General features: G+C 43.2%; 1 protein-coding gene across 1 annotated transcript; it reads right to left on the reverse strand.

The window, feature by feature from the left end:
- Positions 1-32,004: 32,004 nt before the first annotated feature.
- LOC148147998 (putative G protein-coupled receptor 139) lies at positions 32,005-101,450 on the reverse strand. Its single transcript, XM_087993984.1, has 2 exons — positions 101,234-101,450; positions 32,005-32,912 (listed from the first exon to the last, which is right to left on the reverse strand). The coding sequence occupies exons 1-2, from the start codon at positions 101,448-101,450 to the stop codon at positions 32,005-32,007; spliced, it is 1,125 nt and encodes a 374-aa protein (XP_087850110.1).
- Positions 101,451-144,179: the final 42,729 nt, after the last annotated feature.

Raw genomic sequence — 144,179 nt, forward strand, 5'->3', positions numbered from 1 at the left:
GCACAATGAAGGGTGTCAAATAGATATTTATTACTGAACACCAGAGACGAAGGAAGAGCTTAATTTCTGGGCCCCAAAGCACCGAACAGTATTACCCAACTCTCACGTGCGACTGCCCTCTTCCTGAAACCATGAAATGATCCAGGCCACTGATTACTGTCCAGCCTCTCATCCCCACTGACAGTGTCTGCAATCTGTCCCTCCTCCCTCTAACTGCAGAAGGCAGACCAAAATCAGGGTCTTTGTGAAAATCAAGGCCAGAGTGCGCAGGCCCCTTGGAGAGTGGATGGGTATTTTAAATTGATGGGTGAGGGCGAGGAGGTGGTAATATCACACACTGGGGCTGAGTGGTGGCAGATGGAGTTTAGTTTTGATTAATGCGAGGTATTGGATTTGGTAAATCAAACAACAGCATGATCTATACAATTAAAGGAGGGCGTTTGGCAGTGTTCTGGAACAGAGACCTCGGCCGTCAGGTATAAGTCTTTAAAATTTGCATTTCATATAGATACTGAGCTGAAAAATGTGTTGCTGGAAAAGCGTATCTGGTCAGGCAGCATCCAAGGATCAGGAGAATCGACGTTTCGGACATTAGCCCTTCTTCAGGAAGATTCCTGAAGAAGGGCTTATGCCCAAAACATTGATTCTTCTGCTCCTTGGATGCTGCCTGACCTGCTGCGCTTTTCCAGCAACATATTTTTCAGCTCTGATCTCCATCATTTGCAGTCCTCACTTTCTCCTACTTCATATAGATAGTGTGGTTAAGAAGGTGTTTAGCACACTTGTCTTCTGTCGTCAGACCTCTAAGTATCAGAATTTGGACGTCATGTTGAGGTCATATAGGACATGGGTGAGGCTTCTTCTGGAATACTGTGTCCAGTCTGGTCATCCTGCCAGTACATTTCATAGGCAGACTATCCTCTGTGTGAAACAGCTGGCCCTTAGGTCACTTTTAAATGTTTCCCCTCTCACCTTAAACCTATGACCTCTAGTTTTGAACTCCTCTACCCTGAGAAAAATACCTTGACTTTGGTACTATTGACCTTGATATTATTAAGCTGGGAAGGATTCAGAAGAGAATTATGAGGATGTTGCTGGGAATGCAGGGATGGAGCGATAAGGAGATGCTGGATATGCTGGGACTTCTTTCACTGGAGTATGAGATTGTGGGTGAACTTTACAGAGGTTTATAAAATCATGAGGGGAACAGATAAGCTGGAGGGCTGATGCCTTTTTCCTCGTGTTAGGTCTTCAAAACTGAGGGACATTTTCATGTGCGTGGAAAAAGATTGACAAAAGTCATGAGAGGTAATTATTTTAAATAGAAGCTGGCTTGTGTGCGGAATGAACTTCCAGAGGAAGTGGTGATGGCAGGGGCAGTTACAACATTTAAAGGACATTTAGATCAGTACATGGATAAGACATCAAACTGGATTGTGCTGTGAGCAGCTGTCCTCTCCCCCCCCTGTGTGTGAATGGATCCCTGTTGGTTTTCACCCTCTGCCAATGTCTGTGCAGTGACGTGGGGAGGTCAGCAGAAGGTGGCATTGCATCAGTTTAAACACTGCAGAGACTGCCAGACCTTCCCCACACAGAGACTCACAGATACAGACACAGGAATTGTTAGGACACGGCAATGAGCTCATCTGGTATTTTAAACTAACCGTAAATAAGTACTCAATTCATCTCGTAAACTGTTAAAATATGAGTGACAGAGAACTCCCAAATACCACCGTTTAAATAAAAACACCAATTGTTTTTTAACTCTCAACGTGAACATTTTATATCAACTATTCACAACTCTGAGACCCCATTTCTTTTAACTGCTTATAACCCGACTTCAACCCTATAACAATAGAGTCTTTCAATAAGACGCTTATTAAAATTACATAAATAAAATTTCAAAACCACACAGCAATTGTTGTCTTCGCTGTCTTCTTCCGGCTGTGGATCTCCCTGGGTCTTCTTCTTTCTTCTTTTTTTTCTGCGGATATGTTTCATATGTAAAATACCTTTGTTCGAGAGTGTGTCCTAATCTCTTGGATCTATGTTGATAGCAGTTACTCTGTCTGCAATTTTCAAAATACCTGCATTTTTAATATCCACAACATCAGTTTATCTCATTGGTTCAATTTTCGACAAACAATAAATTCAAACTTGATTTGATTTTAGTATGCTGGGAATAATTTAAACTGTTTGGTAAAATTCGAATTGTTGTGAAAAGAGCAACCATCTCAGGGATCTATTTCACAGCCAAATTTTATATATTTTCAGTTGTCCTTTGACACTCTCGGTCTGCCATCCTCCCATATACACAGGTGCTTGTAAGCTCTCAATTCAGAACAGCACTCTCTCTCTCCGAAAGGTACAGTACACGCTTTCAACTACATAACTTTAATACCCTGGTGTCAAGGCAGAGAAGTGCAGCCTATTCGGATTCCTCCTGCTCTCTGTATTGTCAATATTTCATTCAGTACGTCTTGTGTATGTCATAATTTTTGATGCTCCATTGACAGCATGTCATTATTCGACGCTGTCCGTGGGAATATATCAGTATTTCACTTGCTCACACTCGTGTGTCTGGCAGGATTTCAGATGTTTCTTGGGGACTGTGACACAATGAAAATCTCAGTGTTTGTAGATGGCACCAAACCTAGAAGAACTGTAAAGTCTATGGAGGACAGTGTGGAACTCTAACAGGATAATGACACGCTGGTGTGGTGTTCATGTGCATGGCAGATGGGGATCAATGCAGAGAAGTGTGAGGTCATGCACTTTTGTAGGACAGACAAAGAATGGCATTTTAAAACAGGCTGTACCGTTATAAAGGGGGTGCAGGAGCGTAGGGCCCTGGATGTATATGAGCACAGATTATTGAAGATGTCATGACAAGTGGGGAGAGCGGGAAATATCACAGATTAGTTTCAGTGTCTGAGCTGTTTACAGGAGGAGGTGCAGGAGGGAGCCTCGTGCTCCCTTCCTGGGCGATCGTAGTGACGATGTGCTGTGATCCCACCCTCCTGTCCACCGTGACTGTGGAGATTCCATTTGCATCAGCTCTCCACAAAAGGGAAATGGCACCAGGGCAACGACTTCTAAGTTGTGCCAGGGGTAAATGGACCTCCAGTGGGTTTAAAATGAGAATTGTCCTTCACTGAACATTGCTCCTTACTCAGTTGGTGGAACATGGGTGTTTCAGCATCTCCACACAAGGTGTCCCAGTCTTCTCAGGCACTTACCAGTGTCCTTCCCACATGGCAGAGTTGAGAAGGTTGTGAGGGAATGGATATCGGGCACTCCAACACCCAGCTTGATCCTTTCTGTCCTTTTACAGGCCGTTTCTCCTGGAATGAAAGAAAGGGGGGAGGGAATGATGACTGGAGTGACTGGCCCTGCTGTTGGTGCTGGTGTAGGTGGGGGGGATATGGTGAGGGGTTCGGAGGGAGTCAGTCAACAGCTTTGTATCCATGTAGTGTTATTAGTGTGGGGGGTACAGTGGAGGGAGAGAGAGAGAGAGAAAGTGCTGCTTGCAGTAGTGAGAGTGGTGGAGCATGAGCCTTGTTCGGGGGTGGGTGCTATAACAGGTAGGCAGTGAGAGTGAGGGTGCAGAGAGAATACGGTGACCCTTATCCTGACAGAGCGGGGGAGGTTACTGATGTTTGTCCTATATACTGGACATTTCTTCAGAACGCAGATCCTGCACTGAGCTGGGCGGTGAGCTCAGATCATCCTCGGTGTATCTGGTGGTGTGGCTCCCGCAATGGAAGAGAATGGTCCCCCTCTCTACTAGCCGATTCACCAGGACCTCCGTGGCCTTACCGACAAACTGCGGTGTAATTGACCCTTATCTGCCATGCTCGGCGTAAACTGTGCAGGGCAACTCCAAACTGAGAAAGCTCAACCGTGCGCCCATTGGCCTTTTAAAGTTGGCACCAGTGTAATGGCTCACAAAATATCCAAGGGCATCCGGGCAATGGTAAACACCTCCAGCCATGATGGATGGGAGAATCGGGCTGGCATTGAATAAGAGGTACACCAGGGGGTGGAGTGGGTCGTTAATGAGGTGAGTTCGATAAGATAACACCAGGAAGCTAGCTCAGCCTCGTTCAGACAGTCCCTCTGTCACACTCGATGAAAATGGCACTGAGACAAATTATTGTTAGAAAACTGCAGACGTAATGCACATCCGAAACCGTCCATCACACGAACTCACACCAATATGCCATTCACCCATCATTCCTAGAAATACTGGCTCATGTTGCAGAATGCAATTGAATTGCCTTAACTTCAACGTTCTGAAACTTGAGAACATTTCCTTCCATGGCATGTTTTTCGATATTTCCCTCTCTATCTATACCCCAAACCTCTCCAATTCAGCAATATTTAAATGGATTCCTCCGCCATCTCTCTCTAGCAGTGAATTTCACACCGACAGTACCTCCTTGTCATGGCGCAATCGAGATATGCAGATAAAAATGGATGGGAGCTTCCCATCCTGTAATTTCCAGTATGGGCTGCAAGTTTCACCACACTGGGCAGTGATCTAAAACAGTGTTACGGAGCAATGCACTGGGGTTGGGCACACAGCTCGACAGGTTTACAATTCCAGATTTACAGATTAATTCACAGACGATCACTGCAAAGCTCGCTGTGCTGGTCAGAATGTCTCATTGAGTTTTGCAAATCAACGCACAACTGTGGTCTGCATAGCTCTCTGAGCTGGACAGATGTCTAATCCGGGTTTATAGATCAATGCATTGCTGTAGTCTGCACATCTCTCCGGGCTGCATAGATATCTACACCGCGTTTACGGATTTATGCACTGCTGTGGTCTGCACAGCTCCCTGTGCTGGACAGCTATCTAGTCTGGGCGTATAGATCAATGCACAGCTGTGGTCTGCATAGCTCCTGTTGTTGGACAAATATCTAGTGCGCGTTTATAGATCAATGCACTGCTGTGGACTGCATAGCTCCCCAGGCATGACAGATATCTAGTCTGGGTAGAAAGATCAATTCACCGCTTTTATAGATCAATGCACAGCCGTGGTCTGAAGAGCTCCCCGTGCTGGACAAAAGTCTAGTCCAGGTTTATAGATCAATGTATTGCTATGGGCTGCATAGCTCCCCGTGCTGGCCAGATACCTGGTCTGCGTTTAAAGATAGAACATAGAACATAGAACAGTACAGCACAGGCCCTTCAGCCCACGATGTTGTGCCGACCACTGATCCTCATGTATGCACCCTCAAATTTCTGCGACCATGTCCAGTAGTCTCTTAAATGTCCCCAATGACCTTGCTTCCACAACTGCTGCTGGCCCCGCATTCCATGCTCTCACAACTCTCTGTGTAAAGAACCCGCCTCTGACATCCCCTCTATACTTTCCGCAAACCAGCTTAAAACTATGACCCCTCGTGTTGGTCATTTCTGCCCTGGGAAATAGTCTCTGGCTATCGACACTATCTATGCCTCTCATTATCTTGTATATCTCAATTAGCTCCCCTCTCCTCCTCCTTTTCTCCAATGAAAAATGTCCGAGCTCAGTCAACCTCACCTCATAAGATAAGCCCTCCAGTCCAGGTAGCATCCTGGTAAAACTCCTCGGAACCCTGTCCAAAGGATCCACATCTTTCCTATAATAGAGCGACCAGAACTGGACGCAGTATTCCAAGTATGGTTTAACCAAAGTTTTATAGAGCTGCAACAAAATCTCACGACTCTTAAACTCAATCTCCCTGTTAATGAAAGCCAAAATACCATATGCTTTCTTAACAACCCTGTCCACTTGGGTGGCCATTTTAAAGGATCTATGTACCTGTACACCAAGAGCCCTCTGTTCCTCCACACTGCCAAGAATCCTATCCTTAGTCCTGTAATTAGCTTTCAAATTCGACCTTCCAAAATGCATCACCTCGCATTTATCCAGGTTGAACTCCATCTGCCACCTCTCAGCCCATTTCTGCATCCTGTCAATGTCCCGCTTCAGCCTACAACAGCCCTCTATACTGTCAACGACACCTCCAACCTTTGTGTCATCTGCAAACTTGCTGACCCATCCTTCAATCCCCTCATCCAAGTCATTAATAAAAATTACAAACAGTAGAGGCCCAAGGGCAGAGCCCTGTGGAACACCACTCACCACAGACTTCAAGGCAGAATATTTTCCTTCTACTACTCGCTGCCTTCTGTTGGCCAGGCAACTCTGTATCCAGACGGCTAAGTTCCCCTGAATTCCATTCCTCCTGACCTTCTGAATTAGCCTACCATGGGGAACCTTATCAAATGCCTTGCCGAAGTCCATATACACCACATCCACAGCTCGACCCTCATCAACTGTTCTAGTCACATCCTCAAAGAACTCGATAAGGTTTGTGAGGCATGACCTGCCCCTCACAAAGCCGTGTTGACTGCATTTAATCAAGCCATGCTCTTTCAGATGGTCAATGCACTTCTCTGCTCTGCACAGCTCCCAGTGCTGGGTAGATATCAAGTCCGGGTTTATAAATCAATGCACTACTGTGGTTTGCACATCTCCCTGTTCTGGACATATATCTAGTCCAGTTTTGTAGTGCAATACACTACTGTGGTCTGCACACCACTCTTTGCTGGTAAGATATCTAGTTCCGTTTTTAGAGCAATGATCTGCTTTGATCTGCACAGCTCCCCATGCTGGACAAATATCTTGTCCGTGTTTATAGATCAATGCACTGATATGGTCTGCGTAGCTCACTGTGCTGGACAGATATCAAGTCCAGGTTCATAGATCAATGCACTGCTGTGGTCTACACAGCTCCCTGCGCTGGACAGAATTCTAATCCAGGTTTGGAGATCAATGCATTATTGAGATCTGCATAGCTCCTGGTGCTGGATGGATATCTAGTCCCGGTTTATAGCTCAATGCCCTGTTGTGGACTGCACAGCCCCCCGTGCTGGACAGGTATTGAGTCCAGGGCTATCGATTAATGTACTGCTGTGGTATGCACAGCTCCCCGTGCTGGAGAGAATACTAACCCAGGTTTAGACAGATATCGAGTCCATGTTGAAAGATCAATGAACTGCTGTGGTCTGCACAGCTTCCCATATTGGACAGATATCTAGTTTGTGTTTATAGATCAATGTACTGCTGTGGTCTGCATTGATCCCCATGCTGGACAGATATCAAGTCCGTGTTTACAGAACGACGTATTGCTGTGGTCTGCACAGCTCCCTGTGCTGGCCACATATCTCGTCCACGATTATAGATCAATGAACTGCTCTGGTCTGCATAGCTCCCCGTGCTGGACAGATATCTAGTCCAGGTTTAGAGATCAATGCACTGCTGTGGTCTGCACAGCTCCCCGTTTTCGACAGACATCTAGTCCGGGTTTAAAGATCAATGTACTACTGTAGTCGTTACAGCTCTCCATGTTCGACAGATATCTCGTCCGCGTTTGTAGATCAGAACACTGCTGTGGACTGCACAGCTCCCCGTACTGGTCAGATATCTTATTCAGGCTCATAGATAATTACACTGCTTTGGTCTGCATTGCTCTCTGTGCTGCACATTTATCAAGTCCGGGTTTATAGATCAATGCACTGCTGAGGTCTGCATAGCTCCCCGTGTAGACAGACATGTAGTGTAGGTTTATAGATGAATGCACTGCTGCGGTCTTCATAGTTCCCCGTGCTGGACAGACATCTAGTCCGGGTTTGTAGTTCAATTCACTGCTTTGGACTGCACAGCTCACTGTGCTGGACTGATATCTATTCCAGGTTTGTACATCAATGCACTGCTGAGGCCTGCCTAGCTCCCCGTTATAGCCAGTTATATAGTCAGTGTTTAGAGATCAATGCACTGCTGTGGTGTCCATAGCTCCCTGTGCTGGACATATACCTTGTCTGTGGTTACAGATTGATCCACTGCTCCGGTCTGCATAGCTTCCCATGCTGGGCAGATATCTAGTCCGGGTTAACAGATCAATGCACTGCCGTGGTCTGCACTTCCCTGTGCTGGACAGATATCTAGTCCACGTTTATAGATTTATGCTCTGCTTTGGTCTGCACGGCACCCTTTGCTGTATAGATACCTAGTCCGGTTTATACATCAATACACTGCTTAGGTCTGCATAGATCCCCGTTTTGGCCAGGTATCAAGACTGGCTTTATAGATCAATGCAGTGCTGTGGTGTGCACAGCTCCCTTTGCTAGACACATATCGAGTCCAGGTTTATAGGTTCCCGTTTTGGCCAGGTCAATGCTCTGCTTTGGTCTACACAGCACTCTGTGCTGTACAGATACCTAGTCAGGGTTTATACATCAATACACTGCTTAGGTATGCATAGATCCCCGTGTTGACCAGATACCGAGACTGGATTTAAGATCAATGCAGTTCTGTGGTCTGCACAGCTCCCTTTGTTGGACAGATATCGAGTCCAGATTTATAGATCAATGTACTGCTGTGGTCTGCACAGCTCCTCGTGCTGGTCTGATATCTAGTTCAGGTTTAGAAATCAATGCACTCCTATGGTCTGCACAGTTTCCCGTGACCGACAGGTATCTAGCCCGGATTTACAGATCAATGCACTGCTGTGGTCTGCATATCCCCTCGTGTTGGACAAATATCTGGTCCGCGTTTATAGATCAATGCACTGCTGTGGTCTGCACAGCTGTCTGTGCTGAACCGATGACTCATCCTATTTTATATATCAATGCACTGCAGTGGTCAGTGCAGCTCCCTGTGCTGGACAGATATCAAGTCTGTGTTTTTCGATCAATGCACTGCTGTGGTCTGCACACCTCTCTGTGCTGTACAGAAATCTAGTCCAAGTTTATACATCAATGCACTGCTGCGGTCTGCATAGTCCCACATTCTGGACAGATATCTAATCTAGGTTTATAGTTCAATGCACTGCTATGGTCTGCACAGCTATCTGTAATAGACAGATGCCTTGACCTAGTTTAGATATCCATGCACTGCTTCGGGCTTCATAGCTCCCTATGTTGGCCAAATGCTCTGCTGTGATCTGCACAACTGCCTGTGCTGGGCAGATACCTAGTCCGTTTATAGATTTATGCTCTGTTTTGGTCTGCATGGCACCCTGTATTGTATATATATCTAGTCCGGGTTTATTCATCAATACACTGCCTGGGTCTGTATAGATCCCCGTTTCGTCCAGGTATCTAGTCGGGGTTTATAGATCAATGCAGTGCTGTGGTGTGCACAGCTCCCTTTACTGGACACATATCGAGTCCGGGTTTATAGATCAACGCACTGCTGTGATCGGCACAGCTCCCTGTGCTGGTCACATATCCAGTCTAGGTTTAGAAATCAATGCACTGCTGTGGCTGCACAGCTTCCCATGTCTGACAGGTATCTAGTCCGGGTTTATAGATCAATGCACTGCTGTGGTCTGCATAGCTCCTCGTGTTGGACAAATATCTAGCCCGCGTTTATAGATCCATGCACCGCTGAGGTCTGCACAGCTGTCTGTGCTGAACCGATAACTCGTCCTATTTTATACATCAATGCACTGCAGTGGTCTGTGCAGCTCCCCGTGCTGGACAGATATCAAGTCTGTGTTTTTGATCAATGCCCTGCTGTGGTCTGCACAGCTCTCTGTACTGTACAGAAATCTAGCCCTAGTTTATACATCAATGCACTGCTACGGTCTGCATAGCCCCACGTTCTGGACAGATATCTAGCCCGTGTTTATAGTTCAATGCACTGCTATGGTCAGCACAGCTCCCTGCACTGGACAGATATGTAGTCCACTGTTGCGGTTCTGTTCACCGAGTTGGAAGTTTTTGTTGCAAATGTTTCATCCCCTGGCTAGGCGACATCATCAGTGCTTGGGAGCCTCTTGCGAAGCGCTTCTTTGATGTTTCCTCCGGTGTTTATAGTGGTCTGTCCCTGCCGCTTCCGGTTGTCAGTTTCAGCTGTCCGCTGTAGTGGTTGGTATATTGGGTCCAGGTCGATGTGTTTGTTGATGGAGTTTGTGGATGAATGCCATGCCTCTAGGAATTCCCTGGCTGTTCTCTGTCTGGCTTGCCCTATGATAGTAGTGTTGTCCCAGTCGAATTCATGTTGCTTATTGTCTACGTGTGTGGCTACTAAGGATAGCTGGTCGTGTCGTTTCGTGGCTAGTTGATGTTCATGTATGCGGATTGTTAGCTGTCTTCCTGTTTGTCCTATATAGTGTTTTGTGCAGTCCTTGCATGGTATTTTGTACACTACATTAGTTTTGCTCATGTTGGGTATCGGGTCCTTCGTTCTGGTGAGTTGTTGCCTGAGCGTGGCTGTTGGTTTGTGTGCCGTTATGAGGAGAAAGTGAGGTCTGCAGATGCTGGAGATCAAAGTTGAAACTTTATTGCTGGAACAGCACAGCAGGTCAGGCAGCATCCAGGGAATAGGAGATTCGACGTTTCGGGCACAGGCCCTGCCGTTATGAGTCCTAGGGGTCGCAGTAGTCTGGCTGTCAGTTCTGAGATGCTCCTGATGTATGGTAGTGTGGCTAGTCCTTTTGGTTGTGGTATGTCCTCGTTCCGTTGTCTTTCTCTTAGGCATCTGTTGATGAAGTTGCGCGGGTATCCGTTTTTGGCGAATACCTTGTATAGGTGTTCCTCTTCTTCTTTTTGCAGTTCTGGTGTACTGCAGTGTGTTGTGGCCCTTTTGAATAGTGTCCTGATGCAGCTTCGTTTGTGTGTGTTGGGGTGGTTACTTTCATAGTTTAGGACTTGGTCTGTGTGTGTGGCTTTCCTGTATACCCTTGTAGTGAATTCTCCGTTCGGTGTTCTCTGTACCATCACGTCTAGGAATGGGAGTTGGCTATCCTTTTCTTCTTCTCTCGTGAATCGGATTCCTGTGAGTGTGGCGTTGATGATCCGGTGTGTTTTTTTTTTCTATTTCCGTGTTTTTAATGATTACAAACGTGTCATCGACATATCTGACCCAGAGTTTGGGTTGAATTTGTAGTAGGAACATTTGTTCTAACCTTTGCATAACTGCCTCTGCAGTTGCCTCTGCAATACCCATGGGATCATCAGATTGGTGATCCCATGGGTATTGTTTTGTGTAGTCCGCGTTTATAGATTTATGCTCTGCTTTGGTCTGCACGACACCCTTGTACAGATATCTAGTCCTAGATTATACAAAAATACACTGCTTAGGTCTGCATAGATCCCCGTTTTGGCCAGATACCTAGACTAGATTTATAGATCAATGCAGTGCTGTGTTGTGCACAGCTCCCCGTGCTGGTCAGATATCTAGTCCACGTTTAGAAATCAATGCACTGCTGTGGTCTGCACAGCTTCCTGTGTCCGACAGGTATTTAGTCCGTGTTTATAGATCAATGCAGTGCTGTGGTCTGCATGTCTCTTCGTGTTGGACAAATATCTAGTCCGCGTTTATATATCAATGCGCTGCTGTAGACTGCACAGCTGCCTATGCTGAACCGATAAATCGTCCTATTTTATACATCAATGCACTGCATTGGTCTGCACTACTCCCCGTGCTGGACAGATATCTAATCTGAGTTTTTAGACCAATGCACTCCTGTGGTCAATATGCTGTACAGAAATCTAGTCCTAGTTTATACATCAATTGCAGTGCTGTGTCTGTGTAGCTCCCCGTGCTGGACAGCTGTCTAGTTCGGCTTTATAGTTAAATGTACTGCTATGGTCTGCACAGCTCCCTGTGCTGTACAGATATCTCGTGCGGGTTTGTACGTCAAGAAACTGCTCTGGTCTGCATAACTCCCCATGCTAGCCATTTATCTAGTCTGGTTTTATAAATCAATGCACTGCTGTGATCTGCACAGCTCTCCGTCGTGGACAGATATCTAGTCTGTGTTTAGAGATCAATGCACTGTTGTGATCAGCACAGCTGCCTGTTCTGGACAGAGACATAGTCTGTGTATAGAAATCAATGCCCTGCTCTGTTCTGCACAGCTTCCTGTGCTGGACAGATATCTAGTCTGGGTTTATAGATCAATGTACTGCTGTGGTCTGCATGACTCTCCGTGCCAGCCATGTTATCTACTCTTGGGTTATAGATCAATGCATGGCTCTGGTATGCACAGTTTCCTGTGCTGAACAGATACCTCATATGGGTTTATAGAGCAATGTACTGCTGCGATCTGCACAGCTCACCGTGCTGGACAGATATCTAGCCCAGGTTTATAGATCAATGCACTTCTATGGTGTGCACTGCTCCCTGTGCTGGACAGATATCTCGTCCGCGTTTTTAGATTAAAGCTCTGCTGCGGTCTTCATAGCTCCCCGTTCTGGTCAGATATCTACTCCCGGTTTATAGATCAATGCACAGCTCTTGTCTGTTTTTTTCCGGACTGAACAGGCATCTAGTCGGAGTTAGTCGATCAGTGTACTGCTGCGATCTGCATTGCTCCCCGTGCTGGACAGATATCAAGTCCTTGTTTATAGATCAATGCACTGCCGTGGTCTGCATTGCTCCTGGTGTTGGACGGATATCTAGTCCGCATTCAGAGATCAATGCACTGCTGTGCACAGCACAGCCCCACTTGCTGGACAGATATGTATTTTGCTTTTATAGATCAATGCACTGCTGTGTTCTGCACAGCTCCTCGTGTTGGACAGATATCTACATAGAACATAGAACATAGAAGAATACAGCGCAGTACAGGCCCTTTGGCCCTCGATGTTGCGCCGATCCAAGCCCACCTAACCTATACTAACCCACTATCCTCCATATACCTATCCAATGCCCGCTTAAATGCCCATAAAGAGGGAGAGTCCACCACTGCTACTGGCAGGGCATTCCATGAACTTACGACTCGCTGAGTGAAGAACCTACCCCTAACTTCAGTCCTATATCTACCCCCCCCCCCTTAATTTAAAGCTATGCCCTCTTGTAATACCCGACTCCATACGCGGGAAAAGGTTCACACTGTCAACCCTATCTAACCCCCTAATCATCTTGTACACCTCAATCAAGTCACCCCTAAACCTTCTTTTCTCTAATGAAAACAGCCCCAAGTGTCTCAGTCTTTCCTCATACGATCTTCCTTCCATACCAGGCAACATCCTGTTAAACCTCCTCTGCACCCGTTCCAGTGCCTCCACATCCTTCCTATAGTATGGCGACCAAAACTGCACACAATATTCCAGATGCGGCCGCACCAGAGTCTTATACAACTGCATCATGACCTCAGGACTCCGGAACTCAATTCCTCTACCAATAAAAGCCAGTACGCCATATGCCTTCCTCACCGCACTATTTACCTGGGTGGCAACTTTCAGAGATCTGTGTACATGGACACCAAGATCCCTCTGCTCATCCACACTACCAAGTATCCGACCATTAGCCCAGTACCCCATCTTTTTGTTATTCTTCCCAAAGTGAATCACCTCACACTTAGCTACATTGAATTCCATTTGCCACCTTTCTGCCCAGCTCTGCAGCTTCTCTATATCCTGCTGTAACCTGCCACATCCTTCCTCACTGTCAACAACTCCTCCGACTTTCGTATCATCCGCAAACTTGCTCACCCAACCTTCTAACCCCTCTTCCAGGTCATTTATAAAAATGACAAACAGCAATGGTCCCAAAACAGATCCTTGCGGAACACCGCTAGTGACGGCACTCCATGAAGAAACTTTGCCATCAACTACTACCCTCTGTCTTCTTCCATCCAGCCAATTCCTAATCCAAACCTCCAACTCACCCTCAATGCCATATCTCCGTATTTTCTGCAGTAGCCAACCATGGGGAACCTTATCAAATGCCTTACTAAAATCCATATATACCACATCTACCGCTTTCCCCTCATCAACCTCCTTCGTCACCTTTTCAAAGAATTCAATAAGGTTTGTGAGGCACGACCTGCCCTTCACAAAACCATGCTGACTATCCTTGATCACATTTTTCCTATCCAGATGTGCATAAATCCTATCCCTTACAATTCTCTCTAAGACTTTGCCCACAACAGAAGTGAGACTCACCGGCCTATAGTTACTAGGGTTATCCCTACTCCCCTTTTTGAACAAGGGAACCACATTTGCTATCCTCCAGTCTTCTGGCACTACCCCTGTAGAAAAAGAGGACATAAAAATCAAGGCCAATGGCTCTGCAATCTCCTCCCTTGCTTCCCAGAGAATCCTAGGATAAATGCCATCAGGCCCAGGGGACTTATCTATTTTCACCTTTTCCAGGATTTCCAACACCTCTTCTCTACATACCTCAAAGCCATCCATTCTACTTATTTGTGACTCAGTATTCACATCGACGACAATGCCCTGTTCCTGAGTGAATACTGAAGAAAAGTATTCATTCAGTGTCTCCCCAATCTCTTCCGCCTCCACACGCAACTTCCCACTACTGTCCTTGACTGGACCTATTCCTACCCTAGTCATTCTTTTATTCCTAACATACCTATAGAAAGCCTTAGGGTTTTCCCTAATCCTACCGACTAAGGACCTTTCATGTCCCCTCCTTGCTGCTCTTAGCTCTCTCTTCAGGTCCTTCCTGGCTACCCTATAACTCTCAATCGCCCCAATTGAACCTTCACGTCTCATCTTGAGATAGGCCGCCCTCTTCCATTTAACAAGGGATTCCAATTCCTTATTAAACCACGGCTCCCTCGCACGACCCTTTCCTCCCTGCCTGACAGGTACATAATTATCAAGGACACTCAATAGTTGCTACTTGAACAAGCTCCACATATCATTTACACTCTTGCCTTGGAGTCTACTTTTCCAAGCCACACATCCTAGGTCATGCCTCACCGCATCATAATTTCCCTGACCCCAGCTATAACTCTTGCCCTGTAGTACACACTTATCCCTCTCCATCACGAGAGTAAAAATCACCGAATTATGGTCACTATCCCCAAAGTGCTCACCTACCTCTAATTCTAACACCTGGCCTAGTTCGTTACCCAGAACCAAATCCAGTATGGCCTCACCTCTTGTTGGCCTGTCTGCATATTGTGTCAGGAAACTCTCCTGCATCTAGTTTGTGTTTATAGACGAATGCACAGCTGTCGTCTGCATAGATCCCCGTAACTGACAGATACCTCGTCGGAGTTAACCGATCAATATACTGGTGTAATCTGCATTGCTCCCCGTGCTGGACAGATATCAAGTCCATGTTTATAGATCAATACACTGCGGTGGTCTGCATTGCTCCTCGTGTTGGACAAATATCTAGTCCGGGTTTATCAATCAATACACTGCTGTGGTTTGCACAGCTGTCTGTGCTGGACCAATAACTCGTCATATTTTATGCATCAATGCACTGCAGTGGTCTGCACAGCTCCCCGTGCTGGTCAGATATCTTGTCCCTCACCTTGACCTCTTTCCACCTATCACATTTCCGACGCCCCTCCCCCAAGTCCCTCCTCTCTACCTTTTATCTTAGCCTGCTGGACAAACTTTCCTCATTCCTGAAGAAGGGCTTATGCCCGAAACGTCGATTCTCCTGTTCCCTGGATGCTGCCTGACCTGCTGCGCTTTTCCAGCAACACATTTTCAGCTCTGATCTCCAGCATCTGCAGACCTCACTTTCTCCTCAAAGATTTCAACCTACTGCGAATCCTCTTACAAGGATGCCTTCCTTGAAGAAGCTCTCTTCCTCCCTCTACAAAGATTTCAGTAAGTCCCTCTCTCACTGCACCCACCAGGTCATCTCCTCTACACAGAAGCTCTTCAGCCACATTCTCAAACAGACTCGCTACCACAGCCATATCTCCTTCCTCAGCACCTGCCTACGGATTCGACTGATCTCAACACTTCAACTCCCCCTCCCACTCCACCAAGGATATGCAGGTCTTTGGACTCCTCCATCGCCAGACCACAACAAAACGACGGCTGGAGGAAGAGCGCCTCATCTTCCGTCTCGGAACCCTCCAACCACAAGGGATGAACTCAGATTTCACCAGTTTCCTCATTCCCCCTCCCCCCACCTTGTCTCAGTCAAATCCATTGAATTCAGCACCGCCTTCCTAACATGCAATCTTCTTCCTGACCTCTCCGCCCCCACCCCAGTCTGACCTATCACCCTCACCTTGACCTCTTTCCACCTATCACATTTCCGACGCCCCTCCCCCAAGTCCCTCCTTCCTACCTTTTATCTTATCCTGCTGGATAAACTCTCCTCATTCCTGAGGAAGGGCTTATGCCCGAAATGTCGATTCTCCTGTTCCCTGGATGCTGCCTGACCTGCTGCGCTTTTCCAGCAACACATTTTCAGCTTTTTCGATCAATGCACTGTTGTGGTCTGCACAGCTCCCTGTGCAGGAAAAATATCGAGTACGAGTTTATAGATCAACGCACTGCTGTGGTCTGCACACCTCCCTGAGGTAGACAGATATCTAGTCTGGGTTTACAGATCAATGCACTGCTGTGATGTTCAGAGCTCCCTGTGCTGGACAGATATCGAGTCCGGAATAAAAAGATTAATGCACTGCTGTTACCTGCACAGCTACCCGTGCTGGACTGATATCTCGTCCGCGTTTATAGATCAATGCACTGCTGTATACAGCACAGCTCCCCCTGCTGGACAAATATCCCATCAGGGTTTATAGATCAATGCACTGCTGTGGTCTGCATCGCTCACCGTGCTGGTCAGATAACGAGTTCAGTTTCATAGATCAATGCACTGCTGTGGTCTGCTTAGGTGTTGTGCTGGACAGATATCTAGTCAGTGTTTCAGATCAATGCACTGCCGAAGTCCCTACATTTCCCCATGCTGGACAGATATCGAGTCTGGGTTTTTCGATCAATGCACTGTTGTGGTCTGCACAGCTCCCCGTGCTGGTCATGTATCTAGTCCAGGTTTATACATCAATGCACTGCCGTGGTCTGTACAGCTGTCTGTGCTGAACCGATAACTCATCCTATTTTATACATCAATGCACTGCAGGGGTCTGCAGAGGTCCCCACGCGGGACCGCTGTCAAGTCCGTGCTTAAAGATCAATGTACTGCTGTGTTCTGCACAGCTCCCTGTGCTGGCCAGATACCTTATACGGATTTTTCGATCAATGCACTGCTGTGGTCTGCAGCGCTCTCTGTGCTGGACAGATATCTAGTCGTAGTTTATGCATCAATGCTGCTGCAGTCTGCATAGCTCACTGTTCTGGACAAATATATGTAATCCGGGTTTTTAGATCTTTGCACTACTGTGGTCTGCAGAGCTCCCTGTGCTGGACAGATATGTAGTCCGCATTTAGAGATTAATGTTCTGCTATGGTGTGCACAGCTCCCCGTTCTGGACAGATGTCTATCCGGGTTTATATATCAATACACTGCTGTGGTCTGTATAGCTCTCTGTGCTAGCCAATTAGCTAGTCTGTATTTAAGAATCAATGCACTGCTGTGATCTGCATCACTCCCCGTGCTGGACTGGTATCTAGTCTGGGTTTATACATCAATACACTGCGGAGGCCTGCATGTCTCCCCGTGCTGGCCAGGTATCTAGACTTGGTTTATATATCAATGCAGTGCTGTGGTGTGCACAGCTCCCTTTGCTGGACAGATATCTAGTCCGGGTTTACAGATCAATGCACTGCTGTGGTCTGCACAGCTCCCCGTGCTCGTTAGATATCGATTACGGGTATATACATCAATGCACAGCTATATTCTGCATCGCTCTCTGTGCTGGACAGGTATCTAGTTCATGTTTATAGATCAATGTACTGCTGTGGTCTGCACGGCTCCCCGTGCTGGTCAGATATCAAGTCCGTGTTTAACGATCAATGTACTGCAGTTGTCTGCACAGCTCCCTATGCTGGCCATATATCTTGTCTGCGTTTATAGATCAATGTACTGCTCTTCTCTGCACAGCTCCCCGTGCTGGACAGATATTTATTGCTGGTTTGGAAATCAATGCACTGCTGTGGGCTGCACAGCTTCCCGTGCTGGACAGACATGTAGTCCAAGTTTATAGGTCAATGCACTGCTGTGGTCTGTATAGCTCCTGGTGTTGGACAGATATATAGTCCGCGTTTATAGATCAATGCACTGCTGTGGTCTGCAAAGCCCCCGTGCTGGACAGATATCGATTTTGGGTTTTTCGATCAATGCACTGCTGCGGTCAGCATAGCTCCCGTGCTGGACAGATATCTAGTCCGGATTTATAGTTCAATGCACTGCTATGATCTGCACACCTCCGTGTGCTGGCGGATATCTAGACCGGGTTTATATATCAATACACTGTTGCGGTCTGCACAGTTCCCCGTGCTAGCCATTTATCTAGTCTGGTTTTATAGATCAATGCACTGCTGTGGTCTGCATTGCTCCTGGTGTTGGACAGATATGTAGTCTGCGTTGATAGTTCAATGCTATTGTGTGGACTGCACAGCCCCCCGTACTGGACAAATATCTAGTGTGGGTTTATAGATCAATGTACTGCTGTGTTCTGCATTGCTACCCGTGCTGCACAGATATCAAGTCTGTGTTTAAAGATCAATGTACTGCTGTGGTCCGCACAGCTGTCTGTGCTGGACAGATATCTAGTCGGCATATAAAGGTCAATGCTCTCGTCTGCACAGTTCCCCTTGCTGGACAGATACCTAATCCAGGGGTAGAGATCAGTGCACCGCTGTGGTCTGCACAGGTCCCAATGTCCGACAGATATATAGTCCAGGTTTAAAGATCAATGCACTGCTGTGGTCTGCAAAATCCCCCGTGCTGGACAAATATATCAAATCCAAGTTTAAAGATCAATGCACTGCTGTGGTCTGCACAGCTCCCCGTGCTGGTCAAATATCTTATCCAGGTTTATAGATCAATGCACTGCTGTGGACAGCACAGCTCCTCCTGCTGGACAAATATCTCATCCAGGTTTATAGATCAATGCACTGCTGAGGTCTGCATCACTGGTCAGATATCGAGTCCAGTTCCATATATCAATGCACTGCTGTGGTCTGCTTAGTTGTTGCACTGGACAGATATCTAGTCCATGTTTCAGATCAATGCACTGCTGAAATCCCTAAATCTCCTCATGCTGGACAGATATCGAGTCTGGGTTTTTCGATCAATGCACTGTTGTGGTCTGCACAGCTCCCTGTGCTGGAAAAATATCGAGTACGAGTTTATAGATCAACGCACTGCTGTGGTCTGCACACCTCCCTGAGGTAGACAGATATCTAGTCTGGGTTTACAGATCAATGCACTGCTGTGATGTTCAGAGCTCCCTGTGCTGGACAGATATCAAGTCTGGAATGAAAAGTTTAATGCACTGCTGTTGCCTGCACAGCACCCCGTGATGTACAGATATCAAGTCCGTGTTTAAAGATCAATGTACTGATGTGGTCTGCACAGCTCCCTGTGCTGGCCAGATATCTAGTCCACGCTTATAGACCAATGCACTAGTCTTATCCATTTGTTGCCGGTGCTGGGCAGATATCAAGTCCAGGCTTATAGATCAATGCACTGCTGTGGTCTGCAAAGCTCCTCGTGCTGGACAGCTATGTAGGCCAAGTCTATAGATCAATGCACTGCATTTGTCTGCATAGCTCTCCATGGGGGACAGACATCTAGTACGTGCTTATAGAGCAGTGCACTGCTGTGGTCTGCGCAGCTCTCCGTGCTGGTCAGATATATTGTCCAGGTTTATAGATCAATGCACTGCTGTGGTCTGCACAGCTCCCTGTGCTGTTCAGATATTGAGTCCGGGTTTAATAATAAATGCAGAGCTGTGGATAGCATAGCTCCGCGTACTAGACTGATATCTAGTCTGGGTTTATAAATCAATGTACTGCTGTTGTCTGCATAGTTCCCCGTGCTCGACAGATATCAAATCCGTGTTTAAAGATCAATGCTATGCTGTGGACTGCACAGCTCCCTGTCCGGGATAGATATCAAATCCGTGTTTATAGATCAATGCATGCTCTTATCTACATGGCTCCCTGTTCGGGGCAGATATCAAGTCCAGGTTTACAGATCGATGCACTGCTCTGGTTGGAATTGCTCACGGTGTTGCACAGATATCTAGTCTGCGTTTATAGATCAATGCACTGCCGTGGACTGCATAGCGCCCTGTGCTGGACAGACATCGAGTCCTCGTTTATAGATCAATGCATTACTGCTGAATGCACAGATTCCAGTGCTGGAGAGATATCGGGTCCGGGTTTATATTTCAATGCATGGTTGTGGTCTGCATGGTTCCCTGTGCTGGACAGTTATCAGGTTCGCGTGAAAAGATCAATGTTCTTCTGTGGTCTGCACAGCTCCCTATGCTGGACCAATATCTAGTCCGGTTTCTGCATCAATACACTGCTGTGATCTGGATAGCTGCCCGTGCTAGCCAGTCAGCTAGACTGGGTTTATGGATCAATGCACTGCTGTGGTGTGCACAGCTCCCTGTGTGGCACAGATATCCAGTACGGGTTTAAAGACCAATGCACTGCTGTGGTCTGCACAGGTATCCAGTCCTAGTTAAGGAATCAATGCACTGCCGTGGTCTGCACAGCTCCCTGTGCTGGACAGATATCTAGTCCGCGTTTATAGATCAATGCACTGCTGCGGTCTGCACAGCTCCCTGTCCTGGACAGATATCAAGTCCACCTTTATAAATTAATTCTCTGTTGTGGTCTGCGCAGCACCCTGTGCTGGACAGATATCTAGTCCTGGTTTATACATCAAAACATTGCTTTGGTCTGCATAGCTCCCCGTGCTGCTCTGATAGCTAGTTCGGGTTTCTAGATCAATGCACTGCTTTGGTCTGCATAGCTCCCCATGCGAAATAGATATGTACTCAGGGCTTATAGATCAATGCACTGCTGTGGTCTGCAAAGCTCCCTGTGCATGCCAGATATCTGGTCTGTGTGTATAGCTCAGTGCACTGCTGTGGTCTGCATAGTTCCCCGTGCTGTGCACGTATCTAGTCCGGATTTATAGTTCAAAGTACTGCTGTAGTCTGCACAACTCTCTGTGCTGAGCAGATATCTAGTCAGGGTTTATAGATGAATGCAATGCTGTGGTCTGCACAGCACACCGTGCTGGTCAGATTTGGAATCCGGGTTTATAGATCAAAGCACTGCTGTGTTCTGCACAGCCCCCCATGCTGGTGGATCTCTCGTCAAGTTTTACAGATCAATGTGCAGTTGTGGTCTGCATTGCTTCCAGTGCTGGACAGAGATTAAGTCCATTTTTGAAGATCAATCGACATCTGTGATTTGCACAGCTCCCTGTGCTTGACAGATATCTCATCCGGGTTTATAGATCGCTGCACTTCTCTGGTCTGCATAGTTCTGCATAGATCCGCGATACTAATGATATCTCCATATCCTCCCCACTCCCCTATCCTTCCCAGTACCACCATTATTATATCAATCTTCTCCTCAGCCTCAGTGCAACTTCTGAACAAGCCATAATTTGTGCCTTCGTTGCATCCCGATACAGCTGTTTCAAATCCCTTCTAACATTGTGTCCTTAACAAAATAATCGCACTTGAGATGGTTAACTTTTTCTCTGCGCAGAATCTGTCAGACGGGAAGACAGTGTGTGGTGTTAAAGTCATTGACTCATAATGTAGAGTCATAGAATAAAAATGCGTTGATGTATCATGAAGGAAATTGATGTAATTAAATGAAAACATTTACATTTGTTATTTTTAAGAAAGCCCATTTGCTTACCTCACATCCTTTCGAGAAGGCACTGAATCATCCTTCCCTGGTCAGGACTCTGTGTGACTGAAAACACACAGCAATGTGTTTTACTCTTTATGATCCTGTGGAACAGCTGAACCAGCCACTCGTTTGAAGATTGGTATAACATGCTGACCTGACTAGGACTGCACACACATATCATGAAAGAAGAAAAAAAGTAAAGATAGCTCCCTTCTTCTGCCTGTTTCCCGTATTCTTACAGCTCATTTCCATTCAGGTAGATGAACATTCCCTATTTCAGGTGCATTCTATCTCATTGAAAGTCTTCCCGAGAGTGGTGCAATTATCCATGTGCACCTCTGATGCTATCTGCATTGATGCTGATGAACAGATGAAAGGAACTTGTAAATTCCACGTAAAACGTAAGGCATAGAGAAGGAATGGTTCCTTCCGCCACAAGCAAGAAATGGAGACAGTAAAGTGAGGGAAAAGAATTGTTGTGATCAATCCTGAGAATGTTATTGAGGCAGTAGTTGAGGTATTGTGGACAGAGTTTCTCTCATTTATAAGGAATTGCCTCCTCACCACAGACAGAGTGAAAAAGAGTTTCGCCCGCCTAATCCTTGGGGTGATGGTGCAATGAAGACTGAATGAAAGTTAGTCTGTAGCGATGTGAGAGAATAAGAGGTGACTGCATTGAACCATGATGGGGATGGACATTTGTTCTACACAGGCACTGAAAACTCATAAATTCCATGGCTTGTTTTTTTACTCGTTTTACATGATTTTACATAGTTTAAGTGCTTCTGAGGATTTCCCCCCACCACTACCATACCCAATTCCCCATGCCGATTGAGAGAGAGAGAGGTTCAGGCTTTGAACAAAATCTCTCCACATTAATACAGGACAGTTGGTATGTGAGGCTGCATTGAATATCATATTATCCACAATCCCCACCGCAGCCACAGTACGTTCGCTGTAAAACAGTTAGCTATTACCACCAGTTTCTGACCTCCACGGAGAACTTGATTCTGTCTTCTCGGAGTAGGAAGATGCATCTTTGAAACTTGACACACAAAAACGGCTTCCCTCCTCACTGCAAACAAACCAGATTAAAGTATAATGTGTTCCACAATAAAATGGTGCCAAGATGAACATCATAGAACCCTCTATCAGTGCAATATCTGCTTCATTGGTTGTCATGTGTGGGCATCAATTACATTCCTCTGTACCTGTATAAGGCCTCGAGTGGTTGAATGAGATCTTCCTGATCCCATCAAACAGGTTCAAGTGCCTGATTTGGCCTTACCTATTCCTATTTGAAAATCAGTTGCACCGAAAAGACTCCTCATCCCCTGTAACAGACAGGAGGAATGAATGTTCTGTCACTCTTCCTGTTCAGTAGTCTCAATGGGCTGAATCACATCCTCATATTTATGAGTAACCAGCTTGAGATGCTGAATGAGCTCCTCCTTCAAATGTGGAATAGCACGGTGTCTGGTAGTGCTGTTACATGAATGTTATTGTGGTTCTGTTCGCCGAGCTGGAAACTTTTGTTGCAAACATTTTGTCCCCTGTCTAGGTGACATCCTCAGTTCTTGGGAGCCTCCTGTGAAGCGCTTCTGTGGTGTTTCCTCCGGCATTTATAGTGGCCTGTCCTTGCCGCTTCTGGTTGTCAGTTTCAGACAACGAGGTTGTCCTCGTTCCGTTGTCTTTCTCCTAGGCATCTGTTGTTTTTACGGATACCCGCGCAACTTCATCAACAGATGCCTAGGAGAAAGACAACGGAACGAGGACATGCTGCAACCCAAAGGACTAGCCATACTACCATACATCAAGAACATCTCGGAACTGACAGCCAGACTACTGCGACCACTAGGACTTATAACAGCACACAAACCAACAGCCACACTCAGACAACAACTCACCAGAATGAAGGACCCGATACCCAGCATGAGCAAAACTAATGTAGTGTACAAAATCCCATGCAAGGATTGCACAAAACACTATATAGGACCAACAGGAAGACAGCTAACAATCCGCATCCACGAACATCAACTAGCCACGAAACGACATGACCAGCTATCCCTAGTAGCCACACACGCAGACGACAAGCAACATGAATTCGACTGGGACAACACTACCATTATAGGGCAAGCCAAACAAAGAACACCCAGGCAATTCCTAGAAGCATGGCACTCATCCACAAACTCCATCAACAAACACATCGACCTGGACCCAATATACCGGCCATTACAGCGGACAGCTGAAACTGACAACTGGAAGCGGCAAGGACAGGCCACTATAAATGCCGGAGGAAACACCACAGAAGCGCTTCACAAGAGGCTCCCAAGCACTGAGGATGTCACCTAGACAGGGGACGAAACATTTGCAACAAAATTTCCAGCTCGGCGAACAGAACCACAACAACGAGCACTCGAGCTACAAATCTTCTCCCAAACTTTGAACATGAATGTTACCGACACTTTAATAGCGCAAGCCTATGTGTTGTCTTGGACTTGTTGCACATGGACACAGACCACTTGAGGAACTGAGTGGGGACAAATTGTTCTGAACATTGTGTAATCTTCAGTGAACATTCTCACTTCTGATCTTATGATGAGGAAAGACATTGGTGAAACAACTGAAGATCCTTCAGTCGTGGAAGCTACCCGGAAGATGTCCCACTGAGATGGTACGGGACTTGGAGTATTGACGGCCATCAACCACAAACATCTTCCTTTGTGTTATGGATGACCACAATCAGAGGATAGATTGTGCCTGATTCCGTTTAAATTCAATTCAGCTAGCATTCCTTGATACCATTCTCAGTGAAGACCTGCCTTGATATCAGTATGTGACACTTACCTGAGCCCCTGTGTTCACCTCATTTGAGCATGTCATTAGGTTATTGTGTATGTTTGGGGAGTGCTTTCTACTCACAGAGGACATGTCAGGAATTATCTATTCCACAAAGTTCAGGGAGCAAGATCAATGAAAGTATTATTAAAGATAGATGTTTGAACTGTCAGAGAGTTGAGGGGTGTGAATAATGTGGCATAAAAGAGGAGTTACTATCAATAGTAGATCAGACATGATCGCATACAATGGCTGAAATATGTTCTCATATTCTGTAATTGGAAAGTTAATGGTTGTAATTTTATTGAATGTTCTGTTATTGAATGTCACAGTCAGAGAGAGCAAAGCATTTTGTGACTAATTTTGAGAGAGGTATGGGGATGAATTCACAGTGAATCTGGGGCTACAGCATGACCAACAAGTGAAGTACAAGTTGCAGGGAGGACACTCTGCAAAGACACCAGATGCGCCTTTCCATCTCAGACTAGATTCCCAATACCATTTTACAACACACACCAAACCGTGTGTGTCAGACTTGAGGGACTGAATGATATCCTGTGTTACTGCATATCAGATATTTAGAGTACGTGACTTCCATCTGCTCCTGCGCAGGAGATTTGAGGGGCTGAATAGATCACAGGAAAATTTGAGTGAGGAGAAGGTGTGGATCATTACCCACTTCGTCACTGCTCTACCATACACTAAGATCGTGGCTGATCTGGTTGTGGTCCCAGCAAGTCATTCCTGTACGTGCACCATTTACCTTCGTTCCTTTGTTTGTTAAATATTTAAGAGACACAACTTTCAATAAATGCAAGCATCCAGGCACCACAAACTTCTGGGGACGTGAATTCCCTCTTGAACATCCTTTTCAGAATTTCTATTTCGCTTTCCAACAAATGTTGCAGTGTCACTGATTCCTTTTGCAGCCTCACACCTCCACTGATTACCATGAATGCGTAACTTAGTGATAATTGTCACAATGCAAGTCCTCTTTTTTCCGGAACTTGTTCCTTGCCTCAAGGGTACCCTCTTATTGATTTTATTTCGAAGACATTATAAACCAGACCGGGCTCTGATCAGTTTGATTTAGTACAAAGATTAAAGAGTACTGAGAGACTTTTTTGTTTATATGTAAATAGATGAAACTTTAGGCCAAATTACTCATGTTTTCGAAGTGACCTGTATAAGGAAATGGGAGTGGTCAGTTCATTAGCTGAGCAGTTCAGTCCGGAACTTGTTGGGAGTTCTACAAGTGAGCTGTGTGAAATCTCTCTGTCTTCCTGTCTTTCTCCCTCTATCTCTCTCGTTCTCTCTCTTTCTGACCTCTAACATCAAGCTGTAAGCATGTGTTCCATTAGTACTGGTTTTTAAGGGGGTTTGCTTATTCGAACTGTTATGTCTATTAGGAAAAGTACAATTAAGTGGAGCTTGGATAGACTGAGTTCTGTAGAGGTTCTTTATTCTGTTCTTTGTGTTTCATTCTGTACTCTTGTGAATATTTTAGTCTGTTTTTAACCTGGTGGTGAACCTCGCTAACTTACGGTAATTTTCAATGACAATGAATGAATAACGTACAAATTTATGGACGGGCTGCCAGCTTAAGAATGTTTTGAGTGGTCTGGCCTAGTCTGTAACAATAGACAATTATATAAGTGATAGGCTGTGTCGTTTTCCAGAAAAATGTGAGAGAATCGTACACACATTCACACAAGAACACACACATTTTAAGGCAAAACACAAAAATGGAAGCTTTCCAGAGAATCATAACACTTGAACTCGTAACAAATATAAAAAGGAAAGAGTGTCACAAATGTTATTCTATCACCTGAAGTTGTTCTGCTCACCCAAACTATTGGCAATGGAATTTTTCTCCAGAACGGTTGGATTTGGTTGAATTCCCTTTGCATCAGGAAGTCGAAAGATTCCAATGAGTCTGCCATCAGACATCGAGAGGTGTGGTGCTGGAAAAACACAGCAGGCCAGGCAGCATCGGAGGAGCAGGAGAATCGACGTTTTGGGCATAAGCCCTTCTTCAGGACTGATGCTGGTGTGCCAAGCGGCCAAGGTAGGGGCAGAGAACTTGGGGGAGGGGCTCTGGGAATACGATAGGTGGAAGGAGGTGAGGTTGATAGATCAGAGAGGGGGTTGGTGCAGAGAGTTCGGGAAGAAGATTGCATGTCAAGAGGGCGGTGCTAAATCCGGGGGTTGGGACTGAGACAATATGGGGGAAGGGGAAATGAGGAAGTTGGAGAAATCAACATTCATCCCGTGTGGTTGGAGGGTTCCGAGATGGAAGGTGAGGCGCTCTTCCTCCAGGCGTCGTGCAGCCAGGGTCTGGTGATTGAGGAGGCCAAGGACCTATATGTCCTTGGGAGGGGGAGTGAAATTGTTCAGCCACGGGTTCGTTGGGTTGGCTGGTGCGGGTGTCCCAGAGGTGTTCCATGAAACTTTCCACAAGTAGGCGGCCGGTCTCCCCAATGTAGAGGAGACCACATCGGGTGTAGCGGATACAGTAAATGATGTGTGTGGAGGTGCAGGTGAATTTGCTACGTATATGGAATGATCCACTGGGGCCTTGGCGGGAGGTGAAGGGAAGACGTGGGCGCAAGTTTTACACTTCTTGCAGTTGCAGGGGAAGGTGCCGGGAGTGGAGGTTGGGTTGGTTGGGCGCTTGGAGCTGACGAGGGAGTTGCAGAGGGAGTGGTCTATCCGGAATGCTGATAGGGTGGGGAGGGCAATATATCCCTGGTGGTGGGGTCTGTTTGGAAGTGGCGGAAATGATGGAGCATGATACGGTGTATCCAGAGGTTGGTGGGGTGGAAGGTGAGGACCAGTGGGGTTCTGTCATGTTGGCGATTGGAGGGGCGGGGTTCAAGGGCAGAGGTGCGGGAAGTGGAGGAGATGTGATGGAGAGCATCTCGACCACGTTGGAGGGGAAAGTTTGGTCTTTGAAGAAGGAGGCCATTTGGGTTGTTTGGTAGTGGAATTTGTCCTCCTGGGAGCCGATGCGGCGGAGATGAAGGAATTGGGAATATAGGATGGCATTTTTAGAGGGGGCAGGGTGGGAGGAGGTATAATCGACGTAGCTGTGGGAGTCGGTCGGCCTCTCACCTCGCTCCAAGGCTCCAATGGATCTTTCCATATCCGTCTCAAATTCACCTGCACCTCCAAATACATCATTTATTGTAGCCACTGCACCCGATGTGTCTCCTCTACATTGGGGAGACAGGCCACCTACTTGTGGAACGTTTCAGGGAACACATCTTGGACACCCGCACCAACCAACCCAACTGTCCCATGGCTGAACACTTCAACTCCCCCTCCCCCTCCCACTATGCTAAGGACATGTCGGCCCTCCATCACCAGACCGTGGCCACACGATGCCTGGAGGAAGAGCGCCTCATCTTCTGCCTAGGAAACCTCATACCACACGGGATGAATGTAGATTTCTCCAGCTTCCACATTTCCCCTTCCCCCACCTTATCTCAGGCCCAACCCCTGGATTCAGCACCACCCTCTTGACCTGCAATCTTCTTCCCGACCTCTCCGCCGCCGCCCTCACCCTCACCTCCTTCCACCTATTGTATTCTCAGCTCCATCCCCCAAATTTGCTCCCCCCCTACTTTTTATTTCAGCCTGCATGGCACATCAGCCTCATTCCTGAAGATTCTCCTGCTCCTCGGATGCTGCCTGTTTTTCCAGCGCCACACCTTTCAACCCTGGTCTCCAGCATCTGCAGTCCTCACTTTCTCCTAGTCCCTCTCATCAGGAATTCTCCACCAGTATTAAAGAAGACTCAGGGATTTCCTGTTGTCAGGTGGAACAAAGTAAAATAAAGAGTGCAATAGGCTGCTCCTTCTCAGGCAGGAAACAGTTTTCTCCCTCTTTGTATTGAAACATGCAGTAATGTCAACTGAACACCAAAAAAAAGTAAGGTACACATTTTGTGCAAATTCTCTGGAATGGATGAAAATCGATTACATGCAGGTATATCATTGCTGTTGTCATACACAGTGGCTTTCATTAGCAAACAAAAATCCCTGCTTTAGAATTTGATGATATGTTTGCATGCGCCTGCTTAGTTTTTAAAAATCGGTTGATGTTTTCATTATATCTGCGTTAATAAAATTCATCTTATTCTTAATATGTATTCCCACGTGTTAGTCTCCCTGACAGGAGAAAGTATATATCCAGCTGATTTTTCTCAAAATCGTGTATGGTTCTCATCCAAACTAAAACTGATAATGCTTCATAACAAAATGTTTTCATTCCAGGAACATGGAAACAAAACATCTTTGACAATCTTCTATAGAAATTACAACTTTTTCTTTAGTTTAGGGGATCAAAACGTCACACCATGCGTCAGACGTGGTCTTTGCAATACCGTTTACAGATGCTGAGTCGAAACGTGTGCTGCCAGAAGAGCACAGCAGATCAGGCAGCTTCTGAGGAGCAGGAGAGTCGACGAAGAGTTTTCTTGATGAAGAGTTTATGCACGAATTGTCGACTCTCCTGCTCCTCGGATGCTGCCTGACTGACTGCGTTTTCGAGTGCCACACTTTTCGACTCTGATCTCCAACTGCTGCAGTCTCTCTATACAGATGCAATAAAATATTCCTCTGATTAAACTCAGTACTTTTTGCCAGAAACAGCATCATTCCAGGTCATTTCCAAATCATTTTCTCCATCTGCAGACTATTTACATATCAGTCATGTAAAAGGAACATGAAAGCAGTTTGTGTCACGCAGTTCTGCAATCTCTCTCCACTTAAATTGCTCACTATTGCTTTATCCTTCCTGCCACAACAGACAACTCACGTTGTTATTTCTGCCGAAGAGGTTTGATCAATAACCTCCCCTAGCTGTAATCATTTTGCAGACTCACTACCTTCATTTGACGATTATTAGTATTCGAGCTAATTGATGTTCGATCCGTTCAGTCCCTTCATTCCGACCTTTGATACAGGTTATTGATCATTGATGATCCACAATGATCTCTCCGGTGCTACACTTGCACTTCAGCTTTTCAAACTGAAGGTAAACATGTACACCTACTCTCCATTTCCTGTTAGCGACAGCTTCCTTGTTTGTGTGAACCAGCTCAGGCGGGTTGATTGGCCTTCTCCCGCGCTGCTTAATGTACTCAACCCGCTGAATTGCTTCATTTTATTTTCCAGTGTAACTCCTTCGAGGAGCAGAAGTACCGCCTGCCGTCTTATTGTAACGATCCTGCCTGGCTGAATGGGGTGGGCCCCGACCTATATTACAGCTTCGGGGGGGGGGGGGGGGGGGGGTGGATTGAGCGAAAACTACATGGTGTAGAGGCAGCACTTGGCCATTGGGCGGCACCATTCAGACATTTCTTGCCTGATCCGACTGTTTCTGACCATCCGTCTCCTGTCAGTTCCCAACAAACATTTAGTCTCCTATCCAGCAAAGGTCAATCGAGCTCAGCTTTGAAGATCTTCAATATCCAAGGCATCACTGCTCCCGGAGGATGAGCACACCACATATCCACAAGAATAAAGTGAAAGTGATGTTCATTTTTCATTGCGGCACTGATTATTTTAAAATTGGGTTAACTTAACATCAAATCGTTACTTCTTTTCAAACGTAGGTACACAATATTAAGAATAGATATAAAACTATCAGCCCACAAACCTGTTCCACATTACCACTAACTCTTTCCAATCAAATATGTGTCAAACTCAGCCTCTGTTCCTGCCTGGGACAGAGAATACCAGATAGCATGGCACCACACTAGCATTTTAAAAAAATGAGCAGAATTCGGCGATTCTGCCCATTGAGTCTGGAATGGCTCAGAGGCTTCTCAACATCATTCTCCAGACTTCTCTCTGTAACCCTAGATACATTTACTCATCAAAAAAGTATCTATGTCTGTCTTATAGATACGGCGGTCTGTGTGTCAGTTTGTATCTGCGTGTGCATGTGTGTGCTGGTTCATGTGTTTTTGTGTCTCTGTATTTCTGTGTCTGCATGTGTCCATCTTTGTATTAGCCTGTGCATCTTATATGTGTTTGTGTCTGTTTCTATGTGAATGTATATGTCTACGTATGCTTCAACATGTGTGCCTGTCTATCTCCGTGTATGTATTGTGAGTGTTGGTATATTGAGTGCTTATATATGTCTCTGAGAATTTCTGTGTCTACATCACTTGCAATGAGGTATTTGTTGCTTTGTGAGGGAGAGAATTACCGCAGTAGAGAAAGCTGTTAAAGTGAGAATTGCCCTCCACTGAGCATTGTTTCTTACCCAGTTGTTTGGAAGTGGATGCGATGGAATCTCCACATAATTGGGTCCAGTCATCTCTGGCTCATGCCAGGGCCCACTCGAACGTCGGTGGTAGGAAGGAGATGGAATAGATGTCGGACACGCCCCTTCCCAGCTTGTACCGCTCTGTCCTTTTCCAAGCTGTTGCGCTTGAAATGGTAGAAAGGGAGTGTGGGGGTGAGGGTGAGAGTTCGGGGCCTTGCTGTTAGTACTGGCGTATGTACGGGGAAAAGATTAGGGTGTTCAGAGGGAGTCGATCCACACTTTTGAATCGATTCTGTGTTATTAGTTTGGGAGCGATAGTGGAGGGAGGGGCAAGGTGCTGCATGCAGTAGTGAGGGTGATTAGATTAGATTAGATGACATTACAGTGTGGAAACAGGCCCTTCGGCCCAACAAGTCCACACCGACCTGCCGAAGCACAACCCACCCATACCCCTATATTTACCCCTTACCTAACACTACGGGCAATTTAGCATGGCCAATTCGCCTGACCTGCACATCTTTGGACTGTGGGAGGAAACCGGAGCACCCGGAGGAAACCCACGCAGACACGGGGAGAACGTGCAAACTCCACACAGTCAGTCGCCTGAGGCGGGAATTGAACCCGGGTCTCTGGCGCTGTGAGGCAGCAGTGCTAACCACTGTGCCACCGTGGTGGAACATGAGCATTCTTCGGGTGTCGGAGTTATAACAGATAAACAGTGAGTGTGATGGAGCAGAGACCCTCAGACCCAGGGAAACGAGGGGGCATGTGCGAGACTGAAGGTGAAGAGGGAGAGTAAATGGGTGAGGTCATGAGAAAAAGAGAGTGCAGAGCGAGAGAGGGAGAGAAATGAGCAAAAAGAGTGATGGAGAGGAAATGGGGAGGCCAGGATGCAGTGGTTATCCCAGATCTGAAAACAAGGGCAGAGGAACCTAAACCCAGCTCCTGAGATCCGGAACCAGTCCCCTCCCATTTCCTGAGGACCAGGACATGGGGCTGAGTCTATCTGTCTCCAGCTCAGCTTCTTCATTACAAAGACAACACAACAACATAGTTCACTCTGCTGCTCGGCACGTTTTAAGGAACGTTTTTATTTTTTACAAATTGAAGTTTTGGATACAGTCAGTGGGATGTTGCCTTTTCTCACTGAGCCCTGAATTTTGAGAAACATTGAAATCTGTCCCTGTAACCGACCTGTCGGATCAGGTTGGACAAATCAGCTCTCCTCTCAGTCTGTTTTCATAGCGACAGGCTGCTTCATCGCTGAAACACTGAACTGAAATAGAAAATCCCAGATGGATTGATTAATGAGTGAATTTGATTGATTGATGGATTTGGATAAAGGGATATTTCAGCACATTCTTCAGCTGCTGTCTGAACTTAGTCTGGGTCACGGCATAAATCGCGGTATTTGTGCAACAACTAAGGAGCTGCAGCATGAAGCCCATTTCCTGCACAAAGGGATCGAGATACACAGAGTAATACCCAGTATCATACATCCGTCTCCATATAGAATACAACATTATCGTTGACCATAAAAGGATGAAGTTGGCCGAGATCACAAAGAGTAAAATGATAGATTTTTTTCGGTTTCTCATTTCTGTGTCAGACTGAGCGTCCCCATTGGTGTGAGCACGGAGTCTCTTGCGGGCTCTGCTGGTCACTAAAATGTGTCTAACGGTGAGAACATTGAGCAGCATAATCAGGGGAAATGGGAGAGCCGGAGTTAGAATGTTGTGGAGAAACTCGATTGTGGCCCAGACACGGGAAATATAAACACCGTTTTTTATATCACAAAACCAGGGATTGTGCCCCAGTCGATACTGAGCACCGAGCATAAAATACCAGAAAATGTTCTTTAAGCAGCTCAGCACAGTTACTGTTCCCAGAACCACAGCTGCCGTTTTCTCACTGCAATATTTACTTTTCAGCTTCTGACAACAAATAGCAACAAACCGATCAAAGGTGAAAGTGATGGTGAACCAGACAGAACAGTCAGTGGCTGCATAAAGCAGGACGGCGTGGATATTACACACGGGGATTGACAACAGGAAATAAAATTGTTCCCAATAAATAATGGGAATGTGTCTCAATATCAGGTCGAGGATAATGACCAAGAGATCCGCCGCTGCCATTGCCCCAAGGTAACGTCTGACACATGGAGACAATCCGCAATCTTTATAAAGCAGGAGGTAGATCGTCATTACGTTAACTGTGAAGAAGAAAAATAGACACATTATCCATCAGCCTGGAGACAAAGTGACCAGTTTGATTGGGGACCCAGTGAGTTTTTCAAATACTTCACTGTATTGAGAGATTTATTAAAATAATTGGAGGTGAAATAACAAATGGGAAGGTTTGAATTAATGACAAAAATTTATCATAAAACCCAAGAAATCCTCGCTCCCCAAACACACAGAGACACATTCATAAGAACAGATGGTTTCGAGACCATTCCTTCACAATCAGTCACTTGACGGCAGACACAGATAATTTCTTCCCACTTCCTAATACAGACGATGAAAACGATGCTGTGCTGAACGATTCTCTCCCAGTTCTTGAACGGAAACGGAGTTTGGAACTTTCTGTTTCTCAGTCCAAATTGTCGTCAATCATGTGTCGTGAAGAAATGTCAACACAGGGAAAACGTATTCAACCCTTTAACTGCCTGAGGAGATTTCAGGTCAATGTCTCCTTCTCCCTGGAGCGGGACCTCTTCCCTTGAGATCTTATCACTTGTTCAATTCACTGACATCCGGACGTTCCCAAATAATGTAACGAATCAAATGTTATGGTGAATATCGGCTATATAATGTTCGGTACAGCATGTTCTGGGGAATGTCAGTTATAGAAGGTTGGGTACAGAATGTTCCAGGGAATGTCAGGTACAGAATTTTCAGATAAATCTTCTGCAGCTACATTCACACCAACCCCACCTTTCCCTCTGCTAAATCGATGACTATATTGGCCCCATTGCGTGCTCCCACGAGGAGGTTAAACAGTTCATCAACTTCACAAACACATGTCACACCGACCTCAAGTTCACGTGAAAAACTCACATTCCTGTAACTCACCATTTCCATTTCCGGCGACGGACGAACCACAGACATCTACTACAAGTTCACTGACTCCCACAGCTACTGAGACTTCACCTCTTCACAGAATACCTCCTGTAAAAACGCCATCACTTATTGCCAAATCCTCGGCCTACGCCGCACCTGCTCCCATAAGAACGAATTCCACCTTCAAATATCCTAGATGTCCTCCTTTGTCAAGAACACAATTTCCCCTCCCACGGGGTCGACGATTCTACACAGTGCATCTTCTCCTCTTCCCACAACTCGACCCTCGAAACCCACAACTCCCAAGGCAACAACGACAGAAACTCCGGCCCTCACCTTCCACCCCACCAACCTCTGTATTCATCACCACAATGTCCGTCATTTCCACCACCTACAAACAGACACCACCACTCGGGATATATTCCCTCCCCACCCCAATCAGCATTCTAGAGAGACCATTCCTTCCATGACTCCTTCCATGCCCCCAAACAATGCACCTTCCACTACCAGCATCTTCCCCGCCACCGCAAGAAATGTAAAACCTGCGCACACACCTCCCCTTCACTTCCATTCAAGGCCCCAAAGGATAATTCGACAAGATACAGAAATTTACCTGTACCTCTACACATATCATCGACTGTATCGATTGCTTCCAACGTAGTCTTTTCTACATCTGGTACACCCAATGCCAACTTGCGGATAATTTCAGAGAATATCTGCTGGACAATCGCACCAACCAACCCCGCTGGCAAATCACTCCATCGCCCTCTCCTACTCCATTAAGAACATGTAAAATCTGGGCCTCCTCCATTGCCAAATCGTAACCACTCTACCCCATGGAGGAAGAGCGCATGATCTTCTGCCGACAGATCCTGAAAGCACACAGGATCAATGTAAATTTAACCAGTTTGTCCATTCCCCTTCCCTACCTTCTCACAGTCCTACCCTCCAACTCGGCAGAGTCTTCTTGGTGTTTCCATCACTTTTCCCATCTATCCACCACCCCCTCCACTCCAAAGTATCACCACTCCTTTAGCTTCATTCACCTATCACATTCTCAGCTACCTTCCCCCCAGAACCACGCATCTGCCATTTATGTCATGCCCCTGGCCCACAATCCTCATTTCAAATGAAGGGGGTGTGCCAAAAACAGCAATTTCCCTGCTCCTCGGATGCTGCCTGGCCTGATGTGTTTTTCTATCACCACACCCCGGAACAGGTTACAGCCTGACACCATCATACTCACAGAACCAGGCCTGATGGGTAATGTTTCATGAAGCTGTATCACCATCCCTGAGTAGTATGTCCTATCCCAACGGCCGGACAGAACCACCAGATTTGGGGGCACTCGGGAAAAGTTCAGGAAAGGAGTTACACGGAATTCCCCAACATTGATTCCAGAACCCGAGAAACCTCATGATGAATATCTACTGCCCTCCACACTACCCCTCGTTGATAACCCAGTTCCCCATAATGTTGAAAACAACTTGAAGGGTAACAAGGGCACAAAACGTACTCTTAGTGAGGGACTTCATTGTCCATCACCAAGAATGTCTCCAAAGACCCATCACTGAATAAACAGGAAGAGACCTCAACTACACAGCAGCAAAACGATAGGAAGTGATGGGGAACCAACAAGGCGATTAACATTCACGCCAAATGACTTGTCCCTATCAGTATCAGTAGGAGTAGCCAGCACACAGTCCTGATGGAGTGAAAGTCTCAGCCACATATTGAAGATAGTGGCCACTGTCTTATATGGCATTCCCATCTATGAAGTAGAACATACTTGTAAAGGACTGAGCAAATGGGAATCAGGCATCCACGAGACACTGTGGGCTGGCAGCAGCTCTCGCATAAATGGCCTTCCCTCCATCACAAAGTCAGAAGTAGGCTGTTCACTTGATGGTTCCACAATATTCATCAACATTCACAACTACTCCTATACTGAAGCAGGCTATTCCGTCCATCAAGAATTTAAAACAGGAACAGAATGTGGCCAGTCAGCCATTCGAGGCTGTTACTCAGCAACTGGAGCAGATCTTTTAATGTCTCACCCCTGTTACACTGTAAATGGAAGAGATCATTCAGCGTTTCAAAGCAGCCACACAGGAGTAAGGTGAGAATTGATTACTAAGCCTGGAGCAAGGATAAATTAGCCATAAATTTGGGGCGGCATTGTGGCTCTGTGGATTGCACTGCTGCTTCACGATGTCAGGAACCTGGGTTTGATTTCATCCTAGGGCGATTGGCTCTGTGGAGTTTGTACATTCTCCCTGTGTCTGCGTGGGTTTTGTCTGGGTGCTCCGGTTTCCTCCCACAGTCCAAAGTTGTGCAGGTTAGGTAGGTTGGCCGTGCTGAATTGTCCACTTTAGTTAGTGGCAAAGATAGGATTGGGGGATAGGTCTGGGAAGCCTAATCTTTGGAGGGTCAATGTGGACTTGTTGGGAAGAATGGCGTGTTTCTATACTGTAGGGATTCCAATTCTTAAATTGTAATAATAAACCAGTGGTTATCAGTTTAACACAAAATAATGACTGCAGTGGCCAGTACTGGTACTTCACATAATTACAAATTATGTTAACGTTTTCAATAAACTAATACGAAGATAGAATGCGAAAATAAGTTATCAAGAGAAGATTGAGAATTTCCAATTGGATTATCGATGGATAACAATTTGGCAGCTGGAATATAATGCGCATAACCGTGAACCTGTAATTTTTTTCAGGAAGAATAACGGATTGAATATTGCATAAACGGAGAAAGATTACAGGACTTCACGAGAAAGTGTGTACTGGAGGGTTCACTTTGATCCATTCAGTCAAGGGAAGTGTTGCTCCACGTCCCTAGTGGTCCGCACCCTGATGTTTACAGGGTCCCCATTGCTCCAGTACACATGGGATATTTTGATGTCTTTGGTAGGCGGTGGAAAGTGGTGAGGGGGAGGATGATTTGAGCAGTGAATCAAGGGGATCCGAGATTCTATCCTTTCTCTCTGTGTGGTGACTCCCTAGCCGGTGGGAAAGGTTGACTGCTTCTGAATGAAGAGGCTGTGACTGCTGCCAGGACAGTGGGTATTCATCAACATGATGTGCTGTGCATGGACACATTGTAACATTAATGGAGTGAGAGACGAAGGGCCCAGTCATAAAAGATGAGAACTATCGGCTTTGCCAGATCAGCTGAAATGGTTACTTAAGGGAAGAATACTAAACTGGGCCAAGGCCAATTATATCAAAATTAGGCAGGAGCTCGGAAATGTGGATTGGACACAGCTATTTGAAGGGAAGTCCAGATTTGTGATGTGGGAGGCTTTCAAAGATAGGTTAAAGACAGTGCAGGATAGACATGTCCCGTTGAACGCAAAGGATAGGAAGGGCAAGATTCGTGAACCGTGGATGACAAAAGGAACTGTATGACTAGCCAAGACGAAAAGGGAAGCTTACATCTGGTCCACGCAGCTAAGAACAGAACGGGCACTGAAGGAATAACAGAAGAGTAGGACAAGTCTCAAACGAGGAATCAAGCGGGCTGAAAGGGGTCATGAAATAGATTTAGCAAGCAGAATTAAGGAGAATGCTAAAGAATTTTATTCTTATATAGGAAGCAAGAGGGTAACTAGAGAAAGGATTTGTCCGACTAAGGAAGAACAAAGGTAGGCTGTGTGTCGAACCTGAGCGAATCGATGAGATTCTGAATGATTACTTTGCATCTGTGTTCACCGAGGAGAGGAACATGGTGAATGTTGAGATAAGAGATAGAAGCTTGATTAGCCTGGATCACGTTGACATTGTCATGGAAGATGTGCTGGGTAGGCTAGAGGTTTTTAAGGTGGACAAATCCCCAGGATCGGAAGGGACCTATCCCAGGTTGCTGAGGAAGGTGAGAGATGAAATAGCTGGGACCTTGACAGATATCTTTGCGGCATCCTTAAATACAGGTGAGGAGCCAGAGGACTGGAGGGTTGCTCATGTTGTCACCCTGTACAAGAAGGGTTGTAGGGATATTCTGTGTAACTACAGACCAATGAGTCTGATGTCAGTGGTGGGAAAGTTGCTGGAGAAGTTACTGAGGAATATGATCTATTTATATATAGAAATGAATGGGGTTATCAGTGATAGACAACATGGTTTTGTGCGGCGAGCTCGTGCCTTACCACTTTAATAGATTTCTTCGAGGAAGTGACCAAGTTGATAGATGAAGGAAGAGCTGTTGATGTTATACACATGGACTTTAGTAAGGCATTTGAAAAGCATCCCCATGGTAGACTAATGGAGAAACTGAAATGACATGATGTGCAGGTTGTTCTAGCTATGTGGATAAAGAACTGGCTCAGCAACAGAAGACAGAGAGTAGTAGTTGAACGGAGTTTCTCAAAATGGAGAAAGGTGAAGAGTGGTGTTCCATAGGGGTCAGTGTTGGGGCCACTGTTATTTGAAATATACATAAATGGTCTGGAAGCAGGCACTGTTGGTATGATCAGCACGTTTGCTAATGACACAAAGATTAGTGGAGTACCAGAAAGAAGGGCTAATGCCCGAAACGTCGATTCTCCTGTTCCCTAGATGCTGCCTGACCTGCTGCGCTTTTCCAGCAACACATTTCCATACCAGAAAGAATAACAGACTGTCAGAGAATATACGAGGATATAGATAGACTGGAGAGTTGGGCGGAAAAGAAGCAGATGGTTTTCAATCCAGACAAATGTGAGGTGATGCATTTAGGCAAGACTAATTTGATGGCGAATTATACAATTAACGGAAGAGCCTTGGGAAAAGTTGATGGGCAGAGAGATCTGGGAGTGCAGTCAATTGTACCTTGAAGTTTGCTGCATTGGTGGATAGCGTTGTCTCCATTCCACCCAGTGCTGGACAGATATTCAGTCTGGGTTTATAGATCAATTCAGTGCTGTGGTCTGCATAGCTCCCTGTGCAGACCACAGCAATGCATTGATCTCTCTACTTGAACTAGATATCTGTTCTGCACAGGGAGCTGTGCAGACCACAGCACTGAATTGATCTATAAACCCAGACTGAATATCTGTCCAGCACTGGGTGGAATGGAGACCACAGCAGTTTGATTATATCCAGGCCACTCTGAGTGAAGCACTCTGGAAGAGGTTGGGGTAAATTTTATTGAACTTTCTTCAATTTGCAATGTTTCTGAATGTGATTTTCCAAATTACAGTGGGAATGGATTATCCTGGGTGGCACAGTGGCACAGTGGTTAGCACTGCTGCCTCACAGCGCCAGAGACCCGGGTTCAATACCCGCCTCAGGCGACTGACTGTGTGGAGTTTGCACGTTCTCCCCGTGTCTGCGTGGGTTTCCTCCGGGTGCTCCGGTTTCCTCCCACAGTCCAAAGATGTGCAGGTCAGGTGAATTGGCTATGCTAAATTGCCCGTCGTGTTAGGTTAGGGGTATGGGTGGGTTGCGCTTCGGCGGGGTGGTGTGGACTTGTTGGGCCGAAGGGCCTGTTTCCACACTGTAAGTTATCTAATCTAATAAAAAAAAGCCCAGTGGCAGCATACTATCCAGCAATGAGCATGTTCATCTCATTACTTTAGTATCTCAGTGGAAGGATTGCAAGGAAATGGACAAAAACGTTCTGACTCTCCAAAGTCATTCTTTGAGGAAAGAAACAGTCGTGAAATGGCATAAAGATGGTGGCAGGATCGGAATGTTGCAGGCGGAACTCATATATTCCGCACTTTCTTTGTGTCTCTCTTTTTTATTCTGTTTTCTGGAGGATTTTTTTGTTGCAAACTTTTACATTTTTGAAGTGGCACTGATGGGAATAGAGGAGGTGAATCCCAGGCCAGAGGCTGGTGAGAGGAGTCAAGGCCTCGAGATTTAACGCACAGTGTGACCTGGAGACTAGGTCCAGTCTGATCTGGACATTGGACATGCTGTGGCCTGGAGACTGTGCCCGGTGTGGTCTAGAGCCTGGACCCAGTGCAGTCTTCAGACTGGGCCTGGTGCAGTCTGGCGACTTTGGCCAGTGCTGCGTGAAGATTTGGCCTTGTGCTGTCTGCAGACTGTGCCCAGTGAAGTCTGGAGACTGGGCCCGGTGCAGTCTGTCGATTGGGTCTGGTGTGGTCTGGAGAATAGTCCCGATGCGGTCTGGAGACTGGGTCTGATGTGGCCCGGACTGGTCTGTAGACTGGCCCTGGTGCAGTTTGGAGACTTGGTGCTGGCACAGACTGGTGTGTAAGAGACAGTAAATAGTATCCGTTAATTTTATTTTCCTCTTCATTCTTCTGCTGGAATTTCATTTATTATTCTTTCAAATTTGTACCAAATGCAAAAGAATCTGCACCTAGCTAGCTTGTGCCCTAGATGGCATTGTAAGCGAAGACATTGCAATCTTTCCACTGCCTCCATTAGAGTGCACGTGACAATAAAGCCAATTCAAATCCAATGTGAGAGTCAGTATCTTTGATGCCTTTTCCCAACAGAGCTGTTGCTTGTGAAGTGGCGTTGGGTGCCCAAGAGAGAGTGGTATTAGATTACTTTCAATACAAAGGGGAGAGACAGATGGAGACAAAGTGAGAGAGTAAGGAGAGTCATGTGATCCCCATTTCAATTGATTAATTCCCAAAATAACACAAGCTGAAATACTCAGAGACGCAGATGTAGAGATGCACACATCAATGCACGAAAGCACACACACACAGACACACACACACACACACACCGCCACAAATGCACAGACACATGCAGACACGCAGCCTCTCATGCCTGCTTTGACATTCAATAAGACCATGTCCGATCTGATCCCGACATCAACTTGATTTCATCTTGGGAAATAAGTTTGGGCAGTTAACTGTGCTGTTAGAGTGGGACCACATTTAGACCAGTGACCGTAATTCTATTCGTTTTACAATAGTTCTGGAAAAGGATAGGCCTGGTCGACAAGTTAACACGGTGGCACAGTGGTTAGCGCTGCTGCCTTACAGGTTCAATTCCATTCTCAGGCGACTGACTGTGTGGAGCTTGCACGTTCTTCCCGTGTCTGCATGGGTTTCCTCCGGGTGCTCCGGTTTCCTCCCACAGTCCAAAAATGTGCAGGTCAGGTGAATTGGCCATGCTAAATTGCCCGTAGTAAATGTAGGGGTATGGGTGGGTTGCGCTTCGGCGGGTCAGTGTGGACTTGTTGGGCCGAAGGGCCTGTTTCCACACTGTAATGTAATCTAATCTAATAATCTAATAATGTAATCTAATCTAATCTAAAGTCCCATTGTGATGGTATTAGGCAGGAATGTTCTAAAGATGATTTCAGGGAAGCTGTTCGGAGGTAATATGATACTTGGCTAATAAGATTCTTTCAAAAGAGAGATAGTGAGAGTTCAGGGACAGCACGTTCCTGTTAACATGAAGGACAATGCTACCAGAAGTAGGGAACAGGACGTGGCAGGGAATGTTGAGGCTCTGGTCAAGGAAGAAGAAGAAGATGTACATGTTCGGTATTGGCAGCTGGGGTCAAGGGATTCCCTTGAGCGTATGGAGCGCAGAAGAACACTTACAAGGGAGATCAGGAGGGCAAAGTGAGGTCTGCAGATGCTGGAGATCAAAGTTGAAACTTTATTGCTGGAACAGCACAGCAGGTCAGGCAGCATCCAGGGAACAGGAGATTCGACGTTTCGGGCACAGGCCCTTCTTCAGGAATGAGCAGAGAGTGTTCAGCAGGAGAAGATAAAAGGTAGGGAGGAGGGACTTGGAGGAGGGGCGTTGGAAGGGGCAAGAAGGGGCATCATATAGCTTTGGCTGATTGGTTCAGGAGAATGGAAAAAGATTCTCCAAGGGCAAAAGACAATCTAGGGCGAGAATAGTGCCACTTCAAAATCAAAGTGACATCTATGTGTGGTTCCATAGGAGATGAATTACGTTTATTGGCATCGGTACTCACATGAGGTCAGTGAAAAGTTTACAAGTCGCCACCGGTGACAAAATCTCAGTTACAAATTTTCCCCCCAAGCTCCATCCCAAGGTACTGAATCTTGGTGCAAAGCATAAAAATAAAGAAAACAAAGTTAAACTTTAAAACATTACAGACCTTCCTATAAAAGTTATATCCTGTCCAACTGGAGGGACGGTGGGAGACAGTTAGGAAAGGAATTACACAAAATTTCCCAACACTGATTCCATTGGCGTGATATCTCATATCAACAGATCAACGATGATCAAAAAAAGAATATCACCTGATGATGGTTAGCTACTGCCCTCTATCCCACTCCTTGGTGATACTACAGTTTCCCTCGATGTTGAAAACAAATCGGATGTAGCACCGACGGTGACAAAGACACAGAACGTATTATGGCTGTAGGACTTCAATGTCCATCACCAAGAGTCTCTACACAGGACAAGCAGTGACTGAGCAGGGAGAGGCCTCAAATACACAGCAACCATACTGTGGGAAGCGATGAGGGCACCTGCAAGAGGTTTATCATTCACACCAAACGACTTGTCATGGATGGATCTGTCTCGAATAGTCTCCGTAGGAGCAGCCAGCACGCAGTCCTGGTGGAGGGAAAGTCTCAGCCTAACAATGACGATACTGCCCACTGTGTTACGTGGCACTATCTTCTGCGAAATAGGACATACTTCTGAAGGATCTAGCAAATGGAAACTGGACATTCATGAGGCGATGGAGGCTATCAGCAGCTGCAGCATCAATGGTCTTCCCTCCATCATAAAGTCAGAAGTGGGCTGTCCACGGATGGTTCCAAAATGTTCAGCATCCTCCACACCTATACCTATACTGAAGCAGGCTATTCAGTCCTTCAAGAGTTTTACACATGAATAGAATGAGTCCATTCAGCCTTTCGAGGCTATTACTCAACAATTGGAGCAGATCTTATAATCTCTCATACCTGTTACACAGGGAATGGAAGGGATAGTTCAGCCTTTCATGGCTGCTACATAGATAAACGCGGAGGACTGGATACTGAGCCGCGAGCTGGGATGAATTAGTGATACTGGATGCAGATTTGCTCACTGAGTTAGATGGTTCGTTTTCAGACATTTCGTCACCATACTAAGTAATACCTTCAATGAGCCTCAGAGTTCATCACTGGTGGTGTAGCCTGTTTTCTTTTTATATGTTTGGATTTTCTTGGGTTGGCAATGTCATTTGCTGCTGTGCCATCATTTCCTGTTCTTTTTCTCATTGGTGGTAAGTGGGATCCAAGTCAGTGTGTTTGTTGACAGAGATTCGGACTTCTAGAAATTCTCGAGGTTGTCTCTGTTTATTTCGTCCTGGGATGGACGTGTTGTCCCAATCAAAGTGATGTCCTTCCTCATCTGTATTTAAGAATAGATGAACATCAACTAGCCACAAAACGACATGACCCACTCTGTACATATGGATGAGGAAGGATGCCACTTTTACTAGAAAAACACATCCAGCCTTGGACAAGCCAAACAGAGACACGCACGAGAATTCCAAGAAGTGTGGCATTCCAACCGTAACTCTATTAACAACCACATTGACTTGGATCCCATTTACCACCCCTGAAAAAAATAACGGGAAATGACATCACCATAGGAAATGATGTCACCACAGGAAATGTCATCACCAACCCAACGAAACCTCCAAACATAGAAATAGAAAGCGGACGACACGACCAGTGATTCATTCGGATGCTCACTAGTGATTCATTCGGATGTTACCTAAAATGGTGACGAAAATGCTGAAAACGAACCTTCAAAGTCAGCGAGCAAACCTAGATCCAGAGCCTCAACCTGAGCTAAACATCTTATAAAAACTCTCTGAATTAGGGATAAAAATTAATAACTGCAGCGATACAGTTACCAGTTCTTGGGCCTCAACTATCTGTAACCAATATCAACGTCAGCTGGAAACAGAACAAATGCGTCCAAACGAAATTTCAAATTACGCGAAGGTTGACAGCAACTGAAGTTATCAGGAGGAGGTAGAGAATCTGCAAACGGATAAGCAATGGATAATCACTTGGTAAATGTGGGTATAATGTGGGTAACTGTGAACCTGTGATGTTTTCAGGAAGAATAAAAAAGTATGTATATCACGTCAATGGAGAGAGATTACAAGACTTCATGAAACTCTGAATACTGGAGAGTTCATTCTGAACCGTTCAGTCGGGGCAAGTGTTGTTCCAACTCCCTGATGGTCTGCTCTCTGATGTTCCTAGGGGGCCCATTGCTCTCAGAGTGGTTGGCTAGCGGTGTGATGTTGTGAAGGGGAGCGTATATTGAGCCGGGTAACAATGGGAGAGCCGTTGTCCGAGAGGCCATCCTTTCTTTCTTCATGGAGACTTAAACTCGATTGGAATGGCTGACTGATTCTGAAAGAAGAGTCTATGGGTGCTGAAAAGAAAGTGAGTATTCAACGGCGTGATGTACTGTGCATGGGTACACTGCAATATAAATGGTGTGAGAGACAGAATGTTCAAATACAAAAATGAGAACTAAAGGCATTGCTAGATCAGTGGAAATGTTTCATGATATCACATTCACAATCAACCTCACAGTACCATCCCAGACACCGTAAACCAAGTGGAGGTATATAATCATCGTGGGCGGCACGGTGGCACAGTGGTTAGCACTGCTGCCTCACAGAGCCTGAGACCCGGGTTCAATTCCCGCCTCAGGCGACTGACTCTGTGGAGTTTGCACGTTCTCCCCGTGTCTGCGTGGGTTTCCTCCGGGTGCTCCGGTTTCCTCCCACAGTCCAAAGATGTGCAGGTCAGGTGAATTGGCCATGCGGCTAAATTGCCCGTAGTGTTAGGTAAGGGGTAAATGTAGGGGTATGGGTGGGTTGAGCTTCGGCGGGTCGGTGTGGACCTGTTGGGCCGAAGGGCCTGTTTCCACACTGTAATCTAATCTAATCTAATCTAAACGATAGAACACTGAGGAGACTAGTTTTGTGTACTGCTCAGTACAACTCAGCAATCTTTCCAGAGTAGAAAACTCTACGGATTCATTCATTCCATGGGTGAAAATAAATCGGCAATCTGCCCACAATAGAATTTTACACAGAGCACAGATTATTATAGATCAGAATTTTGGGAGCAATGCAGCACTGGGAGCAATGCAGTCAACAAACTTGGATTGGATATCTATCTAGCTCCGGAAGGTGTGCATGCCACAGCAGCGCACTGATCTATAAACCCGGACTAAATATCTGCCCAGCACCGGGAGCTCTGCTGACCACAGCAGTGCAATGATCTATCGCACAAATCTAGTCTGACCAGCACAGGGAACTGTGCAGTCTTTATTGGCTAATGCTCTGTAAGCATGGAGGAGTCACCCTTTCAGTATGTCGAGCTGTGAAGACCATCCGAGTACCTTGCTCAGCAGAGCTGTGTTAGACTGCTGCCCACCATGGGGAAACTTGCAGCCCATGCTGGAAATGGCAGGATTTGAAGCTCACATCCATTTACCGCTCCATACCTTCAATGTGCAATGACAAGGGTGCTGTTGGTATGAAACTCAGTGCCAGAGAGAGAGAGAGAGAGATAGCAGGTGATTCCGTTTAAATACCAACAAACTGGAGATGTTTGGAAAATAGACAGAGAGGGGAAACTGAGACACGTTGTCATGTATTCACAAGTTTCAGAATGATGAAATGAAGACATTTCAACAGCATCGAGAACATGCGACAATATTTCCATAATGATGGGTGTACAGGATGTTGTTGTGTGCTTAGATGATGGAGTTTTGGATGAAAATTTGTTCTGCAGCTTTGTAATTGTGAATGGGCTCAGCAGCATCTTCGACTCATTCGGCTGAATCTAACAATAATTTATCTCAGTGACATTTACATTGAATGTCAAAGAAGGATCGTCTGCACGAGGCCAAGCTAGTTTCCCAGTGCTACCTTATCGAACTCACCTCATTAACTCCCTATCCCACATGATTAACTCCCTACCCCACCACATAGCGTCCCTCTCATTGAATGCCAGCCCGAATTTCACACCCATCATGGCTGGTGGTACTCACCGTCACCCGCATGCCGCTGGATATTCCATCATCCCTGGCACTGGTGCCATCGTTAAAAGGCGAATGGGCACACAGTTGAACTTCCTTACTGAAAGACTGCTCTGAGCAGTCGAAAGAGGCACGGAAGTCCTGGTTTGTGAGCTAGTACAGAGGGAACCATTCTCTTCCGAGAGGGAGCCACACCACAAAACGCACCAAATATGGTCTGAGCTCGCCATCCATTTCAGTGCAGTACCTGCAGTCTGAAGAAATGTCCAGCAATACAGTACAAGCATCAATAACCTTCCCCACTGTCAGGTAAGGGTCGCCACATTCTCTTGCTCCCTCACACTCACTATATATCTGTCATACCCGTGACTAAGGCTCACGCTCCACCACTCTCACTAGAAAATGGTGATCAATGTTTGAGGGCCAGAAATTAGACTCTTGCATTTCATCTGGTGTTCAGTAATAATATCTATTTTAGATCCTTGATAGCACAGGGTGTGCCTGCAGGATTTGCTTTTCGTAGAATTGCACTCGACATATAATAGCCATTTAAGCTGGAAATTATAGCCAAGCAATTACTGATGTTAATAGAACATAGAATAGTACAGCACAGTACAGGCCCTCGAATATGTGCTGCCATTTTCTCCTTCATGAGGATCAGACTAACCTACAACCCTTCATTTCGAGATTCCATGTACCCGTCCAAAATTCACTTAAATGTTGCTAATGTATCTGACTCTACCACCGCTGGCACGGCATTCCACGCACCCACCACTTTGTGCCTAAAGACCCTTCTTCTGACATCTCCCATAAACGTTTCTCCAATGACCTTATTATTAGGTGCCCTTATGACAGCCATTTCCGCCATGGGAAAAATTCTCTGGCTGCCCACTCTATTCATGCCTCTTACCATCTCGTACACTTCTATCAAGTCAACCTCTCATCCTTCTTTGGACAGATGAGAAAGATCCTAGCTCCCTCAACCTTTCTTCATAAGGCATACCCTCTCGTCCAAGTAGCATCCTGATAAATCTCCCCTGTACCCTCTCCAAAGCTTCAAAATCCTTCCTGTAAGCAGGGGACGAGAACTGAACACAATAGGCCAAGTGTTGTCAAACCAGTGTTCTACAAAGCTGAAGCAAAACCTCGCAGCTCTGAAACTCATTCACCCTGCAACTGAAAAATAATAAACCAATTATCTTCTTAACAACTCTACCAACCTGGAGCAACGTTGATGGAGCTATATACATGGAACCCAGGATCCCTCTGATCTTCCATACTGTCAAGAACCCTGCTTTTAACCCTGCATTGGTTTTCCGAAATTTGCCTTTCCGAAATGAATTACTTTACACGTTTCCAGGTAGAACGCCATTTCCCACTTCTCAGTCCAATTCTGCATCCTGTCAATATCCCTTTGCAATGTACAACCGCCCTTCACACTATTCACAGCTCCAACAACGTTTGTGTAATCGGCATACTTAGTATCCGATTCTTCTACATCCTCATCCAAGTGATTTATAAAAATCACAAAGAACAGAGGTCCCATAACAGATCCCTGCGAAGCACCACTGGCAAGCGAGCTCCAGGTTGAATACTTCCTATCCACCACCACCCTCTGCCTTCTGTGGGAAAGCCAATCCTGTCTCCAGACAGCCAGATTACCAAGTATCGTATGCCTTCTTATTTTCTGAATGAGCCTACAATGAGGAAGCTTATCAAAGCCTTGATAATATCCATGTGCAACACCTTCACTGCTCTGCCTTCATCAATGCATTTTTCACGTCTGCAAGGAATTTAATAAGGTTTGTGATCAATGACATTCCGGGTCAAAAAAACATACTGTCTCTAATCAAACGATGGTTTTCCAAGTAATCATAAATCCAGTCTCTCAGAATCCTCTCCTGTCTCTCAGAATCCTCTTCAATACTTTGCCCACAACAGACGAAAGACTGACTGGTCTGTAATTTCCAGTAACATCCCTGTGCCGTTTCTTGAAAAAGGGAATAACATTTGTCAACCTCCAATAGTTTATCTAAATGGCAGAACACATGCACATATTATTTACAGTTAAGGCCAATGTGTTGCATTTTTTTTTGTAATTCAGTAAAGTTAACCAGATTTTAATGAATCCACAGCGAGCGGAAAGCTCATATTTAAAATGTGACCCAAAATCTGGGCATTTTAGGCCTTGTGCAGTGGGTTGCGCCCCTGCCTCGGAGCCAGTATTCTGGGTTTGATACCAATTCATGAACTTGCATGATGGTGTCCTGAGCTCTGGAACAGTCGGTCTATATTCAGGTCCTGGCTGTTGCGGAGGTGCTTCACAGTATAACAGAACAGGCTGATAAACAACACACACAAGAGTAATTTTGCATATTTAGGGGCTATTGCCGAGTAGTGGTAGTGTCCCTACTTCTCGGTCTAATTACAAGTCCCACAGATGTGTGTCATCATATGTCTGAACACGTTGACTAAAATGAATTTAGAGTTGTACTTTGATGGAGAAGGAAGAGATGTCAGTATGGAATTGCAAAATGTAGGCCCGAGATGATTGAACATACAGCCATTCATATTGATTGGAGTCATGTTTGCACCTTCGAGTGGTTTATCGAAGCATGGGGGACATGGATAGCATTCATAGTCAAGTTGTTTTCCCCAGGGTAAGGGAGTCCACAAATACAGGGCAAAGTATTACAGGTACCTTAGGGGCAACTTTTTCACGTCGAGGGTGGTGCTTGCATGCAATGAACTGCCAGAGGAAGTAGTGGCACGGTTATGGCATATAAAAGGCATCTGGATGTTGGCAGAACTGCTGAGCTTTGCCAGCAATTTCTGTATTTGTTAAAAATACATACGTTCATTTTAACACATGTATTAAACGTTTAATTTTTAAATGACACAGACACATATAAACACATCTTCAAATCATGTGGGTTCATTTTCTGCTAAGGAAATGGCTCTGTGTATGATAACTGCAATGATGCACCGACATGGAACAGGGAATGTGATGGAGTGATAGTTCGAACAATGTTCAAGGAGATCTCACATGGTCCAGTTTGGGTCTGATTAGAATATTGTGTGATTCGACTCAAAGAGGGAGAAAATGGAATCTGCCTACAGGAATGGCATATTGCACTTTCTGTCCATCTTCGTTACTCATCACAACAATGGGCGCCAGCTTCAAAAAAATCACACTCAGTCATCGTTACCATTTGTGGAGGTTTCCTGTCGAGATTTCATTGGAATCTCCCCACTGCCTGAAGCCAAGCGAATTCGGTCAAATCCAACTGTCACAGGGAGAAATCCCATTGACGACAGCTTGTGTGAACAGAATAACTTCTGAAGCAGAATATCATTTTGGGCACTGTCTCAATTTTTCCTATTATCATGAGTTCAACTCGTATTTTGACAAAGTTCTTTCACGTTGACACTGCAGAGATCTTGTCATTCAGTTTGTCATCAAACGTGTGTGTGTGTTGCTTGGAAATTTTGAAATGAAAATATCGATCTCATATTGGCAACATCCCAACCGCTTGTCATTCATTTTTCCATCATAGTTAAAGTAACTTCGTTTTGGTAAGAAACATGCTATTTTAACAGATTCACAGAACCGATCTGACTTGTTCCTAACACTGACCCTGACTCAGTCTGAGACCAATACCACATCATCAACCTGGTTGCATTTAAAATTTACTGCGACCAATGGAGGAGTGGGACTAGCAAAGGAAACAGTCACAGAGCAGCCAGAGCACTAAAGACGGATGTGCCTGACATCAGCGGCGGGCAAATTGTTGGAGAGGATTATGAGGGAGAGGATTTACATGCATTTGGAAAAGGAAGGACTGATTAGCGACAGTCAGTATGGCTTTGCTTTATGTGATGTAAATCATGTGTCATTGAATTGATTGAGCTTTTTGAAGTCGTGACAAAGAAAATTGAAGGCAGTGTTTATACATTGTCACTTTGGACGTCAGCAGGTATAAGGTTCCGATTAGTAGACAGATTAGTAAGAGTAGGTCACATGTGATCCGGAGGGTGTCAGACAATAGGATTAAAAATTGGTTTGAAGGTAGAGGATTGTTTTTCAGACCAGAGGCCTGTGACCAACTGTGTGCCACAAGAATGCGTTCACTGAGTTCCATCATTTATATGGAGGATTCTGATGTGATTATCAGAGACATGGCTAGTAAGTTTACAGATAACATCTAAGAGGCGGTGTAATGGACGATGAAGATGATCTCACAGTTCAGAAGTTCGGTCATTAGATGGACCAGTCGGCCAAATAGTGGCAGAGGGAGATTAATTTCGATAAACGTGAGATTTTGCATTTTGATAAGGTAAAGCAGGGCAGGTGTTTTTAACTTTATGGCAGTGTCCCGAGTGTTGCTGAATAAACAGAATAGGGATGCAGACCTACAGTTCATTGAAGGAGGAGACGCAAGTAGACAGTGTGATGAACGTGTTCAGAACACTTGTCTTAATCAGGCAGAGCACTGAGCATGGGAGTTGGGCTGACATGTTGCATCTGTACAGGACGTTGGTGAGGATTCTTTAAGAATGCTGCACACAATTCCGTTCACTCTGTCAAAGAAAGGACATTGTTAAACTTGACAGCGTGCAAAAAAGATTTACAAGGATTCTCCAGGACTGATGTGCTTGACCTCAAGGAAGAATGCTGAAAATATTCACGTTACTTTCCCCTGAAGAGTCAGAGGCCGAGGAGACAACATGGAGGTTTGTCTTAGCAGTACGAATATGGATAATATGAATAGCCAAGGTCTTTTTTCTCAGGATATAGGTGAATAAAACTAAAGGGCATTGTTTGAAGGTGAGAAGAGGAAAGCTTTAGAAGGGATCTCAGGAGCTACTATTTCACGCAGAGAGTAATGGGTGCATGAAAAGTGCTGTCAGAGGAAGGGGTGCGGAGGTGCAATTGCAAATTTAATATGTATATGTATAGGTACATAAACACAAAGGATTTAATGGGATATGTAACAAATGCCGGCAAAGCAGACTAGATCAGACGAGGATATCTGGTTAAGACAGATTAAGAAGGATGAGGAGAAATTATAAAAGGGTCTTTTGAGTGGGAATTGTCTTTATGCCTCTCTGTTTACATTTATTCAAAGCTGAAAATGTGTTGCTGGAAATGCGCAGCAAGTCAGGCAGCATCCAAGAAACAGGAGAATCGACTTTTCGGGCATAAGCCCTTCTTCAGGAATCCCTGAAGAAGGGCTTATGCCCAAAATGTCGATTCTCCTGTGCCCTGGATGCTGCCTGACTTGCTGCGCTTTTCCAGCAACACATTTTCAGCTCTGATCTCCAGCATCTGCAGTTCTCACTTTCTCCTCGTACATTTATTCAAAGCTGACTTAGTGAAATATTTAACAGAGAGTGAGTGAAAGGATAATGGGATACAGACAGGGAAGTGGGGCTCAGATCACAATGTGATCAGCCACAATCTTCGTGCCTCGTGAAAAAGTCTCGAAGTGTCTAATGACCCAATCCTGCCCCACAATGCTATATTCCTATACTCGATTCAGCCCCACTCACACCTGCTGGACTAGAGCAGTGAGAGGTCACTTACTGCTAACACATGGTGCATACAACCAGTGAAGGCCATTCAGCACCTCTAGACTGTCGCACACTGATTGGGAGATTTGGAAAATATAATTAGTAAATCAAGACTGGATAAAAAAAGAGGCCCCTCATGTCTCCTTGCAGAACTTTCACTCTGCAAATTGTGCTTCATTTGATGGTCATGTTGTGGACACAGGTTCAATGTGAATACAGCCCCGATACCTCACTCAGAGATGGCTCACAAATTCCTCTGCTCTCCCTGACTGCAACATTCAATGTGGATCAATGTGGATTTCACCAGTTTCCTCATTTCCCCTTACCCCACCTCACCCCTAGCTCCAACCTTCCAGCTCAGCACCGTCCACGTGACTTCCTACCTGCCTATCTTCCTTTCCACCTATCCACTCTACCCTCCTCTCTGACCTATACCCTTCATTCCCACCCCCATTCACCCATTGTAATCTTTGCTATCTTCCTCCACCCTCCTTTCTGATCTATCACCACCATACCACCCCATTCACCTATTGTAGTCTATGCTACTTTCGCCCCACCCCCAACCCCTCTCTCATTTATCTCTCCACTCTACAGACACCTTGCCTCTATTCCTGATGAAAGTCTTTTACCCCAAACGTCGATTTTCCTACTCCTTGGATGCTGCATGACCTGCTGTGCTTTTCCAGCACCACTCTAATCTAGACTCTGTAACATTCAATAGCAGAACATCCAGGAAAAGAACACGCTCAAACTTTCCAATAATAGAATGTGAGAACATCAGAAACAGGTACGTGTCGTTCACACCCTGCTCCCCAAGCTTGCCTTCCCCTTCACTAAGATCATGCCTGATCTACTTTCGGTCTCAATACCTCTTCAATGCCCTCCACTCTCCGACAGGTCAATACCCATCTACTTCCTCTTAAAATACCTTCAGTTATCTGGCTTCTTGAACAGTCTTGAAAACATAATTTGTGACATCCGATACCCTCTGTTTGAATAAAATACTTCTTGTTCCTATACTATGAGCTATTGATATGAACAAAAGAGTTGAAAAGTACGCCTCACGTAAGAGTGACTGGCACTGATGTCGAGGTAATGGTTGACTGAGATTGGCATCAAAGAGTTGAGCACACCTAGATTTAATGGGAAACAGAGCAAACTCCCAAGTAGTTGAAGTCAATTATAGCACAACGGAAGATACCTGTGGTTCGTGGATGTCCATCATCTCGTCCCGGGATATCTCCGTAGGAGATTTTCAGGGTAGATTCCAGTTCAGAAACATCTTACACTGTTTCATCAATGTGTTCCCGCCCCCACACTCCCCAGCATAAAATCAGAAGTGGTGACTGTCACTGAAGATTCCACAATGTTCAGAATATGTTGTCCCCCCTCAGCTCGTGAGCCAATCTGTGTCCATGTGCAATGAGACATGAACACCATTCAAGCGTGTGCTGTCAATGTGTCGGTAACATTGACTTAACAAAACTGCTAGATTGTGGCCATTGCCATGGTAAAATGAAGAGCTCATTCAGCACCTAACGCTGTTTTCACACGAATATGAGCGAGTCATTGAGCCCATTGACGCTATTGGAAATGAACATTGATAGTCCATTCCATGCCTCCAGCAGAGAAGGAGTTCAGTGTTATTGACAACACCAGAGTCCCTCGAAAATACTTGAAGGTGGTAGCCTGGACTCTAATGTTTTCTTATTTTAAAAGCAACGCAACGTGTCTGTTCCAAATGTAACGTGACTGGCCAATCTACTCGGTGTGAAGCAAAACACAATTTATTTAAACGCTATAGATAAAATAAAACCATAGAAAGGAGCACTTAGAATGACTTAACTCTATTGGACAAATTGACAAAATAATAGACCCAGGAACTATTACTAATTAACTGTTCCAATATCAGAACATCCAATAAACACACCCCTCGGCAAAAAAAAGTCAGAAACAGATTGTCACAAACATTTCTCCAATCCAGGAATAAAAATCAAGTCAGGGAATATTTAGAGAGAGGAGCAGCCAGGAGACATTCATTGAAGCTTCCAACTTGTTGAGAACCCAATCGCTTCTGATGCTACAGATAAAAACAAAACAGAAATTGTAATAGGTGACAGCTGGACAGACCCATTCAGGCTGCATTAAAATAAACCCAAGGCCTCCCGAGCTGTTTATTCAAGTGGTTTTAGCTAGCCAGCTTGGTGACTATCGTTCAATCTCTCTCTTAAAGGAAACCAGGGGAACGTAACCTCTTAAAGTTACAGCATTGTCACACATCAAGCTGTTATAAAGGAACCAGGGGTAACCCGATCTGGACCTTTGCACTGTCAACGCGGACGAGGAATAAGCCTAGAGTCACTTACGTAGGAAGAGAAGGTGGCCATTTAGTCCCTGAAGTCAGTTACACAGAGATAGAATGTTGTAATTGATGCAGATTCCTGATTAAGTGGTTATGCTCGAAACGTCGATTCCCTGCCCCTTGGATGTTGCCTGCCCTGCTGTGCTTTTTCTGCACCAGACTCTGATCTCATGTATCTGCAGTCTTCACTTTCTCCTGATTAATGCACTAACATGACAAGCACATAAAGCCGAGACTGCACCGACTGACTGATCCACGTTGTCCCTCGTGGCTCCATTGCTCGTGGTACACACGTGCGACTCTACCCTTGTTTTCTAGCAGAGAAAAGGGAAGCAAAAATGGTTGTATGAAGGCTCAAGAAGGCACCTTCCGTAACTGAGAAGACAGTGTAGTGTTTTCCATCAAGGTCAGAAGCTGGTAGGAATAACCACCTGTTTCAGAATGAAGGTATTGTCACTGCTGTTGGGGATTGCGTAGATAATGAGATTCAGTGCAGACTGCACATAAATGTGGGCAGAGTTAAATAAGGCATATCAACCATTAGGAAAACCATATTGGACTGATGAATGGACTCTCAAAGTTGAAATAATGCTGATCTTGTTCATATTGATCTTGTAAAGTTCACGTTCTGTGCAGTGTAACCTGTATGTCTTACGCTGTCCAAACTGTATTTCACCCTTTGACCTGTCTGTCCATGTTGACTATGACCTGCCTCTGCTGCACACAAATAATTTTTTTCCCTATACACATGACAACAAATCAAATCAATCAATGCTGGGTAAAGTATGGAACTTGTCCCCCTATCAACATAACATGTACTGCGCTCATTACTTTCAGAGGATTTGATTAGGATTCGTCAGAACAGTCTTGTCAGTTGGAAATCATGCCTCACAATTTTTTTTTGAGTTTTTTGATAAAGTGACAAGGAATGTTGAAGAAGGCAGAATGGTCGACGTAGTCTCGATAGATTTCAGTGAGGCCTTTGATAACGTTCCACATAGTAGACTGTTCTGGAAGGTTAAGTCACATGTAATCCAAGAGGAGCTGGAAAATTGGATATACCATTATACTGATGTGAGGAAGCAGAGGGCAATAGTGGAAGGATATTTGTCGGTCTGGAGGCCTGTGACTAGTAGAGTGCATCAGGGCTCGTTGGTGGGACCATTGCTGTTTGTTAACCGAATCAATGATTTGGATGGGAATGTACGAGACATGATCAGTAAGTTTGCAGATGAAATTCACATATGTGAGAACGTGGACAGTGAGGAAAATTATCAGAAATCAAAGCAGGATTTTGATCTGCTGGGGAAGTGGACCGAGAAATGGCAAATGAAGTTTCATATAGGTAGGCGAGAGGTCTTGAATCTAGGAATGTAAAGTCATGGTAGGAGTTTTGTGGTGAATAGTAAGGCCTCAAGGGATGTAGTGGAACACAGAGACATTAGAGTTCAGCTTCACGGTTCTCTGAAAGACAAGACACTGAAAAAGGCTTTTGGCACAATGACCTTCATCAATCAGGTCACTGAGTAGAGAAGTTCAAAACTTATGTTCCAGTTATGCAGGACTTTGCCGAGGTTACACTTGGAGTATTGTGTTCAGTTTTTGTCACCTTGTTATCGGAAGGATGTTCTTAAACTGGAAAGAGTGCAGAATAAAATTACAAGGATGTTGCCAGCATCCAATGATCTGAGTTAGAGGGAGAGGTTGGACAAACTTGGACAATTTCTTCAGGGCAGAGGAGGCTGTGGGGCTGTGATCTTATTGATATTTATAAGATCATGAGAGGCACGGATAGGGTGAATTCACACAGTCTATTTCGAAGTTTTGGAGTATCGAGGACTGGAGAGCATCAGTTTAAGATTAGAGGGGAAAGAATAAAAGGGAACCTGAGGATCTCCATCTTTTACGCAGAGGCTGGTAGGCATCGGGAACGAGCTGCCCTGGATGTGGTTGAAGTGGGTATATTAACAACATTTAAAAACGGTTGGACAAATATATGGATAGGGAAGTATTAGAAGGATATGGACGAACTGCAGGCATACGGTTTAACGTGGAAGGACATTTACAACACAGAGGGCAGAACCCCGTTAATTAAAACAAACACCCAGAAAAGCTCGCCACAGAATATGTTAAAATATGATTGACAGTACTGCTACACTCCAATATTTAAAGAACAATAAAAATGTAGTTACTTAAATCTAATGATGAACACTACACAACAAATATTCACAAATATATGACACCCTTTTTCTTAACTACATGCCATCTGACTCTATAAACATATGCTGTTCCAATAACTCACTTACTAACCATTAGATGCATGTAACCTCAAGACTAAACAGTCTCTGTCTTCTTCGGAGCCTTCACTCTTGGAGCTGCTGATCCCCCAGAGTCATCTTTATTTTACTGCAGGTAGGTTTTATAAGAAAAGTTACCTTTGATACAGAATGTTTTCTATGGGCAGTTAGCCTCTGGTTCTACAGCAGGTACTCTGTTGTTTGATGACTGTTGCTTGTCCTTTAATTTTCAAAATACCGGGTTGATATACTCGCTATGACGCATTAAATTCTTACACTTTAATTGGTTTGTCAGTGTCAAAACAATAAAATTCAAATTCCATTAGACGCTGGTATCCTGGGAATGTTTAAAGCTAGTTAGTTAAATTCAAATTGTTATCAAATCAACATCACAACTGCGGTATCAAAACAACAGCCAACGGTCACATTTGGAATGGTTCATAAGACACGAGGAAATCCCTCCTGCTTAATTTAAAACCAGAAATATAGCAACGATTTATTCCATGCAGTAATCTGTAAAATTTCGAATGGCTAAGAACTATTTAAAGTAAACATTTACGGTTTTATTACTTAAGGTATAACAGAGCATAATTAACTAACAACTAATTTGCATTCCTTGCTCTCACTTATCTGCTACTTTCCCTTCTATAAAACTAGTCCGATAAATCTCCCAATTAAGAATTACAAAACAAGACTTCATATCTCTGAACCAGGCAAGGTTTCGTTCTTGCATTCAGATCTTCCCGTGTCTTCTGTTCATCGTCTGAGAAATTTCTGCCTCAGCGGTTACTGATCGAAAAGGTACCTTATATGAGAGCTATAATTCAGGCAGTCTGCTTACAAGCTGGGCTTTGGCAGTCCTCCTGCCAACTACTCAATTTTCCTGAATTTATACCCCAAAGGATTGGGTTGTGTCATTGGCTTTTAAGATTGTCAAAATACTAAATTCAAACTGGATTGGAGATTGAAATTTTTGCGGAATAATCTAAATTGATTGTCCGATTTCGAGTTTGCTTCTGTCTCCAGGCAATGAGCTATTCGAGTTTTTCGTCCAAGTCTTACATTGTTGCCTTATTGAGAAATTTGGTGCAGTGTCTTTCAGTTATGCTGAAAAGCAATTATGCTGCTTTTAACTCTCTTAAAATGCAACCACATCTTCAGAAAAAATGAACCATCCTAACGAAAAGATGTTTTTTCTATACATTTAAGACACATTACCCTAACATACATGTAACTTTAATATAAACTCACGTTAACTTTTTCACAAATATTTATGTATGTATAACATTAAATAAGACATATCTCATCGAAGAACTATTAGTTAGATCCACGACAACACATCTGCGATTACATTCTTGCAACCCACAACATGTATGACTTTTACATTTAAAGTCTTTGACATAAGATCCCAACGTATTAGTCTCATACTCTTATTTGTAAAACATTCTAAAATGTAAGAGGATTATGGACCGTGTACACAATCGTCTTCGACACATTGTTTGTGAGAAACACATTAAATTATGTCAAGCCAGTACCAAACTCAATCGTTCATTTTCGATTGTGGAGTATTTCCTCAGGAGGATGTTGATCCTCTTCGAAAAGTAACCAACTGGCACTTCAATCCCATCCTCATCTTCCTGTATGAGGACAGTTCCAACTCCAATTTCACTAGCATCGATGGCGACTGTAAAAGGTTGTTTAAAGTTTAGTGTAGCTAAAGCTGGTTTGGTGGTTAATATAGATTTCAAATGGTCGAATGCCTCCTAGCATGGTTCAGTCCACCAAAACGTTGTTTTGTTCTTCAGCAAATTGTTTAATGGTGCCACTACACTGCTGAAGTTTGGAACATACTTCCAATAGAGTGCCTTGAGTCTGAAGAGTCAAACACCTTTTTCATGGAGGTTGGTCACGTAAATTCCTTGATTGTCTTCACCTTTGCGGTCCTTGGGGTCAATCTTGCATGAGCGATGTTATTTCCCAAGAATGTCACGTCTGTGTTCACAAATTTTGTTTTATTTAAGTTTATCACCAGGTTTGCGCCTTGTAATTATTCAACGAGCTCTGCCAACTGTACCATGTCATCTTTCCGGGACTTTCTGAAGATTACTGTATGATACAGACAAATTGGACAATTGGTTAAACTAGCCATAACTTTGGCTGGAAAATGGCTGGTGAATTATTCATTCCAAAGGGAATCACTTTGAATTGATATAGCCCATTTGGGGTTACACTTGCAGAAATATTTTTCACTTTCTCTGATAGAAGTGCCTGCCACACCATGCAGTATGTCCAACTTCGTGATGTGTGTGGCTTGTCAAACTAAAGATATGCAGTCCCCCATTCTTGGTATTGGGTAGGACTTTGACTTCATTACAGCGTTGACCTTCTGGTTCACACAAAATTTTATGCAACAACCAGGTTTGCGAACTAACAGAATGGGCGAAATTCACTGGCTCTGATTTGGTTCTATGATATCTTCACTGAGTGTCGAATCCATTTCTGTCTGGAACTGGGTGGCTTTGAGAGGACTAAGTTTGTAGAGGTGTTGTTTTATCAGAACAACATTCTCTACTTCCACCCGATGAACAATAGCGTTAGTCCTCCAATCTTGATGCTGCAAATGTCCTAATACGGCTGCAACTAACAACTAATTATGTTCTTTGCTTCTCGAACTAATACCACCCTATCCTACATCACTCTTCAAGGAATTGCGTGTTTTTTAAAGTATTTTGGGGCACACAATACTCCATAACATCGAGACTTGAGTCATCACGCTGCGAGGTGGGAACTAACACCTGTTTTTATTTTCTCATTTCGATGTCTCTATTATTTTAAGATTTGAATATATTCACATGATATACCCGATTCTGTTTTTTTTTTCAAATCCGGTATCTTTAGCAGGTAGTTTACCTGATTCAACTTCTCAATTTTAAAGGGGACACCAAATCTGTCTTTAGCGGGATTTCCTACCACTGGTAACAATACTAATATTTCTCCCCACTGGAAAACGTCCGTATTTTCGAGTTTTCGTCTGCCATCTGCTTCATCCCGTGCCATGCCCTCTTTAGGTGATGTTGAGTTAACTCACCAACCTGATTTAATCTCTCCCGCACCTCCGACATATAATTTAAGTGTGAGAGCACTGATTACAGCCCTTTGAATTTCTCTTTGACTCATTTCAAATGGCTTCTCACTTCATGTCCGAACATTATGTCAATGAGTCTTTACATTTGTGGCGTCTCTAATAGGAAACTATACAATCTTGACAGTACAGCCTGAATATGGTTTCAGGGTCTGAAGCTAACTTTCTAAGGCTCCCTGCGATTCAGTATTGTACCCTCTTGATTTAAAGTGCTGTGCCTAAGCCATCCATGACTTCCTTAAACAGCCGAGGGGTAAAATTAGTGCCTTCATCTGACTGAATCTCTCTGGGTAGCGCATACCGCATGAAGAAAACTACTAACTCCTTCACCAACATTTTTGCCTTAACATTCCGGAATGGAATTGCCTCCAGAAATCTAGCATACACATCCATTCTGGTTAGTAAATACAGTTCCCAATTTTACTTTAGGAAGGGGACCGACACAATGAATCATAACCCGTGTGAGGTGTTCTCAAATGCAGGAATTGGCAACAAAGGTGATTGTCTTCTTACTGCCTGTGGCTTACATATCATTTGGAAAATATGACAAACATTAACCACATCCTTGTGCATTCCAGGCCAATACAAATGTATTTTGTACCTTAGCCCGTGACCTCTGTATCTATCGGTTACATTCTACAGGTAGTTCATGTGCTATCCATAACAGCAACACAATCTGTGCTAACCTTCTGTGACCTCTAATTTCATCTTAGGTTTCTATCTTTAAGTTACGAATGCTCGACAATATCATCTGATTCATTTTCTGAGTATGCTTCCCTCTCTATGTTCAAAGTTTGTGAGATGGTTTGTAGCTCAGGTACTTGTTGTTGCAATTCTGTTCGCCGAGCTGGGAATTTGTGTTGCAGACATTTCATCCCCTGTCTAGGTGACATCTGCAGTGCTTGGGAGCCTCCTGTGAAGCACTTCTGTGATCTTTCCTCCGGCATTTGTAGTGGTTTGAATCTGCCGCTTCCGGTTGTCACTTCCAGATGTCCGCTATAGTGGTCGGTATATTGGGTCCAGGTCGATGTGCTTCTTGACTGAATCTGTGGATGAGTGCCATGCCTCTAGGAATTCCCTGACTGTTCTCTGTTTGGCTTGTCCTATAATAGTAGTGTTGTCCCAGTCGAACTCATGTTGCTTGTCATCTGCGTGTGTGGCTACTAAGGATAGCTGGTTGTGTCATTTCGTGGCTAGTTGGTGTTCATGGATGTAGATCGTTAGTTGTCTTCCTGTTTGTCCTATGTAGTGTTTTGTGCAGTCCTTACATGGGATTTTGTACACTACATTTTTTTTTTGCTCATGCTGGGTATTGGGTCCTTCGTTCTGGTGAGTTGTTGTCTGAGAGTGGCTGTTGGTTTGTGTGCTGTTATGAGTCCTAGTGGTCGCAGTAGTCTGGTTATCAGTTCGGAAATGCTCTTCATGTATGGTAGTGTGGCTAGTCCTTTGGGTTGCGGCATGTCCTCATTCCGTTGTCTTTCCCTTAGGCATCTGTTGATGAAATTGTGCGGGTATCCGTTTTCGGCAAATACATTGTATAGGTGTTCTTCTTCCTCTTTTTGCAGTTCTGGTGTACTGCAGTGTGTTGTGGCCCTTTTGAAGAGTGTCTTTATGCAACTTCTTTTGTGTGTGTTGGGGTCACACACAAAAGAAGTTGCATCAAGACACTCTTGTCTTCCTTTGGTTTCTCCACTACAAGGGATGTCTCCCCCACCTTGGATTCTGCTAAATCATTCCCAAGAACATATTGTATTCCTGGTACTGAAACTCTGTCACTCATTCCCAATGTTACTGCCCCAATCTTGATTTGGACCTCCATACTGATCTTACACAACGGAATGTTAAATTTCTGTGCCCATTCCACAAATTATCACGCTCTCGGGTAACATGTCAGAAAGAGTGCAAGTGCGTTCATCTCTTATTAGAGACCAAGAGAAAGGGAGGATTGCGGATGCTGAAGATCAGAAGCGCAACGCGTGGGGCTGGAAAAGTAGAGCGGGTCAGGCACCATCTAAGAATCAGGAGAGTCCACGTTTTGGCCAAATGCCCTTCATCAGGAAAGTGAGATGGGGATGGGGCTGAGAGATAATTAGGTAGGTTGGGTTGGAGTGGGCGGAATGTAGCTTGGAAATCGATAGGTAGATGTAGGTGGGGGTGATGGCGATAGGTCAGAGGGGAGAGTGAAGCAAACAGGTTTTAGGACAGCTGGAGCTCTCTAACCCCACAGCATCAACGGCGACTTCACCAGTGTCCAAATCTCCCCTCCCCAAACTCATTTCAGATCCAAGTCTCCAACTTAGCATCACCCTCTTGAAATCTCCTAAATGTCCATTTTGCTTCTCATCTATCCAGTCCACATTCCCCTCTAAACTATCACTATCACTCCCACCTACATCTTCTTGTCGCCTTCCCAGTGACCTTATTGCCAATCCCACCCCATCCTCCTATTTGTCTTACATCCGCCGCATTCTGGACGAAGGGCTCATGCCTGATATGTCGATTGTCCTGCTCTTCGCATATTGCCTGATCTGTAGTGCTTTTTCAGCCACACTATTCGACTATTAAAGAATGAGCATATCCCATATCATGCAAAATTGTAACCTCTTCTGTGAAAAGATTTGTCGCTCGGGAGGTCGTTGTTGTGGTTCTGTTCGGAGAGCTGGGAATTTGTTTTGCAGACGTTTCGACCCCTGTCTGGGTGACATCCTCAGTGCTTGGGAGCCTCCTGTGAAACGCTTCTGTGATCTTTCCTCTGGCATTTGTAGTGGTTTGAATCTGCCGCTTCCGGTTGTCAGTTCCAGCTGTCCATTGCAGTGACCAGTATATTGGGTCCAGGTCGATGTGCTTATTGATTGAATTAACTTCTTCTCCTTCTACCCCTGTTCTTTCTGAGTAAACTTTACCCACAGAGGCGAATTCTTTATAGAGATCAGGTACCAACTCCATACCTCGCCCCTGCCAAAGCTGAGCACGCTCCTCGACTTTTTTGGGGATTTTCTTTACTGCTTCCATTAATGCCACTGACCTAGCTTCTCTTATTGCATCTTTTCCTACAGTGCCTTTCTGTAACGACCACCACTGTGAGTTTACCTCTCCAACTTTCTGGTAATGAAAACACCTTTTTCCAGTGCCCTTCTTAAACAATCGCCACTGTAATTTTCTGAGCTCCAGTCGATTATAGTGAAAACACCGGAGGCCATTCAGCTCCTTTCCAAGATCTCGAGCTTCTTTTTCAATCTGAGGTAAACTATAATCAGTGTGCTCTACTCTTTGTTTTGTAGAGTAGGATCTGCCCTTCTCCCAATTTATATCCCTCACAGGGAGCTAAATTGCAGCTCATGCATCAATGCATATTTACCTGCCATCTCTGCCACTCTACTCACTTGTTGAATTTTCTGTTCATTTACATTAATTCTGTTCATCTCCGAAAGGGACTTTGTAAATTCCTCCAGCAGAATAATCTCTCTTAAAGCCTCATGTATTTGTCTGTTTATGAGGCTCATGCCCATCTCTCAAACTTATTATGTTTAACTGTTTCGAACTCAGCATAAATCTGACCTAGTTCCTTCATTAAGTTTCTGAACCGCTGTCTGCATGTTTCTGGTACCAATTCATAATCACTCAAAATAGTCTGTTTGACATCTGCATAATATTTTGACCCCTCATCTGTCAGCGTTACATTTACATCACTTTCTCTGCCGATCAGCTTCTTCTGAATGAGCATTATGCTTTGAGCATTCCATTGCCTGACCAACTTTTCACATGAAACAAAGAAGGCTTCGATAACTTTATCATCAAATGTTTTAACATATTTGTGCACATCACGGCCTTCTCGCTTCAGCTCCATCCTGTTCACCTGACTTTCCTGACGAATTTGCAGCTTCAGAAGTTCGGATTCTCTGTCCTTTTCACTTTCTGCTCTCTTGCTCTCTCTCCTTCTTCTCTCTCTCGCTTTGTTCACCTAAGAACCTTCTCTCTCTTTATTTTTCCTCTCCCCCTTTCTTTATCATCTAACTCCGCTTACTTCACTTGCAATTAAACTTTTGATATCTCTACTGCACCCGTCTGTTTCTCGGATACACAGAGATGCTTGACCCAACTCCATTAAAATTTTAGATTCCGTCTTGCCCCGGGTTAAACCCAGTTCTAACCTATTAACTAATTCTACGAGTATGCCTTTCCTCAGTATTTCTTGGCAAACTTGCGAATCATCTTAAATCCCCAGAATCTCTTTTGCAATCTTAAGATCCATTTCTCACACTTTTCATTTAATCATCCGCTAGTAACCAAAACTAAACAAATGTTCTCACCTAAGTTTTAATTGAAGATCTAGGACAATAATTGCCAAATGTTGGAATCTGCTGGAATCTTTTGTACAACAAATCTGTTCATGCCTGTCCACCTTGCCCCGAAATCTATTAAAACATGAGTGACAGAGAATTCCCAAATTCCACCATTCAAAGAAAATGACAATTTATTTTCTGAATTCGAACAGTAAACACGAAAGAACTATTCACAAATACAAGATCCGCGCTGTGAGCCAGCAGTGCTAACCCCTGTGCCACCGTGCCGCCCAAGAGCCAGATCTTTCTGTCTAAACAGTTTTGAAGACTATTCAACATTTATTTCATGTGGTTAAAGCGTTTTAAAAAACATAAATAGGAAAGGCTTGGAGGGATATGGGCCAAGCGTTGGCAGGTGGGATTAGGTTAGTTTGGGATTATGGTAATCGTAGACTGGTCACACTGAAGCATCTATTTCTGTCTTAAATTACTCCGTTAATCTTTCACTAGCTCTATTCCCAGCTGCCTGAATATTTTGGGATGGTGCTCATTGGATGCAGCAACTTACTAAACGTCAATTTAATTAATTCTTTGCGTAACTTCTCTTTATTAATTGTAATCACCCAGAATCTGACGAACAGGAGATTTTACGTTTTGGGCATCAACCTTTCATCAGGAAAAGTGGTTGGGTGGAAGGGGGTTGAGAGAAAAATCGGAGGGGTTGGTGGAAGGTAACTTGGAGCGAGATAGGTAGATGAAGATGGGTGGTGAAGTAATAGTCTGAGTGATACGTGGAATGGATAGATAGGAAGGAAGCTGTACCGCTAGTTCAGTTCAACAGGGCGTTGCCGAGTTGTAGGGTTAGATCTCGAATAAGGTGGAGGGAGGGTTGTTGAGGAAATTGACCTTGATACCGTGTGATTGACGGGTGCCAAGGCAGAAGATGATGCATTCTTCCTCCAGACGCTGAGTAGCTAGAATTTGCCAGTAGAGAAGTCCAAGAACTTGCATGTTATTTGCGAAGTCTTAGGGGGAGTTGAAGTGTTCAGCCACAGGACGGGTGAGGTTGCCGTGTGTGTCCCCCCCCCAGAGTGTTCCCTGAAATCTTCCGCATGTTGACGTCCTGTTTCCCAACATAGAAGGGACTGTGATCAACGGACAGTGTTTCCATGCGGAAACACTTCAGTGTTTGTATTTGGAAGGATCCTTTGAAGCCTTGGGTGGAGGTGAGGGGGGAGATGCGGGCGCATGTTTCATTACCACTGTGATGGCCAGAGAAGGTGCCGAGGGTGGAAGATGGCTTGGTGGAGGGCATGGACCAAACGAGTGAGTCGTTGAGTGAATGGTATCTGCAAAATGCTGATAGGAGTGGGATGGAAATATATCTCTTATGGGGGGAGTCTGACTGTAGGTGGTTGAAATGGTGGAGGATGAAGAATTATATCCTGAGGTTGGTGGGATGGAAGGCAAGGACCAGGGGGTTATATGATTATTATTTAGGGTTCAAGTGCGAAGATGCAGAAAGTTGAGAAGATGCACTAGAGCAAACTTCTGCAGCCCAACCACCTCTTCAGTGCTACCTATCCCACTATCCAGCTTTGTACCATCTGAAAACTTAGCCAGAATGCCCTCAGTTCCTTCATGTAGAATGTTAATGCATAAAGTGAAAAGTTGTGGCCCGAACACTGAGTCTTATGGAATACCACTTGGACCCAACTGCCATCCTAAGAACGATTCTTTTGTCCCCACTCTCTGTTTTCTATCAGACAGCCAAGCTTGTATCCATGCTAGTACCTTTCCTCTGACACCATGGGCCCTTATCTTTCGCAATAGCCTCCTGTGTGGCACCTTGTCAAAGGACGTATTGAGCTCCAGGTGGATAACAACCATTGGGTCTCCTTGGTCTAAACTGCTCGTTTCAGTTTCAATGAATTCCAGCAGGTTTGTCCACTTGATGAAACCGTGCTGACTCTGCCCTATTTTACCAAACACCTCCAAGTATTCAGAAATTTCATTCTTCACGCATAATTAAGCTTCACCCTCCGTATCTTTATTTTTTTTGTCCTCTGTTGATCTTTGTAAGTTCCCAATCCTTTGATTCCCACTGCGCTTTGCCATATTGTATGCTTGCTCGTTTGCTTGTATGCAATCCCTGACATGCCTCCTCAGCAAGGGTGGCCTCATCTCCCTGTACCATGCCTCTATTCCTCGGGATGAATCTCTGCAGTGTCTCCTGAATTAATCTTGGAATCTCTTGCCATTGCTGTTCCACCATCTTTCCTGCTGGACCCCTCTCCCGGTCAAATATTCTCAGATTTTCCCTTATACCTCTGTAGTTGCCTTTATTCAGCAGAAATACTATTACTACACAATTCTGTCTTCGACTTCTCAAATTGCAGAGTAAATTCAACCTTGCTATGCTCAATACTTCCCACATTTTTTGTCACATTAAGTTTCCTTCTCTAGCGTGCTTCATTGGACAACATTAAATCCAGGAGCGTCTGTTCCCTCGTGGGCTCCACCACATGATGCTCCAAAAGCCATCTCGTACATATTCCTCAAATTCCTTTTCTTAAGAACACTACCAAACTGATTTTCACATTCCACTTGCATTTCGAAACCACCACTATCACTGTACTTTGCCTTTCCTACATATTTTATCTAACTGCTCGTGTATCTTGTGACCCAGCTCCTGACGACTCTTTGGAGGTCGAAACAAGTCTTATCTTTGTGTTTCCACAATTCTACCTATGCAGATTCTACACCATCTGACCCTACTTCATTTCTTACTATTGATTTAATTTCATTTCTCTCTAGCAATGCAATCGTACTTCCTCTGTCAGACTGCCTATCTTTTCCATAGGACACATGTCCTTGAATATCCTGCTCCCCTTTTAGCCACGTTCTGTGGTGCCCAACAGGTCATTCTTGCCAATTTCAATCTGTGCCACAAACTCATTTATCTTATTCATTTTCTGGCATGCGTTCAGATAAAGTAACTTCAATTCTGTATTAACCATCCTTCTTCTCATTGTCACTCATTTGTCCCGTGTGCTTGAAGGTTGATGGTTAAATATTTCTAGATACTCTGTCCTATATGTGTCTGTGCTGGAGATTCTAATAACCGATACTGATTTCTGTACTCTAACCTCCTCTTTTAATTCAGCTTTTTGAATTATACCCTATAACGGATACCCCCTGCCCGCCCACAAACACTCAGAATCAGTTTAAAGCTCCGTCGACAGCCCTAGACAGGATTCACTGAGACTCTGTTCCCAGCATGGTTCAGATGAAGACTGTCCCATCAGAACAGGTCCTTTCTTTCCCAGTAGTGAATGAAATGTGTTTATTCAACAAAAAATACAAAAAAGACGCACTTCCGAAATTCCACAAGCACATTCAGACAATTTCTTCCAATACCACGAACATTTCCATCTAGAACGACAATGGCAACCGATTTTTCAGAACACCACCACCTTCAAATTCTGCTCCAGACCACTCAGTATCTTCTCCAGCAGCTTCCTTACCACTGACGTCAAGCTTACCGGTCTATTATTGCCTGGATTATCCCCGCTACCTTTCTTAAACAGAGAATGCAGAGCGTCAAGGTTCTCGGAGTGATGATAACTGACAACCTGACATGGGCTTCTCACATGTGTGTGATGCTCAAGAAGGTTCAAAACTGCCTCTTCTTCCTCAGGTGGCTCAAGACATTCAGCATGCACTGCTTCGAAAATGCACCATTGAGCGTATATGTCCGAGTGCACAATGGCCTTGTATGATCTCTGTCCAGGATTGTAAGAAACTACAGAAGATTGTGAACAAAACCATTGTGGACTCCAACCTCCCAACCATTGACTCCATTTACACGGCTCGTTGCTACGGAAAGGCTGCCAACATCTAACCCAGATTAATGAGGGAAGCAAGAGAGGAAATACTTGGGGCCTTAACAGATCTCATTGCAGCATCCTTGAACATGCCTGTTGTTCCAGAGGACTGAAGAATTGCTGATACTTTCCCCTTGTTTAAGAAGGGTGGCAGGGATAATTCAGGTAATTAAAGACCGTTGAGCCTGACATCAGTGGTAAGGAAGCTGCTGGAAAAGGTACTGCGGGTTAGGCTCTACTTCCATTTTGAAGCTTATCAGTGATAGGCAAAATGGTTTTGTGTCGGAAAGTTGATGTCCTCCCAACTTAGTACAATTCTTTGAGGAGGTAAAAAAAGTTTATTGTTCAGGCAATGGCAGTAGATGTCATATACATGAACTTCAGTCAGGCATTTGGTAAGGTTGCCCATGGTAGGCTGATGGAGAATGTGAAGTTGCATGGCGTCCATGTGTACTAGCTAAATGGATACAGAATTTTTTGGGCAACAGGAGACAAAGAGGAAGGTGGAATGGTGTGACACAAAATGGGGAACTGTGATCAGTAGTGTTCCGCAGCGATCCATGCTTGGACTACTGTTGTTGGTGATATTTATATAAAATGATTTGGGAAGGTATAAGTGGTACGATTAGCAAGTTTGCAGATGACACCAAGGCTAGTGGAGTAGCAGATAGTGAAGGAGACTGTCTGAGAATACAGCAGAATATAGATAGATTGGAGAGTAGGACAGAGAAATGGCAGATTGAGCTTAATCCAGACAAATGCGAGGTGATGCATTTTGGAAGATCCAATTCAAGTGCGAACTATACAGTAAAGGGGAAACCTCGGGTAAAATTGATGTACAGAGAGATCTGGGTGTTCAAGTCCATTGTTCCCTGAAAGTGGCAACGCAGGTCAACAGAATGGTTAAGAAGGCATATGACATGTTTTCCTTCATCGGTTGTGTTCGTGAGTACAAGCGTTGGCAGGTAATCCTACAGGACTTTGCATCGCCTGCATTTGAAATGCTGTCTCCGGTTCTGGTCACCACATTCGCAAAAGTGTGTTGATACTTTGGAGAAGGTGCAGACGAGGTCTACCAGGATGTTGCCTGATATGGAGGGTACTAGCTATGAAGAGAGGTTAACGAGATTAGGTTTATTTTCATTAGAAAGACGAAGGTTGAAGAGGGACCAGATTGAGGTCTACAACCTTGTGAGAGGTATAGACAGCGTGGAGAGCAAGAAGCATTTTCCCAGACTATGGAACTCAATTCTAGGGGTCACAAGTTCAAAGTGAGAGGGGAAACGTTTAGGGGAGATAAGCATGGAAACTTCATTATCCAGAGGATGCCTGGAACCTGTTGCCAGTTGAGGTGTTAAAGGTGGGCACCATAGCGTCAGTTAAGATATACAATATCTCAACAGGTACATGAATGGGCAGGGAGCAGAGGGGCACAGACTGGTAGAAAAAAAAGCTACAGCTTTTGATAAAGAATCTGGATGGGTGCAATCTTGGAGTGCCAAAGGGTCTACTTGTGTGTTGAAATTTTCTTTGTTCTTCGTTCCAACATTGTCAAAGACCCATCCCAACCTAGTAATGATCTCCTGCAACGCCTTACATCAGGCTAGAAGATGCAGAATCTTGAACACACGCAGCAGCAGTTTCACGCCAACTTCTCAGCAGTCATTACACTGATGAATAGACTGTCGAATCTCAAATAGCGCTGTTATTGTTAATATTGATCCAGCCTATTGCATGCCCTCGGTAGCTTAACCTACATTCCTCTCAGATATGTTTTTCAACCATTTCTCTGTACTTCCTTGCTTACCTTGATCTGCCTGTACATCTTGGTACAGGTGACAATAAATCCTCACTTCCTTCTTCTCAGCTCCCCGCGTTCCTCACACCCAGTTCCCCCCGATCCTCATACCAAACTGCTCCCGAGCCGCATGCCCAGTTCCAACTGATCACCACCCCCAGATCCTCCAGATCCCCACCTCCAGCTCTCTGTGACTTACCCGCAGCTCCCCGGATCCTCAGCCCCAGCTCCTCCCATTCTCCATCCTCAGCTCTCTGTGACAAGCCAGCTCCCGTGCCCGTTGTCTCTCACTGTTTCTCTCACTGTGTCTGACTCTCTGGGGTTTCCTTTTCTTTGTCACATTTCTGTTTCTTTCCCTGAATTTACTCTCTCCCCTTCTCCGTGTCCGCCAGACTGTGTGTTACCTTGTTTATTTCCGTTCTCTCTTTGACTGACTGTCCTTCAGTTTCTCTTACCTTATTGCCTCTCTCCTTCGCTTCGTGTCAGTCTCCATCTCCCTTTTTGTGATGGTGATGGCCTCTCCCTTTGTTTCAAGCAGGTGTTGGCTCATTCGTTCCATCTTGGCAATACAACAAACTCAACTGGGTTTTGGTATCATGGATATAATTTAGATTAATTGATTAAATTTGAATTGTTATCAAAACAGCCACCAGAACTCGGCGATTCTTTCAACAGGCAATATGCATGTCTACTGATTTTGGAACTGCCTGCCTCCCAGTGCTATGTATACTGGCAACAGAAAGCATGCTATTGGCGTGCACAATGGCCTGACATAATAACTGTTCTGTCTAGGATCATAAGATACTACAGAAGGTCATTGGGGATATTTAAGCGACTGCTGGATATGCACATGGATACCAGTGACTTCAGTGGTGCGGAGGTTGTTACTACTTTTCACATTAGGATTAAATCTCGGCAAAACATCGTGGGCCAAAGGGCCTGTTCTATGCTGTACTTTTCTATGTTCTATGTTCTAAGGTTGTGTGCACAGGCCAGACCATCACAGAAACCAACCTCCGATTCATGGACTCCATTTTTACTTCTCATTGTCACAGAAAGGCTGGCAACATCAAATATTCCTCCCACACGATAATGATCTCCTGCAACTTCTTCCATCAGGCAGTAGATACAGAGTCTTGAAAACATGCAGGTTTGAGAACGCATTCGTCCATTTTGTTATGGGACTGATAAATCTACCTCTCTTACGTTAAATAATACTAATCATACTAACCTCGATCTTGCTTTCCACACCTCCACTGCACTGTATGTCTCACACCGCAAAAGTACCCGATGATCTGTATTTTCTTGTTTACTATCTTTTGCCTGTAATACTCGCAAAATAAAAAAAATCACTGCACTCGTGGTCAAAATAAATCAAATCAAACATGTCGAGTGCAGTGGTTAAAGGTCTTCTCAAGTGCAACTCAGAAGGTGAAATAATTCTGGCTTGGCCAGCAATACCCATATCCCATTAATGAATACAACAAGATGGCCACAGTCAGAGAGGACATATATGGAGGACAACTCGCTTTAAATATGTCCTTAGATGTACACAACTTTCAATTGCTATCTAAAAATAGAGCATTTCTGTGAAACGTTTCATAAATGGAAATGATATAAAACGGAGAATCATTAGTTTATATTGGTAACATTTCATCTTGTTCCATAAAAGTGGAAAACCTCTTCCAATTTCTTTGTTAGTGAAAACAGGTACTGATTTAATTCTTTTGTGAAAGTGGATGGCTTAAAGAGAATTTTCGAAAAACGTGGGATACCTTTACATACGTGGGCATAATATTTAGGAGTATGGAAAAAGGCGAAAAATAAACGAGGTGAATCTCACATTTTATTTGCATCCCAGCTGATCATAATTCCATTTGTTTACACTTTTTTCTTCTATCTCTCTCTTACTCTGCCGATTCAACTCACTCCTGATCCCCTTCAAAACAGAGATCCCTGTCACCAGCATTAATCACACTACTTTCCAATTGTTGTGAGTTCTGAAATTTTTCCCAGCAGTTTCAGCACCGAACAGGTTCTTCGGCCCACGATGTGACGAGGATTATTCCTAATTTAAAATAAAATAACCTCACCTACGCACCCCTCAATTCACTGCAGATCTTGTGCATGTCCAGCAGTCACTTAAGTGTCCCTCATGACTCTGCTTATACCGCTGACAATGCATTCCATGTATTCACAACCAAGTGCAAAGAATCTACCTCTGACGTTTCCTCTATAGCTTCCTCCTAACACATTAAAATTATGACCCTTTGTGCAAGACGATCCTGCCCTGGGGATAATCTTTAGATATCGACTCTATCCATGCCTCTCATTACCTTGTATACCTCGAGCAGGTCAACTCTTTTCCTCCTTCTCTGCAGGGAGAAATGTCCGAGCTTTGACACACTCTCTTCGTAACATAAGCCTTCCTGAGGAATCTTCTTTGAACTCTCTCCAAAGCCTCCTTTTCTGTAATAGGGCGACCAGAACTGGACACAATATTCCAAGTGTTGTCTCACCAGGCTTTTGTAGAGCTGCAGCTAAACCTTGCGGCTATTAAATTTGATCCCCCTGCCAATGAAAGCCAAAAAAAAAAATGCTTTCTTGACAACCCTATCCACTTGGGTAACAACTTTGAGGGATCAACGCACTTAAACACCAAGATCCCGCTTTTCCCCCCACACTGCCAAGAATCCTATATTTAATTGTATACTCAGCATTTAAGTATAACCTGCCAAAATGCATCACTTCGCACTTACCCAGTTTGAACTCCATCAACCATTCTGCATTCTGTCGATATCCCACTGCAGCTTGCACTAGCCGTCGATACTATCAATGGTACCTCCAACTTTTATGTCATTGGCAAATGTACTAACCCACCCCTCAACCTCTTCATCCAAGTCATTTATAAAAACTACAAAGAGCAGTGGCCCAAGAACAGAGCCCTGTGTCCCCACTCATCACGGCCCTCTTGGCAGAAAGTTTCCATTTACTGCCAAACTCTGCCTTCTGTCAGGCAACCAGTTCTGAATCCAGACAGAAAAATCTCTCTCTAACCCATACCTCCTGAGTTTATGAATGAGCCCACCATGAGGTGGGCTTCTCAAATGCCTTGCTGAAGTCCATATACGCCAGATGAAATGCTCGACCTTCATCAACCTGTCCTGTCATCTCCTCAAAGAATTCAATAAGATTTGTGAGGCATGACCTGCCCTTCACAAAACCAGGTTGACTGCCTTTAATCACGTTATGCCTTCCCAAATAGTCATAAATCTTATTCCTCAGAAGTCTTTCTAAAACCTTGCTGACCACAGACATAAGTCTGACTGGTCTGTAATTGCCAGGGATTTCCCGATTACCATTCTTGACAAGAGGAACAACATTCACCTGCCTCTGGTACGACGCCCGTGGAGAGTGAGGTTACAAAAGTCTTCGCCAGTGGCTCAGTTTCCTCCTTTCTCACTTCCCGGTGCAAACTAGGATAGTTCTGATCTAGTGCTGGGGACTTATCAATTTTAATGTTTGCCAAAATTTCGAGCACATCAACTTCATCTGTTCGATTTTCCAGGTCATCAAAGTTCTAATTCACAACAAGATCCCTTTCCTGAGTGAAAACCAAAGTAAAAAACTCATTTAGGGCTTTCCCTATCTGCTCCGATTCCACGCACAAGTTCTCTGCTCTATCACTGACCGAACCTACCTTCTCCCTGATCATTCTCCTATTCCTCACTTATAAGGAAAATATCTTTGGGTTCGCCCTAATTCTTCCTGACAAGCCTTTTTCATGCCCCTCTAGTGGCACTCTTCAGTCCATTTCTGAGGTCCTTTCTCACAAGCCTGCAATCATCTCACTCTGTTCTCGACGCTTGATTCCTCCACTTTACGTAAGCTGCCTTCTCCCATTTGACAAAAACCTCCTCTGTTCTCGTCATCCAAGGCTGCTTAATCTTACCCCTTTCTTGCCTGTCTCAGAGGGACAAATTTATCCATCACTCGCAATAACTGCTCCTTAAACAGTCTCCATATTTCTCTTGTGCTCTTTCTGTGGAACAATTGCTCCAATCTGTACTTCCCAACTCATGTCTGATAGCGTTATAATTTCCTTTTCCTCAATTAGGTATCGTTCCATGGCTACTATTCCTTTGTGTCTCCCTGGTTATGGTAAATGTGATGCAGATATCACCAAGGTGATCTCCCACCGAGCGATCTGACACCTGCTCTGGCTCATTGCCGACCACCAAATCCAAAACGGACTCTCCCGCCGTCGGCTTGTCTGCATACTGAAAAAAGAGACCCTCCTGAACACACCTGACAAACATGGCTCCATTTGAACCATCTGCACGTAGGAGGTTCCAGTTAATGTTGGCAAAGTTGAAGTCACCCATAAGGACAACCCTGCTACATCTGCATTTTTCCAAAATCTGCTGGCCTATACCTCCTTCAATCCCCCTACTGCTATTAGAGGATTGGTAGAAAACTCCCAATGAGGTGGCTGCTCCTTTGCTGTTCCCAACTTTCACCCTTATTGACTCAGCAGCCAGACCTTCCTCAACAACCTTTATTTCTGTAGCTGTGATTCACTCTTTAATTAGCAATGCTGCTCCCCCTCCTCTTTTTCAACCCTCCCTGTTCTTTTTAAACGTTCTGAACCCTGGAACATCCAGAAACCAATCCTGCCCATGGAACGTCCAGCAACAAAGTCTCCATCATGACCACGACATCACAATCCCACGTACTGACCCATGCTCAGTCTGACACTGCTTGCTTTAAAAGAGACACAATTTAACCAATCACTTTTTTAACACGTTAAAAACCTCCCTGATAGATACATCCTGTCACTGCACCATTTACAACTATCCCCTCCCAGATGTGTAGCTCTGGTTTCCAACCCCTGCCAAATAAGTTTTAATCCTTCTGAACCACACGAAGAAGTCTCCCACCCAGGGCATTTGTGCCCCTCCATTTCAGATGCAACCCGTCCTTCCTGTACAGGTCGCACATCCTAATGGTTTAAGTATCGGAAGCCCTTCCTCCTTCATCAGCCTTGGCGCCACATGTTAAAATGACTGTTCATCACCTCACTATCTCACTCACTGACAGCAAAACTGACAACACCACTCTACTGTTCCTGCTCTTCAGCTTCCAATCTAGCTCTCTGCAGTCACTTTTCAGATCCTCAGCCACTTTACTGGCGATATCACTGGTGCCAATATGTACCACGACTTCTGTCTTGTTACCCTCCCACCCCTCCCCCCGCCCCCCCCCCCCCACCCCACTTCAGAATCCTGCAAACCCAATCTGCGACATCCTGGACTCTGGCACCTTGGAGGCAACATACCTTCCAGGAGTCGCGTTCTTGACACAAAACATCCTGTTAATCTGTCTAACTATCGAGTCCCCTAGCACAACCACTTCTTTCTTCTCCCCCCTTCCCTTCTGAGCCACAGTGCCAGGCTCACAGCCAGAGACCAGACAACTATGGCTTTCTCCTGGTAGGTCGTCTCCACCAGCAGTATCCAAAAGGGTGTACTTATTGCTGAGGGGAACGGCCTTAAGGGATCCTGCTCTGTTTGTCGATTCCCTTTTCTCTCCGTGACTATAACTCATGCATTTATCACATGCCGGAGGATTGACCACCTGCCTGTACATCTCTCAATTTCCCCTTCAGCCTCCCGGATATTCCGCAGTTCTTCCAGCTCCCAGACGTAAAACCTTCCCGGCAGTTTTTGCTTCTCTCCGCCCTCTCTCCTCGCCGCTCTGTTCAAAATGGCGGCCGATACCCGAGTTAAGTCCCTTTCAAAATGGGAAACATTTACCTACCTGGCAGGCGTCACATCTCCGTGCTCTCTCCTCGCTGCTCTGTTCAAAATGCATACGTTTGCATAATTCCTTTAAAACTTTCTGATCTCCAGCATCTTTTTAAAAAAAATTTAACCAAAGCTTTGTTATTTTATAGAAAGGTCGTATCGCTGCCCAGGGAAGCATTTGTTGACCATCACAAATTGTCCTCCCTCTGAGGACATTCCACAAGGCAGTATAAAGTCAAGCATGTTGTTATGGGTCTGAAGTCACACTTAACTCAGAACAGGTAATAACGTTAGATTTCTTGACCGAAGGACATCAGTGAAATAGGTAGGTCTTCAGGCAAAATGATGGTTTCACAGTGTGTTGTCATGAAATTTACTTTTATTCCAATCATTTTTTTTAATTTAAGTTCTACCCTGAGCTGTGGTAGGACTTGAAACAATGTCTTTCGTTTAATAAGCTTTGCTTCTGAATTAGCCATCCAATGACATCATACTCTGATACAGTGTTCTAACCATGAAGTAAGGTTGGAGACAAGAACATTTTTTCATTGAAACATTTGTAACAGACAAAGTGGTCAGAAGAAAGCTTGAACCAATACGCCCGAATTTTAACAAGGTGTAGACAACAGTTTGTTCAGTGACAGTGTTGACACAGAGATGGAGATTGGGGATACTATAATCTGGTAGCGGGCAGATTTGGTGACGAGATAATACGATGCATAAATCAATTCAGGCTCAAAAGGTGCCTTGAAGTTGTGAATAGTTTTGATCTCAGATGTTTGTGAGGGAGTGGTCTGCAATTTACGGACAATGAATGGCAAATAGAATTTAAAGTGAAGACAATAGTTTCTTTCTTTTACAAACATAGATAACAGAAATTGCAATTAAGTTCACCATGATTTATGAACAGACATAGAGAAAGTTTGCAGGAACGCAACCAATAACGATGATAGGACAGTAACCCCCGCCCCTCCCCCCCCCCCCCCAATAATGATCAGAATAGATAATATCTGATATGGTAGAAATTCTCAATACCAGGAAATCATGGTACAGCCCACGCCTAACCTCCTGCCCTTTATCGTAACATTCCAGACGATTATTCTCAGATTCTGATCTCTCCTCTTCCTGTCTATGCAGTTGCTGATCTCTTTTACTGTTGGAGCCGATGATTGTGCTGCTACAGTGAGAAAGCGCACTGAGTAAAGCATCTTAATAATACGAGAGGGAAACCCTCCCATGACACAATTACAATCCACGTTGGCTAACTTAAATCACAGTACGCAATATAATTGGACTGGAATGGATGCTGATATTGCTGGCTATTGGTCTCATCTCTCATCACCAATTGCTCTAGTGAAGTTAGTTGTGAGGGAGAATAGTGGATGTATTCTTTTCACAGCCAGATGATTCTGCTGTGTTGTACGTTTGCAATGCTGTAACCATCTTTCCCCAACCCCATACTGCCAAAAACCTAAAATCGTCAGGATGTTGTTAGTGTGCTGATATCTCTTCCATGGGGACAACCACCAAATAACTGAGTGTCATTGACACCGTTGCCCTCAACATGGACAGGAAGTGCGGATTTGTCTGAATGTCCTCCTCACTGATATAATAAGGCAACTTTGGATCTTGTTGTAGAGTATGCTTCAGTAATTTATTTACATGAATTTAGAGACATTTTAATGAAGGATTAATTGCGAAAAACAGTAATTTTCACACTTATTGGCTTCAATCCAAAGCCAAACGTTGTAAGAACGATGAACTTTTATAAAGACCTATGAATTAATGAGTCAGAGACTGAATGCATATGCCATGGCTAGAATATAGAATGGAATGGGACCGTGACTGTGGAGACTGCATGAAGAGTATAATGATATTCCCTAGTCACCATCACTCTTTCTGACAGACGGATTTAAATATAATACACAAGGAAACAGACAACATTTGTGAGATGGAATGTCGAAAGATAATGTGAACTGAACAGGATAATTCACAACACAATAAAGTGAAACATGATTTATATACACATCATTTAATCATTGGGTTTAGAGATTGCGGAATGGTCTTTGGAATCTTAAAGAAATCTGGAAGATTTCTCTTCACAGATACTTCCTGACCTGCTGAGCTTTCCCTGCGATATCTGTTTTTGTCTGAGACTGAATAATGTTGTTCATATCTGGACAGGATGCTCATTATTAAAGACAGACGTTGATAACAAAATGTGCAGGGCTATGGGAACAATACAGCAGAATAACATTAGAGAGATTACTCATTCCAAGCTGAAAGTAATGATGGGTTGAGTTTCCACCAGCATTGCTGTAATAATTCTGTGACATGTATTGAAAGCTTTTGGAAGATTTGGGAGACAAGCTTGCTCAATGAAGGAAACAGAGTTTTTGTCACCAATAATCTATCCATATTAATTCATCAAGTTCTGCTGTCTCTAAAATGTCTTTCTAAACAAAATGGATTTCCTGAGATTGGCGGGATATTCAGGTTTTTTTTTCCTTTTGAAACCTAAAGAAACATGATTCCATTGTGACACAAATGTCACAGACAATTCACCTATAATAAGAACAATAAATGACTGCATTGTCCAAATGTAACCAAGCTCACATGTAGACCTGTCAAGAAAAATAAAATATAGAGATAATGGAAACATGGTATATAAACAGAAACATGGTACATAAACAGAAAATGATGGAGAAACGGAAGAGATGAGAAAGTACCTGTAGGGAGAAAAACAGTTAAAATATTAAATATGATGCGACACAGTAACGAAAAAGTCATATTGAAATCAAAGGTTAATTCTGTTAGTCTCTACTCAGATGCTATCAGATCTGTTGAGCTTCTCTTCAGCTCTTTCGATTATTTGTTTCTTTCTGTACTGTGGCAAATTGTCTGATATGAACGGGAACAGCAAAGCCACCATTTCATTTGAATCTCAAGCTTTCGATTATGGACACTAAATGAAAAATTGCAAAGCTCCTATGTTGGACAGGTCTCTAAATATCGATGGTATATTGCATTGTGATAACTTGCCAGGAAAATGTTGAAATGAAAACAGATGTCACTGGAAAAGCTCAGCACGTCTGGCGGTATCTTTGCAGAGAGGTCAAAGGTAAAGTTTCGGGTCTGGTGACCCTTCCTCAGGACTGATGGTAGCGAGGAAAATGTTGGGAAATATGCAGAAGAGGGTCAACAACTGTTCAGAGCTAACAGTAGTGGATGAGTAATGGCAGGTTATGTGAGAACCAGGCCTGGTGTGTGCAGTAAGGGGTTCGGATATTGGGGAGCTCAGGTCGTAAAATTCTTAAACATGATATCACGTTTAAGAATCTGCAGGATGCCCAAGCAGAAAATGCGGTGTTGTTCTTCCATCTTGCGTTGAGATTTGCTGGAGCACTGCAGCAAACCTGAGACAGAGATGTTGGCCAGGGAGCAGTGTGGTATGTTGAAGTGGCAGGCAACTGGAAGCTCAGTGTCTTTTGTGGTCGTAAAACATGGATGTCCTGCGAAGTGGTCACCCAGTCGAAACTCCGTTTTCCCGATGCAGAGATCACATTGTGAGCAACGAATGCAGGAGATTGGCGATTGTGGGATGTGCTGGTAAAGTGCTGCTTCTCCTGGAAGCGATGTCACATCTTCAGCAGGGGAAAGAGAAGTCGACCTAACTGGGAGGGGTGGGGAAGCGATGTGTTGGGTGTGTAAAGAAGAGCGCACCAGGTGTGTCCTGGATAGAATTATCCCTCCAGAAGGCAGAAAAGGGATGCGAGAGGAATGTGTCTTTTGTTGGCATCTCGCTGGAGACGTTTTATTTGTCAGCAGATGATCCTGTGCATGTGAATGCCGCTGGGATGGTCGGTAAAACAAGTGGATATCTGTTGCTGGATAGAAGGAGGAGGGAGAGACTAGAAGTGAAGGAGCTGGTTCAGACTGGATTCAGGACTCTGTCAACAACGGTGATTGGGATTCCTTGGTTGAGGAACAAGGTGGATATTTTGAAGGCTTCCTTGATGAATTTGGCATCAACAGAAGAAATGCGGTGGAGATGGATGAACTAGAACAATGGAATGGAGTCTTTACAGGAAACGGTGTGAGAATGTATACTGCAGGTAGCTGTGGGAGTCGGTGGGTTTATAAATAGAAATAGAAACAGAGATGTCATGGAAGAATAGGGAGGATTCAGAGACAAACCATGTTAAAGTGAGTGAGGGGTGCAATTTGGAAGCGAAATCAATGAACTTTTCCAGTTCTGGACAAGAGAGAGATGCAGCAACGATGATATCCTCTATGTATTAGAGAAAGTGATGTGGATGGGAACTGGAATAGATTTGGAATAACGAATGTTCTACGTACCCCATGATGAGACAGATATAACTGGTGCCTATGTGCGTCCCCATGCCCTCCCGCCCCGACCCGAACAAAATCAGAGAAGTTAAAAAAAGAGTTGCTGAGGGTGAGGATGGTGGGGGGTGTTCGTGGCTGGGTGCGGTTCAGGTCTTTGTTCCAGGAAAAACCAGAGAGCCCTAAGACCATCCTGGTGGGGTACGGAGGTGTAAAGGAATTGGACATCCATGGGAACGAGAAGGCGGCTAGAGCCTGCAAAGTGGAAATTCTAAAATTGTGTAAAGTGTCAGAGCAATCACGGATGTCAGTGGGCAGGGACTGGACGATGGGAGAAAAGATTGAATAAGGTAGCAAGAGATGAGCTGTGTGTGGCAGGAGCAGGCTGAAGTAATGTGTCTGCCCAGCCCATCCTGTTTGCGGATTTTCTGGAGGAGATAGAAGTGAGCTATACTATCAGAAGACCATGAGCTTGGGATATTGCGTTTAGGTGGTGTGGGGGAAAATCACGAGATGAAATGATGTCAGTTGTCGAAGTTGTTACAATGACTTGATGTGCCCTTTTGGATTCACGGTCCGTGGTAGATAGGAGGAGCTATCTTAGAGCTGGTGCTCAGACTCGGCAATGTAGAGGTCAGCACACCAAGCTACAGTAGCTCTACGCTTATCGGCATATGCTTCATAACACAGTCAGGGTTGGATGTAAGCACACGGAGTGCAGTCTATTCAGATGGTGATCGGATGGATTGGGTGAGTAAGATGCAAAGAAATTGAGGAACGAATGCCACGTCGAGAGTTCTCAATGAATAGATCAAGTTCAGATAAAAGGGCAGAGGGAGTTGCCGAGATGGATGGAGAGTGTTGGAACTGGGTAAAGGGGTCTATGGGACTGAGATAGGACATTTGCCCAAAGAAATGAACACGAAGGCGAAGACAGTTCAAGAAAACGTTAATGCCATGCCATGTCCAAAATTCATTAAGGTGGTGGCGCAGAGGGATAAAGCTGACACATTTGCTGATAAAGAACATTCAGCATCAGAGAGTGGAAGTTCCGGATTGATGTTGAATATACGACAGGAGAAGGGGTTATGAGATGGGACAGAGTCAGAGGGCAGAGGACAGTTCCAGAGGGTCATGGGAATCTCTCAGTTGTTGCATCTTGTGGGATTAGTAAATCTATTTAGCACGGCAAATGAGCAAGACAATGCAACAGAATTGTGGAGTGGTGCAGTCTTGAGCCATTGGGCTGCAATGCTATTGAACAGAGAAAATGTTGAACTCAGTGGCATATATATCGCATGATCAGACCTCAGAACTTAATTCTGACTGAAAACAGTCCAGATCGTAATCTTATTGTAACGTTCTATTTTCACCAGTAAGACCTTGCTTAACTGAGACTGTTGACCAAACTGTGAAAACATAATATATCTTGATACTTTTAACAGGGCAAATTCATACATGGATTTGGAAGGTACTAACAAGGTAATTTGCCATCCGCAATATCTCTGGAGAAGGTGTCTGGGAGCTGCCTTCTTGAACCGACTCTGTTTAAGTGGTGCAGATACATATAAAGTTGCAAGGGGATTCCAAGACTTTTGGCAAATTAAAGTGAGCGAATACCATATTTGTCCCTTGTGAGAATGGCATATTACTTGGAAGACAACATGCTGGGATTTATTTTCCCATTGTTCAGTGAGGAAATTAACAAAACAGGATTTCCACCGATTCACATTGATCACAGTATTTTCAGGATCGCTGATGCCACGTGATTTAAATACGAGTTTGATGGAAGTTACTCTGGTCTCACTTCAAATGATACTGGGAAATCAGTTAAAAAATTAAGAGCAACAGAATAGAACACGCCATGTTGAAGCAATGTGCTCATTGTCCTCACAATGTTTCAAGGAAAACTAATGCATGGACATCTGATTCTGAGGAGAGGTGTGATGAGGCTGTTTGGTTAAGCACTATGACAGAGAGATAGAAAGCATGTTCCACTCTGTGCCAATAGGATAAAGCACCGGACCATGACAGACACACACTATTGTCTATTCCTATTCGACATTGATCATCTCAGTCTCATTATTTACTGATGACCAATAGCAACACAGAAACCAGCAGATTCCATCACCTCAGTTCGAAAGCAAAAAGGGAAAGTAATGGCCAGGAGAAGTGGGAGTAACTGGGGAATTGGTCTAACATGGAGTGGGAGTGGAATAAGGGTCTGAAGGCAGATCGTCAGTGGAAGAGTATGTAGCAGCAGAAGGGGGAGTGCAACAGAAGTAAGATTGTACGGAAAGAGTAGGAAGGAGGAGGAAGAATGGCAGATGAAATTTTCGTGACAGGGAAAAGCTTATCCTTGGAGAAGTGAGATTGGGTGAGAAGCTATCAGTGTTCACAAAAATCGGGATCTGGTTTCCATTAAAATTTTAGAAAAGATTTCTTGTACATGTTTACTATCACTTGATTCGTGTTCAGATTATACATTCACACTGTATTTCTGTTTCTCCATCAAGTGCAGACATTTTTTTCTCCCCTACTGCGGTGTCTCAACATTTTAAAACTTTTATTTTACAGTATTTACAACAGTGGGCATTTGTTCTAACAATTTGCTTCCAATTCTATGGAGACATGCGAATATGATTTGATCTCCTGCAGTGTGTCCATAATTTACAATTTAATGGAATCGATATGCTCATCACATTCGCTCTTTCAAACAAACAATGAATGAACCTGTGTCCATCCTGCGGATGAAAAATCCCTTCAGCTATGACCACACCAGGAATGATACCAACACAAGTGCGATGTAAAATGCACATGTTGCAGTGCAACATGTGAAACATTAGATAATCTTAAATTATTTCCAAGCTTTATAAATAAAACAAGCAGAGGGGCAGAATGTAAAAGGTGAATTTAGCTGCGTGGTGGAAATACTAAATTTGTCAACTTCATTAAGGATTTTAACTTCAGCACTAGGTAAATTCGCCAAAGCGTGAAGAACAAGATGCTCTGTGCATGATATTCTGTGAAAAGCATCTGGAGAACAGGAAAGCATCATGGTCTGTGCATAATATTCATAAATAATGAGGGTGAGGATGTGGGAGATGGAGGGCAGTGGAACGATAAATAATGTTGTGTATGGCACGAGAATTAGCTGGGTGTCTGACAATGCGGTGGAAAAATTTAGTTTGGAGGTATTTATAAACAAAATATTTGGATGGACAGATATTTGGATAGCCAGATATTTGGATAGTCCGATGAAATTTAACACTGCTAAATGTGAGATAATGCACATCTGAAGTAACAGGTCAAGTGAGTACTCAAAATATGAAGTGGGCGGCCAAATTTGCTTAGTGTTTCTCTACAGCAGGCAACGTTGAGGTGGGAACCTCACACAGGTGTACCAGAGCATGAGAGGAAGGGACAGGATGAACAGACAGCAGGTGTTCCCCTCAGTGAAAACGTCAAAATCAAAGGCTCGCAGGTTTAAAATGAAAGGCAAAGGATTGAGAGAAGATTTATGGAATCTGTTTGAAACAGAGTGAGTGCTGTGTGTCTGGAATGCACCTGCCTAGGAGGGTAATTGAGGCAGGTAACCTCATAAATGCTTAAAACACAATGAATATGTACTTTATGGTGCAGACGTGATATGCCTTGTTTGCATTGCATGATTCCATGTGGTGACAATCAAGAACATTCTGATGTATTCCAAAGCAATAGCCAAACGCACAATTTGGGGTGTTCCTTGACTGTACTCACTAAGTGGCCATATTACAAACCAGCATCATCTCATGGAGTATCAGCACTTACACAACATTGGGTAGTCCGGCCATCTCTGAGAACATGCAGGATGATTCACATGCTCACTCAAGTATTGTCCAACAGCAATACTAAAATTATTCCAGGCGTTTGCCATCATTATTCTAATGTTAGCAATAGCAGGGATACAGCTTTTCCTTCATTATAGTACAAACGTCTAGCTATTAAATTCCAATAGATGTCGACCAGGAAATTACACGCTGGTGACTTTATGTCCGTGGTACGGAGATAAGATGAGATTCCCTGCAGTTTGGAAACAGGCCCATCGGTCCAACAAGTCCACACTCACCGTCCGGCGACTAACCTGCACAAACGCATCCCTCTATCCTATATTAACACCTAACTGACGTTCCCATCACTTTGGGAAATTTAGTATGACCAATTAACCTGAGGTAGACATCTTTAGAATGTGGGAAGAAAGCAGAACACCCGAGAAAAAACGCATGGAGACACTGGTAAAATATGCTAACTCCACACAGATCGTCGCCCAAGGAAGGATTCAAACCCGAGTCCCTGATGTTATGAGGCAAAGGTGCTAACCACTGAGCCACCATGCCACTGGCATGGCTTTTGCCCTCAGCATGGTCAGTAGACTGGCCGTGCCTGAGGTCATATACATTTCGGCCTTCTGCTCAGTTTGGTTGCTGCTTTGGTTCACACTCTCCTGCTTTATTTGTTCAAATCCACTTGACTTCGATGAGCAAACCACACTCTACGGATGTTGATGCACCTCCAGCTAAGATGCAACCTTTCCGTTTTGTAGTGATCCCACCTATCCTGAAAAAGATCCCAATGATCTAAAAATCTGAAATCCTCACCCCTAAACTGGCTTCTTAACAACATGTTACGAAATACTCGCTCCCTAATCCTTGTCTCTTTTCCACATACCACGGGGCGTAATCCAGGTTTTTTTAAAAAATGGTTTTCTCTCTATCTGTCTTTCTGTCTCTCTCTCTCACACACACACAAACACATACAGAGCGAGAGAGAGAGAGAAAAAGACAGATGGACGGAGACCGGCAGCACATTTCTGTGCAGAAGAATGCCATGAACCTTAAAAATACTCAGAATGATAACTGGAATGAGGGATTTAATTAAAGGAAAGATGAGAAAAAATGAGATTATTCTGGATGTAAGTTTGCATGCTGAGCTGGAAGTTTCGTTTTCAGACGTTTCGCAACCATACTAGGTCATAACCTCAGACTGCCTCTGGTAAAATTCTCGTCATATGCCCTGCTTTTGATTGACGCGTTGCAATTTCCTTGAGTTGGTGATTTCATTTACTGTGTCCGTGATGTCATTTCCTGTTCGTTTTCTCAAAGGGTATCAGAAGATGTCCAAATCGATGTGCTTGTGGATATAGTTCCGTTTCTTATATGTGTCTTATACCTGTCCTAGAATGGATGTGTTGTCTGAGTTAAAGTGGTGTAAACCCTCCTCTGCATGTGAGTATACTCCTGATATTGAGTCTTGTCTTTTTGTGGATAGCTGATGTTCTTGCATCCTGGTGGATAGTCTTCTGCCTGTTTGTCCTATATAGTGCTCGTTGCTCTTCTTCCAAGGCATTGGGCTTATTCTTCCTGGAGCAGAACGGACAAAGATGTGAACTTATTGCGGTGCTCAAAATTATGAAAAACAGTTGCAGAGTAAAAGGAAAATACTCTGATTCCGATGGTTGGCATTACAGCATCCAGGAGTTATAATTTCAAGATTGTCACCAAAAGAGCTATGAATGCGATAAGGAAAAATGTATTTATTAAGAGGGTTGTTAGGATTTGGAACGGACTGCCGATGAAAGTTATGGGAACTGGATATATATTTCGAAGTTATGAATTTAAAGAATTGCTGGGATAGAGCTGGCAAATGGAAGGAGCTTCGGAGACATTTCGGGAGCTGATGCCTATACAGTAGTCAATTAAATCTTCCTGTAATTTGAAGTCATGTACAGCTGCGTATAAAAATCAATATCTGAGTATTTCCCATTGTACATGGAGGCAAATATCTGGGTACTTAGTGCAGGATAACCATTTCAAATGCAAGTATTGCAAGGTCAGCTTCGTTATGATTTCTTATTGCTACGCAGATCATGAATATTTTAAATTTAACGCAATTACTAAAAAGATACATTTGCTTTGGTACAAAACTCTATGAAAGGTCTGACTTTTCACTCACACGATAATATGTTCATCGTTTTTATCACTAACCACATTTCACGTTAATTATTATTCATTTTAAAAACTGAAAGTCTTCAAATTATTGTTCACTAAAATGTAACAGCACAATTCATTTATTTAAGGTGGTATTCACAGTGAATGTTGAATTATTGCCATTTCTAAATTGTTGGCAAGTAGCTGAAGCATTTATATTTAAGTGCAAAATTAAACTGATTGATGATATTTTAATGTATAAAAAAAGTTAATTCTATTTGAGTGTTCAATCGTTTGCTCACACTGAAAGTTTAATCATGCAAATTCCAATCACTTTCCAAATGTTATTTTGACAAACAATATACAGTAATACTGATCTTTGCAGCTGCCTGAGATATTGAATGGCACACTGGCCTGCACCTTAATATGTGCGGAGAGCTTCCCACCTGGGTCAAGGCAGTCATTCAAACACTTCTTCACAAAAAATAACTTGGAATTCACTTTGGGCAGAGGAAAAGTTAGCCAACAGGCTATCAGTGGTCTCAGTGTAGGTACAAATGCTGTCGAATCAGATACCAAAGGTTGACCAGCAACCAGGTCTTCCAAATTCATCTTCGGGTCCAGGGAACAGGTGTATGGATATGGAGTGTCAGAATCACATCGCCGAAATTGCTTATTTTGATGACATACACCCTTCTCGCCAGACTCCATACATGGACCAGACGCTGGGTGAAGATGTTAACTACTTGCCAGTCTTCTGCAGTACTTTGTGTCTCACAAAATCACTCTAAAATTATATCCAATAGATGTCACCTTCACATTCACCAGTATCAAAATAAAACTGCACATCTCTGTGGATGACCAAAAACAGTACTTGTGTCACCCAACAGAATGTATCTGAAGTAAACAGCAGTAAATCGCAACTCAAGAATCACGTTCATAACTGAACTTGGCGGATTCTGTCTGGTGTAGATCATCACATGCATATTGCACTGGCACTCAGTTGAATGTAACAATGCACAGCATAACTGTAAGTCTTGGCCCAAGGTGACTCCAAAGCTCCCTCATCTCACACACATCACTCACTCACACATTAATCAATTGATGGGAATTCACAAGCTGTATAAAGCATAGAAAGTAGAAACGAACAGTATAGGCCTTTCATGTCCTAAGATCAGACTAACCCACATGATATTCATTCCACTTTCGTTCATTTTCCTGTCCAATAGTCTCTTAAATATCACTAATGTAGTTGGCTCTACTACTGCCTACCTCTGACATCTCCCCTAAAACTTTCTCCAGTCACCCGAAAATTATGCACTTTCATGATAGCCATCTCAGCCATGGGAAGAAGTGTCTGGCTATCCAATCTATCTATGCCTCTGAACATTTTGTGCACCTCTCTCAAGCCATCTCCCTTTTGTTTTCGCTTCAATGCGAAAGACCCGAGCTCCCTCATTTTTTCTTTGCAAAACATGGTCTCCAATACAGACAGAATCTTGTTAAATTTCGTCTTCAAAGCTTCCACGTCTTTCCTACAATGAAGCGACCAGAAATGAACATAATAGTCCAAGTGTGTTCTCACCAGGACTCCACAGTACTATGGCATAACCTCTTGGCTCTGAAACTCAATCCCTGACTAATGAAAGGCAACACACGATACACCTTTTTCCCAATCTTATTAATGTGGTTGCCAACTTTGAGGAAGCTATGATATGGATCACAAGGTCAATCTGTTCCTACAAAATGCAAGAATCCTACAGTTAACCCTGTATTCTGCATTCAAATTTTATCTTCCAAATTAATCTCTTCACACTTTTTCAGGTTGAACACCAGCTCCCACTTTTGAGCACAGTTCTGCATCTTGTCAAGTTCCGTTGCAACATAAAACAACCCTCCACTCTATCCACAACTCCAGCAACCTTTGTGTGTTCGGCAAGCTTACTAACCCACATTTCCATTTTCTCGTTGTAGTCAATTATAAAAGCCACAAAAGACAGATATTCAAGAACTGATCCCTGCTGAACACCACTGGTCACCAAACTCTAGGCTGAATACCTTCCATCTGCTTCCACCCTCTGTCTTCCATGAGACAATCAATTCTGTATCCATACAGCCTCATTTCCCTGTATTCCATCCTCGTTAATTTCTGAATGAGCCTGTCATTGGGAAACGCAACAAACGCCTTGCTAAAGTCCATATATACCACATCCACTGCTCTACTTAGAACGATGTGCTTAGTCACATCCTCAAAAAGTTCAATAAGGTTTGTGAGGCATAACTTGCCCCTCACAATGTCATTCTGAAAATCTCTAATCAAACTATAGTTTTCCAACCAATCGTACAACTCTGACTGAGCAGCTTTTCAATACTATGCCCAACACTGACGTAAGGCTGATTGGTCTGTATTTTCCCTTTCTTAAACAACGGATTGACTTTTGACACCCTCCAATCATCTGGCAGTATGCTAGTCGAAACTGAAGGTGCAGTGATCTCTTCCTTCACTACCTGTAATTATTTTGGTTGCAGCCTGTCTGGTCCAGGGAAATTATCTATCCTTATATTTGTATGTCATTCAGTCTGTATTTCACCTCAACGTGCCTGATCCAAGTCCAACTAACTGATTGACTGCTTTCTATTTCATGGCTACATACAGTGCTGTCTTCTTGAGCAAGTACAGTTCGCCAAAATTCTGAGAATCATGACTCCCCTGCTCCTCGAATGCTATCTGACCCGCTGTGATTTTCAAGCGCCACACCTTTCCAATCTGACTCTCCAGTATCTGCAGTTCTCACTTTCTCCATTACGGAAATTTGTCCTCTCTCCATACTGAGCGCGGAAATAGTCACCAGAAACTCATGGTTTGTGGAGGTGACTGCTCAATTCTTTAAAATAAGAATTTAAATTCAACAAATATTCATTCCGTCCCAGAGTGACAGTTGTGGTTCACGGTTTGTGCAGCCTGGTAAGAAACACTGAATGACTGAAGACCTCCAAGGTACACAGTATTCCGGGTTTTATATTCCATGCTGGATGTGCTTTAGGTTCATGCTGGGAGTATTATTGGACAGACAGATGTGACAAGAAAATAAATTGGCAAGTGGAAGCATTGTTTTGCCATTACAGAGATTTCGCTGATGGAGATTGAGACCTGGAAACTCAATATTCTGTAATATGCTGTTGCACAGGAACAAAAGGAAGTAAGGGAGGGGGTGTAAAATGGAGGTGATTCTGCATCATTAATTATGGGTTAAGTTCCTGAAGTAAGGTGGGGCGAAACTTTGGAAGGTTCTTTAAATGAGGCTTCATGGATAGAACTTTGAATCAAATCGATGACACACACACTGCTGGGAATATATTAGAGAACCCCAGAAAAAGGATTTACAGGAGCAGATATATAACAAATTCACTGAGGTTTGTCAGTGTATAATAGAGTAATAATATTCAGGCATATCATTTCTTATCATTTATTGGGTCAGTGATAAATGTTTAAGAGGGAAAAATGGTTTGCAATTTATTCCAGAGAGGTTTTGATATTAGCATATGGAAAATACAACAAATTCCCGTAGAATGCTGGGGACTCATTGTGGGGAACAAAGAAATTCAGATATTCTCGGCAGGATTGAGAGAGCATTATAGGACCACTGACCGTAGAATCATACATTTAAAGTTTGTAAGGAAGAGACTAGACAAAAGGTCTGAAAAATAAAACATTTTTTGATTGAGAAGGCAAATTTTATCAAAGATAAGACAGGATCCAGCCACAATAAATTTACTTTCGGTTGAAGCGATGACAGTACAGGTGGGGAAGGTTGGGGGTTGCGCGGAGCTGGGGTTGTGGAGCGATCAGATGATGAAAATGTAATTGTTGAGAGCATCGGCTCAACATATCATGCAGAAAATGAAATTTAGGAAAACAATCCAAAGAACCTTGGATGTCTCCAAATATCCAGAACGGAAGAAACATAAGGAAACAGAAGCTTTAAGCAGGCATAAAGTAAGCACATCAATGGAGGTACTAGATGAGTATAGAAAGTGTATGACTAAATATTAGCAGGTACGTTTAGCAAGGATCCAAAGATATTTTAACTGTTTATGAAGAGAAAGAGGATAACAATGGATAAAATGGGGAGCGACCAAGGAGGCAGCCTGAGCACGGAGAACAGAATATGTTAAAAAGTGATGTCAATTTGTTTTTCACTTTGTGGAAGCAGTTCTTGCATTCAGGGAGAGTGACAGTGTGGTCCTTGAGCAGATTGATCCAGAAGATGAGGTAGAATTGGCATTTTTTGTGGGTTAAAGAATGCACAATTCTCCAGATCTGGGTGAGCTGTATTTTAGGCTGGTGAGGTGGGTGAGGGAGGAAATTAGAGGCGCTTACGTTATTTTTACTTTTGTTTTGCCTCTGGCCACAGATGTGGTGTGATAGGACAGGACATCATCGGACGTAGGTTCAAATTTCGAACAAAGGTTTAGAAATAAGCCATTGGATTGAAGACCACGAAGTCTACATCAGTGGCAAGGCAAGATTGTAGAAAATTCTGAATGTTGTTGAGGCTGGATAATTAAGTATATTGTAGTCTGAGAGAGAGGCATATTTTTAAATGAGGGTTACGGGGAAAACGCAGGAAGTGGAATGGAGGATTATCAGAATATATATAATCTAATTGAAAGGAAAAGCAGACTCAGTGAGCAGATGGTCATATTGTTGTTCTAATGTCTAATAGTTTTCTTTTAACAATACCCCTTTATTCACTGGAACATCAACCTCTCTTCCTCTGGAGTGAGGCACTGTTCGGAATACAGTCAAAGGATTCAAAGAATTTATAATTGCAGTACAATATTCTAATGATGTAGGGATACAGTACCGTTAAGAGAGTTGCCAATCTAGTAAAACTGCTGACATTGTGCAAAATGTTCAGAACAAGGTAATAACGTAACATTCAATCGAACAGTTAAGTTTCATGTGTTGTCTGGATACAAAACCAAACTCGAATCCAGCCAATCATTTAAATTAAGCCCCAAGAGTTCAGATTCTCATCAAGTTTGAATTTGTATTTTAACTATATTAAAACCAATGAAACAATTCGATGTTTTGGGGATTGAACACTAGCATTTGCATAGTTACCCAGATTGACCAAGAGAACTGCCAAAAATTCAACAGCTGTAGGCTGCCAGGATAAAAAACTCTCCGAGAGGTACCTGGCTAAAGAAGAAGTTTGCACATGCAAAAAAAAACATCGACAGCGACCTGGACAGAAAATCTACAAAGGAAGATACAAAAAGGAGATTCGACAACTGGCTGGATTTGAAAATTGATTGTTTTTAAATTTGACTCGAAGTTTGATCAGACCAGTATTGTGCAGGGGAAGGCAAATGGTAGGTTTACAGGAAAGAGTTGTAAATAGTTCATAGCTAATTATTCTCTATTAGACTTTCAAAAAGATTTAATGTTTACTTTAAATAGTGACTTTTGCGATTTTTTTGCCTCTTGAATTTTAACAGATTGCACCTCGGGCTGATCCGTTTTGATGTTACTGGTTTAAATTAGCCGAAGAGGTTTACATTGCGTCTTCACAACTAATGGACAGAAATGACGAGGCGAGGAAAACGTCAACGTGGATTGGCTGTTGGAATGAAGATTTGCATCAATGCAGTCACTCGTACTCGAAGGAAGTTCTCAGCAAGATACCCTTCAAGGACAAGCTGTCACCTGCGCTGAAGAATCTGTTACGGTGGTTTTGGCGACAAGGCACATTTAAGGCCCGAACACTACATGCCTGTAATATTTCACATCTTCCCTAGACAAAATTAAACTTGGAGGAGTAGACAGGTGTGCTATTGCAACATCTATTGTAAGTAAAGTAGCAAGACTATGCTCGAGAGGGTTCAGCGATCAGCAGCTCAGCAAAACATACATGTAAGCTCCTGTAAAGTCATTTCAGCTTTCCCCTTTAATCTGTCAACAGCTGAGACACTTGCAGCAGTCACATGCTCCTCCTGCTGGAAGTGGGAGCTCAGGGAGATTTCCATCGTCTCTGGTGACTGCACGTGTGAGAAATGGAGCCAGCTATGCCTCCTGGAAGACTGTGTGAGGGAGCTGGAGCAGGATGCACTCTGGATCATCAGACATGCCGAACATGACAAAAATAAAAGCCTCACTCAAGCACCTCCATATTTCTGGACTACCTATTATATCACCGTCACAGGTATCGATCCATGCCCTGAATGCATCGCCGTAACTCGTCAGCCCACATGCATTGAAATAAATGCAAGTTAATCCAACAGCCAGTCCATGCCCCCTGCCATATTCCAGGCAGAGAGTAGCTGGGTGACTACCAGGAAAGGCAAAGTGAGTAGGTAGAGAGTGCAGGGATCCCTATGGACATTCCCCTCGATGACAAGTATGCCATTTTGGATACCGGTTTGTGGGGGTGTGAGCAGTCAGGGGAGCATCAATCGCCAGGTCGGCAGGCACTTACAAGTGGCTCTGGGGCAGAGCAGAAAATGGCAAAGGTAAAGCATTACTCAGAGATAGGAGACATGATAGTTAGAGGGACAGACAAGAGAGATTCTGTAATGGCAAACGGGAACCCAGGATTGTGTGTTGCCACTGCCACCCATCCCCCCTCGCCAGGTGCTGGATCTCTCATAGTGGCTATAGATTGTTTTCAAGGGCAGAGTAAGAAGCAAGAAGTCAGTTTGCAAGTTGGCACAAATAATATATAGAAATAAGGATAAGGTACTGCGGAGTGATTATGGTGAGCGAGGAAAAACGTTAAAAACGAAGACCCCGTCGGTTGTAATCTCCAGATGTATTCCTGTGTCACGTGCTAGTGAGGGTAAAACAGGAGGATTTGGCAGATAGAAGCGAGATGAAAGAATTGGCGTGGGGGCAAGGATTCAGATTTTAAACTTCTTTGGGATCATTCTGAGACAGAGATGTCTGTTCAATTTGTTACTGAACTGGAGGGGGACCAATAACATGGAGGTCAGGTTTACTCATGCTGCAAGGGAGTATTTAAAGTAGATTGGCAGTGGAAACGGATCCTCAACAGTTAGGAGTGTGAGGCTGGAAAGAGATATCGTAATTCGAAATAGTAAGTTGGAGAGACCAGTCAGGCTGGAGCATGATAGTCAGCAAGTATTGCCTGTTGAATTAAATTGCATAATTTCAATGCAAGAGGGCTGACAGCTAAGGCCAATGAACTCAGGGCATGGAAATAACTGAAGGATCATCAATTGAGGCTTTGTGTGTGGAGTTGAGAAATGAGAAGGGGATGATTACGTTATTGGTGTTGTCCAAAAGGTCACTAAATAGTGAACGAGAAGTAGAGGAACAATTTTAGATGGCGAAAGGGGAGACTTGCAGAATAAATACTTTTGTCATCGTAGGGTATTTTAATTTTCTTCATATAATCTATGGCTAAAACAGCGTTAAGTGTTTAGATCGGGTAGAAACTGTCAAGTGTGTTAAGGAAAGGTTCGATTCTGATCTCCTGCATCTGCAGTTCTCACTTTGTCCTCGGGCAGTAGATTTAATCCATGTGGATTTCGGTTACAGCAGAATAGATAACCCTGGAGCGTGATATACCGTGACAGGATGAGGTCAATCTAAACCTCACACCTATAACACTGGACCTAGAACAGATCATGCAGCTTCAATATCCTGTTACACAGCAACAGGCGCAGTCTATTCAAGTCAGTAACACAGGAAATGGAAAATTAAAAACATGACTGGAGTATGGGGTACACTGATTAACAAGAGTCGATTGAACGCGCCAAGCCTGCCTTTGCCTTCAGTAAGATCAGGGCTGACCTAGAACATATAACATAGAACATAGAAAAATACAGCGCATTACAGGCCATTTGGCCCTCGATGTTGCGCCGATCCAAGCCCACCTAATCTACACTAGCCCACTATCCTCCATATGCCTATCCAATGCCCGTTTAAATGTCCATAAACAGGGAGAGTCCACCACTGCTACTGGCAGGGCATTCCATGAACTCACGACTCGCTGAGTAAAGAATCCACCCCTAACATCTGTCCTATACCTACCACCCCTTAATTTAAAGCTATGCCCCCTCGTAATAGCTGACTCCATACGTGGAAAACGTTCTCATGGTCAACCCTATCTAAACCCCTAATCATCTTGTACACCTCTATCAAGTCACCCCTAAACCTTCTTTTCTCCAATGAAAACAGCCCCAAGTGCCTCAGCCTTTGCTCATATTATCTTCCTACCATACCAGGCAACATCCTGGGAAACCTCCTCTGCACCCGTTCCAGTGCCTCCACATCCTTCCTATAGTATGGCGACCAAAACTGCACACAATACTCCAGATGCGGCCGCACCAGAGTCTTATGCAACTGCAACATGACCTCAGGACTCCGGAACTCAATTCCTCGACCAATAAAAGCCAGTACGCCGTATACCTTCTTCACAGCACTATTTACCTGGGCGGCAACTTTCAGAGATCTGTGTACATGGACACCAAGATCCCTCTCTCATCCACACTACCAAGTATCCGACCATTAGCCCAGTACCCCATCTTCTTGTTACTCTTACCAAAGTGAATCACTTCACACTTACCTACATTGAACTCCATTTTCCACCTTTCTGCCCAGCTCTGCAGCTTATCTATATCCCACTGTAACCTGACACATCCTTCCTCACTGTCAACAACTCCACCGACTTTCGCATCATCCGCAAACTTGCTCACCCAACCTGGGAGCCCCTCCTCCAGGTCATTTATAAAAATGACAAACAGCAATGTCCCCAAAACAGATCCTTCAGAACACCGCTAGTAACTGCACTCCAAGATGAACCTTTTACCATCAACTACTACCCTCTGTCTTCTTTCAGCCAGCCAATTCCTAATCCAAACCTCAAATTCACCCTCAATGCCATACCTCCGTATTTTTTGCAGTAGCCTACCATGGGGAACCTTATCAAACGCCTTCCTAAAATCCTTATACACCACATTTACCGCTTTACCCTCGTCCACCTCCTTAGTCACCTTCTCAAATAATTCAATAAGGTTTGTGAGTCACGACCTGCCCTTTATAAAACCATGCTGACTATCCTTGATCCCATTATTCCTATCCAGATGTTCATGAATCCGATCCCTTACAATTATCTCTAAGACTTTGCCCACAACAGTAGTGAGACTCACCAGCCTATAGTTACTAGGTTATCCCTACTCCCCTTCTTGAACAAGGGAACCACATTTGCTATCCTCCAGTCTTCTGGCACTATTCCTGTAGACAATGAGGACATAAAAATCAAGGCCAATGGCTCTGCAATCTCCGCCCTTGCTTCCCAGAGAATCCTAGGATAAATGCCATCAGGCCCAGGGGACTTATCTATTTTCACCCTTTCCAGAATTTCCAACACCTCTTCCCTACATACCTCAAAGCCATCCATTCTAATTAATTGTGACTCAGTATTCACATCGACAACAATGTCCTGTTCCTGAGTGAATACTGACGAAAAGTATTCATTCAGTGCCTCCCCAATCTCTTCAGCCTCCACACGTAACTTCCCACTACTATCCTTGACTGGACCTATTCCTACCATAGTCATTCTTTTATTCCTGACATACCTATAGAAAGCCTTAGGGTTTTCCCTAATACTACCAACTAAGGACTTTTCTTGTCCCCTCCTTGCTGCTCTTAGCTCTCTCTTCAGATCCTTCCTGGCTACCTTATAACTCTCAATCAACCCAATTGAACTTTCATGCCTCATCTTTACATAGGCCGCCCTCTTCCCTTTAACAAGGGATTCCAATTCCTTATTAAACCACGGCTCCCTCACACGACCCTTTCCTCCCTGCCTGACAGGTACATACTTATCAAGGACACTCAATAGTTGCTCCTTGAACAAGCTCCACAGATCAATTGCGCCCTTCCCTTGTAGCCTATTTTTCCAAGCCACACATCCTAAGTCATGCCTCACTGCATCATAATTTCCCTGCCCCCAACTATAACTCTTGCCCTGCAGTGCACACTTATCCCTCTCCATCACTAGAGTAAAAGTCACTGAATTGTGGTCACTGTCCCCAAAGTGCTCACGTACCTCCAATTCTAACACCTGGCCTGGTTCGTTATCCTGAACCAAATCCAGTATGGCCTCACCTCCTGTTGGCCTGTCTACTTTTTGTGTCAGGAAACCCTCCTGCACACATTGGACAAACACCGACCCATCTAACGATCTCGAGCTATAGCTTTCCCAGTCAATATCTGGAAAGTTAAAGTCCCCCATAACAACCACCCTATTACTTTCACTCTCCTCCTGAATCATCCTCGCAATCTTTTCTTCTATATCTCTAGGACGATTAGGAGGCCTGTAGAAAACTCCTAACAGGGTGGCCTCACCTTTCCTATTCCTAACCTCAGCCCAAACTACCTCAGATGGCGAGTCTTCATCCATCGTCCTTTCCACCGCTGTAATACTATCTTTGATAAGCAATGCCACACCTCCCCCTCTTTTACCCTCACCTCTGACCCTACTAAAACATTTAAACCCTAGAATCTGCAACAGCCAATCCATCCCTGTTCTACCCATGTCTCCGTAATAGCCACAACATCGAAATCCCATGTACCAACCCACGCTGCTAATTCACCTACCTTATTTTGTATACTTCTTGTATTGAAGTATACACACTTCAAGCCACTTTCCTGTTTACAGACACCCTCCTTTGAGATTGATGCCATGTTCCTAACCTCCCTACACTCGAGGTCCTGCACCCTAAAGCTACAATCTAGGTTCCCATGCCCCTGCCCAAACGTGTGTCTCTCTCACCCCCACAAAACCGCCTATCTGTGCCCCAAACTATCGAGTTCCCAATAACTATTGCTCTGCTCTTCTCCACCGTTCCCTTCTGAGCAACGGGGACAGGTTCCGTGCCAGAGGCCTGAACCCCATTGCTTACCCCTGGTAAGTCCCCCCCCCCTTCCATAAGTATCCAAAACGGTTTACTTGTTCTTGAGGGGAACGGCCGCAGGGGGTCCCTGCACTGGCTGCTTCCTCCCAGTCCCCCTCACTGTCACCCATCTGTCTGCAATCTTTGGAGTTACTACTTCCCTAAATCTCCGATCTGTGACTCCTCTGCCTCCCGAATGATCCTAAGTTCATCCAACTCCAGCTCCAGTTCCCTAACACGATCTTGGAGGAGCTGGAGATGGGTGAACTTCGTGCAAGTGTAATCAGCAGGGACAACCATGGCATCCCTCACCTCAAACATGTTGCAAGAGGAACATTGCAATGCCTTCACTGCCATCCCTCTAAAACTAAACTTTTAAAAAAAACTAGGTCAAGAATAGAGCAAGCAAAATGCAGCACTTACCTACTTACCACAGCGGATCTTATTATTCGGTTAGAGGAGGTGGGTGGGTGGGAGGCACTACCTCTGTAGTGCCTCGGGTTCCTCTCCCGCACGCATTTGTAGGGAAAAAGTCTATGTAGGTAAGCTTGCGCTACACCAGCTTCCGGGTCCGCTCCGCGCTTTTTTAAAAAAAAAACTTTCAAATTTAAACCATTAAACAAAGGTCACCGAGCCTTCAAGCAGTCACTGCCAAAAAGCTCTTACGTGCTCCGCTGAGAGAGTGAGGCCCAGGCCTTGGAGCTTCGCGCTTTTATAGGAAAAAAAAATCTACCCAGGTAAGCTTTCGCTTACTTTTGGCCTTGATTTCCCTTTCATGCCCAATTGTTTGTGGCTGTCAACTTCCTGAGGTGTCAACATTCGATGACATCCACATCCCACTCCCAAGCATTTCAGTGATGTAGCATCCCTAACTGTCTGGGATAAAGATACCACCATCAATCACTAACATCTGAGAGAAGGAAAGACTCCACAACCATACACCTTGGAATGTTGACATGATCAAAACTATGACAACAACGAAAAAATGACTGGCCCTGCTATCATGAAAATTTTTGATTGAGCAAAAGGTGCCAAGGAGCCTAACAAAATTGAACTTTATGGGAATGAGTGTAAACGGGTTTGGTCAATCAGAATACAATGTGGCTGGTGGAGAGCAATCCTCTTAGTCTTTGAATATCTCTGTGGGCGATCCTCAGTGTAGCTTCCTCTGCACAAACATCATCAGCTGCTTCTTCAATGACTTCCTCTCCTCCATTTGATCAGAGGTGTGGATGTTCAGTGAAGATCACATAAGTTTCAGAACAATCCGTAACCACTTCAGGTGCTGAAGTGTCAAAATCTGGACAACATTCAAGATTGTGCTGTAAACGTGAAGGTAACATCCATTAACAGTACTGCTAGACACTGCTCCTTTCCATAGTATAAAAAGAGACGTTCATTAATCAAGTCAAGCAGGTTTCACTGAAAGTGAGAAAGCCATTAAGCTGAACAAAACTCCTGATAAGACGAGGCAAAACAAATTCACTTCCTCCTACCCATAACACAAGAAGAGACTTCCAAAATATGGTGCATCCTAAGTAGAAACGCAGGAAGCTGAAAGAACGCAAGACTCCAGGCAGCATTAGGTGTTGGAGATGTTAGTGCCTTCGGTATAACCCTTCTTCAGGGCTGTGAGTAAGGGTTAGGGGAGCTACAGCTAAATAGACAGTTTGGGGGTGCCAATAGGTGAACACAGGTAGAGGATACATCCAGTTTGGTCGATGGGAGGAATGAATCCGGTTGGTAGCTGGAAGAAGTGTTGGTCAGAGGAATGGATGAGAGGGTGGGGCTGGGGATGTCGTTGGGGTTTTGGAAGGGAGGTTATTTGAAATTGGTGAACTCACTGCTGAGTACTCTGGGCTGCAAGCGGCAGGGGTGGCAGATACGATGTTGCGTATTGGTTTGCTGTGGCATTAGGCAAATCCAAGGATGGCCATGTCAGTAAGGGATTGGGAGGGAGAATTGAAAAGACTTTGAGTGGGAAACAAGGTCAGCCCTTATGGATCAAGCTGAGATGCAGAACAAAACATTCCCTTAATTTAATTTGGTTTCGCCAGTGTAGAGAAGACCACATCAGGTGCACCAGATGCAGTAAACTAGGTTGGATCCCACCACCTGACACATCTTCCACAAGAACCGCTTCCTTCGCTAAGCTTTGGTTCGTGCAACATTGCCCACCAAACCTTCCAATCCCACTACCAAGGTACCTTCTCCTGCAACTGGAAATGATGCATCACTTGCTGGCACACCAAATGCCTCACCTCCATGCGGTGCACCAAACACTCCTTCCAGGTCAGACAGAAGTTCACCTGCCATTCTTCCAGCCTAGTTTACTGCATCAAGTGCTCCCAATGTGGTCATCTCAACATCAGGGCGACCAAACGCAAACTGAGGGCACATCCGGGCCCGCAGGGCAGACCTGACTTCCCTACCTCCACCCATTTCAATTTCACTTCGATTCATTTTCGGACCTGTCCATCATTGACGTCCTCGGTTGCCACAGTGATTCAGACCACAAAAAAGGATGCACAACACATGATCTTTCGTCTTCAGCCCGGAGGACTCAACAATTAGTTGTCCCGTTTTAAATAGCCATCCCATCCATGCCCCTACTCCATTTCCAGCACTACTGCATGTCTTCAATTATAACTAACGTCCATGCCTTCCAGCTACCAACCGGATTCATCCCTCCTATCGATCAACTACTTTGCACCCACAATTTTGGTCATCTGTCTTGTCCTCAAAATTCTCCTTATCTCCTATCACCAACCATCACTTCCCCCTTTATCTGCAGCTCCCCCTACTCCCAGCCTAACTCCTGAAGAATGATTACACCTGAAATTTTGACTATGCCCCTTCTGATGCTGCCTGGATTGCTGTCTTCTTCTAGCCTCCTGCTTGTCTGTTATTACTCAGGAAGACGAGGAGTCTCGTCAGCATAACACGTTAGTAAGCAAGAACCACGGATTTGCCCAATAAAGTCCAACAACTGTTTCCCTGGGATGAGAGGAGGACATCCAGACGCTCAAGACACTAACAAAGGAAATGAAATGTCCATTCAACCCCTCCAAAATGTTACACTGAAACAGGAGAATGTCCATTGATGTTGCCACATGATAAACCAATGAAGCAGATTTTGCACTGACACTGCTGCATCTTCTTCCTGCTGGCTCCATTGCTGATGGTACACATGTGTTACATTAATGATACCGTGGTTTGCTGATGGTTGGGAGGGAAAGCGAATGGTTTGTACCAAGCCGCAAGGCATCTTCCGTTCATGAGAAAGCTGGTTCGTGTTCTGTATGAATGTCAGAACCTGGTGGGAATGGAGAACTTTGTCAGAATGTGGCTGCTGACAGTTTTGTGAACAAAATGACGCTTAGTGCAGGGTCACACACTAACTGCGTATTGAGGCGGCGTGAATTCATTCATAACCTGGAACTCTGGGTCAATTAACATGGTTGCTCCACAGAGCCATGGAGCAATCATAGTATCATAGAGCACTACAGCACGGAGACAGATCCTACATGTTAAGCTGGTCAATGCCCACCAAAATGGTCATCCATGCTAACCCCATTTGCCTGGACATGGCCCATATTTTTCCAAACCTTCCCTAACTATATTCAATCGGAAAAGCATATTTTGCGGGAAACACGTTATATTTCACACTATCAGTGTTTTGCTTTGGAAATAATGAGTGTTGGTCCATAACTCTCAAGTTTTAATACAATCACCTTTTATTCTTTTTGTAGTGTTCCAGATTACACACTCATTTCCTTCACACTCTTCTCATGGTACTATCAACACTGGGATTTGTCTGGTGAAACTCCTTTACGTTGTCTCATTGTGACACGGAGATCATTCCAATAAAGAAGAAAGATTCTGCACACTCTGCCCCAGATATTGTCTCAGCAGCACTCTTACACTGCAGGAAGGTGTCTTCACTCCTATACTTCAATCATTTTGCAATGAAGGACAGCAATTTACTGTGCTGATTACTTGCTGCTCCATATGATTTCTGTACATGACTCATACCAAGGCACTCAGTTCTTTTTCACCAAGAACACTTCCCATCCTCTCACCATCTCATAAATACAAAATGAGAAGGATAGAATATTTTGCTAAATCATGTCATTTCCCAGCTGCGTTCAGTTTTGATGCATGGTCAGTGATCTCAAAATGCCAATACTGCTTATCTCTCGAACTGATGCTGCCAAATCTGCTCAGTTTCACAGGGATTTTCTCTTTCTTTTTTGTTTCCGATCTCTAGCATCATTCTTTGTTTTAAACAACGTTTAATTTTGTTATTACGCTGGATGTCTGCATCACTGGCAAGCGCAGCATTAGTTGACCGCAGTAAATACCATTCACTGCGAGGCCAATCCTTAAGGTAGTACACAGCCAAGGACATTGTTGTGGTTCTGAAGTCAGTCTTAAGCCAGACCTGACAATAATGCTAGATTTTTGCAAAGGGTATCAATGAAATTGATAAATGTATAGACAAAATGCCGGTGGCGTTCTGGTTGATATTCGCGAAATTTGATTTTATTTCCAATTGCTGTCATTTTGCTTTATGATCTGACCATCTCTGGCAGGATGTGAAACAATGCCTTTAGTGTCATAACCTTTGCCTCTGAAATAAATGTCCAGCGACATTACTACTCTGACCAATGCCCCTGTCATTAATTTAATTTCGAGACAACAAAGTTGTGATCGAATTTTTTTCAACTGCTGAGAAGAGAGCTGGAACCATGAAGTCTGAATTTTAGCAAGGCATTGATGTAGTTATTTTTTCAGCATCAGCATTGACGCCAAGATGGGGGCTGAGAATATAATTGAGCTCGTAGTGGATAGGTTAGGTGATGGTGGGAATACCGGGTCATAAATCAAATCAAGGGGAGAAAAGTACTTTGGGATTGTGAACAGTCTTGTTCTCAGGTGTTTGTGAGGCCGGGATTGTGGGCGGTTATGACAGTTGTGAGTAATGAATGCCGTTTGCAATTGAACCTGAAGGCAGTAGTTTCCGTCTTTGCCAAATATATTTAACAGAAATAACAATGAAGTTCATCACGGTTTATGAGATTAATAAATGGATAGAAATGGAGAGACTTACCAGGAACACCAACAATAGCGAGGATGGGATAGCAGCTTGCCTGAATAATCAACAATACACCTAATATCCGATCTGCTAATGTCGACCAAGACGAGGAAAGATAGAAAAGACCAGCGGAAATGCTCCTGGCAATTGTTGCCGCATTCCAGTCTACTGTTCTCAGATTCTGATCCATTGTTGGTTCATTCCATTCTAATGTTCTCAGATTTTGATCCATTGTTGGAACATTACATTCTACTGTCAGATTCTGGTCTCTCCTCTCCCTGTCTCTGCAGTTGCTGATCTCTGTTAGTGTCGAAGCTGGTGCATCTGCTGCTACAATTGGATACAGCATTGCAAGAAGCCCCTTTCAATAGAAGAGGGAAACCCTCCAGTGACACTGTTAGCATCCATGGAGACTGACATCAATCACACTCACTGAACAAACAGTTTCAGTTAACTCTTTTCAGTATGATTATTTCAGTTCACAATAATAACTGTACTGGGTTGGATTTTGACGTCGCTGGCTATTGATCTTATCTCCCATCAACAATTGATCTAACGAAGACAGTGGGGAGGGAAAGTGATGGATATTTTGTTTTCACAGGCTACATGATGCTGCTATCTTGTCCGTTTGCAATGCTGTAACCGCTTAAAGCCCCCCCCCCCCCACCCCTTCTCTCCCTAGAAAAATGCAATCAAGTAACTGTTACTGTGCTGATCTCTGCTCCTCCTCCAGAAGAGGTGACAAACTACAGGTTATCAATGGACACATTTACGGTGACCATAAAAGGATGGTGTAGATTTGTCTGTGCATTCCTCTCGCTGCTCTAATAAGGCAATGCTGTATATTTAACACACGATGCTCTTCATCTTGTTATATATACACTGTAAACCCACAAACACCTTAATGTAGTTATTGTCTTTAAAACAGTATAACGTACATTTTTTGACTTCGGTCCAAAGATAAATGTGAGATTTTGTCACAAATCTGGTCCCTTTCCAAGATTATGTTGTCATTCATTTTTTTCAGAAAGTTCTAAACGACCCAAGGATCCAACATGCCTCCGGATGGAATGGTTCATTGGGGCTCTTCCGTTTATATGTAACAGATAATGCCTCGGAAGAAGGCTTTCAATTCTTGTAAAAATGTTTCAATCAACATTACTTTGATATGCCGCTGTTAGACTGAGCTGGACAAGTTAAAAATCACAGAACACCAGGTTCTATTTCAAAAGATTTATTAGGAAGCACTAGCTTTCAGAGGGATATCCTTCCGGTAATGAAGAAGCAGTGCTTCTTAATAAACCTGTTGGACTATTACTTTGTGTACTGTGGTTGTTATGTAGATATAACTAAGTGGAATTGGCCAGCTCTCGAGCTGTGAAAGTCAGTTCATTTCGAGGTTAAGGTCCTAGGGAGTGTTGCTGAACAAAGTGACCCTGGCGTGCAGGTTCATAGCTCCTTGAAAGTGGAATCGCAGGTAGATAGGATAGTGAAGAAGGTGTGTGGCATGCTTTCCTTTATTGGTCAGAATATTGAGTACAGGAGCTGGGAGGTCATTTGCGGCTGTACAGGAAATTGCTTAGGGCACTGTTGGAATATTGTGTGCAGTTCTGACCTCCTTCCTATCGGAAAGATGTTGTGAAACTTGAAAGGGTTCAGAAAAGATTAACGAGGATGTTGCCAGAGTTGGAGGATCTGAGCTACAGAGAGAGGCTGAACAGGCTGGGGCTGTTTTCCCTGGAGCGTCTGTGTGAAGGACCCGATACCCAGCATGAGCAAAACCAATGTAGTGTACAAAGTCCCCTGCAGTACTGTACAAAACACTACACAGGACAAACAGGAAGACAGCTAACGATCTGCATCCATGAACACCAACTAGCCACGAAACGATACGACTAGCTATTCTTAGTAGCCACACACACAGATGACAAGCAATATGAATTCGACTGGGACTACACTACTATTATAGGACAAGCCAAACAGGGAACAGCCAGGGAATTCCTAGAGGCATGGCACTCATCCACAGATTCAATCAATGAGCACATCGACCTGGACCCAATATACCGACCACTGCAACAGACAGCTGGAACTGACAACCGGAAGTGGCAGATTCAAACCACTACAAATGCCAGAGGAAAGATCACAGAAGCGCTTCACAGGAGGCTCTCAAGCAATGAGGATGTCACCTAGACAGGGAACGAAACGTCTGCAACACAAATTCGCAGCTCGGCGAACAGAACCACAACGAGCACCCAAGCTACAAATCCTCTCACAAACTTTGGAATCTTAATGAATTTATGCATGATATACGTTATAAATTATTTCTTAAAGAGGAAATGGAGACCATCACATATTCAAACAGATGAAAAATGGCCAGAAATTCCTCAAACTGTTTTGTCTGTGGGGTTTAGAAAGGAGGTGTTGTGATGCATGAGCTTCTACTTGGAGGTCATTTAGGAGTGAGGTAAACGCAGGCGAAAATACAAATATATTATTACTGACCTGGGCTACATGAGGACATACTTGAATTTTGCCAGACTTGTTTTATGTGTGAGGCAACTGGAAAACCACAGGTGGCAATAAAACCTGAACCTTTAATACATATTCCAGCATTTGAGGAACCTTTTATTGATTGTGTAGGTTCCCCTACCTCAAACAAAAAGTGGGAATCACTATTTGTTAACAATAATGGATGTATTGACTAGATTTCCAGAGGCGATTCTATTACACAATATCACAGCTAAAAAGAGAGGAATTACTCTTTTTTTAGTGGATACAAATGACCAAGGTTCAATCTTCAAATCTAAATTATTCGGGCACGTTATGGGCAGTTTAAGAATAAAACAATTCAAATTAACTGCGTATATCCAGAATCACACTGAGCACTAGAAATGAGGCCTCAAATACTAAAGACCACATTGAGGACTGAAAGTCAAGACCATTGGGATTAGCAAATTTCGTTTGTGCTTTTTACGATCAAATGAATCAGCCAAATTCAGTCAATTTGAATTAGTTTGTCGGCATGATGTGAGAGGCCATTAAATTTGATTAAGGATAAAAAAGTTCATGAGAAATCCGAGACCATGCAATTGGACTATGCGTCAATCTTTCATAAAAGATTAAATAGAGCTGGGATGTTGGCTACACAGCATCTATAAGAATCGCAGCATGCAATGAAAGAGGAAGTGCACAACAAATAAAGCAAATGCAATTATCCTATCAGTGGTATGTTATTAGTGTTACTTAAAGTGATAGGTGAAACCGTAAAGGCAAGTTTAAGTGGGCCTTCTCAAATTGAAGGGTAATTAAGTGAGGTGGATTATTTGTTAAGTACTCCAGGCAGGAATAAATCTCACACAGTGTGTCATGTGAATTTCTCAAAACATATTTTGTCAGGGAAGGAAAACAAGAGGAGAAGGTGTTAATGCTTACAACACAGAAAAAGGAATCAAGTTTAGAGGATTCTGAATTAGGCGTTCCTCATATTAAATTGATTAATGAGGCATTTATCAAAAATTGGAATAAAGCATTGAGTTACCTTCGTGATAAAAATCGAAGTGACCTGAAAGAGTAATTACCATCACATGGGGAGATATGTGTAAATAAACTGGGATGTACGAACCTAATTGTGCATGATGTACATTTCGGAACTGCTGTTCTGATTAAACAACATCCCTTTTGGCATAACCCTCTCAGGTTGGCATAGGTTCAGAAGGAGATTAAACACATGTTCTAAGACGACATAATCGAAGTGAGTTACTGTGACTGGAGCTCACCCATAAAAATGGTGCCAAAACCAGATGTTGCGCCATGGTTATGTGTGGACAATCACAAAGTCAATGCTGCTACAAAAACTGACTTGGTATGAAAAATAATCCGGCCACATTTCAGAGACTAACCAATAATATCATTACGACATTACCCAGCTGTTTTGTTTACATCGATGACTTGCCGAAATGTCACTCATGGTAGGAACATTTACAACATTCATCGGATTTGTTCCATTGACTTTGGAAGGCTGGTTTGTTGATAAACTTGGCTAACTGTAAATTTGCCAAAGCCCAAGTAACGTTCCAGGGCCATGTTATTGGACACGGGCAAGTGGCACACGGAATTCAAAAATGAAGTTAATTGGAAATTTTTTTCCATGACATCGACAAAAGATCCCTGTGATTGAATGGATTTTATCGAAGTTTTGAGCCGAAATTTAGCCATTTAGTTGCTCCGCTCACTGAATTGCTGAAGAAAGTCAATACGTTTTATTGAACAGCGGAATGTCAGAAGACATTTGAAAGCCTGAAAACTGTGTTGACCACTTCCCCGGTATTAGCCACACCTGATTACGCAAAGCATTTCAAGATGTTTATCATTTCTCATAATGTGGATGTTGGCGCAGTGCTCCTGCAGGAAGACGACGGGGAAGATATAAGACCTATTGGGTATTTCTTCAGGAAGTTGAACGTTCATCAGGAGAAATAGTCGACAGTTGAGAAGGAGACTTTAAGCTTGATTGTGACATTACAACATTCAGTGTTTATATTACCAGCAACACATCGGAGACAATCGTATGCACTGGTCATAAAACATTGATGTTTATGGAGTAATTTAAGGAAAAGAATGCTGGACTGTTTAGTTGGGGCCTGTAATTACATCCATTCAGTTTGAAAACTGTGCATCTGGAAGGTCATGAAAACATGTGTCGAGACTTCAATGAGAGTTTTGGGCTTTCGGTGATGAGAGAATCACAGACTAAATCCAGGTGTAGTTGTATATGTTTGCATGTTTATAGTCAGTGAATATATCTGAGTTCTGGATAATTGTTATGTTAAAAAATAATTGGCTTTGAATTCTTTTTTAAAAAAACTGGTGTGGTCAAGGCGGCATGTCCAGCTCTCGAGCTGCACAGGTAGTTGCATTCGTGAGTTAGTTGAGTCAGGGTCACAGTTGAAACTGGGCGCTCTCCTTCTGCTTCTGTCCCTCTGACTTCGTAATCTGTAAGTTTTTTTGTGTCGTTTTTACTCTTTGTGCTAACGGAATTTTTTATGGCGATTGATGCAAGTATTTTGGAACCGCATCATTAAGTCGGGACGGGCCTGTCGGGTTCGGGTAGCACACGTTATTTGGGTATCCTATTTTCAGTTCGTTGTGTTTTATTCCATAAGTTTGAAAACAATTTATGATTGCTTAAAACTAGGCTGTCTGACCAGCTAATTCACTCTGGGAATATCCACTTATACTCTACAAATAAAAAGGTTATGGTCTGCGCAACCAGCTTCAAATGTTTTTCAAGGTCCGGCCTTGTCCATAATAATGTGCAACAACATTGTTCGTAAAACCCATGTATTAACGAGGCAGCGATGGAATGAATACGATATTGGGTAAGAGACAGACAGGACTTGGGCACGTGTCTGAGGAGACTCGAGGGGAGTACAGTAATATCTCCCAGTCACGAGTATTCAATGATAACGCTTTCTGACATTTAGAACAAAATGCAATGCAGAGCAAAAGAACAGAGTTGGAATGTTGAAGGACAAGGTGAATACAATCGGACAATTCTAAATGTGTTGTACAGAATTATATTTTATATGCAGATCGTTTAATCACAAGTTATGGAGGTTGATAAGATTGCTTATATCTGGACAGAGTATTCAGAATTAGATTCAGACACAGATAACAAATTATATGGTGTTACAGTGAGTTGCAGCAGAGTAACAGTGGGGATATAGTTAATTCCCAGGTACTACAGAGATAATGCGCTGCTTGGCCACCATCTTTGCTGTTATTATTCTGAGAAACATATTCAAAGTTTTCAGAGCCGAAGGAGACGAGCTCACTCTTAAAGGACTCCGACGATGTCATAATTAATAAGCTATTCCTGTTATTTCATACAGAGCAGCTGTCTCTAAAATGCCCTTTAGATCGTCATCGATTTGTTGAGATTCCCGTATTTAAGAGGATATTGGCAAAAAGTTATTTTCTGGAATTTAAAGAAGAAACAGAGTCCGGTGTAACACAAGAATCACTGGCACAAATAATGCGAACAGGAATGGAGCATATTGTCCAAATATGGACAATAGATTCTAGATTCAACATCTAGAATCATCAAGAAAAACAAAATATTACATATAATGCAAATCTGAAATACAAGCACAAAACCGTGGAAAAAGGCAACGGATGTGGCAGTATTTGGAAAGAGAAATAGAATTAACATATCAAGTCTCAGATAAACCTGTTCTGAAAAATTAGATTGGACACAAAACGTGAATTCTGTTTTTCTATGCTCTCATACTGCCAGAACTGCTGAGTTTCTCTCCAGCACTTTCAGTTGGTGCAATGGCAGGAAGTAGAGAGTAATGATGGACGGTTGCTTTTTGGACTGCAGGCCTGTGACCATCAGTGTTGCACCGAGTCTGGTTCTGGGTTTAATTGTTTGTCATTTATGTTTATGATTTAGATGAAAATATAGAAGGAATGGTGAGTAAGTTTGCAAATGATACCAAAAGTGGTGGCACGCTGGACTTTGAAGAAGGTGTCCTATGATTATAAGAGGATCTTGATCAAATTTGTCAATATGCTGACAAATAGCAGAAAGAGTTCAAAATGGATGAATGTGAGGTGCAGAAAATACTGTGTGCTTGCCAATGTCTGATGCACCTTGATCTGGATGATTTTATTCCTCATGTCCTGGAGCTCAACCCGAAGATGGACTTCTTGATATTTAAGAGGCCCAACCCTCACTTAGTTACTCTCTTGCTCTTAATGTGGTTCTTCTTACTTCTGAAATGCCTCACCTCACATTTGTCAGTCTTAAATTTCATCAGCGAGCGATACGGATACCTGAGTAATCAATTTCTCTCCTCTGTAACCTAACACTTGCCTCCTCATTTTGAACCACGCAGCTAATCTTTGTGTCATCCACAGCATTATTTATCATTGCCCCCAAATTCCATCCCTCCATTTCTCATTATCAATATTTTTGAAGATCACAATCATGCCTGCATTTTCTTCCTGTACTTCAGATGTTATTTGCAGAAGAAGAATTGAGAATTCCAGACTCTTGTTTTATCTATTTTGTTGAATTTACAGCGCGATGCACTTGCGTTATTTTTATGAAGGAGCCACAAATGTTATTTTGGACATGGAGCTGAGTTCCCATTTTATACTATGCCCCTCTGTGTGTCTTAATAATAAGGCTTGTACATAATCAACATTGAACTATGAGTATATGTTTTTCACTGCAACATATGTATTTTACGTGGAATTGGATGATGATCTTTGTAACATGCCAGGAACTAGTCAGAGCTGAAGGAACTTTTCATCTGCCGGGTGGACACCGATTCATACTTTTGCCTGAAAACGTTACAGTGATGAGGATTCAATTAAATTCCGCATATAGACGCACGGCAGGAGATCAAATAATATTGACAAGCTACCCTTGAACTGGAAATAAATTACTGGAACATACGTGCAGTGTTCTTCACATTTTAAGAAAAAGTTGAATGATGTTCTTGGAGCAGCATGGAACTTACAGCTGCTCCTGTGATTGCAGGCATAGTTAAAGATTTATTATAGCCTTCTTTTTACAATTAATGTAGTCATTAGAGATTATTAATATGAGATTCCGTTTTCCATTTTATTTTATTAGCATTCAATGACAATTAATATAAAAAAAAACAAATCGTGATTGTATTTTCAAACGAACTTTTTTTGTGAAAATAAAGAGTTTTTAAGGGTGGTCTGCATGGAAATTAGAAAAGTCTGCATATGTTCTAAAAGTTTTCTGTTTTTTAAGACTGTATTTTTTTTCTTTGTTTCGAAAAACCAAGCCGCTTTTTTTTTTATTAATCTGGAGTTGTGCCTTCATTTCAGAGAGTTCTACACGTGTTCAGCTCAGTTGAAGACGTTTTTGTTCGATGAATCTATTGGACAGCAATATTTTATTGAGTTCATTCGTTAAATTCTTAGTTTCATTTTTTTTTATGTGTTTCGTGTGTGTATATATAACATTTATATATATGTGTGTGTGTGTATGTCCATTTTACCATTTTAACATTACTTTCTGCAAGTAGTGATAGGTAGTAATATATATATATATGAGACATCTTGTTTTTATACATTATTTTATGAGGGCCATATATATGGTGCAGAGGAGATGGCTAGAAGATTTAGAAAAGTTATTAACCAGCAAAATAAGACAGACAGATGGGTGATTGTCAGGAAAAGTAAGAAGGTTGTTCAAAAGTCTCCAATGGATATTCATCTGTCACACAGATAATCAGTTTTTTTCTAACAGTTGAATCGGATAGTCTCTCCGAGGAAAACGGAAGAGCCATCACTTATTGGACACTTGGAAGTATTCCTATGTTATGCAGCGTTTGACAAGATTTAGTCGAGTTGTTGCTGCCGGGGACTCTGCTGACAGGGGTATAAACAAGAGGTTCTGTGGCAGTTAGTGTAGATTTTGGATGGTTTGTTGCTTTCCTGGTGCGAGGATTAAGAATGTCCCTAACCGTTTGAAGCATATTGTTAAAGGTGAGATTGAGAAGCCACAAATTATTGTACATACTGGTAGGAATTGCATTTTCAGAGAAAATATTAAAGCGGTACAGAGTGAATTTAAGATGTGGCCGAGAAGATTAAAAAAAAACACAACGTTAAAAGTTGTTAGTTCTGGATGTCTTCCAATTCCAAACTCATCTGGGGAAGGAACAAAAGGTGAACGGAGGAAAATCAATGGCTGAAAAGTTGATGTGTTATTCAGGAATTACTTGGGGTATTAGAATATCTTTTGGAATGGTAAAGACCGATTCAGCAAGGAGTGGTCTAATCTAAACTGGAAAGAGACCAATATTTTAACAGGGAGGCAGTATAGGATATAATTGAATCTCCACAGCGTGGAAACAGGCCCTTCGGCTCAATAAGTCTTCGTAGAGTAACCCACCCAGACCCATTCCCCTACCCTATATTAACTCATGACTAATGCACCTCGTCTACACGTGCGTGAACTCTGGGCAATTTAGCATGGTCAATTCACATAACCTGCACAACTTTGGACCATAGGAAGAAACCGGATCAACCAGAGGAAAGCCATACAGACATAGGGAGAATGCATAAACTCCACACAGACAATCACCAGAAGCTGAAATTGAACCCAAGTCCTTAGCCATCTGAGGCAGCAATGTTTACCACTGAGACACTGTGTCGCCCCATTCTATATGGAGAAAATTTATATTGATAGAGAAGGCAAGTCGGGCTATTCTAAGTAGCAGTGTAAATGGTTGGATGGATGTACAAGGTTCTGAATGTGATTTAGAAAAGAAAGACGATAAATTTTAGTTGTATGAAATAAGGACTTTCAAAGTTTGACTGGTGCAGACTGTTAGCAGCCTCACAAGTGGGTGGCTTTCAACAGTGTGACAAGGAGAGTTTAGAGGCATTATGCTCCTCGTAGAATGAAGAGTGAGTCTGTTAAAATTAAGGAACAATGGATGAAAACAGTTAGTGAGTTTCTCCTCAAAAATAAAAGGGAATGCTACTTTAGATATAAACAACTTGGTTCAATGTGATCTGTTAATCAATAGAAAAAATGTACGACGTTTGGAAGTGAGAATTTATGAGGGCAAAAAGTGGAAATGAGATACCATTTGCAGATAAAGTTGAGGATAATTCAAAGAGATTCACTAGATTTCCTTGATTTTACTTGTCAGCAGAGAGGGTTGAGTGGTGCTCCTCATGGACATGTTATCCAGCGTGTGTGGTATGGACAGGGTGAAAAAGAACAACACTTCCCCTTACTTGAAGGTTCGATATTAAGGAGACGCACTTGTAAAATGAAAGTCCTCTCAAAATTAATCTGTATAGTGCCAAAAACTTGCTTGTTTCTAAAGGTATTTGGTATCAAAATATGTCAACATTTATATAGCCTCCTGAAAGTTTGATGTTGATGCAGAGGTTTTGTTTTGTGATCCTGGTCCACCATTTCTCCTGCCTCCACTGTCATAATCTGGCCATTGGTGTTCCATTCAAATCACCAACCTGCACAAACACAGACACATTTTCCAACAATGATCCAAAGACCAATATCTATCCATTCCCTTGTCCCACCTAGACCTCTTCATAAACTCATGTCGTCTTCACATCTTCCCTTTCTAACATTTTCAATGTTTGTATTCTTTTACAATACATTCAAAATATTATTCAAAATATAGAGATTATAGTCACTTTCCAACAGAATTGATAATGTCATATTTTTATTCAATATCTAACTTACGAATTTGCAACAATGCTATAATGCTTTGCAGTCCCATCACCCAGTTCCCAGACTGCAGTTACAGCAAATCATCATGAAATCTCAAAAGAATTGCCAAGTGTTTACTTCCGACCTAACTGGTCATTTGTCCTTTTATTATGAAATGGACAAGTTACTTATGGACTATCTGTCTGGCTGTACTATTTTAGTTTGGCATACTCCACGCAATTAAACGTTAAGAGTATGAGCAGAGATAATACCATCTGGTTGCAAGGGCTGCTCGGGCAATCAACAAGACCTGACTGCGGTCTTTTCTCCACATTACTGTCTTGTTCTCTACACACAGAGCAACCTGCATCTCCCCAACTAAAACGCTTGATTCCTGCCACCCCAACCACCGATGGTGAATAAAATCCAAAGAAGCGCAGTGCGAACAACATAAGAACATAGGAATTAGGAGTGGGAGTAGGAACATAGGAATTAGGAGTGGCGGTCGAAAATTCAACCACGCACTTATCCACATTAAAGACCACCTCGCAGGAGTAGCCCCAATTTCCAATCACATCAATATTCATATGTAAACTCTTTACTACCTCATCACAGCCTGTTTTAACACTTAGTTTAGTTCCATCTGAAATTTTATCTGCTACACTCTGACTCTCCTTCCAGGTCATTTGGATAGATTGTAAATAGTTGATGTCTGAGAACTGAACCCTGCAAAACCTCACTAGTTTCAATTCGCCAGAAAATGACCTTTTATCCCGATGCTCTGCTTTCTGTCAGCCAGCCAATACTCTATCCAATTCAATACTCTACCCTTAAAACCTCGGATCTAACCTTCTAGATTAGTCCTTTACGTGTCAATTTGTCAAATGCCTTCTGAGGTTTTTATATAGCGCACTTGCTAGATCCTCATTATCCACCTTGCTGGTTACATTGTCAAGCACAACCTGCTCATCATGAAAGCGTGCTGACATTAGTGAATTAATCTTTGTTTTTCCAAGTGTTCAGTTATTTCCTATTTTATTATTGACTGCAGCAACTTCCCCACTACAGAAGTCAAAATCACTGGTCCATAGTTTCTCACATTTTTTGACTGAGTGTGTCACATTACTGATTTTCCAATACTTTGGCAGCGTGCCAGAATGCAAGGATTTCTTTTCAAATATCCTAAATAACACATCCGTTATCTCTGCTGTTACCACCATTAATAGCATAGAGTGCAGGCCGTCAGGCCCGAGGGTCTGACCTGTCTTTCATCCCATCAATTTATTTAATACCTTCTTCTTGGGTTATCATACTTCCATCAAGATCTATTGCAGTTGCTGCTGCAAATTTTGGGAATAAAGTATCTTCCAATGTGAAAACAGAAAGTATTGATTATACCTTTGCTATTAATGAGTTTCCCATTATTACTTCACCATTTGTGTCCTCTTAAAGGCCAACATTAACTTTCAAAACGCTTTTCCTTATCGTCAATTCGGAGAAGTGTTCAGCAACAATGCTTCTGCTTTCTACCCGTTTTGAATAAACGGTTGCTGACATTTAAAGATTTTTTTTAAAAAAACTCATTCATAGGATGTGGGCGTCGCTGTTTTAGACAGTACTTCTTCTCCATCCCTAATTGCCCAGAGGCAGTTAAGAGTCAACCAAATGTGTGTGGGTTTGAAGTCACAGACAGGCCAGACCACGTCAGGATGGCGTCCCAAAATGGCACTAGTGAACGTGATGAGTGTTTCCAACAATTACCAGTTGATTAAAGGTTATCATCAGACTCTTAATTCCAGATATATATTGAACTTAAACTGCCGTGGCGGCAGTTGAACCGGTGTCCCCAGAACATTGTCGGCGTAAATACTACCAGATCATCAACTTCATGCTCTTACTGACTTCCTGGTTAAGATATGGATCACTTTTCACCTTTATACAATTCCTCTCCACTCAGGATTACACTTCTTTTGAGGTGTATTGACTACCTCCCTCAGTAGTTGCCAGTGTTCTTCAACTGCACTGGCAATTAATGTTTTTGCCAAGTCCGCTCGGGCCAATCTTTCTTCAGGCCAGTATAATTATCATTGCCCACCACCAAAACTCTCGTATGTAACTCTGTCTTCACTCTTTCAATCTCAATGTGAAACTCCAGCAGTGTGTTCACTCTTTCCAAGCCACCGATATTTCCTGGTTGAATCTATTCCCTACCTTAAAAGAAGTTTATGGGGGTGGGGTTTGTGGGCTGGAAATTACTCCTACTGATGGGTTTCTTTATACGAGCTTTATTTTAACACAGACTGATTCATAATTTTTGTTCCGCGTGCTAATATCATTTTTAATACAGTCTTGACATAATCTTTAACCAATGCAACAACTCCACCTGCTGTTCTTTCTTGTCTGAAGACTGAGCTTTGGACATTTAACATCCCAGTCCTACCCTTCATGTCACCGTGTTTCAGTAATCCCCACCATGCCGTACCTATTTATCTCTGTTTGAGCTATCAGCTCATTCAAATTATTCCAAATATTGCATATGATTAGGAAAAAAGACTTTTAAGTAGTCCTGTTGAAATTCCTTTTTCGTTTAATACCTGCGTGTTTACTCTATTCGACTCCACTTTCTGGGCACTGTCTGACCTGCTGTTTTGTTTATCAGCCTGCTGTCTTACTGGTTTAAATCTACCGGAGTTGCACTATCGCACCTCCCTTCCAGGATGTTGGGGCCCCTCCAGGTAAGGTGTGCACTGTCCTTTTTTAACTGTACTTGGGAGTGATCGGAATCATCCAAAATTCAGAAACCCTCATCCCAAACCAGCTCTTCAGCCACATATTCATCTGTACTATCTTCATCTTCCTTGTCTCAGTTCCAGGTGGCACAGGGAGTAATCCCAAAATTGCTTTTCAACGCTGGCCTACCTCACTGAACTTTCTTTGCTGGACATTTACACTCTTCCTTCGAATGTGCAGCATGACCGCTGGCTTTTCAGCCTTCTCCTTCAATTTGCCTTGGACATGCTTGGAGACGTCCTTTATCCTGCCACTAATACCTTTTTATTAAGAAATCCTATAATCATAGAATCCCTTCTGTACTCTATAACTCTGCATTTAGCACTGACGAATGCAACTAATTTACACATCCCTGAACAGCATGAGCGAAGAGTAACTCACACAGACACATTCCTCTACTCTATCATTTCGTATTTACCACTAACTAATGCACCTAACCGGCACATCTGACAGAAAAGTAACCCAGTCAGACCCAATCCCATACTGTTTGTTTATTCTGCTTTCTCACAACAGGTACTGCCAGAACGACAGAGCATTTCGAGCAACTTCTGGTTTTGTCACTGATGATGATTGCAGATTGATAGAAACCTATGCAATTCAGACTTGAAAACAAAAACTGAATTTAAACTCTCAAGAGAAAACTAAATATTTGGCAGTTCAATGATCACCGTACATGTCTATTGAATTACTTTTGTTCGGTCCATGAACGTCATTTGTTCACTTTTCCAATTCATGATTAAAGAGATTGTTTACATCTTTTTTTGATACCAGAAAGCTTGGAAACATTGCACATAATCTCATAGAGAACGAGATTACCTCACATTCTTTCATTTTAGTACCATTACAGTGGACTATTCACAACACAGACACAAGCGTGCGCACCCACACACAAACACACACTCACACCCGCAAGTACGCAATACGTTACTTGGTCGAGGAGTACCAGTAAAATTGTAAGTAATTGGAATGATATCTGGAATAAGGATTTAGACAAATGAAGGCTGAGAAAAAATGGATCTCTTTCTGAAACAGAAAAGAGTATTATATGAACTTACTAAGTTGCTACAAAATTATTGAAATTATGCAGGGCAGAAAAAAACATGCTGTGTCCATTAGTTGGCATTGCATTAACGGGAAGCTTCAATGTATGCACTGTCAGCAAAAGAGCCAGGAATGAGACGGGGGGAAATGTTTTTAGACATAAAGTTGTGGATGTGGATTAAAATGTGATCTGCAAAGTTATGAAATATAGTGGCGACAGAGATTGGTCTGACAAATGGAGTTTAATGAGGAAAAGTGCGAGTTATTTCACATTGCAAGAAATAACATGAATGCAGAGTACTGGGCTAATGGTAAAATTCTTGGCACTGTAGATGACAGAGATCTCGGTGTCCTGTTGCATAAATCCCTGAAGGTTGCCACCCAGTTTGGTACATTTGTTAAGCAGGCATATGGTGTGTTGGCGTTTATTGACAGGGGGATTGAGTTTCGGAGCCACGCGGTCATACTTCACCTGTACAAGACACGAGTAAGGCCGCACCTGGAGTATTGCATGCAGTTCTGGTGACCACATTATAGGAACGATTTGGAAGCTTTGGACATGGTTCAGAGGGGATTTTCTCGAATGCTGTCTGGTATGGAACAAAAGCCTTCCGAGGAAAGTTGTCGACTCGCCGACATTAAGGGCACAAAATGGTCATTGGATATACATATGGTTATAAATGGAACAGTACAGGTTAGAGGGGCATCAGATTATTTTCACAGGTCGGCACAACATTGAGGGCTGAAGGACATATACTGCGCTGTAACATTCTATGCTCTATGTTCTATGTAAAGTGTATGAGCTGGGTAGTCATTTTCAGAGGTGATGCATACATTGTAGCCAAAAATGCCTTGTTCAGTACTTAAATGTTTTGAAATCCATTGTGTACAAATTCAAATGGAAGCCAGATTCCGATTATTTCCCGTTATAAATTCTGGCAAATATCTATCCATATTTGGGGCAACAAAACCGTTGAAAATGCAAGTGTTGTATGGTAAACTTGATTATGAAATCTAAGTATTACGAAGAACAGATGATTTTAAATATTCAATCCAAATGAAGAAGACAATTATAACTTGTTTGTTCAATAAAGCTCTCTGAAAGGCTCTGATTTTACATTGAAATAAACATACATTTATCGCTTTTTCCACTCATCACCTTGTAAAGGAAATATAATTTATTCTAAAAATATAGATTTTTCAAATTACTGTTCATTTTCTTATGACGCAGAGATTGATCCTCTCTTTTAATTAAACTAAAATCCCAAAGAAGCTCGCCTTGCATCATAATCTTTAACGTGTGACTGAAAGAAAACCCCTGATTTACACTATTTAAAGAAAAGTAACAATTAATTTTCCTAACAGAATACTAAACAAAACTATTAGCAAACTGAACATTCTTTCCCCTAACTGAACGCACTCTTACTAGCACACTCACTGAACATTACATTAATTTAATATCAAGTACACACCGTCTCTGTCTTCTCCTGTGCCTTTAACCTTCCATCTGCTGATTTCCCAGGGTCTTCTTTTTTTTCCTTTTTTATGCAAGTATGTCTTACAGGAAAAAGTTCCCTTGAAATAGAGTCCCTTCTAATTTCTTTCAGAGCAGTATTTCACATAGGCAGTTAGCTCTTGGTGAACACAGCAGTGCTCTGAACAATTTTGAAAATGTCCACATTTTGTTTATCCTCAACTCCGTTCCCTATCACTGGTGCCATTTCAATCAGAACAATAAATCCAAATTTGATTGGGTTTCAGTGTCTTGACTGGTTAAATTCAAATTGATGTTAGAACGGCAACCAACATTCAGGTATGCATTTAACAGCCAATTGTTACATGTATCTACTTTGAAACAACTCGTCTTCCAGTCTTTCCATTCAGGTAGCTGAGCCATCAACAGTCATAAAAATAACTCTGTACTTAAAATGAACATACATGCTTTCAACTTCATAGCACATGCTCTCTAATGAAGACAAGGAACCCTCAATGTAAAGATGGCCAAAAAAAGAGAAGCACCACTTTTATCGAGGATGTTCACGGAAATTTCTTCATGGCCTTTGTCTTCACGTTCCTTGGGGTCATCCTTCCAAGTTATGTGCCAAGAACGTCACCTGTGCCTTTGCGAATTCTGTTTTCTTTAAGGGTAATTCAGTTTTGTTTTAGCAATCATTGAAAGAGCTTTGATTTGTCTATAATGACTAAAGATCACCACATCACCAGGATAAATGGCTTTGTTTTATTATCCCGATCATAGCACTGTTCCTGCACCCTTAGAATGTGGCTTGTGCGTTCTTTATTACAAAAGGCATCACTTTGAAGCGACAGAGGCCATTTAGGGTTACAAATGCTGAAACATATTTAGCTTCCTCTGATAAAAGTACCTGTCTCTAACCATGCAATAAGTCTCACTTCGTAATGTAACTGTTTTGTCCACCTTTCTCTGTACAGTTCGCCAAAACTGGTATTAGATAGGAGGATGATCCCTTTATGGTGCTGACCTTAATATACTTCACCCAAAATCGTCCACTTCCGACAAGTTAGGAACTAACGCAATCGGTGAACTCTGCTTACTCTGACTCGGATAAATGATGTCTTCATTGAGCATTGCATCCACTTCCTTCTGGACCTTTGTGACTTTGAGAGGATTAACGCTGTACGGGTGTTGTTTTTATCAGAAAAGCATTCCCTACTTCCAACTCATGCACAGTAGAATTAGTCCTCCTCATCTTATTCCTACACATGTCCTCACACTGCTGCAACAAACCTTACAACTCGGTTCAATGCTCCTGAGACACATAAGTAACTATCCTCTCATTCTCTTCAAGGACATCCTCATCAGTTAACGTATTTGGAGGCACATCAATCTCCATGACATCAGGGCTTACCTCAGCTTTCGGCCTCTATATGTCCTGAGCAGCGACGAGAAGAGCGGGGGCTGCCAGGAGATATGTTTCCCACTTAAAACGAACGTACCTCGAGCGTCAGGCCTCGATTTTTCAGGTGCAGCAAGGAGAGAGGGGAAAGGCTTCCTGGAATGTAAATCACTGCTTTCAAAACTTACCTCGTGAATAGGGGGAACCCCAGTTGTGCAGAAGCTGACACGAGACTTCTGAATAAGTGAAGTAGTATATTTGGGTGGTTGCAATACCTGAAAAACTGCTCAGGTCTTGTCTCCCACCCATTCTGCTCTCACCAAAAGAAAACGGTTCTGTGCATCGGATTGGCAAGTTAACAAGATTTTGTATATTCTTTATTTCTCAAGAGTCTGTTTGCGAATTTTGAAAAGTGGGAATGAAGGTTAGGGCATTAGAATATTCATCCTGGGAGATTGGTGTCACCACTTGTGTCCCCCTGACTTCCTCTGCGGGAAATGCACCCAACTCCAGCTCCATAAAAACCATGTCAGAGAACAAAGCAGGAGCTCGATGAACTTCTGATCAAACGGGAGGTGGAGGGTGTTCTTGAGAGGAATTACAGGACGGTCGTCACATCTCTGGTACAAGTAAAATGCAGGTGGGTTACAACCCGGAATAGAAAAGGAACCAGCAGGCAGTGCAGGGAATCCCTGTGAACAGTCCCCTCAATAACTAGCACACCGTTTTGGATACAGTTGGGGGCGATAAGCTAATGAGTACAGGTCTTGGCACAGAGTCAGTCTCTGTTGCTCAGAAGGGAATGGGGAGTGCAGCAGGGGGTTATTCATTGGAGACTCCATTATTAAAGGCACAGGTAGGAGTTTTTGTTGGAACGAGAGAGACTCATGTTTGGTGCGTTTACTCTGAGGTGCCAGGATTCGTGATGTCTCTGATCATGTTTTTGTGATCATTGAATGGGAGGCGAAGCAGCCCCAAGTCGTGGGCCACATAGGCACTAATGACATAAATAGGAAAACGGGTGGGGATTCAGGGCAAAAATTCAGTGAATGATGGTGGAAGCTTGGAGCAAGAAGACACTGAGTTGTCATCTCTGGATTGTTGCCCATGTCATGTTCTAACGAGGCTAAGAATATGGAGGGAGAGGAGTTGATCATGTGGCTAGCGGATGGTGCAGGAGGGAGGGTTTTGGATTAGTGGATAATTGGGACTCATTCTGGGTTAGGTGGGACCTCTACAAAAAGGCTGCTCCACACCTGAACCAGAGGGGTGCCAATATCACGGGTGGGGTGGATTTCCTTATGCTATTCGGGCGGGTTCAAACGAATTCAGCGGAGATATGGCAACCTAAATTATAGTTTCAGTGTCCAGGAGGTTTTGAGGAGTAAGGTCAGAAATATGTCTTCAAGTTCGCAAGAGTTCACCAGCAAGGAGGAAGATGGTTTGATGTGCGTCTAACTCAATGCCAAGCACATCCAGAAGAAGGTGGGTGAACCAGCAGCATGGGTTGGCGCCTGGGTCTTTGAAGTTTTGGCCATTTCGGAGACATTGATAGAGCAGAAACAGGAATGGTTATTGCAGGTTCCAGGATTTAGATATATCAGTAAGAACGGAGGGGATGGTGAAAGAGGGTGAGTTCTGGCATTTTAGTCAAGTATATTCTTAAAGTGGCAGAATGAATGTTTGAGGATTCATCTACTGAGGTAATATGGGCTGAGGTCAGAAAGAGGAAAGGAGTGGTCGCCCTGTTGGTAGTATTCTATAGGCCTCACAATACTTGCAGAGATGTAGAGGAAAGGATTGCAAAGATGATTCTGGTTAGAAGCGAGAATAACAGGGTAGTCGCTATGAGGACTTTAACTGGCCAAACATTCACTGGAAATGCTATAGTTCGAATACTTTTGAAGGGTCCGTATATATCCAATGTTTCCTGACCCAGCATGTTGACATTCCAACAAGGGGCGACTTAGAATGAATTCGGATGAAGAGGATGGGGAAAGAAACTGTCGGGGATGGGCACTACTGAAATGAGGCTTATTCAAGGAATAACTATTGCTTGTCCTTCATACGTATGCACCTATCAGCCAGGGAGGACGTAGTCGAGTGATGGAGCTTTGGTTTACTAAAAAAGTCGAATCTTTGTCAAGAAGGAGGAGGCGGCTTATGTTAGTATGAGACGTGAAGACTCAGCTCTGGTGCTTGAAAGTTACAAGCTAGCCAGGAAAGACCTGAAGAGAGAATGAAGAAGAACCAGTAGGGGACATGAGAAGTCCGTGGTAGATTGGTTCCAAGAAAATCTTAAGGCGTTCTGTTGGTATATCAGGAATAAAAGTATGACGAGAATAAGATTAGGGCCAACCAAGGACAGTAGTTTGAAGTTGTGCACGGAGACAAATGAGATAGAAGAAGCGCGAAAGAATATTTGTTGTCAGTATTCATACTGGAAATAGTCAATTTTGTCGAACAGAATACTGAGATATAGGCTACGGGACTAGATGAGATTGAGTTTCAAAAGTATGAGGTGTTAGCAATTCCAGAAAGTGTGAAAATCGATAAGTTCCCTCGGCCGGATGGGATTTACCTTAGGATTCTCGGAGAAGTCAAGGAGGAGATTACTGAACAGCGTTTGGTTTTGATCTTTATGGAGTAATTGTCTACTGGAATAATGTCAGACAACAGGAGAATAGAAAATGTTGTCCCCTTGTTCAAGAAAGGAAGTAGAATCTACCCTGTTAATTATACACCAGTGACTCTTAATTTGGTTATGGTTAAACTGTTGGAAAAAGGTTTTAGGTGACAGGATTTATAATCATCTAGAAATGATTAAGTTTATGAAGGATAGGCAACACGGTTTGGTGAAGGGTACGTCGTGACTCACAAACCTATTGAGCTCTTTGACAAGATAACCAAACAAGTGAATGAGGGTTAAAATTTGGTGTAGTGTATGTGGATTTCAGTAAGGCGTTTGATAAGGTTTTGCCTGGTAGGCTATTGCAAAAAGTACAGAGACATGATATTGAGGGTGATTTAGTGGTTTGAGTGAGAAAATGGTTTGCTGAAAAACGACACAAATTTGTGGCTGATTGGAAATGTTCATCCTGGAGTTCAGGTACTAGTTGGGTACTGTAAGGATCTATTTTGGGTCCACTCCTCTTTATCATCTTATAAATAATCTGGATATGGGCTTAGAAGGATGGGTTAGTAAATGTGCGCATGACAGTGAGGTCGAGTCACTTGTGGACAATGCTGAAGGATATTGCAGGTTACAGAATTACATAGAAAGCTGCAAAGTTGAGCTCAGATATCGCAATTTGAGATTCATGTGGAAAAGTGTGAGGTGATTCGCTTTAAAGGAGCAACATGAATAAAACTTATTGCACTAAGCGTGAGATTCCTGGCAGTGTAGATAAGCAGCGAGATCTTGGTGGCCCTGTATATAGATCCTTGAAAGTTGCCACCCAGGTTGATAGGGTTGTTAAGAAGGCACACGGTGTGTTAGCTTTTATTGGTAAAGGAATTGAATTTCAGAGCCACGATGTCATACTGCAGCTGGGCAAAACTCTGGTGCGGCTGCACTTGGAGTATTGTGTACCTTACTGATCACCACATGATAGTAAGGCTGTGGAAGCTTTGGAGAGGGTGCAGAGGAGATTTGTTAGGATGTAACCTGATAGAGAAGGAAGGTCTAATGAGGAAAGACTGCAGAAGTTGAGACTGTTTTCGTTCGAGAGAAGAAGATTGAGAATTGACTTAATTGAGACATATAAGATAATCAGATATTTAGATAGGGTGGACAGCGAGAGTTTTTATTCCTCAGATGGTGATGGCTAGCACGAGTGGGCATAGCTGTAAATTGAAGCGTAATAGATATAGGACAGATGTCAAAGTTAGCTTCTCTACCTAGAGAGTAGGTGGTTGTGCGTGGAATGCTCCGCCTGAAACAGTACAAGATTCGCCAACTTTAAGACCATTTAAATGGTCATTAGATAAACATATGCATGAAAATGGAGTAGTGGATGGATCTGCTTCAGATTGGTTCCACAGCTCGGCGCAACATCAAGGGCCAAAGGGCCTGTATTGCGCTATAATGTGCTATGTTTTACGGATTTGATTCCTCAATCTGCGGGACAATAACTGACACCTGTTTCTCCAATTCTCTGTCACCATTATAATAAGGTTACAACATATTCACATGACATACCCGATACAGATTTCTTCTGTGCAGCATCTTTACCAGCTCGATTAACTGACTAAACTTTTTTTCAATTTGATAGCCTGCCTTTGGCAGTACCCCTTACTACGGATAGCAATGCTCATATGTCATCCCCATGATAAAACGCCCGAACATTAGAGTTTTAATCTGCCATCCACATCATTCTATTCTGTGCCATCATCATGTGCTGCTTTGCTAACGCAACTACTCGTTTTAATCTTCTCCTAAACTCAGATAAACCATCCAAGTGTGAGATCTTGGACTTCAGTCCCGCCAATTTTCCTTTAATTAGTTTGAAAGGCCCTCTCACTTCATGTCCGAATATTAATTCAACTTTAGCAAAATGAATCGATTCGTTTGGCGCATCTCTAACTAAAAACAATATGAATGGGAAATCTTCATCCTAATCATTCTGGTCTTCTTCTCAGTATGCACTTAACATACTCTTGACATGCAATCCAGCCCCATAAAAACGCTTTTGTAGCTTAGCCTGTGTCGTCCACACACCTCGGTGATTTCCTGGCAATTCATGTACAATGCACAACACTTCATGTCTGTATGGGACTGGCAACACAATCTGGTGCACGTTAGTCCATTTCTGCTCTGAATTACCCTGCCCCATTTCTGGTATAGTGTTAGGATTCTATCTTTAAGATAATAACCCTCAGGAATATATATCGCTTCATCTTTCTGTTGTATTCGACTTTTAAGACTAAACACCTCAGCTAAACCTACGACCTGTTCAGGAATTCCTACATCTTTACATCAGATAGGGTGCCAGCTAACTGAAGCTCAATTCTTTCATCTTTCTGTTGAGCTTTTCCTTCTTGCTGTAACTTATGACAGTAGGATATTGTTACGACACAGTTTGGAAAAAATCCAGGCTACATTAATTTAAATCCTCAGTTTGGCTTCACCACCACAAGGTGCAATCACACACTTTGGAACTTGCCTGGTCGTTGCCAAGAACAAACTGTATTTCTGTAACTGACACTCTGTTACTCTCTCCCACTGTTACTTCCCCAGTCGTTATTTGGCTCTGCAATCTGTTCTTAGACAGGAGAACGCTAAAGTTCTGCCCATTTATTTCACAAATTGTGACACTCTCGGGTAACATTTCAGGAAGAGTGAAAATAGTTCGATCTCTTACTATTGGAGATTGACCAGATCCCGTAACGCTTAAAATTATAGCTTCTTTCCCTTCTCCTCTTATTCTTCCTGAGTAAACTTTACTCACAGAAGTGAACTCCTTATGGAAATCGGGCACAAATTCAATACCCAAACCCTGGTCAGGCTCTGCAATGTCCTGCAGCTCCTCGACTTTTCTTGGGGTGTCCTTTCCCACTTTCACTAATGAAACTGGCTGAGCCTCTTTTACTGTATCATTTTCCACAGTGACTTTCTTCAATGAACAGCACTGTGACTTTACGTGTCTTACTTTACCACAGTGAAAACACCTGAGGCCCTTCACTTCCTTGGGCTTCTTTTCTTCATCTATGCTAAACGATTCCCAGTGTTCTCTACTCTTTGTTTTGTAGTGTAGCATCACCCCTTCTCCCAAATTTTATCCCTCCCTGGATGAAATTCTCATCAGAATCTAAATTTCACCTTTTGTGCCAATACATATTCATTAGCCATCTTTGCTGATCTTCTATTTCCTGAACTTGCTGAGCATCGACGTGAATTCTTATCACCTCTGGAAGTGATTTGTTAAAAACACCTCCATCAGAATAATCACTCTTACATCCTCATATGTCTTGTCTGTTTTTAAGGCATGCCCCTACCTATCAAAACTGCTATATCTAATTATTTCAAACTCAGCATAAGTCTGATCTGGTTCCTTCTTTATGCTTTTGTGCAGCTGTATATACACTTCTCATACCAATTCATAGACAATCATGATAGCCTACTTAATATCTGCATAATATCTTGACTCCTCATCTGACAGCGCTGCAAATACCTCACCAGCTCTGCCAACCAGCTTCGTCTAAACTAGCATTACCCACAAGTACTGTGGCTACTCCACCTGCCCTGTCAATTTTTCAAATAAAAAAAAAACAGGCTTCGACATCTTCCTCATCGAAATCCGGCAATGTTTTACCATTTTTGTATATATACCGATATACTTCCTTTATCGCAATCGTTACCTTGAATTTACTGAAGTTCAAACTATCTATTTCTTTTATTTTGTTCGGCCAATAACGTTCTCTCCATTTCTTTTTGTCACTCTGTTTCTCCTTTTCCCTTTCTCTTTCTCCTTTCTCTCTTCATGCTCAGCTAAGAACTTCCCCCTTTTCTTTGTCATCTGTCTCTCTTTCTTCTCTCTCTCTTTCTTCTTTTTTTCTCTCTCGGTTTTTGCTCAACTAAGAACCAACTCTCCCTTTCTTTTTCTTCTAAGTCCAGTTGCCTCTTTAGCAATTTAAGTTTTTTTAACTCCACTGCATTGGTCTGTTTCTCTGATTCATCTAAGTGCTTGACCAAGTCCATTACTATTTCAGCTTTCCTTTTGTCCCTGGTTAAACCCAATTCGAATCTGTTGACTAATTCTGAATAAAGTATACCCTTCCACTGTCTTTCTAAAGTTCCTTGGCAAATTTCGGAAACATCATCAAACTTCAGAACCTCTTCAGCAATGTTTCGAGCCATTCCCCTCACTTTTACTTTAGTGAACCACAAGTAACCGAAATTAAACACATTCTTACACCTAAGTTTCACTTAAATATCTAGGGAGCTGATCACCAAATGTTTAAACCTGCTGGGATCTTTTGTACACCAAATCTGTTCAAATCTCTCCAAATCCCGAACAAGCACCCAAACTGTTATGACGCAGCAGTCTAACCTCTCTGATAATTAAATCCAAACACCTAGAAAGTTCGACTCACCTTTATTACAAGTGTGGCGAGTGAATGTTAACTCCTAATTCCAACTGTTTGAAAAAAAAGGAAAAGGCTATTTTCCAAACAGAAAACTAAACACAACTATTGGCAAAGTGAACACTGCTTCCCCATTTGAACACAATTCTATTGACATGCTGTTCCAATACCTCACTTACTTAACATTCCATTAACTTAATCTCAAGTACTCACAGTCTCTGTCTTCTCCACCGTCTTCACTCTTCTGTCTGATGATCTCCCTAGGTTGTCTCCTTTCTTTTTAATCTGAGTATATTTTACAGGAAATGATACCTTTTTGATAGAGTGCATTCTAATTATTTTCAGAGGAAATATTTTGATGGAAAATTAGCTCTCCGACTCTGTAGCAGTTGCTCTGCTTTTCAGTGGCAGTTGCTCAGACCAATTTTTTTAAATGCTCACGATTCTTTTCAGCTCCAAATATCATTTCCTGTCACTAACCCGATTTTCTCAAAACAATAAATTCAAACTTGGTTGGGGTTTTGTATCCAGGGCATAATTTAAACTAATTGGTTAAATTTGAATTATTGTCGACATAGCAACCAATGTTCATTTACCCATTTAAAAGCCAAGCGAAATATATACATATCTATTTTGAAATCTCCAAACCTTTCCATTAGGGCTGCAGAACCTGCAATTTAATTTTACTTCAATATTCAGAAAATACTTTCCATTTTAAAGTGAACATACATTCGTTCGCTTCGTAACAAATACGATTTAATAGCACAAATCATTTATTAAGGTTAATATTCAAAGTGCATTTCGAATTGTTTTCATTCCTAAATTATCCAAAAAGAGATACAGCTCGTTCATTTCAGTGGGAAATTAAATTAGTTCATTTTAATTCAATTCAGAAGAGCACTAAATCTATTTGATTGTTCAATTGTTTGCTCACTGCGAAAATTCAATGTTAGAGCTGGGGTGAGGAACCTGCGGCTGGAAGGCCGCATGCAGCCATCTTGGCCATGTGTGTGGCCTTTTGAATGAATCCAAGTTTTGCCGAACAAATCCTTTATTTCTTATTAATATGTTTTTTTGTCCTTTATTATTTTTATCTTAAAATGAATGTATTTAAAATACCAGAGAGTGAAAGAAAATTCAACAAAATAATCCTCAAAGACTGACCGCCACAATTAAAAAAAATGCTAAGGCATATGGGCTATTTCGACACATGCTACGCTCAGGATTTGGATTTAATGCGACTCTAGAATGTACGTTATCTTCCCCTCCTGACTGGTGCCAGTAGCGCCCGAAGCTGGTTGGCGAGAGCCTGTGGGTATCCAGTAACGCCATTGTTTATCAGCATATGACAACAGTGCACATGGCTTTCGATTTGAAGTGAAATTTGAGAATAGTTACACAGTCTAACCGTATCAACATTTATTTTATTATTTTATTTTGTCATTTAACTGCCCGTCATGTCAACGAAGACCAAGAGAACGCTGAAGGAAGGAAACAGAGGTTTTAATGAGGAATTGGGAATTGAAACATTATTTTGTGTCTGCTAAAGGTATGACAATTTGCTTTCTTTGTGATACTGCAATATCAACATTGAAGAAACATATTGCTTATAAGCATTATGCCACTCAGAATGACCACAAATATTTCAAATTACAGGGAGAGGTGCGGAAGGTGGCATTGCAGAAATTAAAAGATAAAAAGCAAAAGCAAAGACAGTTATTTCAAGCAGTATTAAGACCCGCAAAAAATGCCAACGAAGCAACATATAAAGTATCTTATATACACTGGTAAAGGGGGAAGCCTTACAGCGATGTGGAAATCATAAAAGAATGTATTGTCGAAGTTGTAGGGTGCTGAGACCTGGATAATGTTCCAAAGTACAAACAACTGCCTCTTTCAAGGAGAACAATAACTGATCGGCAGCAATGAATTAGCCCTCATCGTAACAGAACTCCAACATATACTCCAAAAGGAAAATACATATCATTCAATCGCTTTGGATGAATCAACTGATACTACTGACTCAGTGTAGGTTTTATAATTCATTCGGGCCATAACAGAATATTTTGTTTTCTACGAAGAGTTACTGGCTTTGGGCACTCTTACAGGTAGAACACGAAGAATAGATATCTTCACAAACTTTCAAGATAAATGTCATCAATTTAAACTGAATTTGGTTAATTTACTGAGTGTATGTACAGACGGTGCACCTTCCATGAAAGGAAAATATGAAGGCTTTATTACAGATAAAAAAGACAGATCCAGATGCTCTCATTTCTTTTCATTGTATCTTAAATCAGCAAGAAGCCTGTGCCAAACCTACGATTTTAAGTGACACTTTGCAACAAGTTATTAGTATTGTTAATTATATTCATGCAAATGCAATAATGGCATCGTCAGTTTCGTAGCATGCTAAAGTTAGTTGATGGGGTATTCAGTGTGGATTTGCCATATCATTCTAAAGTGCTTTGGCTATCGCAGTGACAGGTGTTAGCAGAAATTTCTATCTTTGTGAGAACAGATAATTAAATTTTATGAAGAACAGAGTCAGCAATGTGAATTAGTGAAAGAAGATTTTTTTTAGAAATGCTGCATTTCTGTGTGAGATTGTGTCAAAGCAAAATTACTTGAATATTTCTTTGCAAGGTAAAATTGGTCTATATACAATATGAGGCTAAAAATCAAAGCATTTGAAAAAAAAACTATATTTTTTTCAAATCTCTTCTTCTTCAAAAGTAAATTTCGAATGAACATTTTCCCCAGTTAGCAAATGTCATTGATGTACAGGAGGATTCTTGCGAATCATTTGAAGAATACACAGCTTTTATAGACTTATTAATTGGACAATACAATGAAAGCTTCTCTGAATTTGAGAATCATGGCATCACACTCAAATTAGCAATTCAACCTCACCTAGTTGATGTCTCCAAGACTCCTAAAGAACTACAGCTGGAATTGGTTGAGCTCTCAGAAGATGACATTTTAAAGTCCTTATTTGATGTTAAGAAAGATCCGATTGAAGTATGGATAAATATAATAGAATACCCATGCCTTTGGCAACAGGCATGAAAAATGCTTCCTTGCTTTTCAACCACTTATTGCTGCGAATCAACATGCTTCTACTTAACCAAAATCAAGACACTCTTGAGGTCACAAATGAGAGATACCGATCCAGAGGATCAGCTAAAACTGCAGACCTCCATGCTGCAACCAAATATTCAAATGTTTTCCAACAAACAGCAGTCACAACAAAGTCATTAAAAAGTTAGTTAACTTTAGAATTAAAATTTGTTTTCATTTTTTAGTTAGTACATAGTAGTTAGATTTTTACAAAATAATGTGAAGTTTGAAGGCTCTATAATTGAAGTTCCTTGGATGCGGCTTTATTAAATTCCAACTAAGATAATGTGGCCTTTCAGCATGAAAAGGTTCCGCACCTCTGTTTTAGAGCATTGAAGTATTAATTTGAATACTGACATTTGATATGTAATTGTGATCATCACAACAATCTGGCAACATAATCTCTGTTCTAGACAAAATAAAATGTATTTCTTTGCTTTTATATCATAACATGTTGCCACAAGTTTAAATTGTCCTTCCATAAATATAGTAACAGCGTAATTGTTCTCTGAAATAATGCAAGTGCCAGTCTGTGAAATAGTTAGTGTTCATATCTCATTACTGCCCCAATTCCCGAAACACAGCAAATATCTCACGATTGTTCGGATCGGGAAACACATCACTTGCCGTCACGAACTACATAAAAATCGATTCAAAAAGTCCTGAATTCAGGCACAGCTGTCTGTGATACTGGCCCTGTACCTAAATCTGTACAGAGAGCTTCCAACCTGGGTCAGGGTAGCAATTTAAACATTTCTTCACAAAAAATACTTTGGAATTTACCTAGGATGGCCGGGGGTGGGGGTGGGAGGTTGGGGGACAGGGAGAGCGTGTCAACAGGCTATCACTTCTCTCATTGACGTAAAATGCAGTCCAAATTAGATATTAATGACTGGCCAGCAAACCAGGTCTGGAATATTCCTCTTCAGTCAGTGTCTGGCCCACGGAGCACATGTGTGGACATGGAGTGTCAGAATCACGTACATAAGCCACTCATCTGACATCTGACTTGCCTCCCAGACCCCATATATCTGCAGCCTGGACAAGACCCAGGATGCAGAAATTAACAATTAAACAGGATCCAGTAACACCTTGCGTCTGACAGTGAATCCAACAAACACATATGTTTTGTATGTCACTTTCACATTCATCAATGTCAAATAATATTATGCGTCTGCGTGAATGGCCAGAGATTAATACATATGTAACCCAACATACTTTTGAGTGGGTTCAGATAGAGATCAATCCTGCAGAGTGCATCTTAAGAAAACAACAGCAAACGCCAAGACAATAGTCAGTTCAATAACTGAGCTTGGCGGATTCTGTCTGGTGTAGGTAACCATCCACACATTGTACTAACACTGAATTGAATGTAACAATGGGCACCAGAACTGGAGGTCTTGGCCTGTCAATCGTTCTCAGCTTCCTGACCTCACACACCTCACTCCCTCACACATGCATCAATTGATGAGAAGCTAGCTAAAACAATGCGTGTTTCATCTCTACTTGTTACACTCCATAATGCCCTGTTCAACACACTGACTAGCTGTTTTCTATTTCAGGACTATCGATGATGCTGCCTTCCTGAGCAAGTACGGTTCCCATTATCCCATTGATCATAGAATGGAAAACATGGGAAGACACTCACGATTTCCTTGTGAGAAACTCCATCTGGAAAGAGCCAGTTTTCAACTACCAGAGGTAGAGTGATCATTGCTCACAAATGGTCAGCCAAGCCGGAAGCTTGCATATTCCGGTAGCAATGTTAGGAGCGCAGGCACTTACGGAGAGACACAAACGATGTTGGTCATTAATGAGGGTTTGGACCGAAGCAATCATCCTGACATCCACAAACGATGCTGCATTAGAACATTATTTCAAAGAGCCGCCACACTCTGCAGCACGGAGAAACCATGAAAACCATGCAAATCACCTTAAAAGTGTCTTCAAAAGGAACGGGTATCCAGTGAACAGAGTCTGCCGATTTCTAAACAACAAACCCGAGCAGGAAGACAAAACACGTCCAGAAATCCGAGCCAATCTCCCCTACATGAAAGACATCTCGGAAAAGACTACCAGACTACTCTGAGCCCATTGCGTCATGGTAGCCTGCAAACCCAGCAACACACTAAAACAGCAGCTAATGAACTTGTAAGATTCTATACAGGCAACAAACAAAACTAAAGTAATTTACAAAGTATCTTGCAAGAACTGTAACAAACACAACATTGGTCAAACAGGCAGAAATCCAGCTCCCAGGATACATGAACATCAACTGCCCACAAAAAGACATGATCCATTCTCACTAGTATCCTTACCTACGGATGAGCAAGGACACCATTTCAACTGGGAAAACACATCTATCCTAGGACCAGCCAGAGACATGCATGAGAATTCCTAGAAGCATGGCATTGCAAACAGAACGTTATCAAAAAACACGTTAACTTGGATGAAAACGTAATGGAGATACGGTGGGTTGCTGAGTTAAAGACGAATATAGCAGTTGGAGATGATGACAGGGAAAAATACACAGGGGCAGGTGGGCACTTTCAAAACAAAATTGTATAATGACTTAGTGAAGAGAAAAAAAAGAAATCTGTGAAATAGACAACACACTGTGAGTAATTGAAGGAGTGAGACTTGTAGGGTTCAATCATAAGAGCCATATAGTCAGTGTCATCCAGCACAGGAGACACCCCTCGGTTGACAGCGACAAAAATAAAAAGCCCTGTAGACCCTGCAAGGTATTCCTCCATAAAGCTTCGGGGATAGTACCAAAATTGGGAGAGCTGTACTCCAAACAGCTCAAGCAACAATGTGACAGAACAAACCCTCAATTTGTGACTGACATTGAGACTGGAACCTCCTGTTGATTCCCCTCCCTTAGCCTCATATTGTCTGATCAAACACTGACACGGAAACCTCCTGCTGCCTCCCCTCCCTCAGTCTAATTTTCTCAGATTAAACACTGACACAGAAACCTGTTGCTGATTCCTCTCCCACAACCTCATGTTGTCAGATCAAATACCGACATGGAAACCTCCTGCAGACTCTCTGCCCACAGCGTCATGTTGCCAGATCTAACATTGACCAGGATGCCTTCAGGTGGCACAGTGGTGCAGTGGCTCAGTGGCTAGAAATGCCACCTCACAGTGTCAGGGACCAGTGTACGATTCCACCTATGGGCGATGGTCTACGTGGAGTTTGCACATTCTCCCCATGTCTCTTTGGGTTTCCTCTGGAGGCTCTGGTTTGTTTCCCGCAATCCAAAGATGTGCAGGTTACGTGGATTGGCCATGCTAAATTACCAATAGTGTTCAAGGATGTGTAGGTTAGGCGAATTTGTCAGGAGTAATTTTAGAATTGTACAGTAAGGGAATGGGTCTGGGTGGGTTGCTCTTCAGAGTGTTGGTGTGGGCGGAAGGGCCTGTTTCTACATGTAGAAGTTCTATGGTTCTGTTCCAACATTCACCACCAACAGGTGCTCAGCAACAGCATTTCTGATCGAGATGGTTGGGTCCCAAAGGACCCAAAAGAGCTGCTCGACTTGGTCTGCGCCAGGTGGGGAGGGAACGACAAAGAGGGAAAAACATACTTGTCTTCATCCTCACCAATCTACCAGCTACAGCCACATTGATGGAAGACCATATTGGTGATAGTGATAGTGTCTAACGCATACAGTATTGCTGGAGACACAAGCCCCACTTTTCCATCGTGAATACTCTCTGTGTGTGAGTCAGACACTATCACCGTGCTAAACTGGACAGATTGCCAATAGATCTCATAACTCAGTACTAGGCTGTGTGAGATGATTCGTGTCATTACCAACAGCAGAAGCGTTGTTCTCCAACACATTGTTCTCTATCAGAGACTGGCATATGCTCTACTTTACCCTGACCATTCAGCCATTGAATAAATCCTTGTTCAATATAGAATACAGTTGGGCGGGAGGGTACGGGGTGGCTGCCAAGCGCAGCACCAGATACACCAATAAATGAGGGCAAGTTACCAAACAGGACTACTTACTCACCAAACAGTGTAAGCTGCAAGTGATCTACAGATCTAACCAACGAATCAGACCTAATCATTGCAATCCTTTCACATGCAATCAGGGTGAATGGTGGTTGACAGACTAACAAAAAACTCATTGGAGAAGGAGGCTCCACATAGATTGCCTTCCTCAATGACGGAAGTGCCCAACACAGGAACAGAAAATGTAAGGCTGAAGCATTCACAACAATGTTCCGACAGAAGTGTGGAGAGGATGATCTATTCAAGTCTCCTCCAGACGGCAGTCTTCAGCAAATTCAATTAATTTCACGTAGTATCTACAAGCAGCTGGAGGGATTGGATAGTGCAAAGACTGTAGCATTGATGACATTCCATTCAACTATTCCTGCTGGGATACAGCACTGGCATCTACCTGACAATGTGGAATACTATCCGGGTGTGTCGTATGACTGCCCCATTGGTCTAATCCTTATCATTATTAAAGTGATGACAGATGCGAAGTCCAGTGGTATCAAGTGGCACTTCCTCAGCACCAAACGTCTCACTGAAGCTCGGTTTGGGCTCTGTCATGGCCAATCATCCCCTGACCACAATGAAGTCTTGGTAAAAAATAGGTAACAAGAAAACAGCTGAATTCTAGAGATGAGGCGATAGTGACTGCACTTGACATCATCATAACTGCATTTGACCAATTGTGCATCAAGGATTAATGGCAAAACTGGAGGAAATGGGGATCAGGGAAGCCTCTGCACTGACTGAATTTATACCTGGTTGAAAGGAAGATGGTTGGGGTTAATGGAGAGCAACCATCTCAGCTCCAGAACAGCTCTGTAACTGTTCCCATGGAAGATATTTCTGGGTAAACCTTCAGATCAGAAATGGAAAGGTAAGGCACCATACTCCGACGTGATGATAGGGTAGCTGTCTGATTAGACACAGATAACTGGTGCTAGTTTAACTGGAAAATCATGATGCATCAGGTCAGGGAGATGTTGAATCGGACAGTCCTTTGCAGTCAGCTCAGTCAGTCTAGGAAGTAAACCCACACCGTTGGCATTAAACTAGCTTCGAACTGGTTGAGCTAATCAAGTCCTCACTCAGCTCCTTCACGCAGATATTTTAATGTTAATCTGTTCAGATATGTTTTTGCATACCTCTGGAGTAAGTGGAACTTGAAGAAAGCACCCTAGCTCAGAGAGAGGGACACTATCCGTGAGATAAAAGAATGTTCTCTGTCCTCGGCCCAATAATCTATAGTTGCTTCATAAATAACCATCCATCACAGTAAAGTCAGTAGTTGTGTGTTTGCCAATGATTGGACAATGTTCAGTGCCATTCATTATTACTCAGATACCAAAGCACTCTTTATCCAAACGCAATATGACCTGCAAGCCATACGTGCGTGTGCTTAAAAGTGACAAGTAACATTTGCATTACACACATGCCAGACAACGATCACCTCTAACATGACAGAATATAAGCGTCATCCGCTAACATTCAATGCCATCATCATTACTGAAAAGCCAACACCAATATCCTGGGAATTAACATTAGCAGAACTATAATGATCATATAAAGTCATTGCTCATTTCTCTGAAGGGCTTATGGTCGAGAGTGTGGTGCTGCAAAATGACAGCAGGTCAGGCAGCATCGAAGGAGAAGGAGAATCGCCGATTCGGGCATAAGTTAGGAATGCTTAGTGAATAATCGAAAAGTGAGTGTTGTCAAAGAATGTCTGACTTCAGTGGAGAAGCTATGCTGTTAATTGTTAGAATAATGCTGAAAATATCAACATTGATATTTCCAAGTAAAAGTCACACACAAGGACGTTGGGCTGGGATCAGGCTGACCATCAATGTAGCTGCACACTTTTGTTTGAATACTGACCTTGTGGAGCTGACATACATATGGTTCATGTGGGATTCAAAGTAAGATGTCATGTGCTGCACGAGTCCATCTCCTTTAAAGCGCTTTCTAATAGGTTGAGGTCCAAAGTGCAAAATTACAGAGTTTAGGTGGCACACAAGAAGTCGTATACTTGAAAGACATCGTTATTGGAAGGATATGTTCACCAATATTTAACTGTGTTTGGACCAGCATAGAGTCCTTTGCTAGGCCATTGGCCAGTGTGCCCCATGCATTTCTCTGTTGTTCAGTTATGTCTCTAATTGGTCTCTTGTGAGAGATTGATGAATAACTGTCCAGCTCCAGTTTGGAAGCTCTCTGGACAGATTTTGGCGATGGCCAGAATTTTGGAGGTTGCTGTGAGGCCCAGTAACACTGCATCTAAATTCTGTCTTTTCCAAATCACATTGGACAGCTTTGCAGACTGCATAATATTGCGTTCACTGATCTGAACATGGATCACCTGTTTACTACAGTCACTGAATTGTATAATAGTTAGGTGTGCGCTCTGGCAATTTAATTGTTCTTCCAATCGATTGTTTTCAACTGAAAAGCAATGATGTCTGATTTATAGTAATATATGTAAGAAATAATGGTATCAACACTTCTTTGTACAAATGTACAAAAAGTTAAATCGACCTGCTGTGTATTTCCCACAGACTAATCAAGCAACAGTCAGATATTGTCTGTGAAGCAGGACTATGTCCCAGGGAACTTCACCACCCTCTCTGGTAGGTTCGTTCCCACTGACAGAACACTGCCAGATAGAGGGTGGCAGTTCCTTGGTATATAGTCGAATACAGTGTTCAGCATTGATGCTGGATCCTGTGGCTACTGGACTGTTCTGCAGTAGGTTATGATGTAATCAATTAAAATATATATAATTGAACACACCATCACCAATCCGCTTGCTGCAAATAAACCTCCCTGTTTTATATATGGTACGTTTGGTCACTGCAGAGTCCTTCCAGAGAGGAACAGCCAACTTCACATTCTGTGTACCCTTCACTATGTTACGAAGCAACCTGTGTTCTGAATGGGACAGAGTTTAAACAGATCGAGCAACTAACAATGAGGCATCCATGAGGTGCAGTGGGCCATCGGCAGCAACAGAATCATACTCTATACAACTCATAGAAGCTGCAACCTCAAGGCCCGACATAACTTCCACTCACAATCACCATCAAGTGGGCACAGTGGTTAGCACTGCTGCCTCACAGCGCCAGAGACCCGGGTTCAATTCCCGCCTCAGGTGACTGACTGTGTGGAGTTTGCACATTCTCCCCGTGTCTGCGTGGGTTTCCTCCAGGTGCTCCGGTTTCCTCCCACAGTCCAAAGATGTGCAGGTCAGGTGAATTGGCCATGCTAAATTGCCCGTAGTGTTAGGTAAGGGGTAAATGTAGGGGCATGGGTGGGTTGCGCTTCGGCGGGTCGGTGTGGACTTGTTTGGCCGAAGGGCCTGTTTCCACACTGTAATGTAATGTAATCTAAATCTAATCTAATCTAATCTAAAAGCCAGGAATCCACCCTGGGTCAATGAAGAGTGCAGATGGACATGGTGGGAGCAGCACCAGTCAGACATAGATATGACTGAACAACCTGGAGAAGCTCTTACTGCCTTCAGCTACGAAACAGACGGACTTGCATGCTCAACAGCATAAAAAGCAATTGATAGACAGAGCCCAGTGAACCCACAATCAATGGTTCAGACCTTTCTCTGTGGTCCTGCTACTTGTAGTTTTAAAATACAGAGGTCAATGAAACAGCCCATTGGAAGAGGGGGCTACTCTCCAAAAACGAAATCCACAGTATGGGGCAGCGCAGCACATCTGGGAAAAAATAAAACTGTTACATTTGTGACGATCTTCAACCAAAAAGGCTGAGCAGATTATCCATTTAAACCTCCTTCAGTGGACCCGAGCACCACAGGCCCAAAAATAGAGAATTTAATTAATTTCACACAAGGTCAAGAAATGGCTGGAAACACTGGAAACTGCAATTTAACTCCAGAGATTGCCACACCTCGAACCAATCTGTTCCATTCCAGCAAGATCACTAACAATTACCAACAATGTAGCCCAAGTATGTCCTGGAAACAAAAAGCAATTCCCTTCCATTGCAGCCAGTCACTGACCTATCGGTGTACGGTCTACCATGGAATTGTGAAGGAAGGTGTCAGCAATAATGTGATCAATCAGCAATAACTTGCTCAGTGTCATTCAGTACGTGTCCCGTCAGGCTCACTCAGCCCCTGACCCCATTGCATGCTCAGTTCAAAAGAGTGGGATTCCAAAGGGACATTGACAGTAATTACTCTGAAAATCAAGGCACCATTTAACAGTGTGTGAAAACAGGACCCCGAGTAAAATTATAGTTAGTTGGAATCTATGGAAGAGACTCTCCTGGTTGGAATTATTACCAGCAAAACAAAAGAATATTGTCAATGTCAGTAATTGGAACTCAGGAGAGCCCTGCAGCCATTCATCAGGAAAGAGAGTGTTCGGGGCTCAACCATTTCCAGCTACTGCTGGAATACGATTACTGTCACTGAGTCTCCACCACGGTGTTTATCAGCTTCCAGGGTGCTATCATTAGCCAGAAATTGTCCGGGACTGGCTACATAAATAACACTGTCTTCAAGAGCGGTTCAGAGGCTGGAATTGTTCAGTGAATATCTCACCTGCAGACTCCCCAATGCCTGTGATGGATTACATCCTAAATAACTGAGGACAAAACCTGTCAATTTAATTGTTATTAATTCTGCGAGCGCTATTGATGCTCAATAGAAGCAGTGTATACCAACTACTAGATTCACTAAACCATGGCTGTTTAGGCAGCCCATCCAGAACCCACTGCCATCCAGAAGAATAAAGACAGCATCTACTTTGGAAATCTAGGTATCTGCAAGCTCGCCCCATCATATGTAATGTAATAGGATCAGATGTAATGGGGTTTGCTCATGATGTTTCAATTTTCAGCTCGTCAGATTGCAAAATCAGTCCAAATGCAACAATCCTTGGACAACATTCAGGCTTGGGCTGACAAGTAACAAGAAATATTCGTGCCACACAAATGTCAGACAATGACCATTATAAAACATTTCATTAACTCTGTTCAAAACCTGCTGAATCCATTGGCACCAACATTCTGAGGTTGAACCAATTCAACAGAGCTACTATGCTCACTACATCACATCAGAAAGTAGCAATCCTGTCGATATTAACTTTTCTCCTGTCTTGCCAAAGCCTGTCCATTATCTCCGAGGTTCAAGTTAGGAATATGATGAAAAAAATCTCCACTTGTCTGAATGAGTACAGCTTCAACAGTAGTGAAACAATTTGACACGATTGAAGACAAAGCAGCCTAATTGATTGGCTCCCCTCCACAATCCATCCTTCTATCTACCACCGACACTCAGCAGCAGGTGTGAGTACCATGGTACCCCTTAGGCAGCACTTTCTGCACTGATTGCCACTTCCAACTGGAGGAAAATGGGCAGCATTTAGGGAATAGCAATCATATTCCATTTGATTCAAACCTAAATATTGTGAATGACAAAGCTAGACAAAAAGTTGTAGTTTTACTATGACACAGTCTAACTTCATTAAGATGAGAAGAGATTTCATTCAAGTGAACAGGAAAAAAATAACGATAAGATAAATCGGAATCAGATTAGTGGCTGCTATTTTGAGGGGAGATTAAAGTGATTCGAAGAAAATATGTTCTCAAATTTCAAAAGGATCAGCTTGCTAAATCCAGAGCTCCCTGGAAATCTAGGAACAGGTAAACAGAACAAGGAAAGCGTTCAACAAACTGTGCAAAAACAACACTATTGAAAACCGAGAGGGCTGTGGAATGTGAAGTGGTGAGTTCCAAAAATAAATTAGAAAGGTAACAGTGTGTGTGAAATGATGTATTCAAGGTACAACAAGCAATATTTATCAGATTTATTTTCAATACAGAGAATGAAAATTAAAATAAGGTACATAAAAGGCAAAGAATAGAAACCACATGTATCTGCAGAAATTTTATTATGATTCTGAGTTTGAATTGAAGCTTTAAGGGACATCAACAATGTGGGCCATTGTAATGAGTCTGGGAGAATTGTTTGAGAATCCCATCCGACCCTTCTCGATATTACTGCATTTAGAAATATGAGATCTCGTCATCGAGACATGGCAAGATTTGGAAATCTTTGATGATAAGAGAAATGGTGAGAAAAATGAATCACATATAAGAATTTGGAAACTGAGGACAATTGGGTCCTCAAAAAACATTCACAAAAAGGCAGGGAAAAATATAAACAAGGACTTAGGAGGATTAAAAGGCACCATGGAATCCCTTCGCCAAATAGGATGAAAAAAATCCAAAACCAGTTTATCAAAATTAAAAGAGTAGCCAGGGAAAGAGGAAGAAGGAGGGAGTTTAAACGTGGAGCTCGAGAAAGTGGGATAAGCCCTTAATGAATACTTTGCATTGGTATTCACAAAGGAGAATGACATGGTGGATGGTGACTCCAGAGAAGGATATGTAGATATTCCAGAACATTTCAATATTTTAAAAATGGAGGATGTGCTGGGTGTTTTGAAAAGCATTAAGGTAGGCAGGCTCCCAGGATGCGATGGGATCAATCCCAGAAGCAAGGGAGTTAATTGCTCGGGCATTGTGCACACTCTTTGCATGCTCTTCAGTAACAGGATAGGTTCCAGAGAACTGGAGAATAGCTCATCGTATTCCTTGTTGAAGAAGGGCAACAGTGTTAATTCAAGAAGATTCAGTTCGTGAGCCTTTTGTCAGTGCTACGGATATTATTGGAGACTCTTTGAGATAGGACTGACTCACATTTGTAGAATTATGGTCTTATTAGCAAAAGGCAATATGGCTTTGTGTGGGGAAGATTGTGTCTCGCAAAATTGTTTGGATATTTTGAGAAAGTGGATGAGGGTATGGAGCTGGATGTTGGCCATATCAAGGCCCTTGATATGGTCGCTTATGGCAGGGTCATACAGAATGTGAAGTCAAATGGGAGCAGCAGTCAGACAGAAAGATGAATACAGAACTGCTTGCTCATAAAAGACAGAGTAGTGATAGAAGGGTGTTTTTCTGACTGGAGGTCTGTGAATAGGTTGGAGGAATTGCAGATCGTGAGGATGATTGCCAGATGATACAGCAAAGTATAGATACGCTGGAGACTTTGATGGAGAAAAGGCCGATGCAATTTAATCTGGGCAATTGCAAGGTAATGCATAATAGAAGCTGCTACAGGAGAGAACTATACTGTTAATGGAAGACTTCTAAGTAGCTGCAACATCCAAAATGATCTAGGTATACAGGTCCAACAGCTCCCTGAAAGAGGCAACTCGTGTGGATAAGATGATTAAGATGACTAATGGCAAACATGCAGGCATCTATCGGATCATACGGCATAACAATTGGCAGGTCATGTTGCAGCTGTATAGAAATATATTTTGGGCTCATTTGAAATATTGCATACAGTTGGTTAATCAGCAGAAGAATGTGGAGGCGTTAGGGAGGATATAAAAAAGGTTTACTATGATGTTGTTTACTATAATATTGAAGTGTATTAGCCATAAGGAGAACTTGGACAAATGTGGTTTGCTTTCATTTGTGCATCAGTGGCATAGATAGAAGGATGGTTAGAGATTTTTTTTTCTCCACAGTAGAAATAGCAACAGTGGTGGTGATGATAGGAAATTTTAGTTTTCCCAACGTTGACTAAGATTCACAGAGTGTTAAATTTCTAGATGGAGCAGAATTTGTAAAGACTATCCAGGACAGTATTATAGAGCAGTATATAAGTAGTCCAGCACGGCAAGCAGTCATACTGGACTTGATGTTGGGGAATCGGGCGTGCCAGGTGTTCCATGTTGCAGTAGGGGATTACTTGGGAATACTTATCACAGTCCCATGAGCTTTAGAATACTCATGAACAGAGATGAGACTGGTCCGCAAGAAAGAGTGCTAAATTGGGGGAAGGCCAATTGTACCAAAAGTCAGCAGGAGGTGGAAAATGTGGATTGGGAGCAACTGATTTAAGGTAAATCTACATTTAATGTATAGGAGGTTGATTAGAGTTCAGGAGAGGTTAGATCCTGTGAAAATGAGGGATCTGAATGGCACCTTTAGGGAATCATGGATGATAGATGAAATTATGAGACTACCTAAGAGGAAAGAGGAAGCATACATAAGGTCTAGGTGACTGAGAATACAACAAGCTTTGGAGGACTATTGGGAAAGTCGGACCAATCGTAAATGAGGAATTAACAGGCAAAAAAGGGTCATGAGATATTATTAGCAAACAGACATAAAGAAAATATCAATGCATTTTTTCATATATAGAAAGCAAGAGGCTAACTGGACAAAGGGTTGACACACTCTAGGACAAAGAAGGAAAGTTATGCGTGGAAACAGAGAAAATGGATGATATTCTAAATGAGTATTTCACACCGGTATTCACCGAGGACAGGAAGATAATGGATGTTGAGGTTAGGGATAGATCTTTGAGTACTCTAGATCAAGTCTGAATAAAGAAGCAGGAAGGTTTTGTATTCTAAAAGTTAAGGTAGACAAGTCCCCAGGTCCAGATGGAATGTGTCCCAGTTTCCTGAGGGAAGGAAGAGAGGAGATAGATGAGCCTTTAACAGATATACATGCAACACCTTGGGACATGGCTGAGGTCCTAGAGGACCGAAGAATTGCTCATGTTGTCCCCTTATTTAAGAAGGGTAGCAGGGATAATTCAGGTAATAATAGACTGGTTAGCCTGACGTCAGTGGTAAGAACGTTTCAGGAGCTTCACATGAGGCGTCCTGGTGCTCTCTGGCTATTTTACAGATCTCCCCACATGGCGGAGGGGTGAGGGAACGGATATCGGACACTACTCCATCCCACGTGGTACTTTCTGTCCTAATCCAGGCTCTTTCTTCTGGAATGGGAGAAATTAAAGGAGAGAGTGACGATGGGAGTGGGTGTCCTGGCTGTTAGTGCTGGTGTAGGTTTGGGGGGAGGAATGGTGAGGAGCATGGAAGGGAGACAGTCCACAGTGTTGTATCCATGCAGTGTGACTAGTGTGGGGAGGTATTGTTTCGGTGACAGAAGAAGTGGAGGAGGGAAGGTGCTGAATTCAATAGTAAGAGTGGTAGTGCATGAGCCTTATTGGAGATACAGCGTGGGCCTTGTTCGGGGTTGGTGCTTTAACAGATATATAGTGAGTGTGAGGGAGCAGAGAGAATACAGTGACCTTTATTCTGATAGAGTGCGGAGGATATTAATGTTTGTCCTGCATTTCTTAAGATTGTCTCAGCATCGAGGTGAGCCTCCCCGCAGGTCTTGTCCAAGTCTATCTCTAATAACACAGACCCTGTCCCCCAGACGCCAAAGAATCAGTTTGGGTGGATCTCACAAAGAGCAAGGTGAAGCAAACGTTGGTGTGTTATATATCGAAACCAAAACCGTCATGCAAATATTTTTCATCATATTCTGTGGAAATTAGATATGCAAGTATATGCAAGGGAAAGCAATGGCCTTGTGGTATTATTGCTGGGCTCTGGACTCAGATAATATTCACGGGACCCGAATTCGAATTCTGTCATGGCAGTTGGTGGAAGTTGAATTCAATATGTATCTGGAATGAAGTGTCTATGATGACCAGGAATCGATTGTCGATTGTTTGTAAAACTCATCTGGTTCACTATTGTCCTTGAGGGAAGGAAACTGCTGTTGTCACCTGGTCTGGCCTACATGTGACTCTAGATCTACAGCAATGCATTTGACTCTTAACCGCCCTCTGGTATGGGCAATAAATGGTGGTCATCCAGTGACGCCCTCATCCTGTGAGTGAGTTTCAAAAATAATTGTTGGTGCTGCAGTAATAATGCATCAAACCTGCGTTAACTAAGTGACTGCTAATGTTTTGAAAAGTAAATTCCATAAGTGTATATCAGGTATGTTGAAGTGTATATTGTGATCGAAACTAGAGAGAAGGTTACTTTGGATTTGGTGTTGTGTGGTCAGGAGGTCTAATAAATATCCTTGTTCTGAAGCAGCTTTGGAGGAATAGTGACATGCATATGTTGCACTTGACACGGCGTCTGCATGCAATATGCGGCATGGTGGCACAGTGGTGAGCACTGCTGCCTCACAGTGCCAGAGACTCGGGTTCGTTTCCCGCCTCAGGTGACTGTGTGGAGATTGCACATTCTCCCCGTGTCTGCGTGGGTTTCCTCCGGGTACTCCGGTTTCCTCCCACAGACTAAAATGTGCAGGTTAGGTGAATTGGTCATGCTAAATTGCCCGTAGTATTAGGTGAAGGGGTAAATGTAGCAGAATGGGTCTCGGTGGGTTGCTCTTTGGAGGGTCGGTGTGGGCCTGTTTCCAAACTGGAAGTAATCTAACCATGGAAGCCCAGAGGCTGGAGGGTCAAGTTAGCTTCACTGAATTGAGAATGTATTGGTAGACAAGCAATGGTTGTTCGAGTCATAGAGTCCTCCAGCACGGAGATATTCCCTTTGGCCCAAAGTGGTCCATTCCAAACTAAATATCCATTCACACTAACCTGTAATCCTTTCCTATCCATGTATTTGTCCAAATGCCTTTGAAATGTTGTTAATGTACCCGCCTCAACCGCTTCCGCTGGCAGCTCATTCCATATGCGTACCACCTTCTGTGTAAAAACAAAATGTTCCCCAGCTTCCCTTTTATTCTCCCCCTCTGATTTTAAACTGATGCTCTCTAGTCAGGGATTGCCCAACCCTGCGATAAAAAAGACTGTGTGCATTCACTTTATCCATGCCTCCCATGATGTAATACACTTCAATCACATCCGCCCCGCCTCAGTCTCATTAACTCTAATGTAAAACGTCCTAGCTTGTCCAACTGCTCCTTAAAACCCAGACCATTTATTCCGTGACAACATCCTTGCAAATTTCCTCTGCACTCTTTCCAGTTTAATATCATCCTTCCTATAGCAAAGTGAATAAAACTGAACATAACGCTTCAAGTGCGGCCTCACCAGCGTCCTGTATAATTGCAACATAACTCCCCAACTTCGATATTCAGTGCCCTGACTGGTGAAGGTCAGTGTGCCAAAAGCCTTCTTTACTAACCTTCACTACACTTTCAGAGAACCATGCACCTGAGTTCCAGGGTCCATCAGTTTCACCATAGCCCTAAAGGCCCAACTATTCACCATGAAACTCTGAACCTGATTTGACTTCCAAAATGCAAGATCTCACAATTATCTATATTAAACTCCATTTTGCCATTTCTCACCCCATGTTCCCAGCTGATCAAGGTCCTGCTACATTTTCTGACAACCTTACTCACTGACCATGATATCACATATTTTGTCATCTGCAATCTTACTAAACATGACAAAATCATTATACATATAACCAACAGTAATGGTCCCAGCACCGACCAATGAGGCACTCCACAAGTGACAGGCCTCCAGTCCGACAAGCATCCTTCCACTATTACTTTCTGCTACCTACCATCAAGCCAATTTTATACATAATTTGCCATGTTCGCACTCAATTCCATGCAATCAAACCTCACAGAGCAGCGTACTATGGGAACCCTTATTGAAGGTCTTACTAAAACCATATGATCTATGTATGCAACCCTACCCCCCTCAATGTTGCTGGTCACTTTATCAAAGAACTCTAATAGATTTGTAAGCCATGATCTCCCATGCACAAAGCTGTGCTGACTGCTTCTAATCACCCCGTGCCTTTCCAAATGTATGTATACCTTATCTCTCAGACTTTTCTCAAGTACCTAACCTACTACAGATGTTAGGCTTATTGGTCTAGAGTTTCCAGGTTTTTCTTTGTAGCCCTTCTTCAATAAGGGCACAGCATTCGCTGTCCTCCAG

Source organism: Chiloscyllium plagiosum, unplaced genomic scaffold (genome assembly GCF_037043375.1).
Source record: "Chiloscyllium plagiosum isolate Xiang-an unplaced genomic scaffold, Cpla_swu_hap1 HiC_scaffold_14, whole genome shotgun sequence".
Taxonomy (NCBI): domain Eukaryota; kingdom Metazoa; phylum Chordata; class Chondrichthyes; order Orectolobiformes; family Hemiscylliidae; genus Chiloscyllium; species Chiloscyllium plagiosum.

What these genes read in the sequence shown, in the direction of transcription:
- LOC148147998 (XM_087993984.1), bottom strand. Translation starts at nt 101,450, where the DNA reads ATGGATCAAAATCTGAGAACATTAGAATGGAATGAACCAACAATGGAT. An exon ending in CGCTATTGTTGGTGTTCCTG is followed by an intron (nt 32,913 to 101,233) that starts GTAAGTCTCTCC and finishes TCTTCTTCACAG; the next exon opens with TTAACGTAATGACGATCTAC.